The sequence below is a fragment of the Ovis canadensis genome, chromosome 7 (assembly GCF_042477335.2).
Source record: "Ovis canadensis isolate MfBH-ARS-UI-01 breed Bighorn chromosome 7, ARS-UI_OviCan_v2, whole genome shotgun sequence".
NCBI classification, from domain to species: Eukaryota; Metazoa; Chordata; class Mammalia; order Artiodactyla; family Bovidae; genus Ovis; species Ovis canadensis.
In genome coordinates this window covers 79338492-79482670 of record NC_091251.1, presented here as the reverse complement: position 1 = coordinate 79482670, position 144179 = coordinate 79338492, and the positions used below count along the sequence as shown (strand labels likewise).

Below are 144179 nucleotides of genomic sequence, written 5' to 3'. Positions count from 1 at the left end.
AAAGTGGACATCTGGTCTCTCTACCTAAGAAGAAAAGCAGAACTAATACTGTCACAGTATGATGACACACAAGCAGGAACCCGGAGACCCGGATCCTTGGTCTGAACTGTTCTTGGAATTCCCCTGTTCCCTCTGGTTATTCATCTCAATTTCTACCGGCCACTTTTCTCCAACCATGAAATAGTTATCAGTAGTCTGCTACCCGTGTCTGGGGGGGAATTTATCTGAGGGGAATTCAAGGAGTTCTGTCTATCAAGTACACTTTTTCTGTAGAGGAATGCTACACAGTCTGCTGCTGCTGCTGCTAAGTCACTTCAGTCGTGTCTGACTCTGTGCGACCCCATAGATGACAGCCCACCAGGCTCCCGTCCCTGGGATTCTCCAGGCAAGAACACTGGAGTGGGCTGCCATTTCCTTCTCCAATGCGTGAAAGTGAAAAGTCAAAGTGAAGTCGCTCAGTCGTGTCCGACCCTCAGCGACCCCATGGACTGCAGCCTACCAGGCTCCTCTATCCATGGGATTTTCCAGGCAAGAGTACTGGAGTGGGGTGCCATTGCCTTCTCCGCTACACAGTCTAGAAACCTCGGTTCCACACCCGTCTCTTTGGGGAAGGAGCTGTCTCACTGTGGTGCTTTTATTCTTTCCATCCTTCACACTTCTATCCATTTACTATGTACTCTCAAAAGGAATGTGCTTCCTCATTTTTGTAGAATGGGAATAACAGTACCTCCTCCACCTGCCTTGTCCATTTACTAGAGGTGTAAATCACAGCACCTGAAACTGAAGGATCCTGCAAGATATTTGATCCAGACTGGACTCTGGCGGCAGTGTGGAGGAGTTAAAATAGCATTCCTCGAATTTTACAAATGAGGTCAGAGGCCCAAGGTCACACAGCCTGTGGGAGAGAAAGGGCACACACCTCTGGCTGTCAGTGTTGAGCTCTGTCAGCTACTCCATGCAGCTTTCAGACTGGGGTGTAGTTAGAAGAATATGGTCACGAGTGAGGAAGATCTCTCAGATGCACTCCCAGAGCTGACAGTTGCCTTGCCTTTCTAAATTAAAAAAGACTGATACAGTTGTCAAACGTTGCATGTAAAAATCTCTAATAATCAGGGAAGATGTTTTTGTTTCCCTTTGTTTTGTCCACTGCTTGCCTCTTTTTTAAAACATGGAAATTCCATACGTTGCATCTTCTGGTGCCTCTATACCTAATAGCTACCTCAGTTCCAAAGGCACCTGGATTCCCACAAAGTAAATGCGAAAGCAGAAAGGCATTTTCACAGCATGAAAGGGCGACATGCAAATGAACATGCGCCAAAGAAGTGAGTCCGGGAGCATGTGAGTGTGTCCGTGGTCGGCCCTCCACGGTGAGGGCAAGCTGGCTGACCCAACCTTTCCCTGAGGTCCCATTTACCCAACAGGTTGATATTTTTCTCAGTTATTGGGAGGTGATAATGTGTTCCACATATGAAATTCATATCATTTGTGTTTGGCCTCCTTTGCCCTGCTAAGGGTTGCGAGGGGCACCATTTTAAAATTAATTTACTGGGTGTTCTGTCTATCTGTGAGGAACAGGAGGGAGCAAGCCTGGTCCGAGTATTTATCAGACACATGCCGCCCATCTGCCAGCTAGGTCGAGGAGGATTTGCCGTTAATCCTGCAGACCCATCTGTAGGGGGTTCAAAATGCTGACCAGGAAGCTAGACAAGATGAGGTTTATTTAATTAGAAAAATGGCTCTGGAGGTTACTGGAAATCACTCTGAAGACGGAAGGGCTTTCGATGGCGTCACTCGTGCAGCGGTGGGCTGGGGCTCAATGTGGGGAGAGTGCTGAGACGGTTTTGGGTTGGGCCTGGGGGGGTTGTTTTGATTTTAAACTTGTGTGGCCCGGACAGGCGAGAAGGCTTCCTCCCCGAGGATGGCTGAGCCAGGGTCAGCCTCAGTTTGGATGATGCCACAGGAAGTTCAGGTGTGGGACGCAGTACTGAGTCACAAAGACCAGCATTTGCTTTGCAAGTCTGGGTACAGACTGACAAAGACAAGGAGCTGGGTGAGGCCAGGGCAGGACGAGGTGGCAGCTGAATTCCTGGCACTTAGGCTGACCTGCTAGAGGCTGAAAGCAGCTTGGAGCAAAAACTGTTACCTACTCTTTAGTTCTCCAAATGTGCTGGAAGATTCTTGTAACTGGGGCTTATTGCCATTTGAGATCCATTTTTGGATGGAAGGGAAACAACAAAATTGCATTTAAATTTTCCCCAACGGACAAAATGACATCCGTTCAAAACAAAATAACCAGCAATCGCACGTTTCCTTTTTAGTATGAAAATATTATTAGCATAATTGGTTTCTGCAGGGCTGCCATTTGGGACAACTGGGCAGGGGAAATTGTGTGCCTTCCCCCAGCTTCTGATTGTTATTTCATGGCAATAGAAAGCATGACAATTTTCATTGAAGTAGGTCGAGATAAGCGGTCCCCTCTCTGCCTGGGGCATTTTGAAATGGTGCTCCTGTTGCTAGCCAGATTCCTGGACACCGGTCTCCCAGGGATCACATTTTTGAGGCTGAGTTTTTAAAGAGTTATCATTCAGAGACCAGGGACCAGAAGCTCACCTGGGAATAGGTGTCCAATTGAAGCAATTGTTTGCTAGAAAGAACAAACTGTTTATTTTAGGAACTGTCAACCATTCAGAGGAACATGAAGTTCTGGCCTGCTGTCTGCACACCCTCTACCTGGGGAATGCCTGGTTTGAAGCAGCAGGATCACCCCAGAGCATTAGTCTTTCCAATTTACCTTCTACCTTAGAATTTCCCGGAAATCCTTTCTTATTCCACTTTTGAAACTGGGTGATAAGGGATGTGGAGAATCCTGGGAAAGTTAGGAGGCAACCTTGCTCCAGGTATCCAAGTCAGTTCAGTTCAGTTGCTCAGTCACGTCTGACTCTTTGTGACCCCATGGACTGCATCACACCAGGTCTCCCTGTCCATCACCAACTTCCAGAGTTTACTCAAACTCATGTCCATTGAGTCTGTGATGCCATCCAACCATATCATCCTCTGTTTTCCCCTTCTCCTCCTGCCCTCAATCTTTCCCAGCATCAGGGTCTTTTCCAATGAGTCAGTTCTTTGCATGAGGTGGCCAAAGTATTGGAGTTTCAGCTTCAGCATCAGTCCTTCCAATGAATATTCAGGACTGATTTCCTTTTGGATGGACTGATTGGATCTCCCTGCTGTCCAGGGGACTCTCAAGAGTCTTCTCCAACACCACAGTTCAAAAGCATCAATTCTTCGGCACTCAGCTTTCTTCATAGCCCAACTCTCACATCCATATGTGACTGCTGCTACTGCTGCTAAGTCACGTCAGTCGTGTCCAACTCTGTGCGACCCCATAGACGGCAGCCCAGCAGATTCCTCCATCCATGGGAGTTTCCAGGTAAGAGTACTGGAGTGGGTTGCCAGTGCCTTCTCCGCCATATATGACTACTGATATCCAAAGTCAACCATATAACGATATCCAGAGCATGATTGAGAGGGAAGAGAGAGGGTTGGGTAGTTCTCACAGGGGAAGGAGTTCCAGAGAGCATTTCTCTTATAAACAGAGCTATCAGATTCATTCCGTACCATCAGCACTTCAGCATTTCGACAGGGTGGACTAACCAGTCGTATCAGTGGAAAAATAGCCAGTCAAGTGTTCGGGGTCATGTAAAACACATGGTCCCTTAATGACGTACACTTCCCATTTCCCACCATTCAACTGGATCCACTAGAATGTTTTCAAAAGGTGAGGTGGGCAGCAATACCCAAGGTCTTTTGGTTGTTGAAAATAAAATTTAATTCTACTGTAAAAGAGTAAAAGAGAAACTTTTCAGTTACAGCCTTTCCGCTTTCTCTATTGAAATATATACTTCTTATCTTATCAGCCCTAGAGGAAGGGATATTATCAATATATTGAATTTTAAAAACAAATGTCCTCATCCATAATTATTGATGGCTTATATATTTTAAGTAAGAGCCCAAAAAGTCTTTGAGCAGCTGCTTATAAGATATATGATATTCAGCATCAGGTGAATGCATGTTTGGAAACATTATGGCTTAAATTTAATTTTTTAGGTTAAGTATCTTCTTTCATATAAGTTAAACAAAGCAATACTTGAATACGTGAATTATTGTGGGTAGTTCCTTGCAGCAGAGACTGTAGAAGAAGGATTATATTTTTTTCAACCAGAATTTTTCACTAATATTCCTCTCCATAGATTTTTTAAAAATTGAGTATTGGGCAATTCTATGTGCTTCTATCTTCTGGAGTTGTTTTAAAATTTCCCAATGATTGTAATTGTTTCGGAGACTTCACCAGTAATTCAAGTGAACTCGGGCCCTTCCCTTAGTGCTGGCTTTAAAGATCATTACATGATGCTCTTCTTCAAATGCCAAATTAATTTGCCAGCCTTCAAAAATCACAAAAATCACCATCCTGCCACCAAAGAATGCTGTCCCTAAAGGAGCTTCTCCCTTTTGTTTCCAGATCTACAAGGCTTTACACTCAGTTCTCTTTACCTTATGAAAACCTGGGACTTTGAAGACAATGTGTTCTAATGTACCAGAAGAAAATGGAATTTTCAAGCCAGGACTCTAGGACGGGAGTCTTTCTCCTTTCCCCAGGGCTCTTGGGGGCCTTGTCTTCTCACTGCAGTGGAGTCTGGCTCTGAGCAACTTGTGCATTGGTAGGAGGGCTCCTCTTGGCTTTATTTCCATCTGACATTAACTGTTGACCTTGATGGGTACTACAAAGTTTCAGAGGATTGAATTTTGACCAAGAATGCACTTAACCTGGGCCCACAGTGGGCTTCAGAAGTCCTGAGATCCTCTAGAAATGTTAACACTTGTGCATGCATGTTCACGTATGTGTGTTTTTCTTAAAAGGAGCATGGTTTTCATCAGATTCTCACAACACTCTCCCAAAATTAAAACAATGACTATTAGAACAAGAGGAGTTGCTCTGCATCATCCCCTCATGCAAGGAACACTTGAGGAAGTTAGGTGTGGCCTTCCCAGCAGAAGCAGCAGACCTTGTTTTATCTGACTTCCAGGGCTTTATCACCTAGTGTCTGTACTTCCATATTTGCTTCCAAGTAAGTTCTTTGTCTTCATTATCTTGCCTCCTCCAGGACTTTTTTTAAAACCAGATAATAGCTTTGTATTTCCTGTCCTTGATTATTTCTGATTCCTGCTATTGATAACACTCAAATCTTTTATTAACTGATTGATCTTTCACTCATTTAGTCTTTCTTTCCTGAGCTCCCAGAAGGAGCTCTAGAATTAGACTGTTGGTAATGCCTACCCATTCCAGTATTCTCGCCTAGAGAATCCCATGGACAGAGGAGCCTGGCAGGCTGCAGTCCAAGGGGTTGCAACATGCACACTTTCAAACTTAGATCTGCCACTTGCTGCCTGTGTGGCCTTGGGTAAGTTAACTTTCCTATCTCATCTGAAAAGCAAAGATGGTAATAGTACCAAGTTTATTGTGAGGTTTTAGTGTAGTCGTGCATGAAAGTACTTAATTCAGCGCTGGAAATATTGTATGTTATCATAAAGGGGGGGAAAATCATTCCAAGACTATTCAAGGACCTGCTGGTGCCGGGCACTGTGCAGTTTGAAATCAATGTTGACCCAATGCAGATTGAGCACTCTTTTCTCCCTGGCTCATGATCTTCCCAGTAAAACCTATTATCCTCGGCCAGAAGCTAGCAAGTCCATCTGCAACATTTAATTAGCACTTCTTTGCCACTATCCTGTACCAACAATAGTAGCATAACAACAGTCGCAAAAATGGCAGCAAGTATGTGTGTAGTGTTACTTCACGCCGCATATGATCCTAAGTACTTTCCACAGGACTGGTTTAATCTTCACAATAAACTTTGAAGTAGGGTCTGTTTATTCTCTTTGTATTTTGTATGAGGAAATTGAGACACAGAGAGTGTAGGTAACTTGTCCAAAATCACACAGCTGGCAATGGCTAAGCCAGGTCTAAATCCTGCAGTGTGGCTCCAGAGATGATGCCCTGAACTGAATTGCACTTAATAATAATCCTAAATAAAAATATTAAACAAGAATGTGCCCCCTCTCTCCTTTCAGCCATACTTCCTTTAAAACCTGTCTCAAAACTTCCTTCCCCCATAAAGCCTTACTTAATGTTATTACTACAACAGTTTCGTAACTCCTCGCCCCTGAATTATTTCTCGTACAGCCCTAATTTGTCTGCCCAACGTGTCATTTCTAAGTGTTCAATTATTTTTCCCTAGCCAGTCTCAAGTTCCTCAAAAGCAAAAATTGCCTCATTTGCTTCTCTGGCAACCTTTATGGTGCCTAGGTGAAGACTAGGCACTTGGGGGACAATCCAACCCTCCTTGGTGACATATAGTTATTTGGGGGCTCTATAGTTTATTCAGTGAGTGGAGTGTTTATGAAGCAAATACCAGCATAGGATCTCTAGCACTGTGGGAACAGCAGTGGAAAAGGTAAGCGTGGTGCTTATGCCTGTGATCTGGTAGGAGTTGGGGTGGGGGGCTGGGGTAGAGAAACGTAAACAGCTCTGGACAAGGGCTAAGAGAAGGCCACTGTTTGAGGATGGTCTACATAGGAGGGGATTTGACTTAGTCGAGGCAGTCAGGGAAGGCTTCCTGGAGGAAGGGAGGCTTCAGCTGAGACCTGAAGGATGAGCAGCCCTTACCCAGGTGAAAAAGCAGTGGGGAGCACTGGCAGTAAAGGCTCTATGGGAGGAGGGAGAAGCTGATGAGGAATGGGGATGTCAGCGGGCGCCCAGGGGAACCATGTGAAATGAGGTAGCAGCGGCCAGCCCAATTGTGCAGGGTCTGTTGACCATGTCGGAATTTGAGTTCATCCGAAGAGCAGCAGAAACTATTGAAGGATTTTTAAGTCAGGGGCAGATGATAGTAGCTCTGACAAGATGGTGTTGTAGAAAGGAAAGAACTGGGTTTATCTGGTGCATGGATGCCAAGTCGCTTCAGTAGTGTCCAACTCTATGCGACCCCGTGGACTGCCTGGCTGCTAGGCTCCTCTGTCCACGGGATTCTCCAGGCAAGAACACTGGAGTGGGTTGCCATGCCTTCCTCCAGGGCATCTTCCCTACCCAGGGATTGAACCCAGGTCTCTTACATTTCCCTGCATTTGCAGGTGGGTTCTTTACTATACTGGTGGCTCAGCTGGTAAAGAATTCGCCTGCAATGTGGGAGACCTGGGTTTGATCCCTGGGCTGGGAAGATGCCCTGGAGAAGGGAAAGGCTATCCACTCTGGTATTCTGGCCTGGAGAATTCCATGGACTGTATAGCCCATGGGGTCTCAAAGTGTTGGACATGACTGAGTGACTTTCACTTCTTTACCACTAGCACCACCTGGGAAGCCCATTTAGTGGGTATTTAGAGGTAAAATGGAGAAGAATTTGGAGATTTTATAGGGAACTGGGAAGAGTCATTAAAATTTTTTAAATTATTTTTCTATTAGCTAATTTATTTTTGGCTGTGCTGGGTCTCGTTCCTGTGCACGGGCTTTCTCTAGTTGTGGCGGGTAGGGGACTGCTCTCTAGCTGCGGTGGGTAGGAGACTGCTCTCTAGCTGCGGTGGGTAGGGGACTGCTCTCTAGCTGCGGTGGGTAGGGGACTGCTCTCTAGCTGCGGTGGGTAGGGGACTGCTCTCTAGCTGCGGTGCCCAGGCTTCTCACTGAGCTGCCTTCTCTCACTGCGCAACAGGGGCTCTTGGTGTACAGGCTCAGGAGTTTTGGCCTGTGGGTTTAGTTGCCCTGAGGCATGGGGATCTTAGTTCCCAGACGAGGGATCAAATCCATGTCCCCAGCACTAGCAGGCAGATTCTTAACCACCGGACCATCAGGGAATCCCAGGGGAAGAACTGTTTTTTTCCGAACATTTTTATGTTCCTGGCACTATTCAAAGTACTTTACTAGGCATGATTCATTTAATGCACATAACAATCCTATGGCAATAAATGTATTGTCCCCAATTTATAGATAAGAAAACAAAGGCATAGCCAGTAAATGGCAGAGCTGGGAGTTGGGCCAGGCATTTGGGGTCCAAGCCCTTACATGTTGGTACCTTGATTGCTAGCCTGGAATGCCTTCCAGGTCTTGCTGGCTCACAGATGGGTTGTGAGTCCTTTCAGTGAGATGGAAACAGCAGTAGAGTGCCTGCTGCAGGAGGTGGAAAGGAAAACCAGGGGACAGATTTGAACATGTTGAATTTGAGTTCAAATAGATTATGAAAACCAAATTCACCTGACAGTCATGCTCAGCCTTTCTCATCTCCTTAGGTAGGTCTCTGTTCAGATGTTACCTTCTCAAGAAGGTTTACCCTGACGGTTCGGTTTATAACTATATTCTGCCCTTTCTGCTTACTCCTGTGCCCCCAACTGCTCTTATCCTTGTTTTCTCTCCCCACAAGACTTATCACCTCTAGTGTATTACATATTTTATTTATTTATCAAGTGTATTATCATTGTCTGTCTCTCCTTTGAGAGTGTAAGTGACTCCAGGGCAGAAATCTTTGTTTTGTTCACTGATGTACCACAAGGACCACATGCTGGGCACTAACAACTATTCATTGGATGAATAAAAATTATTTTCAGCAAGACTGTTTATAGACTTCCGAATTTGTCTAGAAGACTAGAATTCATACTTACATGTCAAGATCATGGTAATGATTAACTAGAATAACTCCATGAACAACTTTTACTGATTTATATGTAGTGGCCACTGTTAAATTAGTTGATTAGATCTATTTTGATGCTTTGCCTTTTAGTTTTATAACGGATGGCTACTGCTTCGTGATAGGTGGTATTTGTTGAGTTTGTTTAAGATGAAAAATTATACTTGTTTTTTCTCTTTTGCTTCCTATTTTTCTTTACTCGTATTACAGTATATTGATGTGCTAACATCCTTGATATATTCAGCTAAACACGTGAGGTATATCTGGGTCAGTGGTATGTTTCTTTAATGCCCTCATGCTGCTGCTGCTTCGTGCCTGACTCTTTGTGACCCCATGGACTGTAGCCCTCCAGGCTCCTCTGTCCATGGGATTTTCCGGTCAAGAATACTGGAGCGGGTTGCCATTTCCTAATCCAGGGGATCTTTCCAACCCAGGAATCAGATCCACGTGTCCTGCATCTCCTGCCTTGGCAGGCAGATTCTTTATCACTGAGCCACCTGGGAATCCCTCATACCTAATGGCTAAATCACTTAGCTCTCAGATCAACTACTACCCTCAAATGTCATCATCATTCACGCTTACTGCAGATTTCTGTCGTGAACTGAGAGTGATTCAATACCAGCCAGAGAATTTTAGCAGAATAGCAAAATGTTAATTATCCATTTTTCTAGATCCTCCAAAATCTCTCACTTTGTTAAGTAAAATCAGGAGAAAGCAAAATATTTAGCATTACATTATCTCAGCTGCTACTCCCTTCCCTCAAAGCCATAATTTAGCTTTCTTACCACAGTGGATAGAGGTGAGTGTAAGAGTCCTCTTTGAATATTTAAAGCCATAGTAGAAAGCATTTTCCTGTGATCCAAGAAACCACATCATAAATTTCTCCCGGAGAAAAAAATGTTTCTTTAGTCAAGTGTACATGTGCGTGTGTGTGTGTGTGCACACACACTAGTGTAGTTAGTGAGGAAGGGCACCACAGAACTTTCCTCCTTGCCTCATTTACCTGGAGGCAGAAAGCCAAAATCAATCTTCTGCAGCACTAATTAACTCCTCTTAGAGAGTTTTCGGATGTTTCCTCAGATGGTCTTTCCTCTGTTTCTACCTTTAATTGTCCTGTTTGATGTGATTTTTCACCTTGTAAGTCAGCTGAAATTCTTTTTGGAAGATGCAAGATACAATCTGACTTGCTGTCAGTTCCTTTGGTCTAGGCTCACATTTCTTGGGTGGGAATTTGAGAATCTCTGGAGGTAATAACAGTAAAGTTGGACTTTCATTTCCTGGCTCTGGAAAGTAAGGTGCTAAACTTTCAATTCTCCAAAATGTTCTTCACATAAACTTCTGCTCTCGGTGAAGTGGCAGATTCAGGATCCTGACTGCAGACTGTCAGATTCTGAAGCCTGTGGATCTGAAGATTGAACACCAGAGGAGAAAGACGCTCCATCCCTGTTTTCCCAGCTGTACTGACTCAAGAAGGGGAAAGTTTCAGGCTCTGGGCCTGGCTGGACCCTTCAGAGCGTCTTCCTCTAACCCCCAGCAGCTGTGCCTCACCACCCAGTGCCCAAGAGCAGACAAGATGGCACAAGCTCCAAGTCAAGGGCTTGACAGGACATCCTCCACTGGACTCCTACTCTCAACCTTCCCCACCATGTCCCTGCAAAAGGAAATGAAAAGCAGCCCTCCTTCTTCTGGTTAGAGGTAAAAAGTCCTCCCCAATGATGATGAGCCCAAAGGCTCAGGGGGTATCATGGGGATTCTCCCCGCTGTCTCACTTGCTTTGCTGGATCCTGGGGAAGATGACAGTCACAAGTGGCTCTTGGGAGGAAGGGCTGGGTTTCACTTTGAGATCTCTATCTCCCATCTCCAGATGCTCTCCTAGTCCTGTGTGAATTACAAAAAGCAGATTTCCAGTAGAACAGGCCCTGGTACTGGCTTCCACCCACCTCCTGCCCTGAACTTCCTCTCCCTCAATCATCCCATCTCCCAATGTGGTTTGAATTTTCCCTTTGCTGGTTTTTAAATCTAAGCTTCAGCACCCCCACCCCCACCCCAACCTCCCTTCATTTTTCTGTTCTTTCCATTCCCCTAAATAGCCTGGTATCATGTCAAGCCTTGCATCCCATACTTCAACTATTAAGTTGTTGGCTAATATTACACAGTGGATTTTGATTCGGATCAGTTAGAGCTAATAGCAATTTTCAGTAAAATATTAACCAAACACACACAAAAGTCGCTCGTGTGGCTCCATCCTCTCCTTCAATAGGATTAATCGAGTTAGCTATTTACTCTTTCCACCACTCCAGTGTTTTCCCACCTTCCACTCCAAACAAGAAAATGACACTAAATTCATTTAATACAAATTTATATTATTGTCTGAGGCATTTTAAGCAATGCTTAATTTAATTTCCTTGTTTGGAGTGTGGTATTGGAGAACAGGACCACAGAGTAATGTAAAAATGGGATTCGTGTATCCACCAAGCACCCAGCTATATTCTCCAGTGAGTCACAAGAGCTCTGTTTACATTCAATTGCAATTCAAATGTGCCAAATCACCTCTCTGTCCTGCGGTAGAAAGAGAAGTCAGCTTCTGAAAGCAGATCATTCCACCCCAGGCTGACAAACCCTGACGGTTTGACCTTCAGGATGTGGTCAGTTCCATTCTGTTCAGTCGCTTAGTTGTGTCCGACTCTTTGCGACCCCACGAATCGCAGCACGCCAGGCCTCCGTCTGTCATCAACTCCCGGAGTCCACTCAGACTCACGTCCATCGAGTCCGTGATGCCATCCAGCCATCTCATCCTCGGTCATCCCCTTCTCCTGCCCCCAATCCCTCCCAGCATCAGAGTCTTTTCCAATCAGTCAACTCTTCGCATGAGGTGGCCAAGGTACTGGAGTTTCAGCTTTAGCATCATTCCTTCCAAAGAAATCCCAGGGCTGATCTCCTTTACTGGTTGGATCTCCTTGCAGTCCAAGGGACTCTCAAGAGTCTTCTCCAACACCACAGTTCAAAAGCATCAATTCTTTGGCGCTCAGCTTTCTTCACAGTCCAACTCTCATATCCATACATGACTACTGGAAAAACCATAGCCTTGACAAGACAGACCTTTGTTGGCAAAGTAATGTCTCTGCTTTTGAATGTGCTATCTAGGTTGGTCATAACTTTTCTTCCAAGGAGTAAGTGTCTTTTAATTTCATGACTGCAGTTACCATCTGCAGTGATTTTGGAGCCCCCCCCAAAATAAAGTCTGACACTGTTTCCACTGTTTCCCCATCTATTTCCCATGAAGTGATGGGACCAGATGCAGGATGTGGTACAAGTCCTCTTATTTGATTAGAATTCTGACAGGTCAAACAGGTTGATTGTTCATATTCTCTTGGCCTAGTAATCAGCGTGCTAGAGTTCTAGACCTTTCTGCCTGGGTAAATGGAAATAACCTTTTTTGAGCATCTTTAATGTGCCAGGCATTAAAAAAAAAAAAAAAAGACTAACAGTGTTTCATTTTTAAGCTCCTTAAAAATCCTGTGTGTAAATAGGGGTAAAATCCCTATTATATGTTTAAAAACAATGAGAAGCAGAGAGGATGTGTAATTTGCCCAAGACCACATAGCCAGTAAGTGCGCATACAATCATGTGCCCTTCAGTGCTGGCATTTTGCATGGATCTGTTATGTCTAACTGCAAAGGATCACTCCAGTGTGGGCCAGAGTTTCTTAAGGAGTCAAGAATGGTGAGCTTCAGCCAGGCTACAGAGTCCCTGAACTGGTATGCAAAATTAGTATGTAGGTACACCTTTTGGAGGAGGGGGTTCATAGCTGTCTTCAGTTCTGAAAAGTCTTCCTGATTTTAAAAAATAAGCACTACTGCCCTGAGCTTTCCATGAGGACTAGTGAGTGAGGTCTTTGGGGCTCTCATCACACATGATCCTCATTCTGCACTTGGGCTTGGCCAGATACTTGAATAATAATAATAGGGTAACAACTATGATTTGTTGAGGACTTACTAGGTGCCAGCTCTGCTGAGTGCTGTCATCGATTGGCTGGGGCAAAGGTCAGGAAAGGTCTCTGGCGTTATTTTTAGAGCCCTTGGTCCTGCCTGGTAGTAATAAGAACAGAGAATGTAGCAAGTGTTCCTGGTCCTTTGACTGGAATAACGCTACCCAAATAGGGCAGGGAGAAAAGGAAAGACTGATGCGAGAGCCAGCAAGCTGGACTTGTGGCTTCTTTTCTGCCATCAACTCCCAATGGCTTTAAGCAGAATACTCTTGTTACTCTCAAATACCTATCTCTAAAATAAAAATACCTAGCTCCCATTCCCCCTGTTAGTAAACCAACAAAACAAAACACAAGACAAACTTTAAAAATACGTGGGTATTACTTAAGGTTATGAAATGAGCTCCCAGTCATCTAACTCAGCTCTTTCATTTCACTGACATCTTAGAGTACTTGTTTCCAAACATGCTGTGGGGATAAAATAATAAAGATATAACACCTGGCCTCCAGGAGGTTAAAATGTAGTATGTACAGACAAACAGGTATAGAAAACAGCTGTAGCACAGGCAGAATAGAGTAAATGTAGGAAGAAAGTTATCAGTTACTCGCTATGGGGGATCAAAGAGGGAGAAATATGTGGCTTGGGGAAGGAAATCAGAGAAGGCATTGGTAGGAGGTGGTATCTGAAGATGTGAAAGGATGTCAGTAGGGCAGAGTACATTTTTAAAGGCCTGAGCAGCAGAAGGTTGTATAAGGGCCTGAGTAATCTGGGGCATGGTTAGGTGATCAGGAGCCACAAGATTGCCTGGACAGTAAGGCCTACCTCAATGGAAGTCAGACTTATGTACATGTTACTCCTAGAAAGTCTGATTTTATTTTTGGCCATGCCACAGTTCTTACAGGATTTTAGTTTCCTGACCAGGGATTGAACCTCAGGCCCAGGGCAGTGAATGCTCTGAGTCCTAACCACTGGACCCCCAGATAATCTGATTTAAAGGCCTCGATTGAAGATTGCAGTTTGAAATTTTTAAAATCCTCTTGGATGATTCTAGTGTTGCAGCCAACATTGAGAACCACTGGGCTAGATGGTCTACAAGGTCTCCTCTAGCCTCTGAGAAAATTGTGCCCTTTTTGATAAAAAGGACTGGTTTGAAAATGTGGGTGAAAAGTCAAAGTGTTAGTCACTCAGCTGTGTCCGACTCTTTGTGACCCCAAGGATTGTAGGCCTCCTGGCTCCTCTGTCCATGGAATTCTCCAGGCAAGAATACTGGAGTGGGTTGCTATTACCTTCTCCAGGTGATTTTCTCTACCCAGGGATCAAACCCAGATCTCTTGCATTGCAGGCAGATTCTTTACCATCTGAGCCACCAGGGAAGCTGTGGGTGGCTAGTTGTAATTGCTAAAAAGTGGATTTAAAGTCCTTTGCCTTCCGGCAATAGGTTCCTGAAAAATTGCAGAGGGTTGTTCTAAGAGCACAGGTCCAAAGCCCAGCTACATCCATAATGTGAATGAGTTAAGTGGGCCTGGTAGGGACTGGCAGTGTAGTCATCCTGCCCCATCCAATGTGGGCAGCCTCTTCTTAGCTCCAACTGAGTGCTGCTAAATAGTATTGTTGGCCTGGGTTTGCCAAGTCTTATGACTTCAAGAAAAGCCGAGCAAAACATAAGAGTAAGCCAGATTCAGTCAGCAGGTCTTTGGTTTGATGCCTCCAACTTAGAGTTTTCATCATTGAAAAGAATTGGCTTTCTTGCTATTAAGTGATTGCTACATGACAAGCGATCTTGAGAGAGACAACGCCTGTGTTGACTTCAAGCGCTTTCCATCCATGCTTAGCTGCTCAGTTGTAGCCGACTCTTTGCTCCTCCATGCACTATAACCCACCAGGCTCCTCTATCCATGGGATTTCCCAGGCAAGAATGCTGGAGTGGGTTGCCATTTCCTCCTCCTCCAGGGGATCTTCCTGACCCAGGTATCGAACCCCCGTCTCCTGTGTCTCGTGTATTGGCAGGCAGATTCTTCACCACGGAGCCACCTAGGAAGCCCTTCAAGCACTTTACTTCTTTTAAAACTGTAACTTTCGGCCGAGGAAACATAAAAATCTCCCGTGTGCATTTATCAACTAATGGTCAGTATTATTTTAACTATACCCATTTCTTCTCATATTATTTTCAACTAACTCCCAGATATCATATTATCTTATTCATCAATATTTAAATATAATCATAATATAGTTATAACACCTAAAAACAAGCATTTCTTTAAAAATATCCAGTGTTCAATTTCCAATCTCAAAATGTCATAATTTTTAAAAAAATTTTGTTTGTTTGAATCAGAATACAAGTAAAGTCCACACATTACAATTGATTGACATGCTTATGTTCACTTTTGATACTGATTTTTGTACATTGATCCTGCTGAAGTGGCTATTATTAATGTGTTTGCATGTAACCTTCCACTAAAGGATTTGTAAAAATGTAATGAAGGTTTGCAAGGCCAAGTTCTATGATTATGTGAGAAGTAAGTTTGATATAGTAAGTCTTATAAACAGCTAAATTCTGTCAAAGAAAAATCCATTTTTAATGCATGATTGAATATTGATAATTAATGGGAACTATGAGGAAGTCATATGCAAAGATTAATTACCAACTGAGCTCTGAGAACATTTTTTCTTCCTTTGTAATCTTACCTCCTGAGAGAAATAGTCTATATTGGTCCTAGAGTGAATTGACAGATATGTCCAGAAAGAAAAGCCACAAAGCTTAATCTTTATTGGTCATGCTTAATTGGATGAACTATTATTTTTTATTTGCAGAGACAATGTTTTTCAGCTAATTCTTTCTGCAGTGCTGGAATGGAGAGGTGGGGTCGTGTGGCCTTTCTCACTATGCTGGATACAGGGCCTGTGAGTACCGCAGTTATGATTATTTCTCCTTATTATTAATAGAAGTGCTTGAAATCAACTGCTTCCAGTGGAAAATTTAATTGTCTGAATCAAGGCCATCCTCTACAGGCCATCTATCTTCATGGTTGTCGTTAAACTGACAAAAAGCGATGCCTTGGGCTTCTTGCTTCAGAAAGTAACTTGAGTGAAATTGACCCCTGAAATCCAACTTCATTAAAATAAGGAAAAATACTGTGAGTCCATCAGATAAAAAGACATGGACTTCCCTGGTGGTCCAGTGGTTAAGAATCCACCTGCCAATGCAGGGCACATGGGTTTGATCCCTGGTCCTGCAAGATCCCACATGCTCCAGAGCAACTAAGCCTGCAGGCCACAACTATTAAGCTGACCACCTAGAGCTTGTACTCGGCGACAAGAGAAGCCACCACAGTGAGAAGCCCATGCACTGCAATGAAGAGTAGCCCTTGCTCACCAAAACCAGAGAAAGCCCGAGTATAGCAATGGAGACCCACTACTAAGTCACTTCAGTCGTGTCCGACTCTGTGCGACCCCATAGATGGCAGCCCACCAGGCTCCCCGCCCCTGGGATTCTCCAGGCAAGAACACTGGAGTGGGTTGCCATTTCCTTCCCCGGTGCATGAAAGTGAAAAGTGAAAGTGAAAGTGAAGTTGTGTCTGACTCTTAGCAACCCCATGGACAGCAGCCCACCAGGCTCCTCTGTCCATGGCATTTTCCAGGCAAGAGTACTGAAGTGGGGTGCCACTGCCTTCTCTAATGAAGACCCAGCACAGCCCAAAATAACTAAATAAATAATCAATCAATTAAGAGAAAAAAAAAAGCCAGACAAGCTTGGCTGTTTGCCCCTCCTGGTACACACTGTATTTGCCCATCCACCTAGGCTTCTGCTGTGAGGCGTCTGCAGGCCAGTCTGTGACTGGCAGCAGCTCAGATTCAGTTTGCAAAGGTGCCTGGTGGCCGGTGGCTAATTACATGTTTGATGAACTTGTTGTTAAGACAATGCCGCATGTGTCCTCCCCTGGCTGCAAACTGCCAGGTTACTGGAGAGTTTCCTGTATGGATACTAATTATGCCTAATTTGGTCCTGAGATTTCCTCATTTGTCTTTCTGTCACAAAGTTTGTGATTACAAATCTCTCACGTTGATTGGGAGTGAGGCTAAATTTCTGATGGTTCACACATGTAATAAAGCCATTCAGGAAACCAGCAGTGTTCAGCAGTTTTTCTAAAACATAGAACATCCATGGTTATTTGCATCCCTGAGACAAGTTTGCTTTCTCTAAGTGTTTGTTTTCACAGCAAATTAATTACCTGCAAAACAGAATCAAAGCTTCCAGATGTGATGCCTTGTGGAAAGGATAGCCATGGGCTACCTGGAGAGGGACAGTCATTATGTTCCTGAGGGGAGTGCCTTTAACCCCACATTGGTGGAGGGGGAGGGGACTTGCTCCCCAAGGTGAGTGGAGACATATGCCAGCCCACTATTCTCTCCATATCACCCCTGCCTGGGAGGCCCTGGAGAAGAGAGAGGGCTTTGCTCGAATACTGAAAGTGGCAAGCAGCCCCTTGATAGCAACTTCATTAACCAGGGGGTTCTTGAGAGCTAGAGCCCCATTGCTGGCTAGGTTTCTGTCTGTGGGTGGTGGTCTGTCTATGGGCGGTGGGAGCACAGGCCAGAACTAAAACCTTTAGGATGGGGTTGGGGGACCTCTTGCTCCTCTTTGCATTTGCCTGTTTTTGCAAGGAGCCTGATTAAGACACTGACTCTCAAAAATATTTTCCTCCTAAGACAACTCAGATACTTTATCTCCCAAGAAAAAATCCTCGTGAGCATCCCTGGTTCAAAACCTGAGACTAAGGATGGTGTCCGATGAAGAAAGTGAGAGATGGAGGTGAGGAAGCATCGAGAGAGGGTAGAGGTGAAGATGGATGCGGATGCTGGCGGGGTGCTGGGGACAGGGCAGGACAGAGGCAGGAACTGAGATGAGCAGATCATTCCAGAATTGACCTGGCTGCAGGGAGTTTGAGTGGTAGTGGGCAAGTACTGAAAAGCATCATTTCCTTTTATTTTTTTCTGTGCCCAGAATTCTGCTGGACCCTAGTGAGAATCTTGCAAGTAGAGAGAAACACCTTCTGAACAATACAGAATGTACAAGAGAATGACAGAGGGTGAGGGATGTTTGAAGTGCTTAAATCTCATGCATAATTACTAAGACATTAGCATTTTTCCTGGGAAAATTAAAGAAATTTAGAATCAAATATAATTTTTTTCAGTGCAGAAATGTAAATTTTGCACTTTACCGTTTGATCAAAGGAAAGCCCACTGACAAAATGAGAGCTCTTGAAGATGTAGTGTCGGTTACTTTCATTAAGATTAAATTTGTTTATAATTTAGGGTATGATTTAGTAAAGTCTTCACTTTTAGGTGAAATTTTAACTGATCTAACTTTCCATTTATTCATTCATCAAATATTACCAAATGTCTAATCTGTGCCAAGTTTTCATTTAGAAAATATTATATGGTTCCTTTCTGAGAAACTTTGTTAACCATGTTGTTTTACATTATTAAAATCTTGCTAGAATATTGCAATTCTTACCGTGAGAATTCATTCTCTGACACTTAAAATATCTTCCTTCCTATGACTCTTTGATGCTAGAGAGAACCCATGTGCCAGAAGCTGGTTCTCATCACTAAGTTCAGAGTTAGAACTCTCGGCCTTTACTCTCTTAGATCCAAAGTGAGGGCATGTACAGAGAGCATGTTTTGTGTATACCTAGTATAGATGGCAACCCACTCCAGTATTCTTGCCTGGAAAATCCCATGGACAGAAGAGCATGGTAGGCTGCAGTCCCTGGGGTTGCTAAGAGTCGGGCATGACTGAGCAACTTCACTTTCACTTTTCACTTTCATGCATTGGAGAAGGGAATGCAACCCCCTCCAATGTTCTTGCCTGGAGAATCCCAGGGACAGAGGAGCCTGGTGGGCTGCCATCTATGGGGTCGCACAGAGTTGGACACAACTGAAGCGACTTAGCAGCAGCAGTAGCAGTATAGACCAGGTGCTTTACAAAAATAATCCCATTTAATTTTAATTCTCACAACCCACAGATAGGTAAGATTTCCATTTTATAGTTCTAAAACACTGAGGTTAGGAGGGATGATGAAATGTGTATGAAATCAAGTAGCTGGGAGGTATTGGCATTGGTAACCCTCTTTGCATTTCAGCATATCATCCATTTAATCAATGCAGAACTTTATCTTCTTATATTAATTCATTAGTCATTTTTTGGTTGCCCTGAGTCTTTGCTGCTGTGAGAGAACTTTCTTTAGTTGCTGCGAGCGGAGGCCACCCTCTTACTGTGGAACACAGGCTCTAGGGTGTGTTCGGCAGTTGCGGTGCCTGAGCTTAGTTGCCCCAAGGCATGTGGAATCCCCTGCATTTCGAAGTGGATTCTTAACCGCTGGACCCCTAGGGAAGTCCATTATACAGAACTTTATTGAGCACCTACTATGTGCTAGACATAGTTCCTGGCACTAAGGATACAGTGATGACAAAAACAAAGTCTCTTCCTCATCGAGTCTCTAACCTGGTGGTTGAGAAGACAGTAAAGAGACATGTGAAGAGATATGGGGCCATGGGGAGGAGATGAAGAAACATGAAGCCGTGGAAGGGGAGAGAGAACTGAAGGGCGAGGGCGGCTCTTGAGCATAGTCCCATTCAGCCTCAGGCCTGTCTCCAGCAGAGGGCACCGTGTTGCCCGTCTCTTTCCTGGATGGGAAGAGAATGTGCGGGGCTGCCTGTGGGTGCACAAATGGGCACCTGCCCTGCGTGGAGGGCTCAGAGTGAGGGCAGTGAAATAGAGGATGGAGGAGGAACAAGGAAACCAAGCAAGACTTTTGAAGAGAGAGTGTTCCTTGGGCATCAGCTCACTTGTCTCTTTATGTTCTCCTTCAACTCTTTAATGACTTCCCAGCACACCCAGTCAGTGACCTTTGCCACGTCTTCTACTTCCTGGGTGATTCTACCCTGAAGATGGTAGGTATCACCACTGTCCCTCCCAGCCCCTTAGATGTCACCATTTTCTTGTGACCTTGTCTTGTCTTCTTTATAATATGCCTCTTGCGGTTCAGTCCTCCAGGATCCATTAAGGGACCAGATGGCAAATTTTTTTCAGTACAAAGTCAGCTGATTATGCATTTGTATTATATTTTGATAGGCTACAAATTTGCCTAAGGTTGAAATGTCCCAGGACTTTTTCTTATCTTTATTTGCACCTCTTTGGTGATCTCATCCACCTTCAAGGGTTTTAAATGCATCTATAAACAGACAAATAGATGACTCAAATTTATATTCCATGTAGACTACCTTCTCTATCTGACTTTTCCACTGGGAAGTCTAATAAACATCTCAAGATCAAGACTGTAGGTCCAAATCCTAGTTTCCATTTGTAGCCTTCTCTAGCTGGTAGGTCAGATGTAAAGAATCCACCTGCAATGCGAGAGACCTGGGTTTGATCCCTGGGTTGGGAAGATCCCCTGGAGAAGGGCTTGGCAACCCAGGCTTGCCTGGAGAATCCCATGGACAGAGAGGCCTGGTAGGCTATAGTCCACAGGGTTGCAAAGAATCGGACACGACTGAGCGACTAAGCACAGCACTATGTATTAATGAATGGTAACTTCATTTTCCCAGCTGCTCAGGACAACAAGTTTGGGGTCATCCTTTCATCTTCCTTTATTCTAACACCGTGAAAGGGTTGGTTCACCTTCAACTAAATCTAGAATCTTTTCTCATCCTTTCCTCCGCTACCACTTTGGTCTAAGTCAACATCATGTCTCGCTTTGGTCATTCCAACAACCATCTACTTTTCCTTCTGTTGGTCTGCTCAACTCAGCAGCCTGCATGATCTTGTTAAGAAAGCAAATCAGATCAGCTGGCTCCTTGGATTACACCCTCCAGTGGTTTTCACCTCACCCTGAGGAGTCGAGCTGGAAACTGCTCTCTTCACTGCCGCTTTCTGGAAAAAAACAAAACCAGAAACAAGTCCTGCCTGCTCAAGGCCACTGCCCTTTTGTTCTCTCTCCCTCCCTGTGAGAGCACCAGGACTGCTGATGTTTTCAGGGCCACACCTGGGTTCCTGTTATCCTCACATGCTAATCAGCTGGTCAGTTTCAAGTTGGTCAAGGTTAGATTTGCTAGGAAATGTCTACCCCAGATCCGGGAATTCTTCCCTCCTAGCCCTGGAAGATAAGACCTTCTAGTGGCTTTATCTAAGGAGAGATTGTCCCCTTTATCCTCACCCAGATAGGAGTTACCACTCTGTGACCACGTGGGAGCCCACACCTATAGGAAATGCCTGTTTGTTTCAGGCAACTTCGAAGCCAGCAGCTTGCTTCTACTTGGGCCTTCAACCACTTTTTCTCTTTTTTCTTCCCTTTAAGGAAACTAAGTCTGTTTTAATGTTATGGGCTTGACAGAACTAGGACAATAGGACAATGTTTGCTTGGATCAAATTTTTTTGTGCGAATTTTTTTGGCAGAATCAGTGTTTGCAAGAAGCAGATAAAACTTGACTGTGGGAGAACCTCACTGTAGCAAGCAGCTGCCTGCCAGCAAAATCTCCAGTTAACAACAGAGCTGGAGTCATTGTTAGCCAGGTAGGAGAGATGGGGAGGGAAGAAAAAGCCCTGGAGCTTCCTTGTTAGGCTCTAAATGAATTGGTTGTTTAGCAATTACTGTAAGACAGCAGATCTGGGTACATGAGCTCTCTAAAGATAACATCTCAACTCAGTTTGCCCTCCTTACACAACACAGGTATGCGTGCATCGAGCAGGCCTCGTAGCCCTGAGATATTTTATTCACCTCACACTCAGAGGAGTTCACTGACTGGAATTCAATAGAAACTGTTCTCTGTGTGAAAGTAATTTCAGAAAGTAATCTAGTTTATGGAAATGAAAGGCATCAAAACACAAAAAAACACTGTGTCTCTACAAGTACTTTGCCTCAAATATTTGACATGGAAATTTGTATAATCCCTCTGGGGGCACATGGGTTTCACCAGTGTTAACATCTTTTGAAATGAATTTCACAAATGTTTATTTGCTGTGCCAGGCTGACAAATAATTTAAAATATCAAGGCATCTTACCTGAATCAGACTTGATGATAGGGATCTCAGATGACTGTGGAGGTTAAAGGGTGTGAATTTTAACTGGGTGTTGGGGGATGACGTCACTTTCCAATACCACCCTGGGGAGAAAAGGTGTCACTTAGCTGCTATGTTTCCCCAAACTTCCTTGCTCTGTAATGTATCGAAGAAATGACAATGGATGGTCATTGGCATATTCCGCTTTATTTCTCACACAGAAAACAATTCTTGTTGCACCATTCTGGAGGGAGAGGGAAAGGAGGGCGCTGAAACAATGGGCAGGGTCGGGTCTGATGTGGGCACCTCGTGGAACAGGGAGAGCTGCTTCTTGCCAGTCCTTGAGGAAAGAGCAGGCGCAAGATGAGCAGAAGACAGGCCTAAGGTTAGAACAGAATCAAGGGGGAGGGAGAGAGCAAAGCTTATATTATCCATCATCTGAACCTGAATATCCGTGAAAAACCCCTTTTCTTCTGTTGTGGGGTACTGGCTTGTCATTTTAGAGAGCCCATTGTGGCTTTGTGAGAACTCTTCCCCCACCTGCAGAAGGACCATCATAATGAAGGCCCTTCCCTGGAGCGGTGGTCCTTTAGAGTTGGCACAGTTTTCTCATGGCACATCCAGTGGTTCAAACACTGCTGTTTTACAGGAGGTCAACTGCTCGGCTGGGTCTACACGGTGGGGAAGGAGCAGAGCCTGTTGCAGACCATGGTTGCCACTCTTTAGCCTAGCATCCTCCCTACCTTCAATCACGTTTCTTAGCTTCAGTTCAGTTCAGTCACTCAGTCATGTCCAACTCTTTGTGACCCCATGGACTGTAGCATGCCAGGCTTCTCTGTCCATTGCCAACTCCTGGAGTTTGCTCAGACTCAGGTCCATCGAGTCCATGATGCCATCCAACCATATGTCGTTCCCTTCTCCTCCTGCCTTCAGTCTTTCCCAGCATCCAGGTCTTTTCCAATGAATCAGCTCTTCCCATCAGGTGGCCAAAGTATTGGAGTTTCAGCTTCAGCATCAGTCCTTCCAGTGAATATTTAGGACTGATCTCCTTTAGGATGGACTGGTTGGATCTCCTTGCAGTCCAGGGGACTCTCAAGAGTCTTCTCCAACACCACAGTTCAAAAGCATCAATTCTTCTGCACTCAGCTTACTTTATGAGCTGACTCTCACATCCATACATGACTACCGGAAAAACCATAGCTTTGACTAGATGGACCTTTGTTGGTAAAGTGATATCTCTGCTTTTTAATATGCTGTGTAGGTTGGTCATATCTTTTCTCCCAAGGAGCAAGTGTCTTTTAATTTCATGGCTGCAGTCACCATCTGCAGTGATTTTGGAGCCCATGAAAATAAAGTCTCTCACAGTTTCTATTGTTTCACCATCTATTTGCCACGAAGTGATGGGACCCATTGCCATTATCTTAGTTTTTTGAATGTTGAGTTTTAAGCCAGCTTTTTCACTCTCCTCTTTCACTTGCATCAAGAGGCTCTTTAGTTCCTCTTAGCTATCTGCCATAGAGTGGTGTCATCTGCATACCAATATCTGCATATTGATATTTCTCCTGGCAATCTTCATTCCAGCTTGTGGTTCATCCAGCCCAGCATTTTGCGTGATGTACTCTGCATATAATTTGAATACTCAGGGTGACAATATACAGCCTCGACATTCTCCTTTCCCAATTTGGAACCAGTCAGTTTTTCCATGTCCAGTTCTAACTGTTGCTTCCTGACCTGCATACAGATTTCTCAAGAGGCAGGTCAGGTTGTCTGGTTTTCCCATCTCTTGAAGAATTTTCCACAGTTTGTTTTGATCCACACAGTCAAAAGCTTTGGCATAGTCAATGAAGTAGAAGTAGATGTTTTTCTGGAATTCTCTCGCTTTTTCTATGATCCAATGGATATTGGCAATTTGATCTTTGGTTCCTCTTCCTTTTCTAAATCCAATTTGAACATCTGGAAGTTTACGGTTCATGTGCTGTTGAAGCCTTGCTTGGAGAATTTTTAGCATTACTTTGGTTTCCCCTGTGGCTCAGCTGGTAAAGAATCTGCCGGCGATGCAGGAGAGCTGGGTTCAACTCCTGGGTTGGGAAGATTCCCCTAGAGAACAGAAAGGCTACCCACTCCAGTATTCTGGCCTGAAGAATTCCATGGACTGTATAGCCCATGGGGTCACAAAGAGTCTGACCTGGCTAAGTGACTTTCACTTTTTGCTTGCTAGCCCACGGACAGAGGGGCCTGGTAGGCTGCAGTCCGTGGGGTCACTAAGAATCAGACACGACTGAGCGACTTCACTTTCACTTTTCACTTTCACGCATTGGAGAAGGAAATGGCAACTCACTCCAGTGTTCTTGCCTGGAAAATCCCAGGGACAGGGAAGCCTGGTGGGCTGCCGTCTATGGGGTCGCACAGAGTCGAACACGACTGAAGCGACCTAGCAGCAGAAACAGCAGCATGTGAGATAAGTGCAATTGTGTGGTAGTCTGAACATTCTTTGGTATTGACACTCTTTGGTATTGGAATGAAAACTAACCTTTTCTAGTCCTGTGGCCACTGCTAAGTTTTCCAGATTTGCTGGCTTTCCAGCTTAGATGATCTCTAAATGCTGATGGCTGTCCCCAGAGGGCAGTCTTCTCTGATAAAACAGGGAGTGATGCACCTTGTATAAGACCTAAGGCGGTGGATATGCAGCCCCTGAAGAGTGGTAGAAACTACACATTGGACAGAGGTGGCTCACTTTACATCACCACCACCCCATGGCCTCTTTTCCGAGTGTATGCTGACTTCCATCCTGCTACAGGTGAGATACCACCATCTGGAGGCTTCGTGAGCAACTCAAATTTTACAGCTTCCACCCAAGTCTGTTCCTTTTCCTGAATTTCCATCTCTGTAGCCTGCCAGTCTCCTCTGTCCATGGAATTCTCCAGGCAAGAGTACAGGGCTAGGCAGCCATTCCCTTCTCCAGGGGATCTTCCCAACCCAGGTATCAAACCTGGATCTCTGCATTGCAGGCAGACTCCTTACCATCTGAGCCACCAGGAAAATGCCTGTTTATGACACCTATAATCCTATCTAGAAACCTCAGCATGGTCACTGACTCCTGTCTCCCCCTTTGCTCCATCTTCATTCAATCCCTTGCTGAGTTCTATTGACTTTGTGTAGAGTCTTCTCTCTACTAGTATGATTCAACAGGGCATGGTGGGTAGAATAAGTCTTCATTTTGTGGGACTATCTTATGCATTGCAGATTATTTAACAGTATTGACCCCTGTCAACTAAATGCCCTTCTGTCATTGTGATAATCAGAAACAGCTCTAGACATTCTCAAGTAGCTACCAGGTTCAATGTCTTCCCAGCTGAGAAACACAGGAAATTTTCCACTGTCACTACCCTGGATTCTGGCAATTTACTTCCACCAGAGTTGTTGAGTTTTGAATGATCTAATTGGCCTTCTCACTTCTAATCTCTCCTTTCTCCAATCCATTTTTCACAAAGATGTTAAGTGATGTTTATAAAGGATACCTGTGATTAAATTACTCCCCATTTAAAATATCTAGTAGCTCTCTACTGCCTCTGTGATAAAATCTAACTTCTTAGCCTTGAATTCAAGACTGTCAATTGGCCTTAATTCCTGACTCTCTACTCCTTTCTTTCAAGACCTATGTGTTCTGGTGAGTGATTAAATGAATATTTGACTAGAGTAGTAGTATCTGCCTGCAAGCACACAAGCCAACAGTGGGTGATTTATAGGTTTTTCAATTGACTACTGCCATATAATAAACTACTCAAATCTTAGTAGCCTCAACCAATTTGATTTTTATTATAAATCCACGGGTCAGGAATTCGGGCAGGGTTCTGCTGGGTGAGTCTTTGGTTCCATGTGATATCAGTGGAGGTGCTTGGTGGTATCAGCTGGTGGCCAGTCTGGTCAGGAGGATCCAAGATGGCTTCCCTTGCATGTCCGAGCACCTCAATGTACACGAGTGGGAAGGAAGGGCAGGTTCAAATGTTTTCCTCTCCTTCATGTAGTCATCACTCTCCAGAGAGGGAGTAGAACTTTTCCCACAGTGTTTAAGGCTCTTGAGGAAGGCAGCAGAGACTTCCAATCCTCCTAGAAACTGGACCCAGAACTGGTGGAACAGTGACAGAGTCTGGTGTGTGTGTGCGTGTGTGTGTGTGTGTGTGTGTGTGTGTGGGTGTGACAGACACAGACCCAGCTCCTCGTGGGAGGCGTCTTAAGTATTTTCAGCAGACTCTAATCCTCCACAACAGGGTAGATTAATACCTAACAAACTATGGGTGATATAACACAGACGTCAATCTGTAGCTTTCCCCTCTACAATGCTACCAGTTTCTTTCAGACCCTGTTGTAAGCATAGCCCTGAAGTAGGGGTGGGGGGAGGGGTAGGGAAAAAACTTCATTTCTGCCCTTATTTTACCTTTGCCCTTTATCTGCTCTCCCTTAATTTGACCTCATCTCAAGTTTAACCTCATCTCATCTTCTGCTTTGGAGAAGCTTTAATCAATGAGACATCATGGTCAAACCCAGGATACCACTGGACAATGGAGTCCAGGGCAGCTCTGTCCGATAGAAATAGAATGCAAGACAAAAGAATTACTTTAAATTTCCTAATAGCTACGTTTAAAAGTAAAAAAGAAATAAGTGAAATTAATATGTTTGGGCCTTTTATACAAGTATACTAGGGTGGTTTGCCATTCCCTCTTCCAGTGGATCACGTTTTGTCAGAACTCTCTGCTATGACCTGTCCGTCTTGGGTGGCCCTGCATGGCATGGCTCATAGCTTCATGGAGTAACACAAGTCCCTTCACCATGACAAGGCAGTGATGCCTTTGAACTGCGGTGCTCAAGAAGACTCCCAAGAGTCCCTTGGACAGCAAGGAGATCAAACCAGTCAATCTTAAGGGAGATCAACCCTGAATATTCCCTGGAAGGACTGATGCTACAACTGAAGCTCTAGTATTTTGATTATCTGATGCAAACAAATGACTAATTGGAAAAGTCTCTGATGCTGGGAAAGACTGCGGGCAGCAGGAGAAAATGGCCTCAGAGGATGAGATGGCTTGATGGCATCACTGATGCAATGAATGTGAACTTGGCAAACTCCAGGAGATGGTAAGGGACAGGGAGGCCTGTGTGCTGCAGTGTATGGTGTTGCAAAGAGTCACACATGACTGGGTGACTGAACAACAACAACAACAACAATATATTTTACTTGAACCAATATACGAAGAAATTATTTCAACATCTGTAGGCACAACTTACTTTATTTTGCTTTGCAGATAGTTTTTTTTTTTAAATTTTTTAACAAATTGACATTCAGTGGTAACTTGACATTGAGAAAGATTGTTGATGCTATTTTTCCAACACCAGTGGCTCACTTTGTGTTTGGTAATTCTCACAATATTTCAAACTTTTTCATTAAATTTGTAATCTATGATCAGTGAATCAGTGATATCTGATGTTACTACTAAGACTCACTGAAGTCTCAGATAATGGTTAGCACTTTTTAGCAGTAATCTAGAGCCAGACATCTTGGAATGTGAAGTCAAGTGGGCCTTAGAAAGCATCACTATGAACAAAGCTAGTGGAGGTGATGGAATTCCAGTTGAGCTGTTTCAAATCCTGAAAGATGATGCTGTGAAAGTGCTGCACTCAATATGCCAGCAAATTTGGAAAACTCAGCAGTGGCCACAGGACTGGAAAAGGTCAGTTTTCATTCCAATTCCAAAGAAAGGCAATGCCAAAGAATGCTCAAACTACCGCACAATTGTACTCATCTCACATGCTGGTAAAGTAATGCTCAAAATTCTCCAAGCCAGGCTTCAGTAATACGTGAACTGTGAACTCCCTGATGTTCAAGCTGGTTTTAGAAAAGGCAGAGGAACCAGAGATCAAATTGCCAACATCTGCTGGATCATGGAAAAAGCAAGACAGTTCCAGAAAAACATCTATTTCTGCTTTATTGACTATGCCAAAGCCTTTGACTGTGTGGATCACAATCAACTGTGGAAAATTCTGAAAGAGATGGGAATACCAGACCACCTAACCTGCCTCTTGAGAAATCTGTATGCAGGTCAGGAAGCAACAATTAGAACTGGACATGGAACAACAGACTGGTTCCAAATAGGAAAAGGAGTACGTCAAGGCTGTATATTGTCACCTTGCTTATTTAACTTATATGCAGAGTACATCATGAGAAATGCTGGACTGGAAGAAACACAAGCTGGAATCAAGATTGCCGGGAGAAATATCAATAACCTCAGATATGCAGATGACACCACCCTTATGGCAGAAAGTGAAGAGGAACTAAAATGCCTCTTGATGAAAGTGAAAGAGGAAAGTGAAAAAGTTGGCTTAAAGCTCAACATTCAGAAAACGAAGATCATGGCATCTGGTCCCATCACTTCATGGGAAATAGATGGGGAAACAGTAGAAACAGTGTCACACTTTATTTTTGGGGGCTTCAAAATCACTGCAGATGGTGACTGCAGTCATGAAATTAAAAGAAGCTTACTCCTTGGAAGAATAGTTATGACCAATCTAGATAGTATATTCAAAAGCAGAGACATTACTTTGCCTACTAAGGTCTGTCTAGTCAAGGCTATGGTTTTTCCAGTGGTCATGTATGGATGTGAGAGTTGGACTGTGAAGAAGGCTGAGTGCCAAAGAATTGATGCTTTTGAACTGTGGTGTTGGAAAAGACTCTTGAGAATCCCTTGGACTGCAAGGAGATCCAACCAGTCCATTCTAAAGGAGATCAGTCCTGGGATTTCTTTGGAAGGAATGATGCTAAAGCTGAAGCTCCAGTACTTTGGTCACCTCATGTGAAGAGTTGACTCATTGGAAAAGACTCTGATGGTGGGAGGGATTGGGGGCAGGAGGAGAAGGGGACGACAGAGGATGAGATGGCTGGATGGCATCACAGACTCGATGGACGTGAGTCTGAGTGAACTCCGGGAGATGGTGATGGACAGGGAGGCCTGGCGTGCTGCAATTCATGGGGTCGCAAAGAGTCGGACACGACTGAGCGACTGAACTGAATTGAACCTATTTTTAATTAAGTTATGTACATTGTTTTTAAAGATATAATGCAGTTATACTTCATTATAGATTATACTATAGTGTAAATATAATTTTTCACTGGGAAACCAAAAAATTTGTGTGACTTGTTTTATAGCAATATTTGCTTTATTGCATGGTCTGTAACCAAGTGCACAGTATTTCCAAGGTTTGCCTATAATTAATCAATAAAATTATTGAGATATTTTACTTTCTTTTTTCATACAGAATCCTTAAAACCTAGTGTGTATTTTACACATACAGCCAATTTCAGTTCAACCCCATTCAGTCCAGTTCAAATCTCAAGTGCTAGTGGCAACCTTATTGGACAGCACATGTCTAAAGTCCTGTCACTGATATTTGGCCTACCCCACCCCTCGAAAGAAAAAATGCTCTTCAAGTGGACTTATGCTAGAAAAAAAACTCAGACATCCTTGAAGGAGGCAAACCACCCAAGAATGTACAGATGAAGGAAAAATCTCCCTTGTTGCTTACTTAGGTGGGAGTGGGATAGATTGAAGCCTCTTGATACGTTTTTCTACAAGCTGCAGACCCATCGCCTTCTTCCTCATAGGTTGTCTTTCCAAATCAGACCCTCAGTCTCTCTATCTTAACCATAGCACTCCATATAAAAATTCAGATTTGCTAAGGAGCTAAGTGACTATTCAATTTAAATAAGAGTCTGCTTTACCAAAGGATTTGCTTCAGAATTGCTTAAGCCTGAGCATTTCTCTCATGTATTTCAAATACATCCACTTATTTTTGAAAGATTTAATCACATTTCACCAACATCTATTGAATGAAATAAATTATCCCTACATGTGAAGCCTTCCTAAAAGTTGAATTGGGGGATGAGTATGAGCACAGAGAAGAAATACTTATAGGATATCAGGGCTGTAAGAAAAGCTGGAACTCACAGAATCTAGTCCAAGGATGGCAAATGCAGGCACCTGGGTCATCACTTTTCTTGGCAGACAAATGTGATGGCCTGCCCTCGTGACAGTCCAAATATGGCCCCAGGAATCTACGCCTCTCCCTAGGCAGTTGCTACTAATAGACCCCCAATAGTGTGGAAATAAAATCTGTTCTCTCTGTTCTGATAACCTGTGGGGAAGTTCTGGGATTATCCATTGGGCCCCCATCAGTATTCTGAAATTGTCCTCAGACTTCCATCCAAGGTTGATCTAGAGTGGGCATCTGATCTAAGGTGAATCAGAATGGCCCTGAAATTCCACATTTAGACCAAGAGCACATCCTGGTGGCTGAAACTGTGGGAAGGAAAATTCGAGAGCTGTCTGGGTTCTGCTTTATCATCAGGGTAGGACAGAGCCATTGCTCTGAAGAGAGAAAAGGTAAGAGAACAGAGCCCTGGAGGAGTTCCTTGGGCCTCTCAGTTGTTCAGCCCTTCCTTGATTCCACAGTACCACAGCAACCATCCACTGAATTATCTTTATCTTCCAAATGAGGATGACTTGGTTTCTCTCATTTGTAAGTCTAGACTCACAACTAGTATACAGGGCTGGTTTCATGAATGTGAGACCTGGGCATTTGTGCAGGTCCCCAGACTTCGGTAGGCACTGATCTTGGCTGTATGCTCTGCTGTCGCCGTCTTGAAATTCCTGAGTTTTTAATAAGGGGCCCTGCATTTTCACCTTGTATTGGGCCCCTAAATTGTGTAGCTGATCCTTCGAGTATACCTTAATTTCACAATTAAGGAATTAGTAAATGAAATTGAGATAAAGTCAGTAATTCATTTAAAGTTGCAGAGCTGGATACAGAATCCATTTTCAGTCCATTTGGAGTTCAGATTGGGACCAGAAAAGAATATAAATGGGTGAAAAGGGAGGGAAGGGTTTGTTTCTATTGCTTCCTTCACGACACAGACACACCCTAATCCCAAACCTTAATGGCCATTGTTTTCCTACAGATAAGGAGAAAGAGTAGGTGGAAAAAGGCTGGCTGGTGTCACAGAGCAATTGTTCTGAGAGAAGGAAACATTTGCCATGTTGCCAAAGCCAACCTCACTTCCCACTTTCCCAAAGACCCAATTTCCCCAGCTGCTTTGTTGACATAGCAACAGTGAATTCTGAAAGGGCTGTTATAATATTAATATGTATTTCATGGTGGGCTTGCCCTGTGTTCTTCCCTAACCTTGTGATCTAGGTCTGAAAAGGGGTGCTTTTGGCATCTGGCCACTGAAAACAAGAAAACCAAAGCCCAATTCTCCGAGTGGGATGAGAAGGCAGGGGCAGGTGCCCCTGCCAGCACATTTAGACAATGGATAGAAAGGTGGGGTAGCCCAGTCCCGCCTGCCTTGGAGTGAAGGGGCTGACTGTGGAGATATTCTAAGTAAAAGCTGCACCTTGGGATGCATTTCCATCCTCCTACTACTCAGGGTGGTAAATGCAGCACCTGTGAGCCATTGTGCAGAGAATCAATTACACCTTGGGCCCAGTGATAAGAATTCATCCCCCCTGAGCTCAGTTTTCAAAAGGCTTCAAAAGGCCTCCCACCTCTTTCCCTTTTTCCAATGCAAATGAGCAACACTTCGGAAATTTGCATGCCAAATTCCGACAAGGGTTTCAAGCGAGTAAATGGTCATATTTATTAGTAATAGCAGTATGTAGATGAGTAAGAGGTATTTAATAAATGTATGCTGAAAGCGTAGCATTTCTATAGCACTTAACAGTTTTCAACGCTTTTTTTAACTCCTCTGTACCTCATATATTTGATTCTTAAATAAGCAAACAAAGCTGAAAGTCCGGTGATGAGAATGGAGGGGAATTATTATCCTCATTTTACGGATGAAAATAAGGCTCAAGAAAGATTTTATCTTGCACAATGTCACATTCGTTGGATCATAGAAAAAACAAGGAAATTCCAGAAAAACATCCACTTCTGCTTTATTGACTATGCCACAGCCTTTAATTGTGTAGATCACAACAAACTGTGGAAAATTCTTCAAGAGATGGGAATACCAGACCATCTTACCTGTTTCCTGTGAAACCTGTATGCAGGTCAAGAAGCAACATTTAGAACAAGACATGGAACAACAGATTGGTTGCAAATTGGGAAAGGAGTATGTCAAAAGTGTATATTGTCACCCTGCTCATTTAACTTACATGCATAGTACATCAAGCAAAATGCCAGGCTGGATGAAGCACAAGTTGGAATCAAGATTGAAAGGAGAAATATCAATGACCTCAGATGTGCAGATGACACCACTCTTGTGGCAGAAAGCAGAGAGGAACTAAAGAGCCTCTTGATGAAAGTGAAAGAGGAGAATGAAAAAGCTGGCTTAAAATTCAACATTCAAAAAGTGAAGATCGTGACATCCAGTCCCATCACTTCATGGCAAATAAATGGGGAAACAATGGAAACAGTGACAGACTTCGTTTTCTTGGGCTCCAAAATCGCTGCAGATGTTGACTGCAGCCATGAAATTAAAAGATGCTTGCTCCATGATAGAAAAGCAATGACAAACCTAGACAGTGTATTAAAAAGCAGAGACATTACTTTGCTGAAGTGAAGGTGAAATTAAGAGAAAGTCACCCAGTTGTGTCCGATTCTTTGAGACTCCACGGACTATATAGTCCATGGAATTCTCCAGGCCAGAATACTGGAGTGGGTAGCCTTTCTCTTCTTCAGGGGATCTTCCCAGCCCAGGGATCGAACCCAGGTCTCCTGCATTGCAGGCAGATTCTTTACCAGCTGAGCCACAAGGGAAGCCCTTGCTAACAAAGGTCCCTCTAATTTAAGCTATGGTTTTTCCAGTAGTCATGTACGGATGTGAGAGCTGGACCATAAAAAAGGCTGAGTGCTAAAGAACTAATGCCTTTGAACTGTGGTCTTCGAGAAGACTCTTGAGAGTCTCTTGGACAGCAAGGAGATCAAACCAGTCAATCCTAAAGGAATGAACCCTGAATATTCATTGGTAAGACTGATGGTGAAACTCCAATACTTTGCCCACCTGATGTGAATAGCTGACTCATTGGAAAAGACCCTGATGCTGGGAAAGACTGAAAGCAGGAGAAGGGGATGACAGAGGATGAGATGGTTGGATGGCATCACCGACTCCATGGACAGGCGTTTGAGCAAACTCCTGGAGATGGTGAAGGACAGGGAAGCCTGGCATGCTGCTGTCCATGGGGTTGCAAAGAACCAGACATGACTGAGTGACTGAATAATGTCACACAGCTGAAGCATAAGTGTCAGAGTTCTGACTAGAACTTGAGTTTGACTCCCTGCCTTACTGCTGTGCCACATTGCCTCATAGTATTTCAGAAGGGACAGGGGTACAGAACAGCAGCTGTATTCAGTAATAGCAGGAAAGTGCTATCAATAATAGCTAAAATGTATCCCTAGGTTTCCCAGGTGTCTGTCATGGATATTCACTCGTTTAACTATTCATTTTTAAACATTTATTGATTTGGTTGTGCTGGGTCTTAGTTGCAGCACACAGGATCTAGTTAAAGCTTCCAAACGCTTAGTTGTGGCATGTGGGATCTAGTTCCCCAACCAGAGAGTGAACCCTGGCCCCCGGCATTGGGAGCGCAGAGTCTTTGCTGCGGGACCACCACGGAAGTCCTTCATTGAATTATTTTAAACTTTTTAGTTTGGGATAGTTGTAGATGCTGGAGAAGGCAATGGCACCCCACTCCAGTACTCTTGCCTGGAAAATCCCATGGATGGAGGAGCCTGGTAGGCTGTAGTCCATGGGGTCGCTAAGAGTCGGACACGACTGAGCAACTTCCCTTTCACTTTTCACTTTCATGCCTTGGGGAAGGAAATGGCAACCCACTCCAGTGTTCTTGCCTGGAGAATCCCAGGGACGGGGGAGCCTGGTGGGCTTCTGTCTATGGGGTCGCACAGAGTCGGACACAACTGAAGCGACTTAGCAGCAGCAGTTGTAGATGCATATGCAATTGTAGGAAATAAAAAGGCAGTTTCTTCCAATGGAAGAATGACAGAGATTGTCAGACAGGCAGTGTCAGAACCAGGATATTGATATGGATACGGTTGAGATACCCAGGGTTTCCATCACCCCAGGATCCCCAGGTTGTCCTTTTATTCACACCCACTTCACTCTCTTCGCCATACCTCCTTAACCCTTGACAACCACTAATCTGTTCTCCATTTCTATAAATATGTTATTTCAAGATGATTACATAAGCGGAATTATACAGCATGTAATCTTTCGTGTTTTTCTCCTCCACTCAGTATAGTTGTCTAGAGATTCATCCGGTTGTCTCATGCATCAGAAGTTCATTCCTTTTTATTATTAAGCTGTATTCCTTGGTATGACGTACCAAGTTTGTTTAGCCATTCACTTCTTGAAGGACAGTCTGGGTTGTCTCCAGCTTGGGGCTATTATGAAGAAAGTTATTATGAATATCTGTGTATAGGTTTGTGTGTCTTCATTTTTCTGGGGAAAATACCCAGGGTTGCAATTATTGGGCTGAATGATAGTTACACACTTGGTTTCTTAAGCCATTGCCCAGTTGTTTTATATTCCCACCAGCAATGCATGGACAATCCAGTTTTTCCACATCCTTACCAGCATTTGGTATTGTCACTATTTTTTATTTTAGTCTTTCTGATAGGTGGGTACTAATATTTCAGTGTAGTTTTATTTTGCATTTCCCCAATGATGTGGAATAGCTTTTCATGTGCTCATTTATTATTTGTATATCATCTATGTTGAAGTATCTTTTCATGTCTTTTGCCAATTTTCTATTGAATTGTTGTTTGTTTTCTATTCTTTTTTTTCCTGTTGAGGTTTGAGTTTTTGAATTTTGTATATTCCAGATACTAGTCCTTTATTGGATTTATGATCTGCAGTGTTTTCTTGTACTCTGTAGCTTTTTTTTTTTTTCATCTTAAGAGGGTCTTTTGCAGAGCAAATATATTTTGATGAAGTCCAACTTATTAATTTTTACTTTCCTGGATCATTGTTTTGGTGTCAAGTAGAAGAACTCCTTGCCTAGCCCAAGTGGGGAGCTTTACCCACTGGCTCTCATCTCCCTTGGTCAGGGCTTGCTCCAAGGAGTGTCGACCCCCTCACACCTCCAGGTCTGTGCATGGAGATGCTGGCATGGCCATGCTGGCTCCCACAGGCAGGGAGGGAGAGGAGCCCTGGGCAGAAAGTAGGAGTAAGGAAGCGCAGCTGAGGGAAGGGACCGTCAGGCTACAGTGGGTGCAGGGGTGCCACAGTAACAGCTGGAGCTAAAAGGTGGCCTGAGTCCACATGAGAAAGGGCACAGAAATTAGCTGGTGAAAAGAAGATGTTATCTGAGGGGAAATAAGGCACTACTGGGACTTCCCTGGTGGTCCAGTGGTTAAGAATCCACCTTGCAGTGGAGGAGACATGGGTTCCATTTCATAGGACATGACATAGGATCCCACGTGCCATGGAGCAACTAAGCCTGCGCGCTCTGGAGCCTGCACGACACAGCTAGAGAGTCTGTGTATCGCAACAAAAGATCCTCATGACGTGGCAAAGATCCTAGTGCTGCAGCTAAGACCTGATACAGCCAAGTAAATAAATAAATATTAATATAAAAAAGTCCCTGTTACATTAGGTTAGTGTCAGTCACTGGCTACATATATTCAGCTCTGATGAAGCACTGATCGTATGACCCTGGCTTGCTCATTCAGGGTCCTGAGAAAACAGTGTAGAGGGCATTAAGCTCTAAGTCAGTAGGAGGAGAACAGTTTGATGGTGGAGAGGGAAGACCCAGGAGTACAACTCAGATCACTGACTCTCTGAGAAGAGCGCAGGTGGGAGCCTGGGGTCTCCTAAGCCTGGAGTCTCCTCTGGAAAGGAAAAGTGCCCAAAGCAAATCTCTCTCAGAAACTTCAAGAAGAGGTAGGCTGACAAGTCTTGGAGGAGTCTGAGAAACTTGCATCCTTAGCATATTTTTTTGAACTAATACCACATTGCAAACCCAGGCCATTGCACATGCTTGAAACATAAGACGTGTTTCCCCAGAAGGCGAGGCCAGTTTCTACAAAGATTGGTCATAAAGAATAGCCTTCTCATTGCTTCACCAAACTTGGGTTTCATTGGAATTGAGTTACACCCTTGCTTCTTTGAACATACAATACGCTTCAGCTGGGAGCTAACACAGTAGCTCTGTGGCTGGAGCTCCGTGCTCTAATAGAATAACTGTCAGAACCACTAGGCATCAGTTATGACTTCTTTCCTTATTGGTGTTGGAAAATACCATAGTTGTGTTTAAAAATAAATGCCCAAGTGTTTTATCCCAGAAGACCAAATATAGCCTGGAATTCTTCAAGTAACCTGGGCCCCCATAATACCCCACAGTTTATCTTTTGCATGTGCAAACCTGCAGAGATCCATATGCATGGACCATAACTCCTAAACCAGGAAAGGATAAAAGAGAGGAAAAAATCCACAAGAAATCGTTTCAAATCTCCAAAATCATAGCTTTATTAACCAAAGCTGTCATTTCTTGCATCCTTACCCTGTGTCAGGCCCTGTACAGCACATATCTTCTTGTTTAATCCTCAGGACAACAGCATGAAGTAGGTGTCAATTTCCCCATTTAAAAAAAATTAAAGTGTAGTTAATTTACAATGCTGTGTAAGTTTCTGGTGTACAACAGTGATTCAGATATATATATATTATTTTCATTATAGTTTATTATCAGATACTGAATATAGTTCCCTGTGCTATACAGTAGGTCCTTGTTTATCTGTTTTACATATATAGTGGTTTGTATCTGCTAATTTCAAACTCCTAATTTATCCTTCCCCATTTCTCCCATGTTATAATCAAGAAAGCTTGATAAAGTAGCTTGCCCCAAATCATACAACTTTAAGAGGAAGAGCCAGGATTCACAACTAGGTCTGATTCTGAAACCCGGGCTTTGGGCATTGAATGGGAAAAAAATGATGTTAATAAACAAGAATAAAAATATACCCCATGAAAACACCTTCTCTCAGGCTGAGTTGAGATGTTTCTAATAATTTGTCATGATTGCTCCGGATTCTCAGCCTCATGAGCAGAGATAACTTTGTTATTGTTGTTTTCCAGTTGCTAAGTCATGTCTGACTCTGTGACCCCATGGACTGCAGCAACTCAGGCTCCTCTGTCCTGCAGTATCTTCCAGAGTTTGCTCAAATTCATGATTATTCTTCTACAAAACCAGGCCACCCAGCCATCCCCCACCCCTCCCCCAAACCACAACCAATTAGTCCTACACACTTCTGCTAATTATGCTGAGTTATTTAGGTCCTTTTAAAGGCAGAGGGAATGGTCGGGTCAGTCGGCCATAAAATATCTTCCTTCTGTGAATATCCCTCTCTGGGGCTGAAGAATATTCTCGGCTGCCTAGGGCTGGGAACATAGTCCATCCGGAGCTGGGTAGACATTTTCTTCCTTCTCACTTTAAACGATATTTGATTGCATCCTGTGGTGCTGAAAGGAGAAGGGACTGGGTAGATTAGTTGTCAATTTCGACTGTCTTCTGTGGTTAGGCCATGGCATGATTGATTTACTTCTATTACAGAGAGTTCCTCTTTCACACACGTGGATGCCTACCGAACTCTTCAGAGGCCACTTGTCAAGCAAAATGAGGCACTTGAAGACAACTGAATGAACAACCCCTCTTTTAAAAACTTTAATCGACCCTTTCGTTTTGCCCTTGCTCTTGGTGGGTGACTTAGCATTTTACAGGCACACCTTTTCTCCATTATGCCCTCTTACTTGCTTACGGTGCCTTCACCATCTTCTTGTGGAACAGAATCAATATTCTGTTATTCTCTGTCATTTGGATGTTACTTTGTGCAAACAGTAGTTTTTTTAAAAAAATAACATCAGGAGCTCTGCTGTCTACACAAATCAACAGCAACGAGAAACAAGAAGTGGATTACCACCGAAATCCTTTTTGTTCTAAATTGTAATCAACTATATTGGATGCGAGGTTTGTCCATTTTAAAAATTTAATAATGGGTTTTGGTCCTCTTGGTTCTATAAAAAGGGCATTTATAAATATTAATATGGAATACCAGGGAAAGAACAATACATAACAATAATGAGAATCACAAAATCCCATCACATTTGACACTGTCATATCACCAGCTTAAGGATTAGCAGGTTAACCTCAGAGTTAAAAATATTGCTTCATGATTAAAAAAAAATCTCAGAATAAAAAAAGCTTCTTGTTGCATTATATATTCCTTTTGGCTTCCTTATTTCTCTTCAGGTTATGGGATCACTGCTTCGATTAACATTTTGGGGGAGAGTAGGCTGAGGGGAAGGTGGTGGGTTGACTTATCTGCATTCTTTCCTGCCCAAGTCGTGCTGGGCTTGGCTTTTGTCTAATTCTAACCTCTGACACTGCTTGAGTCAAAGGCCTGGTGACTAATACCCCTATTTTAGCTGGTTGTTTTTTTTTTTTTATCCACCCGAAGCTCCATTTTAAATGATAAAGTTACCCAAGGTGTCAGTTTTCACCAGTATTTCTAAATACATCTAGTAAAAAATGCAGCAATTTCATAGAAAATCCAAGCTATTGAGATCTAATCACTGCGTAAGCTGTGGCTTTATTCAAATCTGGATCACCAGTATGGCTTAAGATGTAAATGAAGTGCAGAGAGAAATAAAGCAAGAAAATCTCCGATGGCCTTTCTCTCTGCTATTTGATGCCCGGGCCCTTATCAGTCAATTAATGCCGCTAAACTTCTGTGGCGGCATCAGTGTAACAGCCCCAGTAGCTGCTGAACTCCTCCAGCCTCAGCCAAACAAAATGCACTTTCAGTAGCCTTAATGTGAAACGGAAAAAAAGGTCAAAATAGACGGGCTTTGCCAAATAAATCCTGAAGATCCATTCTAATTTCCACCCATGGGTCTTTTAAGTCATCCTGGATGCTCTTTATGATACGTTGATCCACATTTAGTTTCATTAAAACTTCGTGACTTGGTATTTTTCAACCTGATAGCTTCACTGAACGGGTTCTCAGAGTGTCCCCTAAGCCGCTATGCATAAAACTACTTTGCTGTCATGGAGGCTTCTAATACCACCTAAAACGCAGGCAGTGGCTGTCCTGGAAATGAACCTGATCTACATGCATTCCATCTGAGCTGGGGAATTACTTTGCTTTCGCTTTTACTGGATGCCTTATGAGGAAGAGGTGCTGTCCTCTGCAGCCCCCACTGTAAGCCCTGCGGAAACCGAATGCTGAATTATCTACCACTCTGTATTTGTTCTGGAAGCAATCTACACAGAACACGACTTTTATCTGCTGAGGTTTCCAACCGGGATTAACAGATGCTAAAACATTTGGAGAGGAGGGAGAGAAGAGGGGCCCACAGAAGAGAAGAAAATTAAAATCAAGGATTCTTCCAACAATGACATGGCCAATACAGGGCAGATTCTGACTAAGCTGGAAAAGCAAGAGGTTTCTCAGAGGGGCGCACCAAGAACCTGGCTCTGCTGCCATGATTTTCAAATAGTAAAAGAAAAGGAAAAACTAAAAAAATAAAAACCCACCCCTCTGGGTTCTTGACTCGCCTGAAAATTACTCCCGAGCTGGCTGGGTCTCCCTCACAATCAGTGACCCCTCAGCTTCTCTCCACCCTGAGATCTAACAGAAGCCTTCATTTCTTTATCAATTGCTGTGGTCAGTATATATTACTGCAGTCAACAGAACTATTGGCAAAGGACTTCAAAAGAAGTGGAGATCATTTTTCTAGGGGAGAAGGGGGTTAAACATAAAATAAATAAACCAACAAGGTGGAATAACCAATTCCTGGCCTCACCTAAGTCTGCAGTTGTTATGTTTTCAAGTAACAATTTTGTCTCCCAAATGTGTTGTCCTCCCAATAAGACAGGTGTTCATGGCTCACATCCACTTGGGATGCACAGCGGGAAGCCAGCCCTCAGTTTAGCTGACCTTGCCTTTCTTTGTGAGCTTTGTTTCAAGGTGGGGGAGGTAGAGGCTGCGATCTGACACCAGGCCTGCATTTACACTCATGAACTACCCGGCTTTGCAACCACATCAACCTGGACTGGAAACTTGACTCTTTTGTCAACCAGCTGTGTGACCTTGGGAACCTTCTCAGAGTCTCAAGTTCTTCATCCAGAAATGAAGATGAAAGTAACTCCCTCTACTTGAGTTGATGAAATGAGATAATTTATGTGAAGCAGCTAGCCTAGTGCCTGGCACATGCTTGATGTTTAATGTGCTGTGCTGAGCTGTTGAGTCGTTTCCGACTCTTTGCGACCCCGTGGACTATAGCCCGCCAGGCTCCTCCATCCATGGGAATTCCCCAGGCAAGAATACTGGAGTGAGTTGCCATGCCCTCCTCCAGGGTACCTTCCCAACTCAGGGATCTAACCCGAGTCTCCCACATTGCAGGCGGGTTCTTTACTGTCTGAGCCATCAGGGAATCCTGTGAATAACTGGAATGTGTAGCCTATCCCTTCTCCAGGGGATCTTCCCAACCTAGGAATCAAACAGGGGTCTCCTGCATTGCAGGTGGATTCTTTACCAGCTGAACTACCAGGGAAGCCCCTTGTTGCTTAATACAGGACAGTTAATGTAATGAAACTTATTATTGTTGTATTATGACTCTGCAGGTACTGAGAACTGAATGCAACTGTTCACTTGGTCTGTTAAACAAAACAAATACATGCTGAAGCATAAACCTCCACTTTTCTAGTGTTGTTGAAAACCTCTCTCTATTACAAACTGCGCCTGGATACCCCCACGACCTGGGAATCAAGAATATGTAATTCTTCACTCATTCACCACCCCTTCACCAGATTGTATATTGTATATGACAACCTTGGGCAGGCCTGAGTCCCCAGAAATGTTGGGAAAGGTGAAGAACCCCTAAGGAGAACTCTTTAGAAAAGCAGAGTGGGTTTTACTGGAGACCTTAAGGTGTCTCAGACGGTAAAGCATCTGTCTACAATGCGGGAGACCTGGGTTCCATCCCTGGGTCAGGAAGATCCACTGGAGAAGGAAATGGCAATCCACTCCAGTACTATTGCCTGGAAAATTCCATGGACAGAGGAGCCTGGTAGGCCCCAGTGTATGGGGTCACAAACAGTCGGACACGACTGAGCGACTTTCCTTTCTTAACTCCCCTGCCTTACTCTCTTTTCTTTCCCCATAGCATCTTTCAGCATGGCTGCAGGTGCTCTGCTTATGGGCCCCAGCTGGCTCAGTTCTGCTTTCCTAGCTGAGACGCCATAACCTTGGGACTCTGGTTCAGAAAACTGAAGCCTTGTGATGAGAAAGTGATAGATATAAAGGCCAGAAGGTAGAAATAAAATCAGCCGCATGATGTATTTCCTGTAACCCCAAAGAATCTATTTTAAGGTGTGGTTTTGGGCTTCCAGAGAAGTGTGTTGGTAACCTTTACTGATTCATGAAAAATAAGTCACCTCCTTGTTAATAGCACTGAAAAGTTGCTGACAGCTTGGGGTGCTGGAAGAGTCTCCTTCAAAGAGGAGTGAGTGCATGTTGTGAGGCAGCTAAGACTGTGGGCCACATCTACTGAAGCCCAGGCACCCTAGAGCCTGTGCTCTGCAACAAGAGAAGCCACTACAATGAGAGGTCCACACACCGCAACTGGAGCGTCCCCACTTGCAGTAATTGGAGAGAGCCTGTGCAGAATGGTGACCCAGTGCAGCCAAAAGTGAAAAACACAAAAAGCCTACCCTTTCTTCACTGAGCTGCCTTTGCATCTTTGTTGAAAATTAATTGCCTATTAAATGTTTGGGTCTATCTCTGAGCCCTTTTTTTCTGTTAAACTAAAAAGGAGTGGGAAGAAAGAGCACTGGATGGCGCCCCATCTTTGCTCTGCCGTGTTATCATTGACTTCATCTCTCTGAACCCTCACGTCCACATCTGAAAACAAGGTGGTCAACACCTGTTACAGAGATTCTCTCTGAAGTATGAGATTGCCAGGAGGGCTCTCCCTCCCCACTATGAACACCACTACTTGTTTAAGAAAATTCTTCTTAACAACACACTTGTATTAGTTCTATAACATAAACTTTCACTGAACATGAAACTAAAGGGCTAGGACAAGATCCTCTCTAAGATCCAGGGGAGATGGTGTGTATTATTATAGACGTGACCAGGTAAAGACAGTTTGGGCAGTCGGGGAAGCCTGCAAGCTTTGTAATGACCGTGACAGAATAGGACCTGAAATGTGATCATAAGATAATCAGATGAAATGGGGCCCAAAACACCTAGATTCTTTTAAGACCTGATTCTCGCTCATTGGATAACCATATGACCAACTCAACTCCCTCCTCTAAGCTGCTGGTGGCACCATGAAATGGGATTCTTGGGGGAAGGGAAGCAACCAGCATTCTGTCTTGATTTGGAGAATGACTCCTGTTGTTCAGGCTAGATTTGTAGGTTCACTGTCCTACAAACCTAGCCTGAACAATAGGAGTCTTGCACTTTGGGTTTGCTTGCACTTGGAAAATGGTGACCTGCCTCCCACCAGCTTTAGTCTATACTCAGAGACTATGGTCAAGGTACCCTGTGCCCCACTGGTCCAAGGTAATCTCCCTGGTACCTCTGCTTTGCTTCCCAACTCATGCCCATGCCCTTTCACCAAAAGGTCACTAACTGGTTTCACTCAGTAGTTCTGCATTTCAGACCTGGCTGCATATCAGGAGCACCTGGGTAGTGAGTTAATAACACAGATTTCTCACTCCTATCCCAGGCAGTTCTTCAGTAGATCTGAGAGGGACCCAGACGTCAGCACCGATTATGAAGCACTCCAGGTATTTTGGATGCCACCAGGCCAGTGCTGTGATAACCACTGTGACACACTGCCAGATGATTTTTTTAGGGTTTCCCAGGTGCAGTGATCCAGGCCTGAAAACACAGCCACGCATGGGCAAACCATCCAGACAGGTGACCCTAAGCAATAATCTCAACCTGCCAACACACCATCCACAGGTGGGTATTAGTGATGGCAACTCCATATGGGTCACGGGTATTTTGGCAATACTGAGGGTGCCTCTCCCCTGCCCTGGACACAGTGTACACCTCCCCTCAGGCCTCCCCCTTCCACCCAGTGGCAAGTTAACACAGATGGAACAAACTTCGAAAAACAGAGCAGCTCTGTAGGAAGCATTCTTGGCTATGGGAGAATTCTGTCCAATTTGCCACCAATATCAAGGCTGGCTTTTGATTATGTTGATAATAAAGACTGTAAACAAAACAGCCTTTCTTTACTAATTAATTCCCTTCGAAGAACTCTAAAGATCTTTAATTACATAGTTTGAAAAGCAGCGGTTACCCGATTGGGCTGATCAGCCTGTGCACTCCTCTCTCTGCCCACCCGAACGAAATATTTTTTTGTTTTCCCTGCTTCACACACCTAGGATGGGCTTGCAGTAAATCCTGTCAACTAAACGCCTGACAAAAGTGCTCTGATGTCAGGTATAAAGAATGCCACCTACAGCTTAATGTCTGAAAAAAAATTTCTGAGGGCTGCAAACAATGAAGGTTTTTGTCTTCTTAATGCCCAGTATGCAATCGAGTGGAAATGCTACTTCCATCTGTAATCTACAAATGAAATTAAAGTTGTTGAAAGACACAGGGTAAACCAGAAGCCTTTGTTTCTTTGCGGAACAGGAAAAATTTAAACCACTAAATGTTTTAGCAGATTTACTAAATTTCCAATTAAATCATGAAATCTATGATTGCAAAGCTTGGTGAGAGCTGTCTGCTCTACCCCTCCCCCCCAGCATACATATAATATCACAAATTAAACTATCCCCTCATATTTAGCTTCTTTCTGTCCTGCCTGTGGGGAAATTGGGGGGGGGGGCAGAGTGGGGCACACAAGCTTGAAGGGGAATGTGGCCAGCTCAGCAGTGTTTAGGGGCATGGCCCAGGTTGGTCTTTGGGAAAAAAACAGCAATTTGCCCCACGTGAGGGTTCCAGGGCCTCCAGCTGGTGGAGGCAGCCTGGCTGGAGCAGACAGTTCATTGGTGGGGAGGGAGTCAGATCTGCTATACAAGAGCACCCTCTGCCAGTTGGCACAGAGGGCTGGCTGGAAAGACCTGTGGTCCAGAGTTGGGGGTGGGGCTGGGGGAGGGCACTGGACTCTGCTTACAAAGCTGGCTGGGCTGGGGGACCAGGCAGGAAAGAGATTCTATCTTCAAAACTAGACAGAGCACTCACCTCTGGAACAATAGCTGTTGCAGGCAAGGGTGATGCTGATTTTTCCAAGGGCTCTCCACATTAATCCGCCCCACCAAATCCAGCCACTAGGAGCCTGAATGGTCCTCCAGACACCCATTCAGAAGAAAATGACGGGTGATTTTTGCCCTTGTCTCGGGAGATCTCCCGTGAGCACCACTGCTCTGGCTGACATGTGTTTGTAAAGATAAAACACCAGGCTACTTTGGGGGCCCTCCCAGGCTATTACAAAGAGCAAGTGGTGCCAACTTGGCCTCTGCATGGCTTTTTAGAATTGAGTTGTTAATTTTTTTTTTTTAATATGCACCTCTTTCTGAAAAAGGATTTGAAGCAACATATAATAAAGGCAAACACAATAAGGTCATTCAACTAAAATTAGAAAAGCAAAGTGGTGGAAAGAAAGAAGAAGCAAGCATTGATTGTGAAATGTAATTGAGTTACTGTGATTTAGCATCAGATTAGGCTTTGAGCTTCCTGGCAGCCATGGCAAAAAGGGACATTCAATTAGTCCATACAACCTACTAGAAGAACAATTCTGCAAGAGAAGTAGGCTTTTTTCTTGGCATTAAGTTTCTTGTAGAAGAATTGGTAAAGGAACTATGAATACATACAATATGTTTGACAGTCTAGACGTGGAGGGGGTAGAGCAATAAACAAGCAGGCAAAGTCCTACTCTAGGGGTATGATCTAACAGGACACTAGAAAAGAGCTTGACATCTTCAGAGGAGTTGGGGGATAGCTTAGTTGCTGAATAAGGTCAGAGGTAACAGGATGTTTTCAGATGTAAGTCTCAGAAATCCCACCTCACACTGGCCTAAGTAATAAAGAAATGTGATTTCATTGGTTCAGCTGCTCAGTCATGCTTTCCCTGAGCTACACGGCCACCACTATTGGCTCCATCCTCAGGCTGATAGCAACATGGATGCTGCAGTTCCGGGAGTCACACATTCAGGACGACCTTCAGAGCAAGGCAGGAGCTCATTTCTTCCTGTGACTTTCACTTAGGAAGGAGGGAATTTTTTATTGCTGCTGTCCCCACCCCATTCAACAGACTTCCTTTTTCATCTTACTGGCCAGAATTGGCCCACATGCCCGTTCTTGATTCAGTCCTGGCAAGGGGGATAGGGCCACCCATAGACCAAGTAGGCCACTCCTAAAGTTCTTGGCCAGGAGGGGGAAGAGGATTCTTGATCAAAATTGGGGTTGTATTAGGTAAGAAAAAGGGCAGGGGATTAATGGATGCTGGAGTAGACAGCTAACACTGCCATTTTGGTCTTTAAATGCCCCTCCCTTGATGTCAAGATTGCTGTAGGTGAATAGTTATCAAGGCTGCTGGAAGGTCTGTCTGCTTGGCTTTCTCAGAAAAAGAGCATCCTTACTATGTTCCATATTTTTGAGTCACATTGAACATTTCCCATACCTTCTGCCTTTACTTACTTCTCTTACTTCTCTCAGGTCTTTGCTCCCACTTGTATACATTAAAAAACAAAAACAAAACCAACTGGTCTTTTTCCATCCAGTTTTACTCGGATAATAATCCATCTTCCATACTGGTAGAACAATCTTCTTAAAAAATAAATGTGCTTTAAGGCTCCCTGGTGGCTCAGTGATAAAGAATCTGTCTGCAAATGCAGAAGACACGGGTTCTATTCCTGGTCCTGGAAGATCCCACATGCTGTGGAGCAACTAAGCCCGTGTGTCACAACTATTGAGCCTGTGCTCTAAGTCTGGGAGCTGCAACCCCTGAGCCCATACAACTACGAAGCCCATGTGCCCTAGAGCCCGTGCTCCACCACAAGAGAATCACTGAAAAGAGAAACCTGTGCGCAATAACTGGAGAGCACTCCCACTTGCTGCAACTAAAGAAAAGCCTGAGCAACCGCAAAGACCCGGCACAGCTAAAAATAAATAAATTAGTAAAAGTATTAACAAAAAAAATAGATGTACTATATTACTCCTTTGTGTAACAACTTCTTCAACTTCCTATTGTCTACCACAGAACATTAACAATCTTTGCATTAGCACATAAAAATGAAATATTTAGGTATACATTTGACAAATGCGTATAAGACCTGTATGGGAAAAGCAAAAAACTCTGATGAAAGAAATCGCAGAAGCTCTAACTCAGTAAATTGAGAAATATTTAATGCTCATGGCTAGGAAGGCTCAATATTGTCAAGATGTCAACTCTTCCCAACTTGATCTATAGAGATTTAATGCAATTCCTATCAAAACCACAACAAGTGAATGTTAACAAATTGATTAGAAACGTTGTATAGAAAGGAAAAAGACTTGGAAGAGTCAATGTAATATTCCAGAAGAGTGAAGTTTGAAGACTGATACTCCCTATGTGTCAGACCCATCAAAGTCCCTATCTTAGAGAAGCCCATAGTCTATCGGAGAAACAGCAATTATAAATATAATTATGAATATAAACACCATTATAAATATTTCACTAAAGAATTCAGCTCCTTTGTCTTGCTGATTGTAGTCCACAGGGTCAGAACTCTCCTTGGGATGACCCTTGGGATGGCTTCTGAAAGCTTCCCCGTTTTCTTCAGATGGTATTGTTGCCACTACCTAATAGAGAGATGAAATGGCTATTGCAATATTAACTGCCATGTGTATTTCCAATGTATTTTTCCATGTAAGTAGTGTGCCCATTCTACAGGGTAGCAAAAGAGACTCAGGGAAGTTCAGGAATTTGGGTAAGGTTGTTCTACCAGAAGACAGCAGAGCTGGTATTTGGGGCTTCAGAAGGGAGAACAGAATTCCTACCACCTGCTGGTGGCTTCAACCCACACAGAGACCCCCTTAGCTGGTACGTGAGAAGGGAGGATGGCATCATGAATTGCCTGGGCTCAGAGCTCATGCTCTTGATCACATGCCACCTGCCAGCTCTTCACCCAGGGCTAGTGCTCCTGGAAGAGGTGCCTGGAGACGCAGACCAGAAGCTGGAGTGGGCAGTCCCGACTCCATCCTCATAATCAGGGAAATGCATGGTGATCCCAAGAAAGCAAACAGATTATGGTGGTAAGATGTAAAGGTGCTTTGGGTAACGGCCTTAGTGAGGAATGTTTGAAGGCTCAGTGTGGTTCACTGACCTCTGGAAATGCCTCAGGTTACAGTAAAATTACACCTGTCATTCTGAATGTGTAGGTAGAGAGCTATGTGGGAAGCTTTCTGCCAATCTCTGAAGCCAAAGAAAGGGGATGGAGCCAGAAAGCATTTCTGGGTGGGGTGTCCGTTTGTAGAGACCGTGGAACTGTGAATGTTGGGGATGTCCTGCCTTTGTCTCCAGCAGTGAGAGGGAGGAAGGCAGTGTCTACCTTATCAAGTACAGGGCCTGAGCCTGAATGGCCTGGGGGCCGTGGGACAACACTGAATGACCTGTGCACCTCTACATGGAACTCTGAGAGGAAGGGTGACAGCATACGAATGATTTAACAAAGGAAGCAGTGTTGTGATGCTGAGGTCTTTTTATATTTCCTGCTATTTATCAAATTCCAGAACATGCAGAGCAGTGTTAAGAGGTGACCCTGTGATGGGGACTTTCAATTACTACCAGCCTCTGAGGACTCCAAACTTTCCAAAGGGATCTGTATGCTAAGCAACTGAGGCTCCAATGTGTGCTGTCTGAAAACACTAGGAAAGATGGAGAGAGATGAAATACTTCTTCCTTTCTGTAAAGTAGGGATAAATTGAAGGTCAAGTTGAAGATCAAGCCTATGTTAACAGGTCCTAAAAGGACAGTCCATGATTGCTACAGGCAGGAGTGAAGAGGACAGTGCAAGGGTTGATGCAGCCCCACGCAGCATGGGGACCCCTCCTACCATCCTGGGAGGTGCCGAGGACAGAGGATCCGGGGATTGTCTGGCAGTGGGGAAACTGCTAAGTCATCTCAAATATCCCCTTTCAGGTCTGGGCTGAGACATGCTAACAGGAGAAGCAGGCTGTGGGACGGCCTGGGGCTCTTGTTGTATCTTCAATACTTGACTGCCCTTTGGAGGGCAAATACCACCATGCACAACCTGGAGAAGAAACATAAAGGAGAGGCCCTTCCACCCCAGACGTTTCTCTAACCTCATCTCATCCTCATTCCCCAATAAAGTTCAAATTCCTGCCAACTTCAGGAAATGGCTGCAACGAACCACTCCAGGCTATCTCCTTGCTACTTCAGTTCTCATTCCTGCATGGGTATCACACAGACCTTATCCCCTAAACACAGTGCATTCCTTCAAGCCTCTGTGCCTTTAACCCATGCTGTCCTCTCAGCCTGGACCACCTCACCGTTTTTTAGGGTTCAGTTCAGTCGCTCAGTCATGTCCGACTCTTTGCGACCCCATGAATCACAGCACGCCAGGCCTTTCTGTCCATCACCAACTCCCAGTGTTCACTCAAACTCATGTCCATCGAGTCGGTGATGCCACCCAGCCATCTCATCCTCTGTCATCCCCTTCTCCTCCTGCCCCCAATCCCTCTCAGCATCAGGGTCTTTTCCAAGGAGTCAACTCTTTGCATGAGATGGCCAAAGTACTGTAGTTTCAGCTTTAGCATCATTCCTTCCAAAGAACACCCAGGGCTGATCTCCTTTACAATGGACTGGTTGGATCTCCTTGTAGTCCAAGGGACTCTCAAGAGTCTTCTCCAACACCACAGTTCAAAAGCATCAATTCTTCAGCACTCAGCTTTCTTCACAGTCCAACTCTCACATCCATACATGACCACAGGAAAAACCATAGCCTTGACTAGATGGCCCTTTGTTGGCAAAGTAATGTCTCTGCTTTTGAATATGCTATCTAGGTTGGTCATAACTTTCCTTCCAAGGAGTAAGCGTCGTTTAATTTCATGGCTGCAGTCACCATCTGCAGTGATTTTGGAGCCCCCCAAAATAAAGTCTGCCACTGTTTCCACTGTTTCCCCATCTATTTCCCATGAAGTGATGGGACCAGATGCCATGATCTTCATTTTCTGAATGTTGAGCTTTAAGCCATCTTTTTCACTACTCTTTCATTTTCATCAAGAGGCTTTTTAGTTCCTCTTCACTTTCTGCCATAAGGGTGGTGCCATCTGCATAGGTAGCCCCAGATCAGCCAGCTCTGCCTCTGGAAAGCCTTCCATTTCCTCTAACCTGGGGTGGTGCCCTCCTGTGAACTCTCCATGCCCACCCCCAGGGCAGCATTTATTGCATTGCGATTACCCATCGCCCCATCTGTTTGTGTACTCCACTGGAGACTCAGCAGGGGCAGCATCCTCCCAGGTTTCCAATAGGCACGCAACTCCTGGTAGGAGGCCAATCACATATTAGTTGGTTGACAAACGGAGGCTGAAAAGAGCAAACATTTGCTTAGTAAATGTGTAAACAAGATGTATTCATAATTCCAGTCACTATATTTAAGTCCCTGTGTAATTAAGTTTTTGTTGTTGTTGTTGTTTGATTGGGCTACACCAGGTCTTAGTTGCAGCATGCATGATCTTTTTTAAAATAAAATTTTAAATTTAATTAATTTATTTTTGACTCTGCTGTGTCTCTGTTGCTGCGTAGACTTTTCTCTTGTTGTGGCCCACGGGTTTCCTTATTGCAGTGGCTTCTCTTGGTTACAGAGCATGGGCTTTCGGGCACATGGGCTATAGGCCCCATATTGACTCCAGCAATCATCCTGTCTCTTCTCAGTCTGATTTCTTGGAGACTTGTCCAAATCATCTGCTGAACTCCTGTCTGCATATCCTCCCTCTGACTCATTCTTCCACACTGAAATTGGACTGTCGCCTCTACCATCTCAAGGCTACCATTCTTTGTCCGCTTCCTCTCATTCATGTTTGACTGTGGATCACTCCTGTGGAATGCTCTGTACCCTTGGTGGTTTGACACCATACCAGCTGTTGCCTCCTAGTCTCCTTTGAGGATACCACTTTCTTTGTCCTTCTCTTGAAGGTTCATGGGACTTGGTCCTAACCCCCTTTCTCACTCACTTTATGCCCTGCTCATGGGAGATCACATCCATTCCAGGAGCTCTGTATATCTGTTATCTATCTATCTACCTACCTATCTGTCAGTGGCTTCCAATCCTCATCAGCCCAGAACTCACTCCTTAGTGCCAGACCCATAATCTGAAGTCTTAATGGAATCTCATTCCTTTGTCCAACAAACATTTTACTGAGCACCTCTTATCTGCCAGACGGTTGCAGGTGCTGGATATATACAGTGAACAGAACAGACAGAAAGTCCTGCCCTCGTGAAACAAATATCTTACTAGAGAAGTCAGAGAGTAAATTAACCAGGAAAATAAATAGTATGTGGAAACCACAGGCTTCCCTGGTGTCTCAGTAGTTAGGAATCTGCCTGCCAATGCAAGTGATATGGTTTTGATCCCTGATTCAGGAAGATCCCCTGAAGAAGGGAATGGCAATCCACTCCAGCATTCTTGCCTGGGAAATCCTATGGAACCTGGTGGGATACAGTCCATGGGGTTGCAACGAGTTGGACACGACTGAGCAGCTAACACATACACACACGTGAGGGCCACCGGAAAGTGGCAAGCAGAGAAGGGATGTCAGCTGCTCAAGTATCAAAAGGCTCAACCTGGCTGCTGTGTTACAAACAGACTGGGGGAGGTGGAGAGGCAGAAACAGGGGTGCCAGTTAGCTGGCCTCTACTTTTGAATGACGCACAGGCTCCTCAGACTCAGAAATCCAAAAGCTAACATTCCCCAGACTTGCTCTTCCTCCCGTGCTCTGCAGTTCAGTGAATCCACCAAGGACCAGGGTGGGAACCAGGAATCCCTGACCACTCCAGCCCCTTCCCCTCATACCTAACTAGTTACAAATCCTCTTTTTTCTAGCTTATGAGCACTTCATTCATTCCTTCGTTCATTATTTCACTCGGTTACCATGTATTTACTGAAACTTATGCTTCAGGCCAGTAAGGGGAGGTAAAGTGAAAGTGAAAATGAAGTCGCTCAGTCGTGTCTGTAGCCCATCAGGTTCCTCCGTCCATGGGATTCTCCAGGCAAGAATACTGGAGTGGGTTGCCATTTCCTTCTCCAGGGGAATCTTCCCGACCCAGGGATTGAACCCAGGTCTCCTGTATTGCGGGAGACGCTTTAACCTCTGAGCCACCAGGGAAGGTAAGCAATCAGATATGTTCCCTGCCCTCTTGGAGCTTTGAGTTTACTATGGGAAATAAATAATACAAACAAAAGTAAGCCAATACTCACATGACTTCCTCTCATGATAAGGACTATAAAAAAATAAACTTGTTTCAACAAAGAAGAAGGTGGCCAGTGAAGAGCCCCACAGGGAAGGCTCTGGGCTGAGAAGGGATGGGTCATGTGAGAATGGGGCTGTAGCAAAAGGCACAGACTAGGAGGCTGAAAACAACAGAATTTTATTCTCTCCAAGTTCTGGAGGCTAGAGGTCAGAACCCAAGGCATCAGCAGGGCCGTGCTCCCTCCAAAGGCTCTAGGGAAGAGTTTTCCTTGCCTCTTCCTGTTGCTTTTGTCCACAGTTCTTGGCTTATTGACACACCACTCCAACTTCTGCCTCCATCTTCACAGGGTCCCATTCCCTCCATATCTGTATCTTTATATGCCTCTTCTTATAAGAAACCAGTCACTGGATTTAGGGCGCACTTTTACCCAGTATGACTTAATCTCAATTAATTACATCTACAAAGACCCTATTTCCAAACAAGGTTACATCTTGAAATTCTGGGTGGACATGAATTTTACAGCCCAAAATTTGGGGCCATGATTCAACCCAATACAAATGGTGAGATTTTTTCCAGGCAGGTGGAGTAGCTTTCACACAGGCCCTGCATGGAGAAAGATGCTTGGAGTGTTTGGGGCCAGTGTGGCTGAAGCAGGCATAAGGAGCAGAATAGACCCAGAGAAGCTTGGAGTGAAAGGCAAAGCCAGATCACAGATGAAAGGGGGGCGGGGAAAGGGAGAGAAAGAGGGAAAGCCTGAGGCACCAATAATATGGAAGAGAAGTCCAAAGGATCAGCATCCTGGACAAGGTGGCCAGCACAGGATGCCACAGTTGGGACAGGGTTGGTTTGTGATAGCAGGAAGGTTCAAAAGTGGAGAAGGGGAAGATGGGCAGAGGCAGGTGAGTGAGATGGTGAGGAAAAGAGAAATCCTTTCTAATGGCTCCTTTTTGCTCAGCTAAACAGGAGATAGCTAGAAGGTGGAGGAAAGGGAGCTGGAGTTTGGAGGAGAGAAGAAACTTGTGATGGTTATCTTGGGGAGAGGGAGATCAAGCTTACCAGGATGGGTAGGCAGAGTTAAGGGCCTTTTCCAGGTTCAAGGTTCTCTAGTATATGCCCATTTCCCTGCCTTTCCACAGTCACTCCCCCAGCTTATGCCACATTAGATGGGTGACTGTGACCACACCCAGCTGACAGGTTTCTATTTCCTGCCTTGCCCTTACTCCAGTGTGTTCCCAACATCGCTGTCACTCTGATCATGCCACACTCACATGGCATCATGCCCCAGGGTGGACTTCTTTCAATAGTTTCCCATCGCCCTAACATACAACCTGAACTCCTCCATCTGAGTCTTCAGCTCCTTCATGGACTGGTCCACTCTTGCTTTACATTCATCTTGCCACTTTCATTTCAAATTCTGCATTTCAAATACCCAGAATTACTATAAATTCCTTGAATGTGCTACACACTCCGAGACTTTGCGCTCACCATCCCTTCTCCCTGAAATTCTCTTTCCCCTCTGCTCTCCCCTCCTCTCCTGTTTGCCTGGTTAACTCTTCTCCCCTTTCAGTGGTGCCCTCCTCATGCAGCAATCTGTCATTCACCCACTCTGAGTTTGGGTAGGTTCCTGCATAACCCTCTATGCTTCCCTTTTCTTCTTTTTCAAAAGCAGGTACCATATAACAACGTAATTGCTTCCTTATTTCTATTTGGCTCTCATAAAACAATCTCCCTAAAGTACCATGCCTATTTTTCATGTTGCTTTCTACATAGTATTAAAAAAAAACTATTAAAAAGGTAAATAAATGAAAAGATTAAGATGAATTAACGTTTGTGCTGAAGGTTGTGAGTAACTCAAAGCTTTCGAGCAGATGACTGCTTCCCCTCAAGGCACGGCAACGCAACTGAACTGTATTCTGGTGACATCAGGGAACCGCACTCTGCACGGCCATTGCAGCTCAGCTTCCTGTCTCACGCTCTGGTTCTCAGTTGGACTCCTGACTTTCCATCACAAATTGCACGCGGCTTTGTAAGGGTTCCCCACAGGATAATCTCTGCTGTGTCTTTTTGCTCTTTCCACCTCCTCCTGCAATCTGAGGTGTCTGTTATTTGGTTATAGGTTATGCTTTTCTTTATAAGTGGTCTTCCGGCTTCTTAAAGCCTTGGGACAGTGTGTGTATTGTAGTCTCTTGGGTCATTGGATTTTGAGTTCTCAGAAATTCTTTTTTTAAGCTGCTTTTTTCTTGTAGCAAAAACAGCTTTGTCCTCGTTCTAACTCTTGAGTAGTACTTCCTGCTCTGCCTCCCAGCAGTGGCCCAAGGATATACTCCCACTCATGCCCAAGTTGTCCTCAGATGGCTTCTCAAATGACAATGGAAAAGAAATACAACGTGTGTTTCTCTGTGATCGGCAGGCTTTCTGATCTTGTTGGAGGCATGTTGATTCCACTCCTGCGTGCAGACGGACCATGACCAGTTTACATCTTTAACCCACTCCACTGATGGTGCAATAGTTTCCTTTCTCAGCTGTAGACTTCACAACAGGGGAGTCTATACCAGTCCCTGTGCCATTACTCGGTGAAATAGGCTACTATTTGCCCTTATGCCCCATCTTCTAACAATGTACTGCTTACCATGTTCCAGATATCACATAAACAGATACAGTGTACTGACCTTTGTGGATTCCTCTATTGGTAGGATAGAGGAAATAAAAGAATTCTCATCCCCTCTTTCTTTGTGTGTTGACCTTAATACCTGTACATTCTTGTTGGGACAATCCTGCTTTATGAATTTGTCCATTTCAGAATGCACATTTAATTTGGCTCAGAAGAAACCATTTTCTCTTGTGTAGAGTTTGTAAATAAGCCTTTTCCAAAAAAGCACTGTAGTCTGTTTGAAATGTAGCAGACATAGCGTATTGATGTTTGACATTTACTCCATTGCCTTCTGGAATGCCCTCCATACTGCAGAGGCTGGGAAATGAGACCTATGTTTCCAGACACCAACCTTGCAGCTGGGGTTCTGGGACTGAGCTCTGTCCAGCCATTCAGATGCATGAGGTTTGGAAGGCAGGAGTGAGACACAGCCCTCACTTCTGCCCTTTTCACTCACATTCAGTTTCACTGTGTCTGACCGCTGCTCTGTGTGTTGAAAGCTATGGTGGGTCAGCTGTTTCTGGTATGGATTCTAGTGGACACTTGGGTGGTTCTGGTTGCAGCAGATGCACGGGCTTCCTAACCATGATGGCTCCCCGAAGGCAGCAGTGGTGTTATGATTCTGGGGCTGGGGCAAGATGTAGCTCGCTGCTTTGCCAGAGAGCTTCCTGGTGGTAGAGGCTGCAGCTCTGCTGGTGGCTGAGCTCTGCAGAGCAGTGTTGAAGTCATCCTAGAAACGATCAACCTAGAGACCCAGGTTCGATTCCTGTGTCGGGAAGATCCCCTGGAGAAGGAAATGGCAATCCACTGCAGCACTCTTGCCTGGAAAATCCCATGGATGGAAGAGCCTGATGGGCTACAGTCCATGGGGTCGCAAAGAGTCAAACACGACTGAGCAACTTCACTTTCACTTTCAGAGGTTGTCTCTACTAATTCGTGAGCCATTTAATGTCATGTACTAAGTCCCTTTCTGCTGAAGCTAGTTGGAATGGATTCTGGATTTTGCAAGGGGACTCTGACTGATATACAAATGGGAGTAGTTATTTGCAATATTAAACATAGCTTCTGCTTAGAAAGACTTTCGGGCAAGAGAAGCAGCTAAGGAGAGAGTCAAGAATCAGGCTTTTTGTTGGCAGCTACAGCTATGTAGGAACCAAATCGAGGCTCTTGCTGTTTGGGGTTTGTATATATCTCTCTGTGCCAATAGGATTTTGAATGATGGATGGGTGGGGTGCCGAGCTCTGGAGACCCTAACTTTCACATTAAGTTGAATTTATCCTGAAACTCACCCCCAAATGTATAAGCTTTCAGGTCGAATTCTCCTGCCACAACCTTTCTAATGTTGAGCAGCCCCTCCCCATTCTCTCCCAGTCATCTCTCTCTTTCCTCCTCTCCCATCTTGCAGGCATTCTTCAGCGCCTCCACCTAGTCACACACACACAAGGGAGGAGTCCATTTGTAAAGAAACAGATGATATAAACGACAACGTTTCCGAAGACAAATGATACAAGATCTGCAGTAGAGTTTGCTCCTGGGAGAAAGGATCATTCTTCCTAAGTGAAAAGCACGAGGACGGGGAGGAAGTAAATGATGTGGCAAAGAGAGAGTTAACAAGAGCAGGTTTAGGAGCAGGCAAGCTCATCTATCTTAGGTTCAGGTTCCGTTTCTCTGCAATTTTAAGATTAGGCAATACCTGCTCAGGGTACAAAATTCAAAGCAAAAAATAAAAAAAGGGCACATAACAAGTCTCCTGCCAGCCTGGAGCCCAGACTCCTGGTTCCCCACTCAGAGGCCAGCTCTGTGGTTTCTTCTCAATGGGCACCTCAGATCTGGGGGTGGCACGGAAACCTCCAAAATGGTGCGGGAAAGCTCTGGGGTCGGGGAGGTGAGGAGGAAGCTCTGGGTTGGAGGCAAGGAGGGGTGATGACAACCAGGATTCCACACCCAGCCGACTGGTGCCTGGCCTAGATCTGATCCCACAGTGTGGACGGGACACCTGCGGTTGCCGCCTCCCAGCCGCCCGATCCTCAGGAAATAGCCAATTCGCTGGTAGGAGGCTGGCCTGGGACTTTTCCTTTTTAGCGTTCTTGTCTGTTAGGCTTATGTTGTGGTTTATTCCCACAGCTTTCCCTTCAGCTGAAAATTAGAGTGCTTCTGGATGAATGTTTGTTTACATATGTCATGTTGCTGTCCTTTCAGGGCCAGGTACGTGCATCTGAGGCAGGAGACCATGTTTGTTTTTTAAACTAAGTGGAACTGCCAAGCACCCTCCCCTAGATTATGGAAAGTTACCCTGCTAGGAGTTTGCAGAAGAATCTCTGCCAGTTACAGCAGGTATTGAGAAAGAAGGAGGGAGGGAATGAGACAGAGACAGAAAACCTGAATAATCCTTGGCAATTCTGAGTGTGACACAGGATTCTCTTCTTTCTTAGCAATTCTGCGCCTCGTTCCTGATAATTTTAGGGTCTGCTATGTCTCTTGCTATGAGAATTAGCATCAGCAGCTTTCAAAATGACTTACCAGTTAACCCCTCCAGAAATCTTAAGACATTATTCTTTTCTTCTCCAAATTTCCCATCCCTAAGCCTTCTAATTCTCCTTCAAATTTCCATCTGTAAAGTTAATACAATCCAATAAGAAAATAATGTGCTCTTGAGACGTTGACATGCTCAGAGCCATTTTATCCTGCCCTAAAGCCTGGAAAGTTTGAATTTTCCTTAGGATAAAAAAGTAAGAAATAATAGAATAATTCACTGTACTGTAACAATTAAATCCAGCAATTTAACATTATGCATCGGTAAATATAATGCTCGCAACGACCCGAAGTCTCCCATGTATTGACAGACAAAAACAAAGTTATAAATCTAAACCTCCTATTCCGAACCACATTCCTAAATGTAAATAAGCATCCAAGCATGCTGCTACATATCTTTACAGAAGCAATTACAAACAAGCCTTATCAGTCGCTAAGTCACCAACGCACACAACGCTTATCTGCTATGCCCTCTACTGGATAGAGTACACAAAGCAAGTCACATTATTTCCAATTAATTTTTGGCATCCTCTCTCCGCATCTGCTTTAGGAATGCAAGGCGTGAAATTTATAGTAGCAGGTTTAATATTCCGGCCAGCCAAAATTATTTTGCTACAAGGACTTACCTTCGGTAGAATATTTTGGGTTGGCACATTTTTTAAAAATGCATAGATTGCTTCTCCTCTTCTTGCAACCCAATGTCCCAACTCTCAAGCTGTCACCAAACTCAGTACGTGGCAGGAATAATTTCATGCTGAGTAAAATGTGTTTAATTTCACATCCTGTAAGAATAATTACTTAGCATAATGCCACTTAAAATGTATTTCTATCTGCAAATGCTAATGAAGCTACAAAAACCTGAATCATTTTTGGAAAGAATTAGGGAATTAAGGGTGCTTCGCCTTCAGTCCCTCTTCTCCCGGAGAAGGACTGCCTGAAGAGAGAAACCCGGACCACAGCAGTAATCCGAGGCGAGACCCTGCTGTCTTCAAACTGGGTTTGAGTCCAGTGGCTTTTCGGGGAAATTAATCTCACAGACCTCTCCTGAGCTCCCCCAAGGTGAGGAACCAGAGCTGCAGGCTCCCTGTTGATGCCCAGTCCTCACCCAGGTCCCAGTGGATGGCCTCTAGAAGGGGGCTCAGGCTCAGGGCCAGTGAGGACCACCTGCCCAAATGGCAGGTCTGTGGTCTTTGCCCTTAAAAATCTTGTCCCTTTGATCATCGGTGCACCCAAGTAGTAAAGAACATGGTGTTAGCTATTGCATGTCTTGAGGTTTAAAGCTTTCAATAAGGAACGAAATGACAAGGACTAAAATAAGAAAGGACCACGTTGCATTAAAAATGTTCTTTAAACTGTTTTATTGAGAAATCATCTTAGAATTATAGAAAAGTTGCAAAAATAGCTCAGAGAGTTCCTGTGTACCCTTCCCTCAACTTCACCTAATTTAATATCTAACATGATTTCAGGGGCTTCCCTGGTGGCTCAGTGGTAAAGAATCTGCTTGCAATGCCGGAGCCACAAAACATGCTGGTTTGATCGCTGGATCAGGAAGATCCCCTGGGGGAGGGTATGGCAACCCACTCCCGTATTCTTGCCTGGAGAATTCCATGGACAAAAGAGCCTGGTGGGCTACAGTCCATAGGGTCCCAAAGAATCGGACACAGCTGAAGCAACTTAGCGCACGTGACTGGCGTACAACAAAACCAAAAAACTGACATTAGTGCAATATTATTAACTACACGGCAGACTTGGATTCCGATTCACTAGTGTTTCCACTAACACTTCTGTTCTAGAATCCAACCCAGGATCCCGTATTCCATTTAGTTGTCACAACTCCTTAGTCCTTTCAATCTGTATCATGCTCTTGCTGTGACACTTCTGAAGTGTCCTGGTCAGGTATTTTGCAGAGTGTCCTTCCATTTGGGCTTGGGTGCTGTTTTCTTGTGACTACGCTGAGGTTATACATTTTTGGCAAAACTGCCATGGAAGTGCTGGTTCCTTCCCATGGCTTTGTGGATGAGGGGCCTGTTCTCTTCCAGCAATGGAGTGAAGCAATAGCATGTGCTGAGGGCCTAAGGGAGCCACTGAACCTCTTAGAACCTGGGTGGTAGGTCCCAGGGAGTCAGGCATTGAGTCTAAAAGCACTCAGCATACTTCTGTTACCTGACTTCTCCCTTCTTGGTTACCAAGCTAGCAATGCAGAAGTGAGGTTTCTTCTGTGTAGGCAGACAGCACTAGTGTTTTTTTTTTAAATCCGGTACTGTTGAGACCGGCAGAAAAACAAGGTGTGGCCAAGGAAGGCAGAGCATTCTGGACTCAAGGGGGAAAAGAGGTGTGGAGAAGGAGGACCAAGGGGAAGTGTAGGGAGAGGAACTGCTCTGCAGTCCAGTGCAGCCATGTCTGGGTTCATCAGGGCTCTCTATGTCCTAAGAATGAGACTTGGACATCAAATGGGTGGGAAGCTTGTTTAACTATGTTGAAGCAGTGGCAGTAAACATTTTTCAACCAGCATTTGTTAACAATGAGAGATTTTCTCCGTGGGGTTAAATGTAGTGGTGGTGCAAAAGGAGCCTCTGTAGATTTTCAGTGCTGGCATTTGGTTTTCTCCCTGTAGATTGGAAGCTCCCTAGGGGACAGGCTCCTGTCTCTCTGGTTCCTTCCTCTCCCTACCCCTCACCCCGCCCCTGGCCCCTCTGAAAACCTATTATCCAGGCCTGGAACACAGTAGGAACTCAAAAAGTGACTATTGATGAAATGAATTTTTAAAAATGAGTTGTAAAGCAGTGAGTGGATGAGGTCCTCATTTAGGAATCACCCTGATGGGCACTCCACTTCTTCCTTATTCGAAGTCTGTGGCCCTGCCCCCAAGATTCATTTCTTCATCCATCCAGCACTTCTTGATTACACTCGTAAAATTGCCAGGTTTCCTTATAATTTAAATGACATATTTATAATTATTATAAAATGACACATTGTAATTTAAATGGAATTGCTTTTCAGATGCATGTTTAGTGAGAACTTTTTAATTATTCTGGAGAGAAGCAAAGCAACGGGAGGCTTTGAAGACTTGTCCTTGGTGTGTAGAGTGGATGAGCTCTGCTATTCCCGTGCATTAATGAGGACAGGCAGCACCGTGAGCAGTTGCTGTGCGCCGGGTCCTCTTCAGAGCATGCCGTCTACATCAGCTCATTTCGTCCTCACAGACGCACCATGCGGTAAGTGTGCTATAACCTTCTACAGATGAGGACGATAAGGCATGCAGACACTTGCACCAAGTTATCCAGCTACAGAGTGTAGAGCTGGGAGTCCAGCACTATCCACTGGGTGTTCTAGTGCTGTCTAAAACAGGCCTGTGCTTTCTGGAACAGCCTGTCTCCTGGACATGTGAATGCAAGAGTTGGGAAAGATTAGGTTTCTGCTCTTTCAGGCGCAAGTGTGCCCATGTGTGTGTATGCCCGTGTGTATGTGTGCGCGCGCTGCTTCATGCAGGCAAGGAGATCTTGAGTTGTCCCTTCCTCTATGGGAGGTCCTAGTGAGTTCCTGCAGAGATTGCACACCACCGGGAGAGCTTTCAGATGAGAGGAAGGTGTTAGTTAAGGTATTTCTTTAATCTAGCAGCACTATAATAAAAAAGAACACAAAGTATCTATCTTACAAAATTTCAAGCAGGTCACATTTTTCACAAGATAGTTATTATTAGTAAGCACAATTATTATGAAATCTTATGAAATTGCTTTAAAATAAAGTTCTAGTTTTGATTCTTATATCGGCTCCCATATTTACCTTTGGACTTCCCTGGTAGCACAGCTGGTAAAGAATCTGCCTGCAATGCAGGAGACCCCGGTTGGATTCCTGGGTCGGGAAGATCTTGTGGAGAAGGGACAGGCTACCCATTCCAGTATTCTGGCCTGGAGAATTCTATGGACTGTATAGTCCATGGGGTCTCAAAGAGTCAGACACGACTGAGCGACTTTCACTTTCACATTTATCTTGTACAAATTAGCTCATAGTTTTTGACAAGTTTAGGCTCTGTAGATGAACTATTTCATTGCTCACAAGGGGATATGTGAAAGGAGAAAAGTATTGTCACATAAATTCGTGCAGCGTGGCTTGTGTGGTCACATCAGGAGTCTTCGTCTTATGAGCACCACTAAATGTCTTTGCCTCCCAAAGGTGAAAAGCCAGACTACTTCCAATACTGACAGTAAATGCAGAAATGAAGCCATTCAGTGGATATTCAATGGACTTACTTGTTATGACAATAATTATTGTTATCATTTTTACAAATCACATACATGACTTCAGAGCCAAATTTGAAATAAATCATTATCATCTAGACACTGAATTGGTAAGGCTCATATTTAGGAAACCAGATATTTAGTTCTTCAAAGAGGCCTCTGACCTCATGGACACTGGTTTTTAATAGCGTGGCTGAACCAAATAGAATAATCATGAACACTGGCTCTAGCTGGTTTTAGTTTCTGGGAGGAAAAGTATAATTCCCAATGAACACTCCAGCGGAGCTAGGACATAGTTCCTCCTGCAAAACATAGAAATACTATTATGTTTTGAACCCTGCATATGAGTGGGAAGGAATATATAAACTACTGGGGCATTTTTCAAATGGAACTTTTGTAGCTGATTCAGCTGGAATGTAATTTATGCTAATAAGTTCCTGGGTTTCAAAGTGACTTTTTCTTATCACACTAAAACCTTTTAATTTGGATATATATTCCTAAGTCCAGAATGGTAGAAAAATTCTCTATCAAAAGCCAGGGATACAACTGGCCCTGTGTAAAAAGGAAGGAAAAAAAAATGAAATTATATTCCAGAATTTTGGAGGAGGGCAAGAAAGAAGTTCGGTGTATGGCTTTTAAACAATTTCTTATGACATAGTTCTTGATTTCACACACCATTTACTGCAGGAAAAGTTTGTCATAATTTTAATATGACTGCATAATTTGGGGATTTCAGTGTGACACAGAGTTGAGAGTAGCATGTAACTAGTTTCATTTAACTGTGATGAAAGAAGGGAAAGTATACCAGATTGAGCCAAGAAGCTTGTGCTCTGGTTCCTAGCTAGGTTAGTTGCACTAGTTACATTAGATGATCCCTTCACCAATCTTTTTGGCATTAACAGTCAATGAATTTGGATAAATTCTCTGAGTCCAGTGGTTTTCAGATTTATTCTTTACTGTGATCCACAATAAGAAGTGCATTTTATATTATGACCTAGTTTACCTACCTTTATAGATTTGTATGTAAATGTTATATCTACATCTCTGTATATTAATATCACTCATTTTAAGATATGCTGGACATAAACCACACATGCATATATGGGAAATGAAACAAAGTTTTATAAAACAATAGTTACCCTCCTTACCTCTGGTGCATTATGATATCTTTCACTAAGAAAAAGCTTGTCAGTTTTCACTAAACTGACTCTATGACCTAGTTTGACAGTCACCTTAACACACACAATTGGTGACAGTCATAATCTCCTTAACTAGGCAGTCTTGCACTCTGAAGAACTGCCTCCAGTTGAATGCAGGTAACTCTGATTACTGCAAGAGAAATTTTAAAATTGTGTAAATACCAGTCTACATATTGAAGGAATATGCTCTAATTTTAGTGAAAAATTATGACACACTAAATAAAAACAATGCCTAACTACAAGTACTCTCTATTAAGCTCTGCATAACTGAACCTTGGTTTTTCATTTTTCTATAAGTGAAATTATTTTTGAAACTTCTTTTCACCTGTTAGATTGGCTTTTAACTCCTCAAGCAAAGGAATCTAGTGTTTTGATAAATGAATCATACTTTTTAAAATTAATTTTTATTGGAGTAGAGTTGCTTTACAATATGGTGTTTATCATCTTGTTTATAAACAACCCTTTTAAAAGTTCCTGTGGCTTTTGCCAGAGTATTTTAAAAGAGCCTTTGATTTTTTTCAAAAATATTAACTTTTAAAGGCACTGTTAATAATAAAACAATTGTAGGGAATTCCCTGGTGGTCCCATGGTTAAGACTCTGTGCTTCTACTGCAGGGGCCTGGGTTTGATTCTTGGTCTGAGAGCTAAAATTCTGCAAGCTATGTGGTGCAGCCAAAAATACAATGCTTTCCTTCTACTTTCAAAACCCATTTGGGGGAAGATACCATAACAAGATTTTAGTCCTTGCATCTTTTACCCTGTCCTCTAATCCTCTGTTGCAGTTTTTGAGTTCAAGTGTTAGAATGCCAGGGATTTTTGTGTTTCAGACAGTACACAAGGATGTAGGGTAATAAGTGATTTATTTAGGTTCCCTCACACTACAGTCTAAGGGAGGGAAAATTGAGTCTAACTTCTCAATCATTGTTCCCTCTGTGGCTTTGGTCACACATTAGTTATTTAGTTGCTAAGTTGTGTGCGACTCTTCGAAACCCCATGGACTGTAGCCCTTCAGGCTCCTCTGTCCATGGGATTTCCCAGGCAAGAATACTGGAGTAGCTTGCCATTTCCTTCTCCAGGGGATCTTCCTGACCCAGGGTTTGAAACTGTGTCTCCTGCATTGGCAGGCAGATTCCTTACCACGGAGCCACGAGGGAAGCCCCTTTAGTCACACATACTTATGCATGTAAGTGACAACCACAGGTATTAAGGGTATTTCCAATGGTTCAACCATTAGGGAATATTTTATTTATATGTGAAAAGCTCCAAAAAGATTTTCTTTAAAAGGTTACATTATTTTAAAACACTCCTTAAACATTTATTTATTTGGCCGTGTTGGGTCAGTTGCGACACTCAAGATCTTTCATTGTGTCATGTCAGCTTCTCTAGGTGTGGCACCTGGGCTGAGTTGTCCTGCAGCATGTGGGAATCTTAGTTCTTCCACCAGGGATTGAACTTGCGTCCCCTGCATTGGAAAGTGGATTCTTAACCACTAGACTACCAGGGAAGTCCCCAAATAACTCCATTTCAGATAACATTTCTAAAATAGAAGATGGTGATGGTTTGCATATTTTAAAAAAGGACAATCTCCATTTATTAGTTTATCATATATAATATATAAAGAACTTGCCAATATAAAAATTATACTTCCGTCTATTCTTACCATCTCATACTACTTATAAGAAATTCTAAACAACATTCTGAATGGGTTAAAACTTAGACATGGCTTATTTCTATTTATCTTTTATTAGACCTTTGTTTAACATAAACCTCATCTAATGGCACCAAAAAGACCTGTGACTACTTGGGTGCTCTGTGAAATTGGAGCACGTGGATGGCAGCATGGTCCATTTATTTGCCTTCATGTTCGATCTATATTTTGAAACTTTCTTAATCTTATCAACTTAAAAAAAATCATCACATTATCTGTGCTATTAAAAATTGACCCTCACCAATAACACTTGGGATTGGCGGAAGAGATCCAGATAATTCCATTTACAGGGCAACAATTTCAGGCTCTCTGTTTACAGTTATGGAACCTCTACCTGTCTTTCCCCACCATCTTTTTTTGTTGTTGTTGCAATATGACATAAGCTAATCTTTCCAGTATATGCAAATATATATTACATTGTTGAACAGCAATCAGAATTTTTTCTTCAGAAAAATCCCTTTCTCAAGATATATTCCTATTAGTTTACTTTCCAATATCCAGGTAAGCACATCGTACTATTCCTGAGGCTTTTTTTATATCGTCCACGTTGATCCAAATCAAACAGACCTTTAGAGAGCACTGACAATGACGTCTTCATTGAATATGATCGCTGCTAGGCTTCAGCTCCCTGTTTGCTCTGTAAGGCTGTGCCAAGATCTTGGCCTTTAGATGTTCCCAGAATCCCTGGAAACATTAGTTATTTGTTTGTAAGTGTAAGTCTTAGGATGGGCTTGCATCCACAACAAGATATGAGGATGAACAAAGCAGTGTGAATCTCCTACTGGGTTAGAATTTCTTTACTGTTTTACCATAGGGCTCGGAGCCAGTTCGAAGAACAGAATTTTAAGTATTACTCCTCATTGGTGCTTTCACAAAATATACCAGAATTAAAACAGAATAAAAGGATTTGCTTTAATAGGATCCATTTTTTTCAATCTTTGATATTAACTTTTTTCTTAAATATTAAAAGTATTAATATTTCTAAATTCTGAAAGATATTGATGGGAACTCTGAAAAATGACTCACATTGTTTAACTTTCAAAATATGAATTTAAAAAACTACTCTTCATATCCTAGTCTGATGTCTTAAAGAAATCAGCAGGGTATCATACAATAATCCTAACACTCAAAAAGAGCTTTATTTAAGTATCATAATGGGTATAAACATCCTGGTTCTATCATTAGAAAGTACTAAGAATGCAGGCAGAAATAACATTTCGCTTCCCTTAGAAGACTTCAAAATAGGACACAAGTCATTGATTCCCTTCTATTTTGGCTACATTTTGAATCATAGAACAAAGGCATTAAAAAAAAAAAAAAAAAAGGATCCTTTGGAAAAACAAAGAGGAAAGTCAACAGCAAGAAGCAAGTATATCTCCGATCAGCGGGAAAAGGGCTGGGGAGGTTTGTTAGGGAGCATGGAAGCCACTACCCCCTTCTCCACTGGCCCTCTGGTGTGTGCCAGCCTTAGTGCTGGGCATGAGGGCACTGCAGCCTGTGGAGAGGCAGACAGTGCTTCTGGCTCCAACTTGCTCCTTAGGCCAAAGTCCAGGCAGAAGTTGGCCTTGTGGGGTTCCTGTCATACTGCCAACCCACGGCACTCTAGGGACACTGCTAGGGGAATGCTGGCCAAATCCTGCATGAGAAGTCACCTCCTTCACATTCTCTTCCATGTCAGGGGTTAGACTGAAGGAAACCCCTTCTGTCAGATTTTATGGTGTTTGTGCACTAGCCCAGGAGAAGGAAGGGAAAGAAAAGAAAGCAAATGGTTTAACTTCACAAAATAGAAAGGAAAGAATTCTTCAAAGTAGTTGATCTTGGAATGAAGCCCAACATCCCCAAATCTCAGCTCAGTTTGCTCTTTTTCCATTCACTGCTGGTTTTTAGAAATTCAAATAATTATGACCCCATAATTATGGGCCATCGTATCACTGCTTTCTCAAAGAGAGTGGTCCAAAGTCACTGTTGCACAAATACAGAATAATCTATGCACCATCTGACAACAGTCAATATGCAAAGCATATTCAGATGTATATGAGGCATCATAGCATAGACAGACATTTAAAATGCAGATATTTTTTAAAAAGAGGCCTTCATTTGCCATACTTATGGCCATAAGTCGGAAATTACTCTAAAACAAGATGTGTAGGTAGATGCTGAAATGAATATTTACATATCACTCCCTATACAGAATATAGATTTCAAAACCCAACATGATCATCTCACACACACACACATAGTGTCTCTTCTGAAAAAATAAAGACAGTGCATTTCCAGGGAATGAGTATATGAATTTTATTGCAGTGTTTAAAAAGAAAAGTAGAAATCATAATCTTACATAATTCTTTCAAATGGATCAATTGAGACAATTTCTCAATGCTTCCTTAAATTTTTACACCACACTGAACTCCAACAGGTTTTTTGTTTTAAGGTAAACCAGGTTTTTGGTTCTTCCCTGTGGAGAAGTTACTTTCAAGTCAGTGAAAGTTCTTGGCCCATGATTAAAAGTCTTTGCCAATTAGTACTCAACAACTTCAATTCATTTTTTTCTGGTTCAAGATGAGTAGGAGCCTAATAAGGCTGTGATAAAAGGGCAAAAGGCACTGAGAGCCAAAAGCGGATTAATGAGCTCCTCCATTTATTTGTCTTCCTAACAGCTGAACTGTTACAACTATTGACACTCTTCAAAAGGTTCCGCTCTGAACCCTGTCCAGGCACTGCAGGCTCCGATGGACATCTTCAAATCCAGAGAATGGAGGGGCAAGGGCTTCCCCTGTGTGGTGCCAAAACCAACAAAGCCCCATGGATCAGGTAATGAAACTTCAGCTTTTCCCCCTTTGAGATTTATTTACTGGCAGCTGACAAGGGGCAAATTCAGCTCGAATTGTGCAGTCAAGGCCCTGTCAAGCTTTTAGAGGCACCCTTGTCTTGAAGCACCTTCATGACTGGCATTTCACTCAAAAGCCCTCGGCACTGGTCCTTAACAGCTTATGACATCACAAAGGACACTCCAGACAGATGCCTACATGGCATCCTGCAGCATTTTAAAAGAGAATTAGTGGTTTTAATTATGGTCGTAGTATGAAAGGGAACCATGCAAGCTCCACAGGAGACCTTTGATCAGACCCTTTCGCTAGTACAATGCCACGGAACTGTGACTATTCCTGGTAAGGGGCCTTTTCTTGCTGAATGACTCACCAGTGATCTTTGAATGCAGACAAGCTTCTAGCCCTCCCTCTTCATTAGTGAGCATTTCTATACAGGGGCCTATATAGTGCTTGGAGTTTAGGAGCTATACAATTGGGGGGAAAAGAATCCCTACAGATTCAGGCCTCTACTTAGGAAGTGCTGAAGGACTCTGAGTGACTTTATTCATTAAAACAGGTTGCTATTAATTAACTGTCATAATAAAATAAAGAACTATTATTTGCATTTCTTACTATGTTCTCTTTAGTAATATGTATAAAAGATGCTTGTAACAGAAATGAATTTATTGAGCCACTTCCCCACACCCCTGAACCCCCCCTACCCCCCTTTTTGGCAGCAGGAAGCCTCCTAATTATTGGGTCCAGATTTATGAGCCCAAATAGAAGTAGAACATGAATATAAAATTAATTAAGGAAAGACAAAATCCTTTTTACTTGCCAGTTTAAGCAACTGGAAAAAAAAAGCAAACAACAATTAGCTTACTTTTTTAGTGATTTCAGAGAATGATCGAACACAATAAAACCTTAACTTTTTTCCAAAATATCACCTGGTTGGTATTTAGTTTGAAGTGTGAGATTATGTAACAACTACAGCTACTCAAAAACAAAAAAAAAAAGAAAGAAAACCAATGCCCCCCCCATCCCCCACACCCCAAACTCTAGCTTGAAGTGTAACAAGATTCATTAAAACAAATAATAATAATTTCATTTCTGGGAGCCAGAGAATGTCTTTGGTCTGGTATTAACATTTTAAGAATTTAATTTTAATACCAATCCCAATAAGCAGGTCCCTTAAGATTCATGGTCGATATTTTAAGTATATGAAAATAGTTCATTCTCTTGTAGAATTTAATCAAGCAAGTCATTTGATGAAAGTTTGTGGAATTAGGAAGATTTTTCAAAATATTCTCACTGAAATGCTAATTCAGTAACACAGGCTAAATAGAATTTGTGGAAATAGCACACCTCAGTTTCTAACTCTGCCGTAAAACAGTACCATGACACCATGTTACTTATATCTGGGAGATGACCTAGTCTTCCATTTTTTAATGGCATTTCTTTTCTTAGAGGAAAGCTTCTGGACTTGGGAATTTTGGAAGCTGAAAGCCGAGCCAGTTTTTCAGTTTGCTGTCTCAGCCATTTTTCATATTTCTCAGACTTTGTAGTTCCTTTCTTAGGTGCTTTAGAGCAACTGAAATATCGGCCAGCTGGGGATCATTCTGGGCCTTGCGAGTGTAGAGACGGAAGTGTCTGATGGTTTCAGATAGCAAGACTTCAGGGTCTGCACTTCTTTCCCGAAGGCGCAGCATCCGTTCACAGGAGATGGCGTAGTTCTTGTGCCAATTCACCGGGTGTTCCTTTCGTAAATAGACAATCTCTTTATAAAGCTGGAAGACAGCAAAAACATTGGCATTCCATTGTTATCCCTTGACTTTTTTAAAAAGACTAGAAAACACAGAGGAATTAATAACACAAGGGAAAAAATAATGCAAGCAGCCTGTAGTAAAAATCTAATCGTTGCTAGGCCATGCAGAAAATGCAAGGATGACACTGTAATTATTACAGTAGCAGGAGGCAAATGCACTTCATATGAAACTGTTTCTGGGGTTTTTTGGATGTTGCGGAGGAAACTTAAGACACACTATGTCAGGAAAGAATGCTCTTCCTCCAGAAAGATGTTCTGGGAAAGGGATTTGGTTCTAATTCATGGAAAGCTATTTATGCAATAGGCAGAGAGGTTGAAACTCTAAATTTAGCTATTAAAGAAAAAAAAAGTAACTTTCTTTAGAAAACTGCATGGAAAAAGAACTTGAAGAAATTTAAATTTTGTCCCTCATTTTTACATAAAATTCTCTCTACATTATAAACAACAGTATTAACAATAGCAGCAAGAGAAAACCTCTAACAAATCCAGCATCCAACAGGCTGGGCATAATATAATTTAAGAGACATCCTTAAAGTGAGATGTTGAAAATCTCCACGGTGTCCTAAAATAACAATTTTCATAGTTAAAACTCTGCCCCCAGGAATTCAGAATTTTGTTTTTCAATATCAGAGTTAGTGTTGATTGGATAGAATTAGAATCTTTAATATTGCGTTTTCTAGAGGAAAAAGATAAAAATTTAACAAATAAACCAAAAAAGTAGATGCAAATCTACAAAACAATATTCTGCTTGCTTATTGGGGACTTTCACAGCCTTCTTGGGGATTATCAAATTGAAGTCAAATCCACAGGCACTTGAGTTAACCGGTAGCTCCCGCCATGAGAGCACAGGACAAGTAATGATGCTTTCTCCAGGGACAAGGGCTTTTTGAATTAGAACTATGCTTATTACATCATTCAGTTGAAAGGGACCCAATTATATTATCTATTTCCCCAACTCCTACCCAATCTTTTTCAAAACAACATCCCCATGAAAAGTTCCCCAATCTGTATTTTTTTATGTCATTTTGATATTTAATAACCCTTAGTCCTGAAGCTGCCTTTTAAAGTTCTTTTCCCCTTGCCTTCACTCCATAAAATAGGAAAGAGTCACCTCGTACTTTTCATAGACTTCAAAGCTATCAAGTCAGCATTTTATTTTCTAGGTAAAATGTTCAAAGCTTCTCTACTTTTTCTCATAGTCTTTTTTATTTTCCCTATCTGCTGCTCCTCTTCTTGAGCCTCCTTCCAATGAGGGACATGTGGAAAATGCATGGCGGGCTGCCCTGCACAAAGTCAGTGCTCAAGAACTGCTCAGGTTCTTTTCTTAGCCGTTTTCAAAATCTTGATTAGATTTTGGAGTGCAAGATGGATGCCAGTAGCTCAGTAAGCACTTTCCAATGGCTCAAGAGAATAAAAGGCTCCTTCATGACGTAGCTCCCTGCTACGTCTTTGGACATCAGAACAGCCACACTACCCTTTTCTAAAACATTCTGATCCTGATGTCTTATCAGCTCATTCTGGATGGCCCATTAGTCACCTGTGCTGTATCTTAAGAAGCTGCATCTTATCATTTTTCATCATGTGAGAATTGTATTTCCTCCTCTAAGCGTGAATTTTTGTGACATTAAGTTTAGTGGAGCTTAGTCTAGTTTGGGGGGACATCTTCAGTGTATCAACTGTATTCCTAAAGATAACAGATCATTCTTGCTTTCCCAGTACACCTGAACTTAATGTTCTGGATAACTATTGAGCAGGACAATGTAAATAATAACAAAAATATCTTCTATACCTAATAAGAATGTTCTCGAAAAACCTGTACAAGGAGGTGATTTGTGTTGACCCATCAAGTATTTGAGCTGCTTTGTCTTGCAAATGATATCACACACCTGGAGACATACGTGAAGGAGATACCTATAGACTATGCTATAGACTTGTGTTCACTCAACAGAGTAATGCCTGCAGGCCCAAAGGGACAATAAATCCATGAATTGGCTTTAGTGGTGGCCTAAAGACTGACCATGGAACGGATCACTGATGAGAACATAAAATATTACTAAGTCTTGGACTCCTCCCAACTAAATACAACTTGTTTTTCACAGAATCACAGGGTATTAGAGATGAAATGGATCTGACGTGGCCAGGATGTGAGAGATAATCTATAAAGTTTATAATCCACTTTTTTTTTTTTGGGAAAGAAAAAATAGAAAGGTTAATTGGCCCACAGTTAACAATGAATGGTGGAGCAGGCCTTGAACCGGGACTCCCTGACTGCCAGTCAGAACTCTAGAACACTGCTTCCTGTATCTAGTCCCTGGCTGTCCTTGATGGGCACCTCAGAGGTGTGTACCTTTATCCCTGTGGTCTCCTGCACCACATGTGTCCGGCTGGCTTCCTCTGATCTTTCAAGATGACACTGCAGTGACACCTCCTCTGGCAGCTTTCCCTCCTTCCATGCCACCTCTCCCCGGGAGGCTGTGCTCATATGCCTCTCTCTGTCCTGGCACCTCTGCACACCTCCTGTATCTCTCACTACTAGCTGAGGACTTTATCTTCTATCTCCCTCTCTGGCGTGTGCCCATTTGACAACAGGGCCAATGCCTGATCATCTCCATCACAGTATTTGGTACAGACTGGGTGCTCCATAAATGCTGTGTGAGTAAATGCATACATGAGTAAACCATGGGCCAATAAGCACACAATTGAGGAGTGAAATCTGTCACACTAATTGGACACCATGCTATTCTGACTCAGTCCCAAACAAACGCCCTGGCTGAGCAGATCCACAGCAGCCCAGAGGCAGCAGCATAAACAACCACTTGCTTAGACATACAGCTCCTGGGCTCTGTTCTCATTGGCTTTTCCCAGGAATTCTGTTTCCTATACTGCAGGCTCCAAGACTATCTCAGAAGGTGGGGAAGAGTCCAGTGCTATAAATCACAGAAAAGCAGGGCCTTGTTAACACAGTGCTACAGCAAAGCAAGCCTCTGGTCTGTACCCTTGTTCCCATCACAGAGGACCAGCTAAGCAAGAGCCTTAGCATGGCTGGATGTGAAGGCTGTCTGGCTTCCTGGGGTTATTCTCCACGACCCTTTATCTCTCTCATGAAACCTCAACCAGCCATGGTCCAATCGTTTCAAGTGTTGCCAGGGTCATGACTTTTGTATAGAGGGCGACCCATCAGAACTGCTTTTTAAGAAAATAAAGCCATCGTTATTAGTTTCCTATTACTGTTGTAACAAATCACCACAAATGTAGCGGTTAAAACATAGCAGTTAAAACAATACAAATGTATTATCATATATTTCTAGAGGATCTAGAATCTGTTTTTTTGTGTTTTTTTTTTTTTTTTTTTTGCCTTTTCTAGCTTTCAGAGGCTGCCTGCACTTCCTAACTTGAGGCCCCTTCCTCCATCTTTCAGGCCAGCTACCTGGCAATCTTCAAATCTCTTTCTGACCTCTGCTTGCAATGCCACGTCTCCTCTGACTCTGACCTTCCTACCTCCTTTTCTAGGGACCCTTGTGATTACATTAGGCCCACCTGGATAATCTAGAATAATCTCCCCACCTCAGGATCCTTAATCACATCTGCAACGTGCCCTTTGCCATGTAAGGCCACATATTCACAAGTTCTGGAGATGAGGACATGGACTTCTTACATTATTTTGTCAACCATGGTCATTTACTTTAAATATTATTTGAGAGACACATGACTTTTTCCATTTGTATCGTTTTATAATGCCAAATAAATCTGGAAACAAAAAAGTAAAAACTCTGTGATACACTCTCTTTACATCTCAAACAGTCACAACTACCCTCCCACCAAATGTATTTATATATGTAAAAGTGCAACATACGTTATAGGCGTGAGTGTAGAGTTGAGCTTTCACATTTGAAGGCAAACTTGCACTTTCTGCCAGGTTGAAGATGAAGAACGGTGTTTTCATCCTGGGAGTGGGAGGGTGTTCGCGTCAATTTCACATTCAAAACTAAATCAGCCAGACTTTTCCATTGATGAGGATCATACAGAATCCTTTATTATACTCTTTTCACTTCTTTCATATTCACAGAAGTTTACTCTGAACCAACAGTAACCCTCCCCCCAATCCCAAGACACTGCATTCTGTTCATCATCACTATTGTGCATCACCTTCCCTCCAGATCTTCACTGTGCAAGAGCAGCTGGGAACGGGGCCGCGGAGGGGGGTGGGGGGGTGGGGGGGGATGGTGGTGGGGAGACTTGCTGAGTCTGTCAGCACATCCCTGAAGATACCCATCACAACGGCTCATGCCGTGTGTGACCAGTTCTTCAGAGGTGGCTGGACTCTTTGACCACATGAACTCATCCAAATTGTATTCAGCACTCCAATTAAATCAATACCTGCCCGAATAATGACCTGCTTTCTTCCTTTATGTGATTTCTCTCCCAGCTTTCCCACACTGTCACACTGAAGAATCGTGCAAACATTTGGTATATCTTTGATTAGTCCCTCAAAGCAAGTATTTGTTCTTATAACAAATTTTCTGACATTTCCAATGTCAGAAATGCAATTTTCTGACATTTCCAAAACACTACTACAAAGACTATCTTTTTTGTAATTGTTATTTTGTCAAGAACCATATTTCCTGACAATTAAAACAAAAACCCTCTTTAAATGTATTACACCCTAACTCAATTCCTGGTGCACTCAGCCCCTGGCCCAGAGTGGGCATCAATCCATTTTTCCTGGAGGAAGTACTTCATACTTGGTACCCCTGTCTGCATCACTTAGGCCTTTTACATTTTAGGCCAAAGTCTGTTAGTGTTAGATATTTTGAATATTTTAAAATAATGGCAGGAACACAGAGAGCCAAGAGCATCACTGTGAAGTGTTCATTTCACATAGGAACAGGGAAGTCCAGCATCTAGCACATGAACAGTCAAACCTCTTGGAATATGTCTGTCTACTGCACTGACAACAGGAACTGTGTCATAGTCCTACGTGTAGCCAACAAGCCTGGCACGGTGCCTGGTCTCTACGAAGTTTTCAATAAGTGCTTAAATAACTAGCTAGCACATTACACATGGGTCAGGGTGGTAACTATCAATTTCTCCTCAATCAATTACACTGACTTTGGTTCAGTGGAGGCAGGAGAGCACAGGAGTGAATGTTCCAGTCAGAGAGATGGGAATTTTGGACTCTATTGGTAGAGCTATGTGGCCTTGGACAAGTAACCTCTCTGCTTTCATTTTGTTCTTTGTGTAAAATGGGGTAAGATTGACTTCTTCACAGGTTGTTGTATGGATGAAATGAGATTATGCCTTAGTAACAATTAGTACAATGCCCCAAACAAAATAATTGCTCACAAATATTACTTTTATTGTCACCATGCCCTCCTGCTCCCCAAATGAAAAGTGCCACAAGCTACTTCTACTACATTAAAAATAAACTGCAAACCGAAAGTATAAATTAGTCACCTTGCTTGCCACATCTCTTCATTGGCCACAGATTCCCAGGAAGAAGGATCAAACCTGTAGTTATAAGAAAACGGTAACATTTTCCTGCCAGTTACCTTTATTGTTATGGACATGTCATTTTTCTTTTATAATCTTACAAGGCAAATAAAATATGTTGCATTTTGAAGTACGGATAGAGACCAAAATAACAAACTTATTCCCCTAGAAATATTTGATGGTTAGGAATTTGAGGTTTTGGTAAATGTATTCTTAATCTGCATAATGAGCCCCACTGCCTCACAGGAGCACACAAAAGCTCAGTGGGAAGAGGCTGGAGGCTTCTCGAGATCTGTCAGGTGGGCAGTGGGGTGGGGGTGAGGCCTGGGTTCCTCTTTGGGCACAGCTGAAAGCCACAGAGCTGTGAGGAGAGGGGACTCCTGGCTTTGATAAATCGTTGTTGGAGCTAGGATGCTGCTCAAAGAGCACTGGCTAAACCATTCACTGATTTTTTTCCCACTTAATTAAAATTTCTCTTAGCATGTGTCTATTTTGATAAAACGGAGGCAGTGAGTGATGCTGTGTACTGTATCAGCTGTTGGGAGAACAGGGGATTTTCCAGCTTTTCCTCACAATGGTCAGAGTACTGTGATACACAACTACTTATCCAGCTCTGGCTGGAGCACAGCAGCGGGGTCTGTTTGCTCACATTGACTCAGAAAACTTTGGCAGTATTTGTTCATTTGATTTTGAGGGTTGCTCTTGAATTATAGGCTTCCCTGATAGCTCAGTTGGTAAAGAATCTGCCTGCAATGCAGGGGACCCCAGTTTGATTGCTGAGTCAGGAAGATCCTCTGGAGAAGGGAAAGGCTACCCACTCCAGTAGTCTTGGGCTTCCCTTGTGGCTCAGCTGGCAAAGAATCTGCCTGCAATGCAGGAGACCTGGGTTTGATCCTCGAGTTGGGAAGATTCTCTGGAGAAGGGAACGGTTACCCATTTGAATTATAAGCAGTAATGATCTAATCTTTGCATAATTCATAATTTAATTATAAAAAATAGGCAATAGAGAGCCTATCTTCAGATGGTGACTCATTTTCCATATGGGAGAGAGTCAACTATAGGTAGAGATGCTTCCAGGAAGACTAATCAAAACAACAGAACGAGGCTAACGCCAAACAGTTGTGAAGAAAAAGTTACTTAAATCCCAGTCTTCCTACAGAGAAGTGACCACCATTCTTTTTTTTTTTTTTTCTTGTTTTGGCCACACCATGTGGCGTGTGGGATCTTAGTTCTCTGACCAGGGATGGAACCTGAGCCCTTTGCTATGGAAGTGGGGAGTTTTAACCACTGGACCACCAGGGAGGTCCCTGATCAGCCATTCTTAAAGAAGAAGAAAAAAAAAAAGTGACAAGTTTATGTGGGTGGGGACTATTAGGGACAACAGAGTGAGTTTTAAAGCTCTGCTTCAGTTCATGAATCTCTCCCACTTTTAGGGTCTAAGATACAGGATGACGGACCATGTAGCATTACAAGAGCTGGACGTGGATGGTGGCACATATCTAACTACATGGTGCCCGCTGAACCATCACTGCCTTTCCTCCACCTCTCCATTGTTCTTCAAGCCTGAGCACAAGAAATATATGTTCTCCTTCTCTATCACGATACTCTGTGGGCAGCAAATAGCAATATTAACTACTAATAAAAAACAAAAAAAATCAAAAAATTTAAAAGGCACTTCAAAATTTAGTAAGTGTTTTAGGCAAAAAAAAACAGCTACACACTGATGGGGAACAACTGCCCTCCATACCTTCCATAGTCTTCAGTCCAGTTATAAATATTTCTCGTAAGTTTAATCCACTCCTCAGGGTTGAATACAATCTCTGAAGAAACTAATTTGTCACAAGAACCCCATGGCCAAAGTGAATAATTCTTTTTCCAGGTTGGGTCGCCTTCATGAATTCCTATGCAAACAAATGTTTCTTTTCTATTGAAGACAGAAAAATATGTATTATCAGCTTAAAGTTCTAAAGGCCAAATACATATAACTCAGGAAGGGTCATTTTTGACTCTAAACCTCAGTTACCAATAAACCATTTGTGAACACTTTGGTTTCTTTAAATCTCTGCCAACAGGTTGCTTTAAATTTATATTAGTGGGGAAAAAAGCTGTCTGGGGATTGAAGGGAAGCACACAGACATAAATAATAAAACCTACCTGTTTGTGACATGGTAAGAAATCAGTTGGGGACAAACACAAGGAAAGAGTCTGTGGTTCTGTCTCATGTGTAAATATACATATTTGCTACCTTCTAAATTTTATAGGTGGAAACATGTCTTCATATTAGTAGTACTACTAACACTAGTAGTCTTTTTGTCTTCCAATTTCCATTGCATTTTACTTTTAATCTCTTTTAGCATTATTTTATTGAACCTACTGTTTTCATTTACAAATCCTTCTGAGTAGCCCAGAAGTATCCTGAGGATAGGCACTTTATCTCTAAATTAATTCTGAAATCTAAACATGGAAAAACTATCTGAAGATTCTGAACAGAAAATGGTAGAAAGAAGACTGAGGGAAGAAAGCAGAACTCTGCTGCTGATGCTGCTGCTAGGTCGCTTCAGTCTTGTCCGACTCTGTGCGACCCCAGAGATGGCAGCCCACCAGGCTCCCTGTCCCTGGGATTCTCCAGGCAAGAACACTGGAGTGGGGTGCCACTGCCTTCTCCAATGCATGAAAGTGAAAAGTGAAAGTGAAGTCGCTCAGTCGTGTCCAACTCTTCCCGACCCCATGGACTGCAGCCTACCAGGCTCCTCCGCCCATGGGATTTTCCAGGCAAGAGGACTGGAGTGGGTTGCTATTGCCTTCTCCGAAAGCAGAATTCTGAGTTCCACCAACTCTGTGGTGAGTTTATTCCTTTTCATCTTCCAGGATTACCTGGCCTGAACTCAAAGGAAGCCTGAAAGCCAAAATACATACCAAGTGAGAACAAAAAGATCTCAAGAGAAGCCTTCCCCTCACTTTTTTCCTGAGTCCAAGGAGCAGGAACAGGAAATTGTAAGGATTGGAAGAGCAGAGGAAATCCCCAGAACTTTTTCCCTGGTCTCCTTCCCTGGGCACCAGGCAACACTGTGTCAGCAGCAGAAGCAGCAGCACAGGGGCAGCTGGGCAGGTTCCTGTAACTCTGTGGAAGTGGACACTTCTCGCTAACCAGAGGAGCTGTGGTTCCAAGAACTGGGAGCAAATTCCCATTACTCCTCCACTGGATGGGCTTCATATAATTTTAGAAAGACAAAATGTGTGTCAATGAGCTTGAAGCTAGATCAGGAGAAACTGTATAATTTAAACAAAGAGGAAAAAATATTGAAAGTATAGAGTCTTAGGTACCTGTGGAACAATATCAAAAGGTCTAACACTGGAGTCATCAGAATCCCAGGAGAAGAGAAAAAAGGTGGAGCAGGAAAAGTACTTAAAGAAATAACATCAGAAAACTTCCAACTTTTGTGAAAGACATAATCTTTCAGATTCACGAAACTTAGTAAATCCCAAGCAGGTTAAACGCAAAGAAATTCATGCCCAGATATATCATAATCAAATTGCTTAAAATTAAAGACAAAAAATCTTGAAAGCAGTCAGAAAAAAATAACACATTTCACACAAGAGAAACAATGATTTGAATAACTGCAGATTTCTCAACAGAAGCCATGCATGGCAAAAGGATATAAAATAACACTGTTAAAGTGGTGAGAGAAAAAAAAGAACTATCCAACCCAGAATTCCATATCCAGAAATATCCTTAAAAAATGAAGGTGAAATAAAGACATTTTTGGGTAAAGAAAGACTAAGAGAATTCACTGCTAACAGTTTTGCTCTCAAAGAAATGCTAAAGGACTAACTTCAGAAGGGAGAAAAATGATACAAGATGGAAAGCTGGAACACCAGGATTGAAGGAAGAGCAACAGATCTGGGAAATATCTCAACAAATATCTAAGACTACTTTTTCTCTTAAATTAAAAAACATATGTTGAAAACAAAAATTATCATATGTCTAATATAACATGTTTGACAACATAATCAAAAGTGGAGTAAAGGAACTAACATGCCACTAAGATTTCTACAGTTCACTTGAAGTAGTAAATTGGTTTAGTCACTAAGTGATATCCGACTCTTGTGACCCATGGACTATTGCCCGCCAGGCTTCTCTGTCTGTGGGATTTTCCAGGCAAGAGTACTGGAGTGGTTTGTCATTTCCTTTTCCAAAAGTAGTAAATAGATTGTGAAAGTTAAATATGTCTGTATACTGTAATTCTAAGAGCAACCACTGAAAAAATTTACCAAGAGACACCGTAACATGGAATGCTAAAAAAAATCAAATTTCCAAAAGAAAGTAGGAAGGGCAAAAGTAGAATGAGAAACAGAAGAACAAACAGAAAACAAATAATAAAATGATAGCTGTACATCTAAAACATGTCAATATTTACATTAAATGCAAATAGTCTGGATATAAATGAAATGATAGACAAATTGTCAGAATGGATAATAAAACAAGAGTCAAATATGTGCTATCTACAAGAAACCCACTTTAAACATGACATAGATGGCTAAAAGCAAAAGGAAAAAAAAAAAGATATGCCATGAAAACACTAATCAAATTAAAACCAGTAAAAAACCCCAGAAGTATTTTTTTTTGGTAAATACAGAAAAAGGTACAAATGCAATTAAATGAAGAAAGAGTAAATGTTTTCAACATGATATTAGGACAAAATAACATTCATAGGCAAAAATATCTTTATTCTAAGCAACCCCCTTGCAAAAATTAACTCAAAATTGATTTTTGATCTGAAATATAAAACATAAAACTGTAAAACTCTTAGAAAAAAACACGAGATAATCTTTGTGACCTGGCATTAGGCAAGAGTTGTTTGACCAGAGATCAAAAAGTATGATCCATAAAAGAGAATATGATAATTGGATTTCATCAAAATTAAAAAAAAATTACCTGCAAAAGACACTCTGAAAAGAACAAAAAGACTGGGAGAAAATATCACATATTTAATAAAAGATTTGAATCTAGAATATACACAGAACTCTCAAAACTCAATAGTAAGAAAACAAATAATCCAATAAATCCAATAATCCCATTCCTAGGTATGAAAACATATTCATACACAAACCTGTACATGAATGTTTATAGCAGCTCTATTCACAAATAACTGGAAACAGCCCAAATGTCCTTGAATAGATGAATGGATAAACTGCAGTACATCCATACAAAGGAATACTACTCAGTAACAAAAAGGAATAAACTATTGATACACAACAATAACTTGGAAGGATCTCAGAAGCATTTTGCTAAAGTAAGGTATGCTAGTATCAAAAAGTCACATACTTTATGAGTCCATTTATATGACATTCTGGAAAAGGTAAAACTATAGTAACAGAGGATAGATCCATGGTTGTGAGGGTTAGGGGTCTGGGGACAGTACAACAAAGGAGCAGAAAAAGGGAGTTTCTGGGGTCGTGGATTTGTTCTGTATCCTAACTGTTCTATCTACTTGGCAAATTCTTTCTTAGTCTTTAAGTCTCCAAATTTCATCCATACCAGTATTATCATGCTTACCAGCTGATACTATAACTTATCTGTTTCACATTTAAGGCATCACTTGACATCTGTCTCAAAGATGGTAACAGCAGGGATCACACCTGTCCATCTGCAGCTAGTACAGGTGTTGGGACATTTTGAATACCCAGTATTTATTAAATAAATGCTGAATGAATGCCCCTCAGCAGAACTAATTGCTTCCTCATCCACTGTCCCAGAACATTTGGCTTATACTGTCAGTTAAGTCATCCATTTAGTAAGCACACATTGAACATTTACTGTGTCTCACACTTGACAAGGCTTTGTTAGTACAGAGCTTACATCATTATGGCCAACTGTATTCATATCTATGTATATATACAACTAGATTGTAGTCTACTTAAATCTGGAACTGAGTCTCACTTTATTGCCTAATACAAATTGGGACATAGTAGGTTCAATTAATGTTTAAGAGGTTCAATTAAATAAACTGCACCAAAAATGCCTATTTAGAGATGTTGTTAATATTTTATTCCAAAATACAACAATTATTACTCTGACAGCACATTTATATCTATTACCTTCATATTACTTCATGAGCCACAGTAAACTTCAGGCTCTGAATACCAAAGTACCACTTAATTATGTTCTTAGTAAGGGACAGTTTAACTTTGGAATTTACAAAAATTTCTGAAATCCCCTTTATAAGAGAATAGAAATTATGAAATAAGTTTTCTTCTTCAGGCTCTGGACAATCCCAAGTGTTTCACGGACAGGAAAAATATTCAACAGTATACCACTGAAGGAGTTATTTATTCTTGACCTTAACTATGAATAATTTTATGTTCTGAAGTATAGAATTCACAATTCTCATATGTTATCTCAGTCAGCATAACTGTAGGTGTTTTTCTTATTTATAAAAATGCCTTATCCTTTAGAAAAAAATCCTTAAGCTATTTTTGTATAGTGATTATTTCCAGAAAACATTTGCATTAAACTTAAAAGGGGGCCATGGTGTTGATCAGGGGGAAACTATAATTGCTTGCGATCTACCTGCAATGATTTCAAGTAGGCAGGCACATCTCCAATTTCTCTGAATTGTACTAAGATCTTATTTGCTATTCTTGCTAATCTGTCTTTATTTTTCTTTTACCCAGAACAATAACATTTATTTTTGCCTGGTATCATTTATGCACAGATATTCTATTTAATTACAAAGATAATCTCACCGGTGACAGGGAAATAGGTGTAGAAAATTGGTCTTTTGGATGAAGCACAGCTGCTACATAAACAATTTTAGAAAAGCTTAAGATTTTAGAAAAGCTATTATATGAAAAGAATGCTTACTGTTTATTTACTTCAAGAAAACGATAAAGATTAAATGTGACCATTCCACTAGGTAATATTCCTTCCACAGGATTCCACCGGTTCCCAGGAAATTTGACGCCTGGTAAATGCTTTGCCATCTTGGGTAGATACCACTCATAAGTCATCATCTGCCAGAAAGATAACATGTGATATCATGCTTTTAATATGTTTCTTTAAAAAGAACTAAGTTTATCAAGGATGATGAAAAAGTTACCAAATGTGGAGTTACTCATTAAATATAAACATAATTGAAAAATACATACAAATGCAACCAAGGTATGTGCCACTATTCTTCTAAAGATCTTAGATTTTATGTCTTAAGTTATAATTATCAGCTATCAATAAAATCAGCACCTAGTTTATGACCAGAAGGACCTCCTGTTCTTATACCTAGGGAGTGTACTGAACACTTAGGCATCACTTCCTCTAGGTTGCCCTCCCCAGTTTTCACAGCAGAACAAGATGCTCCTGTAGCACTATGTACCTACCTTGATTATGGCTTCTAGCCTATTGCTCACTAGACTGAGAGCTCCTATAGGAAAGGGACTGTATCTTTTCACCTCATTGCCTCTGCACCTAGCACAATGCCTGGCACAGAATAGTTCCCAAACTATGTTTGCTGAAGCTGAAATGCCTTTTTGATGGCCAGACTAGGCAACCTAGGCAAAATAAAGAGATGTGTCATTACTCTGTTCTTTCATTCATTTATTCAGAAAACAAAAACAAGTAGTGCTTAACCTATAGTGAAGAAGATATAATCCCTGCCCTTGAGAAGTTCAATCATATAACCTAGGTGTCAAAGTTAAAAACCCCTTGGCTAAATAATTTGAATTTATTAATAGCTCCAAATTAATTACATGTCCTTACATATTCTTTTGGTTAAAATAAATCATTAGTATTAAATTTTTTCTTAATTCTATACTTAATATATACTTCATTCTACAATTTTATATGTACAGATTTCATTTTTAAAGAAGACTTCATTAAAGTTTGGATATTATCACTTGAGCAATTATGTCTTGTTTTACCTGTCTCTACAAGTCATTTAACTAGAAGTAACAAATTAATTTTAATCTACGTATGTAGAGGGTGCTTCCCTGGTGGCTCAGTGGTAAAAAATCTACCTGCAGTGCAGATGTGGGTTTGATCCCTACATTGGGAAGATCCCCGGGAGAAGGGCATGGCAACCCACTTCAGTATTCTTGCCTGGAGAATTCTATGGACCGAGGAGCCTGGCAGGAAGCAATCCACAGTGCTGAAAAGAATTGGACATGACTTAGCTACTGAACAGCAACAACATATTGGAAATACTCAAAAAATACTTATTGAATTAGAGTTTATTTCCCAATAGTTTCAGTATTTGAGAATCAAAAGTCAAAGTTGCTCAGTCATGTCCGACCCTTTGTGACCCCATGGACTATACAGTCCACGGAATTCTCCAGGTCAGAATACTGGAGTGGATTCCCTTCTCCGGGGGATCTTTTCAACCCAGGAATTGAACTGGGGTCTCCTGCATTGTAGGCAGCTTTTTTACCAACTGAGCTATGAGGGAAGCCCCTATTTGGGAATAGTAACATTCATTTAAATAACCACTTTGTACTAGGACCTTAATGTTTCTCACTCAATTCTCATAATAACCTCATGTGAGAATAATTATTTCTGATACTGTTGATTGCCCACTCAACAGCCAATCCTTCTTTCAACTAACACAATCCTGGTTTTAATCAGGGAGTTACAGTCATTCTCCTTTGCTAGTGAGTAGCTTTTGGAGGAGTCATGTGACCCAATACTGGTTAGTGGGGCCTGAATCGGGTCTGGTGGGGGCATCTGGGGCGCATGTTATTCCCAATACAGGAAGAGAGAGAGAGAGAGAACTCAGAAGAAGCACTTTGCATGCAATGTTTGGAACCAGGCATCCTTCAATTCAAGAGACCGGCAGAAAAGCTGCCCTAGAACACGGCCATCATGGAACTGCTTCTGTTATCAATCCTAAAAGCTCCTTTCTCCAGACTACTTGTTTTGTGAGATTAAAAATTCCATAGTTTAAGCTACTCTTAGTCAGGGATTTTGTTTCTTACATTCAAAAGCATCCTAACTTACTTATCTAATGATTATTTCCATTTTATAGACAGGGAAACAGAAGTTCTGAAAGGAAAACTCTTTAGCCCTAAGTCACACATCCAGGAAGTGAGAGGATAAGGATGTGAATTCAGGTTGAATTAACTTTGAAATCCAAGCTTCTCAAACATAGTACCTGTATTTAAAATCATGGTATACCATATTATTAACAAATGATCTAGCTTTTGTCAGATTCTAGATCATTACAATCAAGACCAAATGAATCATCAGTGTACATGACATAAATGCAAACTGCTTATAAAAATATGTATGATTTTCAAATTTCCCTATATTTGCAAATCTGTTTAAAGTGTTCTCAAAATTTTTCATTATTTATTAATTGAATGACATTTATTAAATAAGTATTGTTTTTGCAAAAAATTTTAAAAATCAGTATTGTGCCTATAATTTGCTCAATCAAACTAACAGTACTTTTTTGAGGTTAAGAATTTCTCTTTTCCTGATGATGGTTCTAAAAAGACCAGAGATAGATTTGTTCCCTTTAACTATTTATGGCTTAAACGATAAATCCTATAGTTTAAATATATTTTTTTTAGTTCCAGAAGATTGTTTTAAAAGACCTTGAAATTTTCACAAGTCCTTTCCCAACACACTTTTGTTATAAGATCTAAAATTTTACAAATTCTATAACAGAATTGTGGTTAATAATTTCTATTTTGAGTGAAATGTTTACTTACTTGCAGTATGACTTATTTTATAGTCAGTCTAATTTATTTTAATCCCTGGACCAGTGAGCAGGGTTAATTTGAATGGCTGAGCTGACTGGATGTAAAAGAACAATTTAAAAATAAATTCACAACACAGTATTGTCATGGTCTACCATGTGAACTAGAGACCTAGGATGTTGTTTGAATCTGAGACATATTAATTCTTAAAACACTCAGTTTAAAAAAGAAAGAAGAAACACATGACTTATCCTATTAGTTACAGTAAAGGAAAGAATGTGCTTTATATTTTACCTCAGAGTGATCATGAAAACTATACCCATGCACTGTTACAAAAAAGAAATAGTTCTTTAAAATACACATGTTTTAAAACAACTGCTACTACTATATTTTAAGTTTATTTCTCACATACTTACTTCCTGATCCACTAATGAAATATCTGGCCTCAGTCCCTCACAATAATGCATGTAACGGAGAGAATTCCCTGGTAGATCTCCTCTGAGTAAGATAATTGCATCACGAGGCATGGAGGATAGAAGGTTCTTTGCAAATTTATCAATCACATAGTTGGTCCTTTGGTCACAAATGCTAAATAAAAGGATTTAAAAATATTAGAATAGCAACACATTGTTTTGGTTTTAATAAGACTAGGCTTATTCCCCACTCCATTCCTTTCCCATTATACAATTTATACTTAGTGTTTTAAATATTCTAACATATCTTCTAAGAGGACGCATATATTTCAAAGGGAACACTACCAACTGGGGAAAAAAATGTAGAACTAATTGTGCGAGTGAAAAAAAGCAGCATACTGCTTTACTTCTGGAATTTATAATCATTTCCATAAAAAGGGAACCAGTTAGTACTCAATAATGAGTACATGTTACCCCTAAAAACATATCCAATTTCACTAAAAAGAAGTAAGGTTTCTGATTCCACTTGGAGTATAAGGTAATTTCATGTTAATTCCATTTGGTTCAAAGGGATTTTCAGAAACACAAAAGGAAATTTGCCAGTTTCTGGCACAAATTTGCACATTTGTCTGACTCTCTTGCATGTAAAAGTTGATTCTTTCTACCACTTCCCTGGATCACTGGCTCTGTGTTCCTCTCTCCCTTTTATACTGAAGCTGATTATCACTAGGGGATGAACCCAATGAGAAAGAAGGGAAGGAATAATTTGTTGAGATATTTACTTCTCTTCAGGCATTATTTACTGTTGCCAGCAACAGCAGTATAGCTCTTTTCGATGATGAAGTGGACTTTATAACTTCAAAGGAAAAACTGGCATGAATTCTCAGAGCCTTTCACAAAAAATGAAAACGAATACAAGAGAGAAAAAGCATCAAAAAACTGAACAAGCAATGTCCTTCCTCTTATTATCAGGTCCATTACATGTAATGGTGATAAGAAACACAGCCTAAAGCTGAATGACTGAGTTAGCATCACAAAGCAAATTCATACTTCCAGGAACAAAATACTATCCCTGCCTTTGTAATTGATGATGCAAATGTTTCCTACCGTGATTCCCTACTTTGCAGGGTGATGCCTCACCTTTTGCCACCCAGCAAAGTTCCATTCACCTGGGGGCAAAAATAATCCAAACCAAACCAAGCCACCCAGTCTGTGCAGGCATCCCTGGTGTGGAAACTGAGTTGCCCTAAAGACCTGAGCCAGGAGAAGAATGGGATAAAAGAGGGGTGGGAAACACACTGTGGGCCTGGCAAACCCTTCTTGAGCCAGCTATGGAGTTGTATCAGGAATCTGCCTCCCCTTCCCACAAGGCCCCTAACATGGCTGCTCCTCGGCATTATGAAGTACATTGGCTTTTAAAGTACCAATCAAATCTCACTATAACAAAACTCCAGCAGACTCTTCCACTTCTATAAAGTTTATTCAATATTACTGCAAATAAATGAACTATCATCCAAGCCTTTACATCTTTTACGTTTGACTGACATTTACATCATAATGGTCATTAAGCAGATTTTGAAAAATACAAACACCACTAATAATGCATAAGGGTTAAGAAACTTGCAGAACTTTGAGTATTCAAAATATTTAATATACACTACTACACAGTATACTAGATAAGGGCCAAGGATTACTCAAAAGATAAATTCTTTGAAGCACAAAGTGAATTATTTTAGGGCATACAAAAAAAGCCCAAATTGGGACTTCCCTGCCAGTCAATGAGATGGCTGGATGGCATCAATGACTCCATGGACATGAGTTTGAGCAAGCTCCGGGAGTTGGTGATGGACAGGGATGCCTTGCCTGCTGCAGTCCATGGGGTCACAAAGAGTCAGACATGACTAAGTGACTGAACTTAACTGCCAGTGCATTGGTTAAGACTCTGTGCTTCTACACAGGGAGTGCAGGTTCGATCCCTGGTTGGGGAACTAAGATCCCACGAGCCTAGTGGTATGGCAAAAACAAACAAAAGCAAAACTTCAAATGTCTTTACTCTCCATCTAAGTGGTATTTTAGATCATGGAATTTTACATATACTCCACAGAGCTTGCTCAAACTCATGTTCATGGAGTCATTGATGCCATCCAAGATTCTACAAAGTAGCTCTAGGATCCAGATAGTTTACAAGCACCACTTGAACCCCTGTTTGCAATGCCCTGAAACTACACATCACTCATGCTGAGATTCTTGTTCAAAGGTTTAACATCCACTGCATTCAGATCAAGCTATCTCACTTTGAAAGCTAGTGAAAGGTAAAGATAAAACAAAGCCCTAGAATCTAAATATCCCAAAAGTCTCTGGCCAGAAAGCTACTTTTCATAAAAATAACCATGTATTACCTATAGTTAGAATATATTTGGCAAGTTACAAAAAGAATTGCTGAAAGCCATTCCAGATACTGAAGCCCATTGGTGTTGAGCACTCGGTTACTCTCAGATACAAGGGCAGCCAAACCGATGCCAGCAAGGACAGCCACCACTGCATTGCTCTGCATCCAGAATCGTTCCACCTGTGAACGAGGCATGGGAACAGTGCATCCAACTGACTGTTTTATGTAATCAATCAGTTATTTATATATTTTAAAAATATACTGCATGCATCTAGTTGCTTATGCCTGTGTCATTTATGTCTTAACTGACTTTCCCAACTCAACTCCATGTCACTTGATTTTTCCATTTTCAAGCATTCTTCCTTCCCTGTTTGACATGTGGATCTCCCTTTTTGGATCCACAAAGTCTTTTCTATACTGCATACTTAACCTTGAATTCTTTATCCTAATGTGCAAAGTTGAAGAGGTAGAGAAATGCTTTTGCTTAACTCCTGATGTTTCCTTCCATGAGAGTGAAGTCGCTCAGTCGTGTCTGACTCTTTGTGACCCGTGGACTGTAGACCACCAAGGTCCTCCGTCCATAGGATTCTCCAGGCAAGAATACTGGAGTGGGTTGCCATTTCCTTCTCCAGGGGATCTTCCCAACCCAGGGATCAAACCCAGGTCTCCCGCATTGCAGGCAGACGCTTCAACCTCTGCGCCACCAGGGAAGTCCACCAGTACAACACTCTTTCCCTTCACTTATTTCTCCTGGAAGGATTGTAGGGACTGAGCTTACTGGAGAGTCTGGGAGTTGGGCCTGAAGAGCTCTCCTCTTTCCTCTCTCTTTCTCTTGGAAGTGAGTTGCCCACAGGAAGTACTTGTCCAGGGGCAGACTCTGGGGTGAGGTGAACTGGGGAGGGAAGAGGCCTGTCCTGAGCAGCACTGCTTGTGACTAGATTGTTTAGGGATACAGGATGAGGAGGCTCCATTGCCCACAGATATTAACCGCAGTCTCCAACCCCATCATTATTGGTAACAAAGGTGATTCTCCCACCCAATGTACTGGTTTATCTTGTTCTCAACTGATTCAGAACTCAGGTACTCAAATAAGGTATTATTCATCAGGTCTCTTGGAAATACACACACACAGTTGGTTTCAGCTGCTATCTACATTTACATAGTTTCTGTTATAAGGAGAAGAAATACTCTAATTTCAGATATCGTAGTCAGGGAAAATTGAAATATACTTCTTGTTTTGTACAAGTGTGGACTGGTGAGGTAAGAAAATAAGGGAATATGTTGGTAGAGACCCTAAGTACAACCCATATTTCTCTGCTATTTAAAAAAGTTCCAGAAGAAATGTGAAAAAGAAAGTGAAAGTGTTAGTCACTCAGTGGTGTCTGACTCTTTGTGATCCCATGGACTGTAGCCCACCAGACTCCTCTGTCCACGGGATTCTCTAAGCAAGAATACTGGATTGTGTGCCATGCCCTCCTCCAGGGGATCTTCCCAACCCAGGGACTGAACCCATGTCTACTGCATTGCAGGCAGATTCTTTACCAGCTGAGCCACCAGGGAGGCGCAATCCCCTAAAACATTACATTTAAATACAATCCCAACTTCTCATCCTTCAATGTGAAAAAACCATTGAAAACATTATAATTAAACCAGAAAGGAATATTCCTAAGACAGTCTTACAGGATACTGCTCAGTAGCCATAGCCATTGTATAACCAAATACTACCAACATCCCCCACTAAAAAAATTAAAAACACCATTAATCCTAAAAAAGAACCACCAAAATTTAATACAATACCACAACCAACACCGCCACTTACAATTAACATGAGCCCCCCATAAATAGGTGAAGGTTTTGAAGAAAACCCCACAAAACCAATCACAAAAATAGTACTTAAATATGAGGGATGTTATCATTATTCTTACATGGAATTTACCACAAGTAACCAATCCATTCTGAAGGAGATCAGTCATGGGTGTTCTTTGGAAGGAATGATACTAAAGCTTAAACTCCAGTACTTTGGCCACCTCATGTGAAGAGTTGACTCATTGGAAAACTCTGATGCTGGGAGGGATTGGGGGCAGGAGGAGAAGGGGATGACAGGGGATGAGATTGCTGGATGGCATCACTGACTCGATGAACGTGAGTCTGAGTGAACTCCGGGAGTTGGTGATGGACAGGGAGGCCTGGTGTGCTGCGATTCATGGGATCGCGAAGAGTCGGACACGACTGAGCGACTGAACTGAACTGAACTGAATGATACGAAAAGCCATCATTGTTATTCAACTATAAGAACACTAATGACCAACATTTGGAATCACACCCACTAATAAAAATCATCAACAATGCATTCACTGATCTCCCCACACCATTAAACATTTTCATCAAGCTATTTAAAAAAATTCCAGAAGAAATGTAGTGGTTCCTATTAACATATCTGCAAGCACACATATAAAATGACTAACTTAAATCTACCTTACATTTATTTTTCTATTTAACTATTGTGCTAATGAAACAATGCTTTTTTCCACCCCCAAAAGAGGCCTTAGCCTTACCTATTCAATAATTTAATTTTGATTTGTGATCATGTATACACAATATCAGGGCTTCACTGATAGCTCAGTTGGTAAAGAATCCGCCTGCAATCCAGGAGACCCTGGTTCAATTCTTGGGTCATGAACATCCCCTGGAAAAGTGATAGGTTACCCACTCCAGTATTCTTGGGCTTTCCTTGTGGCTCACCTGGTAAAGAATCCACCTATAATGCTGGAGATCTGGGTTTGATCCCTGGGTTGGGAAGATCCCCTGGAGAAGAGAAAGACTACCCACTCCAACATTCCAAAGAGTTGGACATGACTGAGTGACTTTCACTTCACTTCACTTCATGTACAATTTTAACTATTTCTGAGACAGCTTGCCCTTCTACAAGATTCATGAAAGACAGATTTGTACATTCTTCACGAACTTTCTGGTCAAAGGATATATCTAGGCAAAACTTACCACACCCATGAAAAGCGGTTTTGAAATATCTAAATTTGCCCTCCAGGCAAAGAACAATGAATAAATGCAAAACATTCCAGTGAAAAGCCATATTAATGATGGGCTTTGTCTGTCCCTATAAAAAAATTAAAATATGTCCAAAATTACTTATGTGACATGAATATTAATAATATTAACAGTTACAAGCTATAGGAAAAATATTTGAAACTAAAAACCTTTCCATTTTTAAATAGAAACAAAGAAAGACCTTAGGCTTAAAAATGTGAGTTGGAATAGATAACCAGAACATAGTAATAAGCCACACTGCACTACATATTATAAGCATAACTTGGAACTATGCAGCAAAAAATATGAGATTAAAACTGCAGAAGAAATATAAATTACTAATCCTATTAAATTTAAGCTTAATTAAACATATGTAAAACAAAAGAATAATTTCATGCATCAAAATAATAAAAAATTTAAAAATGACAAATCTCAATGCTGGTGAGAATGAAGTTATATGAGAATGTATGTTAGTACAATGTTCAAGAAAAATTAATTTGATAATATATCAATACATCAAGAGCCTTAAAAAATATTCACATTCATTGACCCATTAATTTGATATGTGGGCATAAATCTTTAAGTAAGAACCAGAAATACTGGATAAGAATTAATCTATAACAATGCCTTGGTATTTATTTACAGTAGTGGAAAAAGTAGAAGCAATCTAAGACTCTTAAACTGGAAAACATTTAAATTAATTGTCCCAGGTTTTAGAATGGACTATTATACAGAAATTTAAATGATCCTAAGTATTTGTTATGGTATGGAAATATGCTCACTATAATGTTAAGGGTTAAGGAAATAAAATAATAAGTATATATTCAAATATACATTTATATAAGAATATACTCAATAGACTAGAAAGTCAGTAAACAAGAAATTAACAGAGGTTCAATTCAGTTCAGTCGCTCAGTCGTGTCCGACTCTGCGACCCCATGAATAGTGGCAGGCCAGGCCTCCTTGTCCATCACCAACTCCCGGAGTTTACCCAAACCCATGTCCATTGAGTCAGTGATGCCATCCAACCATCTCATCCTCTGTCGTCCCCTTCTCCTCCTGCCCTCAATCTTTCCCAGCATCAGGATCTTTTCAAATGAGTCAGCTCTTCACATCAGGTGACCAAAGTATTGGAGTTTCAGCTTCAACATCAGTCCTTCCAGTGAACACCCAAGACTGATCTCTTTAGGATAGACTGGTTGGATCTCCTTGCAGTCCAAGGGACTCTCAAGAGTCTTTTCCAACACCACACTTCAAAAGCATCAATTCTTCAGCGCTCAGCTTTCTTTATGGTCCAACTCTCACATCCATACATGACCACTGGAAAAACCACAGCCTTGACTAGACGGACCTTTGTTGACAAAGTAATGTCTCTGCTTTTTAATATGCTGTCTAGGTTGGTCATAACTTTCCTTCCAAGGAGTAAGTGTCTTTTAATTTCATGGCTGCAATCACCATCTGCAGTGATTTTGGAGCCCAAAAAGATAAAGTCAGCCACTGTTTCCCCATCTATTTGCCAAAATGATATAGTGACTATATTAATTCAATTAATGAACATGCAAAAAATAACAGAAAAAGGAACTACTTTACTCACTTTCTTGTTAAACATATATTTGCCCAAACTGCAAGGGCTTGAATGTTGAATGAGAGTTGGGTCCTCATATTTGTCACTTGAGAACTGTAAGAGACAATTTAATTTATTATTGGCAGAAAACAAATTTGCTAGTTCCAAACAAAGCATTCTTTACATACTACACCTAATTATGCAGTAAATAATTTTAAGACTGGGAGTCAGATTTTAAATTATTTTGTGTTCTTTTAAATTTGGGAGAAAAAGTACCACAAGAAAGAGCTAAACAGTTGTAAGATGTTTTTCAGTTGTAACACTGAATTACCAACTTATACTATTTGACCTAAGAACACATAATTATTTGGTGTTTTTGATATTGGTCTACTATAATGATTTATAAACCAATTTGTATCTCAGATTAGTTTGATAAGAAGCCATGTGAAACTGAAAACAAAACTAACTCAAATAATTTTCTGGAGATCCAATCATGGAGAAAAAAGGAAAGAGAATTGATCTCCAAGCATGCTTTTCGAGGTTATCTCCTTTCTTAGAAGTCTTCCTTGTTTTCTGTATTATTTGGTACAAAAAGTGTTTAAGCAATCTCCAAGAAATATATTTCCCCTTTACAATTAAATTCTTTCATTAACTAATAAACATTTTCCAAGTATTATCTGAGTTTTCAGATAGCTCTGGCAATCTCCAACTTTTAATGAAAAAATGACTCTAAACACTATCTCAAAGAACTTTCTTCACCCTACTGGCAATTTTATTGGAGAAAATGTAATGCCATAATTATGGAAACCACACAATGTGTATTTTACTAATGGAGACTCATCTACTATGAGAAGATAGCCTTACTCATTTTCAACTACACTTGAAAAATTGATTCCAGCATGAGGCCCATTTCAAACTATCCTTCAAAAGGAACGAAGTCAGTCTCAAAATCAATTTGTAGAGATCTGTTGCTTAAATGTAAGCTTTTAAACATGGTCACTGCCTAGGGTTAGACTAAATAATTTCCGTTATGTAATCCAACAGGATGGCAATTTAAAGATACGCATGGAGAAAGAACACAATTTGCTTGACTGGAAGAGGGTAGATGATTAGGTTAAATCATGTTCAAGAATTTTTTAGTAGGTTAATTATGAGTTGCCTTTCTTAACACTCCTGTCCACTGAAACAATTAAAGACTAGGAATTCTCTCACTCAGAGAGTGCTAGGATTATATCCCCATTCCACATATGACTTCATTGGAACAAACAGTGTGGGTGTGCGTGGGCAACACTTTGGTCAAGCCTTTTTTTCTGAGTATGTGACCTAACTGCTATTACTTCAATGTAAAGGAGACCTTTGAGTTCTCCCATAGGTGACTTTTACATGCAACTAATGAAAGTTAGATGTATGGTCTAGGATTACTCTTGAGGCATCTCTGGAGTTCATGTGAGGTTTGTTAAGACAAAATATATCAATGATCCTGAATGTGAAGACAGTTTTGGAAGGTAGGTAGAAAACAGCAGGCTGGGAGTCTTGGCATGGAGAAAATCCCCAAATGAGAAGCCGACAGACACTGATACAGTTGTCTTTATCTTTAAAAGGGGAACTGAGCTTCTTGCTACCTTCTCCCCAACAGAAAAGAAAAAGAAGCCACAAGTCTTCATCAGACATAAACAGAAATATTTAAAGTCAATGTAAGAATCTTAAAAGGTTATACAAGAATAAATGGTGGCAAGGAGGTATTTTCAAGATATAGTATTAAATGAAAAACAGCAGGCTAACAAAACAGAGTGTATATTATGATTCCATTTTTAAAAACAAGCAAAAATATTAAAAATATTGGAAGGATATAGACAAGAATGTTAATGGATTAAGAACAGTAGTTATCTCTGCATGCTGGAATTATAGGCAATTTTAATTTTCTTGGTTTTCTTACCTGTATTTTCTAAATTTTCTATAATAATTATGTATCATTTATTTAGAGTAGAAAGAAAGTAATTTAGAACTTCCCTGGTGGCACAGAGGATAAGAATCTGCCAGCCAACGCAGGCGATACGGGTTTGATCCCTGGTCTAGGAAGATTTCCTATGTCTTGGAGCAACTAAGCCCATGCACCGCAACTATTGAGCCCAAGCTCTAGAGCCCACAAGCCACAACTACTGAGCCCATGAGCCGCGACCACTGAAGCCTGTGCTAGAGCCTGTTTTCTGCAACAAGAGAAGCCAATGCAATGAAAAGCCCGTGCACCACAATGAAGAGTAGCCCTCACTCACTGAAACCAGAGAACGCTCACACAAAGCACCGAAAACCTAGCACAGTCAAAAAATTTAATGAAAGTAATTTAAAAAGAAAAGATCAGAGTATGGAAGGAAGCAAGAAAATCAGCAAATGAACAATATAGAAACTGCGAGAACATGTTAGCTACCTTACATATAGATTTAAAATATTTTCCCCATATTTTTAAAAGTTTGCAAGTTGTCCTGTGAATCCCATATTAATACTGAGATCACTTTAGTGTCAGGTAAACCTATTCATACTTAATTTTATATTGAAATACTGTAATATTACAAAATTGCTATAGATAATTTTGTTATCTTAAACTCCATAGGTTTTAAAGCAAATATTAACCCATTTTTCAAAGAACACTGAGAGATAATATAGATGAAAATATATTAAGCTGGTTCTAATAAGGCTGGATTTTTAAAAATGTGTAAGTCAAAAACAGAGCTTAAGGACAGCTTACAGGAAGTCTTAAAACATTAAATAAATTAATATTTGAAGCATTAAATGAATATTGTTGTTCAGTTGTTCAGTTGTGTCTGACTCTTTGTGGCCCCATGACTGTAGCACACCAGGCTTCCGTGTCCTTTACCAACTCCTGGAGTTTGCTCAAACTCATGTTCATTGAGTTGGTGATGCCATCCAACCATCTTATCCTCTTTCATCTCCCTCTCCTTCTGTCTTCAACTTTTCCCAGCATCAGGGTCTTTTTCAATGAGTAGGGTCTTTGCATCAGGTGGCCACAGTACTGGAATTTCAGCTTCAGCATCAATCCTTCCAATGAATATTCAGGACTGATTTCCTTTAGGATTGACCGGTTTGATCTCCTTGCAGTCTAAGGGACTGTCAAGAGTCTTTTCCAGCACAATTCAAAAGCATCAGTTCTTCAGTGCTCAGCCTTCTTTATGGTCCAACTCTCACATCCATACATGACCACTGGAAAACCCATCAGTTCAGTTCAGCTCAGTTGCTCATTCATACCTGACTCTATGATCCCATGGATTGCAGCATGCCAGGCTTCCGTGTTCATCAGCAACTCCTGCAGCTTGCTCAAACTCATGTCCATCGAGTCGGTGATGCCATACAACCATCTCATCCTCTGTCATCCCCTTCTCTCCCTGCCTTGAATCTTTCCCAGCATCAGGGTCTTTTCCAATGAGTCAGTTCTTCACATCAGGTGACCAAAGTATTGGAGTTTCAGCTTCAACATCAGTCCTTCCAGTGAACATCCAGTACTAGTCTCCTTTAGGATGGACTGGGTGGATCTCCTTCAGTCCAAGGGACTCTCAAGAGTCTTCTCCAACACCACAGTTTAAAAGCATCAATTCTTTGGCACTCAGCTTTCTTTATGGTCCAACTCTCACATCCATACATGACTACTGGAAAAACCATAGCTTTGACCGACAGACCTTTGTCAGCAAAGTAATGTTTCTGCTTTTTAGTATTCTGTCTAGGTTGGTCATAGCTTTTCTTCCAAGGAGTAAGCGTCAGCTAATTTCATGGCTGCAGTCACCAAATGCAGTGATTTTGGAGCCCCCCAAAATAAAGTCTCTCACTATTTCCATTGTTTCCCCATCTATTTGCCATGAAGTGATGTGACCAGATGCCACGATCTTAATTTTTTTAGTTAGTTTTTTGAATGTTGAGTTTTAAGTCAGCGTTTTCACTGCCTTCTTTCACTTTCATCAAGAGGTTCTTTAGTTCTTTGCTTTCTGCCATAAGGGTGGTGTCATCTGCATATCTGAGGTTATTGATATTTCTCCCAGCAACCTTGATTTTAGCTTGTGCTTCATCCAGTCCGGCATTTCACATGATGTACTCTGCATATAAGTTAAATAAGCAGGGTGACAATATACAGCCTTGATGTACTCCTTTCGCAATCTGGAATCAGGCTGTTTTTCCATGTCCAGTTCTAATTGTTGCTCCTTGACCTGCATACAGATTTCTCAGGAGGCAGGTCAGGTGCTTGGTAATTCCATCTCTTGAAGAATTTTCCACAGTTTGTTGTGATCCACACAGTCAAAGGCTTTGGCATAGTCAATAAAGCAGAAGTAGATGTTTTTCTGGAACTCTCTTTCTTTTTCTATGATCCAATGGTGTTGGCAACCTGATCTCTGGTTCCTCTGCCTTTTCTAAATCCAGCTTGAACATCTGGAAATTCATGGTTCATGTACTGTTGAAGCCTGGCTTGAAGAATTTTGAGCATTACTTTGCTAGAATGTGAGATGAGTGCAATTGTGTGGTAGTTTGAACATTCTTTGGCATTGCCTTTTTTGGGATTGGAAAGAAAACTGACCTTTTCCAGTCCTGTGGCCACTGCTGAGTTTTCTAAATTTGCTGGCATACTGAGTGCAGCATTTTAACAGCATCATCTTTTAGGATTTGAAATAGCTCCACTATAATTTCATCACCTCCACTAACTTTGTTTGTAGTGATGCTTCCTAAGGCCCAGTTGACCTCACATTCCAGGATGTCTGGCTCTAGGTGAGTGATCACACCATCATGGTTATCTGGGTCACGAAGAACTCTTTTGTATAGTTCTTCTGTGTATTCTTGCCACCTCTTCTTAATATCTTCTGCTTCTGTTAGGTCAGTACCTCTTCTGTCCTTTATTGTGTCCATTATTGCATGAAATAAAAACCACAGCTTTGGCTAGATGGACTTTTCTAGGCAAAGGCAAAGTAGTGTCTCTGCTTTTTAATATGCTGTCTAGGTTTGTCATTGCTTTTCTTCCAAGGAGCAAGCATCTTTTAATTTCATGGCTGCAGTCACTGTCCACAGTGATTTTGGATCCCAAGTAAATATAGTCTTTCACTGTTCCCACTGTTTCCCCATCTATTTGCCATGAAGTGATGAGACTGGATGCCATGATCTTTGTTTTCTGAATGTTGAGTTTTAAGCCAGCTCTTTCACCTTCATCAAGAGGCTCTTTAATTCCTCTTTGCTGTCTGTCATAAGGGTGCTGTCATCTGCATATCTGATGTTATTGATATTTCTCCCCACATTATAGTTCAAAGCAAAATAACAAGAAAATGATTGTTTAAATTGTGCTAAATGCAATGTTCTAAAATGTCTCCAAAAGCAAGAAGATATAAACAAAGAAAAAGTTATTTATAAAGCCACAATATATTGGGTAATTTTGTATTCAACTGAAAGTTGAAACATTTTCATTTTATAGATTCTATTTAATCTCCTAATAGTCTTATTCACTGTTGTATTTAGCGCTCATTTCAAGCTTTATGTTATTGATGGGATGCTAGAATATTTGACATTATACACAAAAACTGTTAACCACAGAGGTGAGAACTACTTCTCAGATGTACTGCTTCACAAAGTGATAAATTCAGAAATCCCTAAAATCATTTAAAGGAATTAATAAAGAATTCATTTAAAAATAGTTTAAAATATTTCATACTCACAGCAATATTTCGGACATACTGGATCCTATTTCAGATTTGGCCTGAACATAAAAGAGAAAAGTTTATTTGCACAAGTGTTAAACTGAAACTTTGGAAGGCTATTGTATTTTAACTACCCTGATTTAAAAGATACATGTTTTAAATATATGATGCAACTCCTCTTCATTCAAAGTGTTTATTTCAGAGTCTCTTTGGATTTTTTAAGAGAAGTCAATGAAAACTAAACACCGACATCCCTTAGGAATCATTTCAGAAATAATAATTGGCTAAAAATCAGTTAAACTCTTCCAGCAGGAATGATTAACACATTAATGAATTAACAGACTTTACACTTTCATTACAAAGTCTCTTTAAGCTCTTTTTTGGGCACTTTGATTAGAGCTCATTATCACCTGCCTATAATTTCACAATTATGTGTGAATTATACACGTTTTCAAATCTGCAATGGCCCTCAAGCAATATTTCAATGGAATAACCAATGTAAGTAAACCAGAGTATAAATTTAAAGCACCAAACCTTCTCAGTCAAAGAATAATAATTATCCGTTTATTAAATGATTTTTAGGAAATATCTCTTATATATAAAAACATATATAATCTATATTTAGGGGATAGTTTTAAAAAAAACCTATAGACTCACCATTCATTGAAGAAACAGAACTGCACAAATACCATATTTCACAGAGCCCTTGAAAGGGGCTTTCTTATCCCCTAGTGGTAACTATTACCTTGAATTCTGTGTTAGTTATTACCCTACATTCTAAAACTATATAGGTTTACTACCTTTTATGTATTATTGAGTAATAGATCATTAGTTTTGGCATGGCTTAAAATTTTGTTATGAATGGTATGCTTTAATATTGTAGTCATCTGAGATTTGCCTAATTCAAGTAAGACACAAAAAGTACAAATCATGAAAGAAAAATAGGATATAACTGTCTATTTAAAAATAAAAACCCATCTGTATATCCTTCCACTTTTCAGATAACCATTACTCACAAGCGCATTTAGTGTTTTACCCTAAACTATGTCTTAGGGAAAGCAAAGTCTTTTGAAATTCTCTGGAACATATTGTTCCCATTGAGTGAGATCATATTTTATGAAGCATTAACATATTTAGGTCTCCTACTAAATACTAACATGAACACTGTTCATCAAATATTTGGAAAAAAAAAAAGAAATGTTTTGGTCAAGGTATATTAAAATTTTTGAAGCGTTTTTCCTCTAATTGTTTCCAGATATTTTTAATAATAGACCAAGGGCCCAAATGATACCCGATGATAAAAAGACTGAAAAGCTTTCAGCTCCTGGGAGCAGAGGCTTTTGACTGCTTGTTATCTTGAAAAATATATTCAGGATACACAAAAGGATGTCAGATTAAGTGAGTCAGTTTTTTCAAACTCATGTGAAAGGCTACATTCCAAGGGGCAAGTCTGCTAGATAAATAATGAAAGAAAATTCCACATGCTGTCATGTGTCATTTTTTTTTTCTTCCACTCATGGTCCAGGCAGAACACTAAAGTTTTGCCACTTATTTCCTTAAAAGTGTTTGAAATATAAATTTACCAGACTGAATGTTCCATATTCTTCCCTGAGAAAATGTGTCAAAAATCCTAGCAATGTTGTCTGGTCTCCCCAGGTCCAACGAGCTTGATTGAGGTAGGATGAGACAGGCAGGTAGATATAGGGCAGCAGACCAGCAAAGAAGCACAGACTCAACTTCAACAGGGAGCCTGGGGAGAGTTCCTGCATTAGAGCACAGGGAGTCACATGTATCACAGTGTTTATTTTAGTCAGATTCATCCTGGAACTTCAAGAATACATTGAGGAAAACATCAAATATGTTTACTCAGAGCTGATCTCTCAATTTATATCAAGTCACCACGGAAGATGATGTTAAACCTTCTGATTACTGTGGATTACTAGGAAATTGCATCAGCCTGAACTCCTTTGCATGGCAAGTGAAATCTGAGTGAAGCAAATAATATTAGCAAAGACATGATTCTCATGTTTATTGCATCCTCTACACTTAAAACCATGTCATGACATGCAGCACTGCACAGCTGAGACTACCCACTTGGAAGTGATTAGTGTTGATTATGGTGTTTGACTGTTTTCAAAACTGCCCAAGATATTGTTCTAATACTGATTCACTTCATTATCATCATCAGGAGTAGGCTTTAACTATATATTATATTATGACTGCACATTAATAACATACTGTTTCTACAAGGGTTTTGGACATTTCATGGAAATCAGCACAAATGAAGCTAGTTTTTAAGTAACACTCAAGTTCATCCAAATGCTATTTTTTTTTCTCAATTTACAAAGGAAGAAGGAAATTTGTTGAATGCAACAATCTTGCCTCAAACAGAATATATTTCTCATCTGCAAGTTTCTTCTTTGCTTTTTTCTTTCTTGGCCATGTCATGTGGCATGCAATTTTAGTTCCCCTACCAAGGAGCAAGCCTTGAAGTAACTGAAGCACAGAGTCTTAACCACTGTACTGCCAGGGAAGTCCCACTTTTGCACGTTTCTAAAACCAAGGGAAACTGCCAAATTTTCACAAAGATTGAGTCCAAAAGAATTCTATGGTTGCTTTAGTAATTGGAAATGTCATCTCCTACAAATATCATGATTGGAAATTGCCAATTTTTTCTTTACAAAAAAGGGAAATTGATAGGTGACAATGAATATGAGAACCAAGATTTCCATTCATCAGAAGTAGAAAAGTAGTTGACTTACACTAGCATTTTCAAGTAAGCATTCTTCATTGAAAATGGAGTGTTTTTACTACAGTAGATTTTGTTTGACATTTCTAAAGTGGTAATGAGATTCATACAAAATGATGGGATAAAAAAATGGAAGAAATAACTAATCGAAGAATATGCCTTTGCTATTCTTAAAAGTAGCTTTAAAGAAAGTAAATGTTTAGATTTTAGCAGTTTCCGCACACTATAAAGTTCAGTTTAGAATGGCAAGACATAGTTGCTGCAGAATTTTCCTTTTGTGTGGGAAATAGAGAAATCAACACATGAGAACTATTTCGGAGAGTGCAGGAGAGTGGCTCTGAGTCCTAGCTGCATGTACACTGGAATCACCTGGGGAACTTTTAAAACTATCAGTCCTAGGGCCTCACACCCAATCAAATAAATCAGAATTATTTTAGGGTAGTGAGAGCACACAAAGACATACACACACACAAACACCTATTTACTTTCTTAAATCTTTCTAGATAATTTAAGCAGTTGGGGTTGCAACCAACTAATTTCGCCTTAGGTCACCTGAGCAGTCAGATCCAATTCCCTATCACTTCACTGGTAGATCTTATTTTCTAGACTCTGCTCTTTAAATAATAAAAATAAAAGGTGCTCTGAAGAGCCACACTTTCCCAAATTTCATCATTTATCAGAAGCTGATCTAAGTACAGGGTAAACAGGCTCTCAGATCAGGTTCCTAACTTGTCAGCTCTGGGTCTTGTATGTTTTACATGAGAATATGGCTCTCCCTCCAAAGACTTAAAACAAAAGATTTGCTTTTTAAGTTCATGCCAGAGAATGTGTATCTAGCTGCACCTTCTCTGATATCAGAAGCCTGGCTAAGAGTGACACCATCAAGATGGCAACATAAGTAATCCCAACTTCAGTCTTTCCCGCTAAACACCATCAGCAACTACCTGAAGACAAGATACTGTTGTGAAAATCCCAGACAATGGGGTTGAGGCTGAAGTCCTGGACCACAGGGACCGAGAAGGACTGCACTTGAAGTTTTGAGGGGCACTCTGACCATTTCACTCCTCCCCTAGGCCAGCACAGTGGTCCATTAGAGGACTCCCCTTGGGGTACACTTTTTCCAGTGGGAAAAGAGCCCCCAGGGTGGAAATCCAGCTCCCCAGGCATTGCAGGATGCTCCCCTGGAGACTCACTCAGTTCTCACTCACGGGGACCACAGCGGCGGGGGAGGGGGTGGGTGGGCGTAGATATTTGGGGCTCAACCACTGGGGATCAGACAGAGATGGAGAAGGGAAGCAGGGCTTACAGCGACCGGTCTCCACTCTTGGGAGAACACACTCCTCTTTGCAGCGGTGCCAGAGCAGAGGCTGATCAGCCAGCAGTTCTGCGCATCTACAGAGCCGAGCCAGTGGCTGATCCTACTCGAAAATAATTTTGATTTAATTGATGTGGGGCACATATTAACATGATGAAAGTCACATATGACAAGGCCACAGCTAACACAGTACTCAATGGTGACAGACTGAAAGCTTCTCCTCTAAGATCAGGAATAAGACAAGCATGCCCACTCTCACCTCTCACATTCAACATAGTACTGGAAGTCCTACTCAGGGTAATTAGGCAAAAAAAGAAATAAAAGGAATCCAAACTAGAAAGGAAGTGAAATTGTCTCTGTTTGCAAATTACATGATCTTAAATAGGAAATCCTAAAGATTCTATCAAAAAGCTGTAAAACTTAACAAATTTAGGAAAGTTACAGGATACAAAATTAGTTGTGCTTCTATATACTAACAATGAACTATCTTAAAAAGAAAACTACTTCATTTACAATAGCATAGCATCAAATATAATAAATTGCTTAGGAATATATTTAACTGAGGAGGTATTAATGAAATATCTGTATACTGAAAACTATAAGACATTGATGAAAGAAACTGAAGAAGACACATATGAAAAGATGTCTCACATTCATGGATTAAAATAATTAATATTGTTAAAATGTTCATACTACCCAAAACCATCTATAGATTTTACAATATCCCTATTAAACCTATATGAAACTAATAAATAAACCTCATGTTTTCTGGTGCCATAAATGTCATATTGGGCTTTTTTTCTCAAAAACCTACCTTCTCTTTTAAAAGTCGAAAGAGAATCCATGGTATTATGCACAAAACATAGAGTACTATTGTGTGCTGATTACATAAGCTAAGGCCACAGCATAAAGCACCAATTTTAGCTATCTGAAAAATAATAAAAGAAAATAATCCAAGTTAAAAATTCACTGAAAACTAAGAAAGCACAATAGTAAAAAGCTATTCTTTTTATTACAACTAAGCATTTATACAGTAAGCCAGGTTAACATCAAACTTTTAATGCAAACAATCAGCTTTAATACTCACTAATATCTATCACCATTATTTTATTAATATTAAAGTTCAGCAATTCTTTTAGATTTTCTTCTATTAAATTAATTAAATATAACACTTTTATTTAGAAACCTGGTTCCCTATGGTGGTCTTTTTGCTATTTTTGAACATGTTATTTTCATAATCATAAAAGGGTTTATGTTAAACAAAAAATAAACTCTAATATCATCACAGGTTTGTATATGGAAACCACAGATAAACCTTGATGTTCTTTTGTTTCTAAATTCTTTAATAACACAAGCTGCCCAAATATTACGATAATCTGGCATTCTTCAATGTGTAGATGGTAAGCCCTTAGAAGACAGGGTTCCCTGACACTGCAAATTATTTTGATGATTAGTCATTATAATCTCTTCAGAACTACTTCATTTTACATCTGATTACTTTCCTTTTGGTGAAAAAAAAGTACAAATTATTTGATCTTTTGTGAAATTAGAGAATAAGCTAATGCACCATAATGGTAAATAATTTAAAGTGGTCACCCTAGAGCTTGGCATCTTAAGATCACACACACACACACACACACACACATATATGACAGTGGATTAGCTAACAAGCCTTTCTTTCCCAGTAAGACTCAAAGGGGATTTTGTAACACCCTCATTCTCCAAAAAACTTTTGAACTCTGAGATAGAAAAAAAATTTTCATGTTTTATAAAGGCTCTCAGAGTTTACAGTAAAAAAACTGAGTGTTTGGAGAGTGCTTTTTCTCTCAACATGCCTAGATTACTTTGACAGTAATCAGAATAGATGAACAGTATCTAAACCAAAGTTAAAAAGAAATAGAGCATCTGTCTAAAAATTAAAACAAAAAGTGATTTCACTTTGATCAAAATAGGTTACCTTTGATCTTTCTTGTGCAGTTGCTGCCTCCTCAAAATGTACAGTAAGAGCCATAAGCAGGCCCACAAACAGATTGTTTAAGCTAAAAACCTCTGCTGCAATGGACCACTGCCATGTTAGACGAGAAAATGAAAACACCCCCGCAGCAAGGATTCCTCCAGCATATGAGCCAGAAAGCCTGCAAATACAGATAACATGAAATCTTCTTTCTCAACAAAAAGAACTGACTTTATTTTCCTTTTTATAAACTGTAGCAGCAGAAATTATGACAGCTGCCCAGCACTATCCCAACACATTAGATGGTTAATACATTACTTCGTGTAATAATTCCTTTCAACAGATTTTAATTACAAAGTCCATATATTAACCTATTAAGAAACAAATGAACAAACCTGCTTGGTATCTTATGAACTGAATGAGGTTTAGTTCTCCAATGTACTCGTTAGGATTCAAGCCATTTCAGAAAGCCTGAAGAGACCGAGACTAGAGAGATAACAAACCTGGGCCACTTTTCTTGCTATATCTAAGAAGAAAAACGATCATGACTGATTAAGACTGAAAAATTAATAAAATGGCAGAGTATCTGCTTGGTAGAAACAGCCTTACAGACTTAGAGAATGAACTTATGGTTGCCAGTGAGGAAGGATGCAGTAAAGGGATAGTTACGGAGTTTGGGACGGACATGTACACACTGCTATAATTAAAATGGATAACCAATAAGGACCTACTGTATAGCACAGGGTACTCTGCTCAATGTTATGTGTCAGCCTGGATGGGAGGGGAGTCGCGGGGAGAAGATACATGAATGTGTATGGCTGAGTCCCTTTGCTGTTCACCTGAAACTATCAAAATATCACAACATTGTTAATCACCTATATCGTAATACAAAATAAAAAGCTTTTAAAAATGAATAAAAGAAAAAAAAGGAATATCTGTTCAGGAACACTCACTCCCACTCCTTGCGGAATGTCTGGGTCTAGGTACTTTTTACATTTATCTCTCAACATATGGCAAAGTATGTCTTGGTCACAATATTTGGTGATTTTAAGATCTTGTAAGCTAAATTCTTAGTTTCTAATGATTTCTTCTTCACACAAAGTCAAAGTTAAAAATGATATTTTTTTTTTTTAAAGAGAAGGGTGAGAGTGTGAACTTTAGTAACACAGAAGAATCAAATGCTATGCTTGGAAACAAATTCCTCACTCCCAATACCAACAGAAGCCCATATTTCAAATTAATTGAGGAATCTGGATCTCAATTTAGAGATATGATTTGAGAGGTCAAATCATAGGTCATTACTTTTTAGCTGTATTGTTTTGCATAAAAATTATGGAGTAACTGTATAGCTTTTAATCAACCTTAGTAGGAAAAAAGCTAACAAATTTCAATATCACCAAACCTGTTTTTCTCTGAATTTCTGTTTACAATTTTCCTGTTCTCTTTCCCTTATAAAAATCATCAGTTTCCTATTTCCTACAGAATACTCCATTCTCCCAGTTTTCCTGATTCAAGAACCTAGTTATTTCTTCCTTCCAAATTCCTTTTCAGATTCCTTTCCATTTGTATTCCTTTTGCCTTAGATTCAAAGTAATAGTTTCCTAACTTGCCTTACATTTTCTAATTCTTCTGCAATATAACATTAGATTAAACTTTCTAAAGCATACTCTTTGTGAATACTCTTTGTTCCTACAGGATGAATTAGAATCAGCCTGGAATCCAGGCTCCCAATAAACTGGGCCCCCTAAACACTAATTACCAACATGACCTCCTACCAAGTAGTCAAGCTCCTCAAAATTCCCTAATAAGACTCGCCTATTCCTAGCTCCATACATTTGCTCCCTGAATTGAAGGTCCTCCCTGCTCCTTTATTAAAACTCTACTCTTCTCTCAATTTTCTCTTCAATTCCCAGGTTTTTAGCCCATCTCTGCATATCAATGATTCTTACATTGTTTTTGGAAATGTGAACTGGAGCTAAACTTCACTTAATTGGAAGCATCTGGCCCCAAGCACAGAAAGGAAACTTAACAAATAAAAGAATGAATTAATCTTAAAGTATTAGTAACAATTTAAAGAAACTTCTAAGTTCCAGCTGTCAATATGACTTTGGAAAGTCAGCAAAAGATACAAGATTCCTTCTTCTACTTAAAACATAAATTAGCACCCTTGGAGAAATGGCTGATTCCAGGGCTGGGAAAGCTCAAGTAGCAAAATAATTAGAAACATTTTGGGACACAAAGTAAGGAAATGTTCAAATGGAGACATTAACAAAGAGCATATTAGCCAGCTTACAGGACTCTTATTGGCCAAATTGGGGAAAACTTGAGCATAAAAATAATTAGAGTAACAGACTGTAACCCAATGAATAAACAAGAATCTATGAATGTAAAAAAAGAAAAGCTATGGATCTGTAGTGATATAAAAAACTGGGTGAGAAGGAAAAGTCCATGGAAAGTCAACTAATAACTATAGAAGAAATTAGAAGAATTAGAAATCCCCACTTGACAACCATCATAATAATAATCAATGGATACCAAAGTAGAGGGTAAAGTTTGGAGTAACAGAAATATGTCCACTGTCTAAAGGTATTTCCCTGTAAATAATTACAAAAGAAGAAACTGTAATTACAGTGGCAAACTGGACCAACAGTCTTAATCACATCATCAAAGTTAACGCCCAGTAATGGGACAGAAAACCATCATATGCTTCTTTATCTATTGCAAAAAAAAAAAAATACAGCATCATTTCTGTGGTATTCCTACCAAAAATGCATTACCTGAATTTAAGCAAGAGGACAGACAAACTCAGACTGAAGGACATTCTACAGAATAACTGACCTGTATGTATCAAGAAACGTCAAAGTCTTGAGAATAAACAAAATCACCATGAGAACTGTCCCAGATTAGAGACCAAAAGGATGACAATAGAATAAAAGGCATGATCTAGGCCTTCTACTATAGTGCAGTTCAGTCGCTCAGTCGTGTCCGACTCTTTGCGACCCCATGAATCACAGCACACCAGGCCTCCCTGTCCATCATCAACTCCTGGAGTTTACTCAAACTCATGTCCATCGAGTCGGTGATACCACCCAGCCATCCCATTCTCTGTCGTCCCCTTTTCCTCCTGCCCCTAATCCCTCCCAGTGTCAGGGCCTTTTCCAATGAGTCAGCTCTTCAAATGAGGTGGCCAAAGTTTTGGAGTTTCAGCTTTAGCATCAGTCCTTTCAATGAACACCCAGGACTGATCTCCTTTAGGATGGACTGGGTGGATCTCCTTGCAGTCCAAGGGACTCTCAAGAGTCTTCTCCAACACCACACTTCAAAAGCATCAATTCTTCGGTGCTCAGCTTTCTTCACAGTCCAACTCTCACATCCATACATGACCACAGGAAAAGCCATAGCCTTGACTAGACGGACCTTTGTTGCCAAAGTAATGTCTCTGCTTTTTAATATGCTATCTAGGTTGGTCATAACTTTTCTTCTAAGGAGTGTCTTTTAATTTCATGGCTGCAATCACCATCTGCAGTGATTTTGGAGCCCCAATAAATAAAGTCTGACACTGTTTCTACTGTTTTCCCATCTATTTCTCATGAAGTGATAGGACCAGATGCCATGATCTTTGTTTTCTGAATGTTGAGCTTTAAGCCAACTTTTTAACTTTCACTTTCATCAAGAGGCTTTTTAGTTCCTCTTCACTTTCTGCCATAAGGGTGGTATCATCTACTATAAGCATGTGGAAAAAATTGGATCAAGTCTGAAGATTAGGTAACAGTGTTGTATCATTGATAATTTGTTTTGAGACCTACACTGTGTATATGTAAGACAATGTTGGTTTAAAGAAACATATCTTGAAGCATTTAAGGGTAAAAGGACATCATGACTGCAGCTTATTCTTAATTGGTTAAAAAGCAAAATAATACATACATATCCACTGAGTCAAGGATAAAGCAAATGAGGTAAAATATTAATATTTGGGAACCTGAGTAAAGGGCAAACAGTGAACCATTTGTGCCACTTTTTTATAAATCTGAAATTACATCAAGATAAAAAGTTTAAAGAAATCAGCAAATTTCCAAGATAAGTTGCTGACATTTGTTGAGTTTCTTGTTAGCCATGTTTCAGGTATTGTTCTATGGCCTTCTTTATATTCATTTAATTTTCACAATAACCCTAGGAGTAGATGGTGGTTTGTCTCCTTTTCTCAAATGAAGAAAATGAGGCTCAGGAAGGCCAAATAATTTTTCCAAAGTCCTATAGTAGGTAATTAAGCGGCAGAACCAGGATTAAAATCGTTAGTCTGGCTATTTAAAATAATTACATTATGGGTAAGAGATGGCTATTTTAATGTCGAATCGTTTATCCCAGACTAATGATAAACTTCCCTGGTGGCTCAGATGGTAAAACGTCTGCCTACAATGCAGGAGACCAGTATATGATCCATGGGTTGGTAAGATCCTCTGGAGAAGGAAATGGCAACCCACTCTAGTACTCTTGCCTGGAAAATCCCATGGACGGAGGAGTGTGGTAGGCTAGTCCATGGGGTTGCAAAAAGTCAGAAACAACTGAGCGATTTCACTTTCAATGATATATTGTACATTTATTTAGTTAAATATGCACCTCTTTGAGTGAAGAACAGAAGTTTTGTCAATTATTAGAATTGTATTTATGTCTATGTGTTATCTAAACAACACACTACCAACTTGAATTGTACATACCTCTCAAGACTGATATTAACTTTTTTTTTTTTTTGAAAGGGCAGTTAAAGTTTAAAACCAGCAAACAGTTAATTAAAGAGAACTGATATGTACAAATCCTCAGGAAGAAAACTCAAGACTCACTAATCTACAATGATTTTTAGCACATTATTATGCTCAGGAAGACATCCTAAAGTGTTTGAATTATTGACATTATTGGAATTATGAACTATGTTAACTGCCTTTTCAAATATTTCATAAGGTTTTAGAAATTGAAGACAGTATAAGTAAAATTATCAGTGGTAAAATTTATCCAGTCACCTTAGACTATTATAGATACTTATGTATATTAGCATTTTATTGAAGACTAATCCTACATCAGCAAGGTCTAAAATCTGAATTTTTCCCGCCTCACTTCTGTCCCATATCACCCCCCCCCTGCCAAGGACAAGACTGTTTTACAATGAATAATCCATATACTCTTTCACCTGATTTTTCTGGGTATAAGGTTATAGAAAAGAAGGTAACTGATTATAAAGCCAGTAAAGAAAATCAAACCTATAATCTTGATCTTTTCAGCATCTCAAAACAGCTTGCTTAAAAATCAACTCAGCCTATAGACTGAAGAGTATTGGACCTTCTCTTTTCTTTTGCTACTCAACGTCTAAAATCCTTTCATATGCCTGAGGGATACAAGCTTATGAGGCAAAGCCCTTCTTATTACACACACTGAAATACAGAATATTTTTCTAGTCTCCAAGCAGTTAGAGCATGGGTATATGACCTAGGCTCTGCCTGTCAGAATCACCTGCTCCATTCTTTGAACTGGAAATTCATGAGGTCAAAAAGCAGGTATGGAGACAGAATCAGACATGGTGGGTGGGATTTGTGCATCATTTTCACAGACAATAATGGCAGCACTTTCAGGGTTAGTGCTCAGAATCCAGGTCAGTGTTGATGATGTGAGCTGGGGTGCCTGGGGCCCACAGATGGCAGCCACAATGGTTTCACCAACACATACGTGCCTGGGACTCTGAATATTTTGGGATCAGAGCCTGCTAATCCAGCCTTCCCAGAAATTCTGCAAGCTTTCCAACTTCCTTCTCTCTCTTTTTTAAATTCTAGATTTGAATATTTCCTCTTTTAAAAAGCTTTCCATTCAGCTCAGTTCAGTCGCTCAGTTGTGTCCGACTCTTTGCGACCCCATGGCTTGCAGGCGTGGCAGGCCTCCCTGTCCCTCACCAACCCCTGGAGATTACTCAAACTCACGTCCATTGAGTTGGTGATGCCATCCAATCATCTCATCCTCTGTTGTCCCCTTCTCCCCCTGCTTTCAATCTTTCCTAGCATCAGGGTCTTTTCAAAAGAATTATTTCTTCAAATCAGGTGGCCAAAGTATTGGAGTTTCAGCTTCAGCATCAGTTCTTCTAATGAATATTCAGGATTGATTTCCTTTAGGATGGACTGGTTGGATCTCCTTGCAGTCCAAGGGACTCTCAAGAGTCTTCTGCAACACCACAGTTCAAAAGCATCAATTCTTCGGGCTCAGCTTTCCTTATAGTCCAAATCTCACATCCATACATGACTACTGGAAAAAACATAGCTTTGACTATATGGACCTTTGTTGGCCAAGTAATGTCTCTGCTTTTTAATATGCTGTCTAGGTTGGTCCAGAAATAAAGTCTGTCACTGTTTCCATTGCTTCCCCATCTATTTGCCATGAAGTGATGGGACCAGAGGCCATCATCTTAGTTTTCTGAATGTTGAGTTTTATGCCAACGTTTTTGCTCTCCTCTTTCACCTTCATCAAGAGGCTCTTTAGTTTTTCTTCACTTTCTGACATAAGGATGGTATCATCTGCAGACCTGAGGTTATTGATATTTCTTCTGGCATTCTTTTTTTAAAAAATATAAATTTGTTTATTTTAATTGGAGGTTAATTACTTTACAATATTGTATTGGTTTTGCTATACATCAACATGAATCCACCACAGGTATACACGTGTTCCCCATCCTGAACCCCCCTCCCTCCTCCCTCTCCATACCATCCCTCTGGGTCATCTCAGTGCACCAGCCCCAAGCATTCAGTATCATGCATCAAACCTGGACTGGTGATTCATTTCATATATGATATTACACGTTTCAATGCCATTCTCCCAAATCATCCCACCCTCTCCCTCTCCCACAGAGTCCAAAAGACTGTTCTATACATCTGTGTCTCTTTTGCTGTCTCACATACAGGGTTATCATTACCATCTTTCTAAATTCCATATATATGTGTTAGTATACTGTATTGGTGTTTTTCTTTCTGGCTTATTTCACTCTGTATAATAGGCTCCAGTTTCATCCACCTCATTAGAACTGATTCAAATGTATTCTTTTAATGGCTGAGTAATACTCCATTGTGTATATGTACCACAGCTTTCTTATCCATTTATCTGCTGATGGACATCTAGGTTGCTTCCATGTCCTGGCTATTATAAAGTGCTGCGATAACATTGGGGTACACGTGTCTCTTTCAATTCTGATTTCCTCGGTGTGTATGCCCAGCAGTGGGACTGCTGGGTCATAAGGCAGTTCTATTTGCAGTTTTTAAAGGAATCTCCACACTGTTCTCCATAGTGGCTGTACTAGTTTGCATTCCCACCAAGAGTGCAAGAGGGTTCCCTTTTCTCCACACCCTCTCCAGCATTTATTGCTTGTAGACTTTTTTGTTTGTTTGTTTGTTTTTGCTTGTAGACTTTTGGATCACAGCCATTCTGACTGGCGTAAAATGGTACCTCATTGTGGCTTTGATTTGCATTTCTCTGATAATGAGTGATGTTGAGCATCTTTTCATGTGTTTGTTAGCCATCTGTATGTCTCCTTTGGAGAAATGTCTAGTTAGTTCTTTGGCCCATTTTTTGATTGGGTCATTTATTTTTCTGGAATTGAGCTGCAGGAGTTGCTTGTATATTTTTGAGATTAATTCTTTGTCAGTTGCTTCATTTGCTATTATTTTCTCCCATTCTGAAGGCTGTCTCTTCACCTTGTTTATAGTTTCCTTTGTTGCGCAGAAGCTTTTAAGTTTAATTAGGTCCCATTTGTTTATTTTTGCTTTTATTTCCATTACTCTGGGAGGCGGGTCATAGAGGATCCTGCTCTGATTTATGTCGGAGAGTGTTTTGCCTATGTTCTCCTCGAGGAATTTTATAGTTTCTGGTCTTACGTTTAGATCTTTAATCCATTTTGAGTTTATTTTTGTGTATGGTGTTAGAAAGTGTTCTAGTTTCATTCTTTTACAAGTGGTTGACCAGTTTTGCCAGCACCACTTGTTAAAGAGATTGTCTTTAATCCATTGTATATTCTTGCCTCCTTTGTGAAAGATAAGGTGTCCATAGGTGTATGGATTTATCTCTCAGCTTTCTATTTTGTTCCACTGATCTATATTTCTGTCTTTGTGCCAGTACCATACTGTCTTGATGACTGTGGCTTTGTAGTAGAGACTGTCTCCTGGCATTCTTGATTCCAGTTTGTGCTTCATCCAGTCCAGCGTTTCTCATGATGTACTCTGCATATAAGTTAAATAAGCACGGTGACAATATACAGCCTTGACATACTCCTTTCCCTATTTGAAACCAGTCTGTTGTTCCATGTCCAGTTCTAATTGTTGCTTCCTGACCTGCATACAGATTTCTCAAAAGGCAGGTCAGGTATCTGGTATTCCCATCTCTTTAAGAATTCTCCACAGTTTGTTGTGATCCACACAGTCAAAGGCTTTGGCATAGTCAATAAAGCAGATGTTTTTCTGGAACTCTCTTGTTTTTTGTATGATCCAATGGATGCTGGCAATTTGATCTCTGGTTTCTCTGCCTTTCCTAAATGCAGCTTGAACATCTGGAATTTCATAGTTCACATACTGTTGAAGCCTGGCTTGGATAATTTTGAGCATTACTTTGCTAGCGTTTGAGATGAGTGCAATTGTGTGGTTGTTTGAGTATTCTTTGGCATTGGCTTTCTTTGGGATTGGAATGAAAACTGACCTTTTCTAGTCCTGTGACCTAGTCCTGCTGTTTTCTAAATTTGCTGGCATGTTGAGTGCAGCACTTTCACAGCATCATCTTTTAGGATTTGAAATAGCTTAACTGGAATTCCATCATTTCCATTAGCTTTGTTCATAATGATGTTTCCTAAGGCCGTTGACTTTGGATTCCAGGATGTCTGGCTCTAGGTGAGTGACCATATCATCGTGATTATCTTGGTCATGAAGATCTTTTTTGTACAGTTCTTCTGTGTATTCTTGCCACCTCTTCTTAATATCTTCTGCTTCTCTTAGGTCCATACCATTTCTGTCCTTTACTGAGCCCATCTTTGCATGAAATGTTCCCTCAGTATCTCTAATTTTCTTGACAAGCTCTCTAGTCCTTCCCATTCTATTGTTTTCCTCGATTTCTTTGCACTGAGGAAGGCTTTCTTATCTCTCCTGGCTATTCTTTGGAACTCTGCATTCAAATGGGTATATCTTTCCTTTTCTCTTTGCCTTTCACTTCTCTTCTTTTCTCAGTTATTTGTAAGGCCTCCTCAGACAACCATTTTGTCTTTTTGCATTTCTTTTTCTTGGGCGATGGTCTTGATCCCTGCCTCCTGTACAATGTCATGAACCTCCGTCCACAGTTCTTTAGGCACTCTATCAGATCTAATCTCTTGAATCTATTTCTCACTTCTACTGTATAATCATAAGGGATTTGATTATAGGTCATACTTGAATGGTCTAGTGGTTTTCCCTACTTTCTTGAATTTAAAAGTAAAAAGCTTTATTGAGATATAATTCATATACTATATAATTCATTTATTTAAAATGTACAATTAAAGATTTTCAGTATATTTAGAAATATGCAACTATCATTATAGTCAATCTTATAACATTTTCATCACCTCAAAAAGAAACTCTATCTCCTTTAACTATCTCTCCAATCTCACTGCCAGACTTAAGTAACCACCAATCTACCTTCTGTCTGTGAATTTCCCTCTTCTGGGTTTTCATATAAGTAGAATCACATAATACACGGACTTTTGTGTCTGACTTATTTCACTTAACATGATGTGTTCAAGGTTCATCCAACTTGTAGTATGTATCAGTATTTCACTTCTTTGTACAGCTGAATTAATATTCCACTACATAGCTATTCCACATTTTGCTTATTCATTCTTCCATTGATGGACATCTAGACTGTTTCCATCTTTTGCCTACTACGAATAGTGCTTCTGTAAATATCTGTGTACAAGATTTTGTGTGGACATGTTTTCATTTCTCTAGGGTATATACCTAGCAGTGGAATTGCTGGATCCTAAAACAACCAATTTAATCATTTGAAACTGCTAAACTGTTTTCCAAAGTGGCTGCATAATTTTACGTTCCCACAAGCAATGGATGAGGGTTCTGATTTTTCCACAACCCAGTGAACACTTGTTATCTTTTTGATTCTAGTCATCCCATTGGGTGTGAAAGGGTATCTCACTGAGATTTTGATTTGCATTTCCTTAATGGCTAACAATGCTGAGCACCTTTGCAATTGCTCATGGGTCATTTCTACATCTTCCTTGGAGAAATGTCTTTTCAAATATTTTGCCCATTAAAAAAATTGCTGTATCTTTCTTATTACTGAGTTGTAGCATTCTTCCCAACTTCCTTTCAATATTCTTCTTTTCTGCTAAATATAGCCAATCGCTTGCCACTGAGAATCCTGACTAAAACTATCTGCCTTCCTTCTTTATTATTTATATTGTCTTCAAGAAACACTGTGTGAGGAAATTCTGAAAATAAATGCTGCAGTTGTCAAAGCTTTGTGGAACATAGAAAAGAAGGCAATATGCCTAAGGGCAAAAAGTTATGCATGCATCCATATAGAGAATATAAAACATTTTGGAGGCCTCATTTTATTAATACTATCTCTGATTTCCATAAAATGATGTATATAGGCTATACTTTTGAGAGTCTCTTTGTTTCCAACAGCCTTTTATATATCAAACTGTTCATGTTCCTTCAAATGCACAGGTTTGAACACGCTGCCTTTAAAAGCTTGTTTCGTGCTAAGACTCAGAATCAGTCAACATTTACTGACCATGTAACATGTACAGTCTAGTGGATTAAGAAAAGTGGAGATAATTTGAATCGTCTGCTCTGAGAAAACTCTGCAAGCTAAGGAGGGCTACAGAACAAGGACTTGTAGATAGCAAATAATGTGTAATAATAAGCACTCAGCTGAGGCTGGAGACTGTAGAAGCTGTGGATGTAGGGTGGCAGCCTTGGTCCACATGGCTGTGGCAAGGTCTGTGGCAGCCTGACCTGGGCTGGGGAAGGAGCCAGGTTGAGTTTTACTAGGTAGGTAGGGCAGAAGGACAAGAGGAAAAGGTGTTAAAGCGATGAACTACAGGGTCTACACTGAATGGGGAAGGAAGCAGAGCCAGCAGGGGGCTGATGGAGGAGATCAAAAGGATGAGCAAAGGGATCTAGGTCTCAGTTCAATGGAAGACAAGTGTAGGGGCACCAAGAAACTGAGCAAACTGAAAGCTCAAATCAGGCAGGGAGTGGGAAGGGAGATGAAGGAGTTTAATAAAGCTGTTCTCAAAATCATAAGATATCCACTAAAATTAAGCATTTGTCTCAAAAGACAAGCAGTACATGGTATATTAGTAAGTCTGCAGGGTGAGTGCAATGTAGGAAGAGAAGTGTGTGGTCTAGTGCCACAATGTCACAAGCAGGCAAACAAGCAGATGTGACATCCCACATCAGCCTACAGCAAGCTGCGTCTGTGACTGGCTGACAGGTCAAAGGATAATGCCAGCAATGGTGAGGATGAAGAGCTTCTGAAGACTTCAGAGATGGTCTCCAGTTCATTCACTGGCTGTGCAGGTTGGCAGTCTTGTTACACTGTTCACGGTATATGATGATATCTGTGCATGCTTTGTTTCTCCTTACTGAGATGGAAATAAAAATGACTAGTGGGCAAGCTGATGTCGAGAACACTTTCCTGAGGGCAATTTTCAGGGTCACAGTGACGTTCAGGATTGGCCTCACATTGTCCACATTTGCAGCATCCATCCTCTGTTCTCACCCTAGTCCTCTACTGGAATTGTTCTCACTGGGGTCTCCAGTGACTGTCTAACCACCAAACAGAGCAGGCTCGAGGAACATCTCTGCTGTGTTGATCGCTGCCCCAGCCACACTCTACCAAGTTGACCATGTGGACTTCACATCCTCTGGTTTTCCTTTTATGGCTCTGTGTCTTCCTTCTGTGTTTTCTCCAAATGGCTCCTCTTCTTGCATTTAAACACCTTTCAAGCCAGTGTTTCTCAAAGATTTCATTCTCAGGAAATTGTTCTCACTCTACTTTGCCTGGGTGACTTTATTCACTATCTTGACTTCACGTGCCAGCGACAAACTAAAGAAAACAAATCTGTCTCCAGCACCGCCTCTCCCTTAGTTTTGAACTTAATCTTATCCCCAACTTACTGTTGTAGCCTCACCACAAAGCCACCCCAACTCTGGATGTCCCACAGAACCTCAGGGTCAGTACATGCAAAATTAATTTCTCATCCTCTTCCCTGAAATAATTTCTTGTGTTCCCTTAGTGAATTTCATTATCTTCCTTGTTTAGTTATCTAAATTAAGAGCCCTAGGAGTCATCATCAGAGCTCCTCTCCCTTTCCAACATCCTGCCAACTGGACTTCATCAACAATTTATAAAATCATACTCTTCTCTCTACCCACACGCACTTCCCAGGCCAGCCCATCTGACTCACCACCTCAGGCTCACACAATGTTGTAGGTTTATGTGCTGCCTGCTTCCAGCCCTGGGCCCACCACTGCCACCAGAGAGAGGGATCTAAGGCATACCTGACGTGCTTTTGTTTCCAACCCTTCAAGGGTTCCTCTTTGATTATAAAACATACTCTAAGTGTCCCAAGACAACAGACACGAATTTTCATGATCTGGTCTCAGCCCACCTGTAGCTTTATTTTCGATACAACCTATTTTGAACTGTGTTCCAGCAACACTGAATGACTTGTCCCTGTGCTTACAGGCTGTTTCTCTTTCACCTCAGAGTTTCTTAGCACAAGAGATTCTCTGTATCTGGAACACGGCTTTGCCTTCACTTGGCCACTCCCACTGATTGATTGTTTACAACTCAGCACAGGCTTCACCTTTTCAAGAAGTTTTCCCAGAAGTACTTTCACAAAGACTAGGGTAACCGCCCCTTCTCCAGACTCTCATTAAATTAAATGTATTAATAATCTTTTATTATTATTAATGATTAACTATTAGTTAAATGTATTAATAAATCTGAATAGGGAGATTTTTCTATATTTCTTAGTAAAAACAATCTTGAGGAATAAAATATTTTAACTTAATCAAATAATGTAACTTAATCAAAACACAGTTAAGAAACCAAATGTGAGGAACTTAAAACTCTCTAAATAAAGTATTAACAAAGCCAATATAATTTTTTGGACTACTGATACCACTAGATAGCTGTGTCAGTATATTAGCACATTTAAAAAAGAATATCTCATTTTAGAAATATCTGCATGATCTCCTGGAGGTGAAAATGGCAACCCACTCCAGTATTCTTGCCTGGAGAATCCCATGGACAGAGGAGTCTGGAGGGCTACAGTCCATGGGATTGCAAAGAGTCAGACATGACTGAGTGACTGAACACACATACACAGAACAAAGCTATGCAACTTTTGGAAACTAAATGTTTATATAATATATATATATAATTTCAGACATACTTTACCTTCACTCTTTATTGTTGCTTTTCTTTATTCATATTGCCTTTCACACTGATGTGTAAAGGGGGTTCCTTGTATTTTCTCAAATTTTTGTAAATCTCAAACAAAATACCTCAAAGTTTCCACTTTTTATGTCTTTTTGAGCCAAATGAATCTTTCATATGGATAAGCCACTGTGAATTCTGGATAAAGACATTAAATGTGCAAAAGACTTATCTAAGTGATGCTGCAAAAATCACATTGACAAATATGTCTGAAGGTGAATCTGGTCTTAGACTTGTTAAATAAGATGACTTAGCAAGCACTTTTATTGTCTGTTTATCAGTTGTTTTTTTAAAGGCATGAATTCTATGAATCTGCTGACTTCTGAAAACCTCCAATTAATCCATTATCTGTTTTGATTGCTAGGGTCTTTGTTATTTTATGAGTTTGACCAATAATATTCCTAATGTGGGTGACTGAACAATTTGTTATAATTTGCTCTTTTGGGCAATAATTCTATCCAGAACACACACTCTACAATTTTTTTCCCCTGAAAAGGCTACAACATACCTTTGCAATTTTTTGGCAGAATTAGATTATATAAGCATAGTGAAACACTATGCATGAATGCTGGTAAATGAACTATAGTCCAAATTTCTGGCTAAGCAATATTTCTTTAAAAAATATAGGGAATGAATATTTAATCTGACCTTGTTATTTAAACATGAGTTTTAAGTGAAAATGTTGTTCTGAACCCACAAAACAAGCTGTTTGGTATCATCCATAAAGTCAAATGAATAGATGGAGAGTAAATATAAATAACTCTCAACTGTCTTCTGCTGCTGCTGCTACTGCTAAGTCACCTCAGTCGTGTCCGACTCTGTGCGACCCCAGAGATGGCAGCCCACCATGCTCCCCCGTCCCTGGGATTCTCCAGGCAAGAACACTGGAGTGGGTTACCATTTCCTTCTCCAGTGCATGAAAGTGAAAAGTAAAAGTGAAGTCGTTCAGTCGTGTCCGACTCCTAGCGACCCCATGGACTGCAGCCTACCAGGCTCCTCCATCCATGGGATTTTCCAGGCAAGAGTACTGGAGTCCTATAGACTAAGCCTGACTTTTTTTCAAAGAAAAATGACATAATCAAAAAACACCAAGGTGTTTTCACTTGGCAATCAAGGAGGCCTGCTTTTCATTTTCATTTCATTCTTTTAAATAAATATGCTTGTACACCCATGGCAGATTCATGTCAATGTATGGCAAAACCAATACAATATTGTAAAGTAATTACCCTCCAATTAAAATAAATAAATTTATATTAAAAAATAAATATGCTTAAGTAGTTGTTATTTTCTATAAAGCAACTGAAGAACTGATATATTCATTTACATTTAATGTGCTAAAAGTGGTATCTTAAAATTAGCTCATTTAAATTTAAAAGACAAAGCTTTCTACTGAAATTGATGAACCTGCTACTAATAGGAACCTGGAGGAAAAAAAGAAATTCAAATGAAGTTGTGAATAAAATGAGAACTGTTTTCAGCACAACCCACTAATAAATTGCAAAATAATCTAAAATATTTTCTACTTTAATTAAAGTGACTTATGATAAATTATATATAATATGAGAAAAATGTTTTCTATTCTCAATCTAGAGGCTCACAAAGCCTCACAGAAGGATATCAAGGGAGCTATTTCTTCAAGTAAAATATGTATTTTACAATCTAACATGACTTATAGAAAGATAACATCTTATGAGGCCATATAAAGAACACACACTTTAAACTTACTATGAAATTTCAGTAAGACAGCCATTGTTATTTTAAAAGACAGTCACATGTCAACAATCAAAATCAAGTTTTTACACTATTAGAGAGGCATGCTTAATTTTCAAGGTCTCAAACTAACCGAATAATGTAATAATACAGATGATTCAAAATAACAAATAATCTAAAAGTTACTGAAGTTTGTTTTGTATAAATAAATATACATTACATATATGTGACACATAAAATGTATTTTGCAGTATATTTGCAATAAATAAATTTTCCTCATTGCCTTTTACTTGGGCTAAGGCTAAAACCATGGAGTTCACATTCCAGGGGATCACAGTGGTCAGTCACTGAGGAAAGATATACCAGGAGTATGACAGATAGGATAAGAAGGGTTGCCAAGTATTTAAAATTTCACCCAGAGAATGGAAAAATTCTCTTCTAGGGTGAGAAATATGTGATGCTTCTCAGAGAATCCTAACAAATGTGAGGCTCAGAATTCTATGAGACCTAGATGAGATTCCTAAGAAAGGTACTGATTGTGCCATAGTCTTCTCACTGATGGAATGCTATTCATCTGTTGACACAATGGATAAATTGGTGGTGGTGGGGGGGGTGGTTACAATTTACACCACGGACACAGGTTTGCTATTGATGATAAGGTGTATTTTTCTTTCTGCTACACAGTATTTGATTTTCTTGTGTAGTCACATGTTTGTCTAACCCGCAATCAAAAGACAAATAACAGAAAACTGAAATTCTTTTAGAACATATATTTGGCGTGCTTCATAAAATTAAATGAATGTATCTGTCTTCACTGTGCAAAGAACCCAACATGGAGGGTACACTATGCTCCTTGAACATATAAAACTCCTACTTGAAGTAAGTACAATAGGATCAAGTAGGACGGCCACAATGCATCTGAGCATTCTTGTTAAAAAAAATTACTTTTAGTGTCAACTCATATTGATGACTTAAAATGCAGCAGATTACAGGGAAGAGATACAGTAAAGCAGCGTACAATCAGTGGCAAATCTACTGCCCCCATCCTCCCAAGCTCTTATCTTTCTGAGTCCTGTTCATGGAGAATACACAAATGTTACCTCTGGCTCTCATTCGCAAAATCATCACCCATAGATTTCTCTCTTCAATGTACCTGGAGATGTCAAACTGGGAAATAAAGCTATTGACAGGAAAGATGTTCCGTTTCAGCTGAACTTCTCTCATTCAGTGGCAGTTCACTCAACACTCTTTCAACAAATATGTACTGAGTATCTAATATGTGCCAGGTGCTCTATGGGCAAATTATGCACACATGTGCTAAGTCGCTTCAGTCATGTCTGACTCTTTTCCACCCTATGGACTGTAGCCTGCCAGGTTCCCCTGGCTTTGGGATTCTCCAGGTAAGAATACTTGAGTGGGTTGCCATGCCCTCCTCCAGGGGATCTTCCCAATCCAGGAATAGAACCCACATCTTTTATATCTGCTGGCAGGCGGGTTCTTTACCATTAGTGCCATCTGGGAAGCCAGGGCAAATTATAGTCAGTGGGTATTTGGAGAGCAGTAGAATCTAAATGTTTTTCTTGTCATTTTCAAGTTTAGATCTAAAGAATATCAATCAATAATTTAGGGTCTGGTATATTAAAGTTCTATCTCTAAAGCCACCACCACCATAAGTAAAAAAATGTAAAACATTTGCCTCTTTAATAAATTTGTAAATAAGTCCATTTTCTCATATTTTATAAAAATCTACTTTCACTCCAGGTGAAATCCTACCAAGGTTTATTCTATTCCATGAGACTCTACCAATAGGAAAAAGACTGTTCTACCCAGAATTTTCAGCTACATAAATATCAACTACCAGTACGCTGAAAGGAAAATTACAAAGTATTAGTCTTGATTTTAAAACCACTAAATAAAGTTGGGAAAAAAATGGGAAAGCTTTCATAAAGGAAAAGGGCACAAGTGAAACAGAGGGAACAAGATTATGAATAGTTCTTGTAAATAAAATACAATCATGCAATTTCCATTAGAATTAAAATTTGTAAACTAACTAATAAATGATGAAGCTATTCGAGGCTTAGAACAACTCATCTCATCAATTTATACCCAAATACCTAAAAGAAAAACACTGAACTGAGCCTTATAGGAATCACCATCATTTACTTTACATTTGACCAAGTGTCCATAGTATGCGAAATAACTTGCACTATGCAAGGCAATATCCTCTTAAGGTACAACGTAGCTTAAAATAACTCCCAAACTACAGATTTTCATCAATTTTGCTCGAAATGTTTAAAACCATGCAAGGCCTCAAGATGAGCTTATTACTCAATCTTGATAGTATATTTGTATTCGGTAGCAAAACTGAAATTGGTTAAGGGTATAGTTCAGAATTATTATCCTCAAAGTCCTTTTAAACCGAAAGCTTAGAAGTTTTAAAATGTTAAGATTCTAAAGGTAAATGAAATAAACATAAAAGATCCAAATAACTAAGATCAACAGAGTGGGGATATTCAACTATTTTCACTAGAAACACTAACCAACTTACTAAACAATAGAGACTTAATACAAAGTTGTCTTATTATGCAAAGTTATAAAGTATATAGTAATATTACAATTTGTTGAGTGTTTTCTACTTTTTATGGCTTTGAAAAGCAGGAAATCTATGAGTTATGATTTATCATTTTACTTGCAGCTTTAAGAAATGTATACATTTATTATTATAGCCATAATGACAGATGACTGGTTCCAGTGGCAACAATCTCGGCAGGAAACAGATTTAGCAATCTAAATGTTTTATAAGTTTTTGTAATTGGGGAAACTTTTCATAATCTGACATTTGTTAAAACCACTTATTAGAAATTATGCAGCACAGTAGCTGTGGAAATATGAGCTAGCTTCACAATTATAAAGTCAGCCTATGTAGCCCTTTCCTATTGTATATAGTGGCATAAACCCCACGGCGGCCTATCAGCTAACTGGCAGGCAGGGGGCTGCTCTATTCAAAGTGAGAGATACAAGCTGCAGGGCAAAAACCTGGCAGCTCCCATCTGACCCCACAATCCCCTACTGGTGACAGCTCCAAGCTCCATGGCAAATTAGGCCTTCTCATATTACAATTGGAGAAGACAGATTCCATTAGCAGTATCTGAAATTGAGTGGAGAGCTGCACTGTTATCAGACTTGACTCATAAGCACTGCTATTAATCAGAGCTATGATAGCATTTATATATTTCAAGCTATCTGCTGCCGCTGTGATATTCTGCTACAAAGGGTTGATGGGACTTAGGAAAGTGAACAATAGAGCTTTCTGGGAAAAGCAGAGTAAATCAAGAAAGTCTATGACTTCCGCACATTCTGAAGGGATTGTGGTTTACATAAATTTTCTCCCAATTGGAGATTGAGCTCTTCCTCATCTTACACATGGGATTTAGTTGTCACTCAATGGTAACAGCTGTGAAAAGGTGAAGCGGCCCACCGCTCAGAATATTGCCTTTGCTTTTAAAGCAATTAACCCATGAACAGGAGGATACCTGGTGATATCAAAGGGATTAGGCCAGGCAGTGCATTATTAACATTTCCTTGAACTAATTCTAACTCTTGACTAGCTGTCAGAAAAGACTCTACAGTCTTAAAAAAGAGTTTTTGCCCTGCTTTTTTCCCTTCAAAATGAAGTGCTGCTATTTGAGCCTAATATGCCCTCTACTTATAAGAAAATGCAAATGAACCAAGCTCTTAATATGCTTAGCCAGTCTGAGTCAATGCAATTTTAATACAAGTATGAGAGAAATATATGATCAATTAACCAGGGATCAAGACAGATATTCTCCTGAATGGAAATTAATGCTCCAGTACTTTCCATTCTTCTTCAACTACAAAAACTTGGTGACTATTTGTTACTTATGCATAGTTACCTCTGAAATTAGGAAGAGCTTCACATTATTCTCTATGGCAATAATCTAAAATACTCTTTGAGCTGGAAAATCCAAATGTCTCTTAAGCAGGAGATTCTACATACTCTAAGGTATGGCATTTTAATTTTCAGTTCTTTATTGAATGGAATCTTAGCTGAAACCCTAAGAATAGCAGACACAGTGCTCAGAATCAAGTGTACCGATTCCAAAAGTTTAATCAAATTAATTTTTAGTAGCGGCAGAATGTTTAGAAATGTTTACATAACTTATAAAAAAATAAAATATTGCATAAACAAAATACTGGCACAAAACAATCTACCAGGAGATATTTAAATATCACTGAAATTGGCTGTAAGTACTTTGTAGCAAGCAGGCAGTTTCAAGATACCTTTAATTATAATTAATATTCACATATTCTAGGGAACCTGCTTGATATTAGGAGATCTGATTTCTTACTGTAAAACCTTAATGGAGTTATAAAGTTTTTTAATGCACGCTTCCTAAAGCAATGCCTTTTAGAAAAAAAATTTTTAAAAAAATATTTTATCTAAGAGTAACTTTGCCTTTCTCTAAAATAAGCACTGAATTTGATGATAAAAACTAAAAAAATTTTACTTTCAATTCAAATGAGTGCACAACAAATGCTGCTGAATGAGTTCTGCTACAGTTCCATTTGGCCCATACTAGTTTGAAAAGGATATGCTGACTCTCAAGCCTGTTGAGAACATATTCCCTGCCCTGGAACTTATCAAAAAAATAGGACACTAGAGATGCTTTCATCTGAGATCATAAGCAATTTAAATCTTCCCTCAAGTAAAGGATTGTTATATGATACTATCAACAGAGTCCATTCTCTGCCAGTGATACCAGAACATATACAATGGAAGCATGTTATTAATGACAGTGAGTTCAGTACTCCTTCCTTACCAAGTACATGTTGATAGGATTTAGTTTGAGGTTTTTAGAAAATAAGTTTGAAATTCATGTACTAAACAAAGCTAAACAATGTTCATATTAGTGATTTATAGGACCTATAACTTTTACATTTTTGTATTAATAGATTTGCAAATTTCAAATATAACACTTTTAAATACCATTCTGTCAAACTAAAAAATCATTTACTTCATTGGCCTTCAAAGAAAAACAAAATCCCAGTTCCTCTAAATCACTTAACTGTAGTACAGAGTCTTAAATGCACAGATGTACACATTAATAAAATGAATACTATTTCCTATAAATGAAATGTATTAGATTAAACTCCTTTAACATAATCATGCTTTAAAATATCCCCAAAGGGGACAATACTTAAATAAATACATGCAGAAATAACTGCCCCAATCTTACTATTTTTAATTCAATAAAGTACAGTGACACATACAGCTTTCAATGTACTGTTTTACTCATATCCTTTCTACCTCAGCAAATATAAAAGAATTCTTGACAACCATTAGGAAAGATTGACAAAAAATGCAGTGTTAATGACATCTTATAGGCTTTTAAAAGCAAAAGAAAGATGAAAGAAAAGCAAAAATTACATAGTAATTGGAAACAACGAAGTAACCGGTCTTTCAATCCAAGTCATGTTTACTGGAAAAAATGGAGCTTTTTACATCAACATATTTAAACAGAAATTTGCTTTTGAAATACAATCTTTGTTTAAAAGGTATAGAAGGTCTTTATGTCCACCCCAAGAGCTAAATATAGTGAATGCTCTGTGAACAATTACCTGAAAAAAACCTAAACCTGTTAAAAGAATTAATTTCCTGCACACCAGTCAGCACTAATCCTACATGTACAGTAATGTTCTCTTAAGTGATGGGGTTAAGAAAGAATACAACTGTCTCCAGGATCAAACCCCCTCAATATTCAACAAGAAAATGGAATGATGACTTGGTCGGTAGATAAATAAAGCAGTGAAATGTCTTCTGGATGAGTTCTGATGAAGGAGTCAACCTGTGAAGGAATATATTTACTGTACACTAGGACTGGAAAAAAGCCGCCACTGTGCTGCACAAAAACCGCGTCCTGCTGTTGGGTTTATATTCACAGAAGGAAGGTTTTAAAGGTTAAGTTCAGGTCATTTGACAAATGAAATTGTAACAAGCCAGCTGACATTGTATAACGTCTTCTTCCACTCGATCAATAGGCTACTGTTAGTCCTATTACCATAGAGATGGCTTGCTCTTTCCCGAAGGGTGGCCATTGTTTGACAAAACAGATTTGCCACTTGAACTAGGTTGTTCCCAAAGGACGTGTACCTTGTCAATTATTTGTATTCAAAATAATGAAGTATTTTCATATTAAAATTACATGAGAGAGAATATTGTTAGGACACATTTCAGAAGAAAGTAACTTTTCCAAAGTACTAGATTACTAAAACTAAGCAAATATCCAGTCTATAAAGAGTTTTTGTTTTAAAACATGTCAGTAAGTATACGAATTTATCATTAAGACCGTATATTAAAATAAAATGGTCACAGGTCTGTGTGCTGATCTAAAACTCATTATAATCAAGCATAATAATTAAAGCTATTTTAAAATGCAGACAACTCAAAGGAAAATTACTGTCCCAAATTATTCGGATTCTGGAAAGACAAAGAATTTATATATGACTTTTGCAGTGGTTTTTATGTGGCAGGGCATCAACAATTAATATAACAAAAAACCATGGAAAAGTTTTAGAAAACAAATAGCTTTACTTGCTTTAAGAGATAGCTACAGCATTTAAATATGTGTATATGTTGTAGAAATAATCTAAAATACAAATGAACTAGCAAAACAAATATTAGTTTTTTAAAAAAAATGGCTGTCTTAAATGTCTTATGAAAATTAGTAATTCATACATTTAATACAGAACTGGTAAGTTCTAAATTTCATCCTAGATATTTAAAATACTTTTTCTCTCAATGAAAATAATGATATAGCCTTAATTATAAAAGACCAGAAGGAACAATTCTAATAATAATTACTCTAATCATTTAGAAAAAGTATTCATAATACTAATTAATCTACGCAAAAATGTTAAACATTTAATACTTAAAGATATGGCTATCACTGAAAACCTGTAAGACTGAAATAAAAACAAATTAAATAATACAGATAAATGTTTAGTCAATGATCAACAATCACAATTTTGAATCTGGAACTTTCCACAAATAGATTTAATAGTAAGTTTTAGCCATAGTTAGCAACTTTTACCTTCTTACAAACAAGCAAAGGAGAATTTAGAAAGAATTTAGTCAAAGGGCAGTAATATGACAAATGTAAATAAAACAGTCTCCAAAAATGACATTTGAAATTTTCTATTCAAATTATACTATATTTACATACAAAATTATTTGTTTTTATAATAAAATCTGCAATACTTTTTGAAAGAAGTGTTTTAACTTGGTTTTCTCTTTGCAGAAAGTATAATTTGTAGTTTTGACTATAATCCTTTCAGGCATAGGTTAGACTGAGTTAGTAGTGAAAGCGAGAAACAGCAAAGACAAACATAGATTACCAATATCCTAAACTAATGACCTGTTTTTTTAAAAGCAGGGTAGCCTTCCAAACTAGGAAAGCCTTTCATTATGAAGTGGTGTCTCATTTGCTTGTTTTCCCTACAGCTATACTGTAACAAAGTGAAACCTGAGTAAAACCACATTCCCAAATTGATTTCCTTAGTTAATAGCCTCATTTCAAAACATATGCATGTGCATATTTAAAATACAATATAATTAGGTATTAGCTCTGGACCTGACAGGCAGCTGCCTATCAGCAATACTGTGAGTAATTAAATAATATTTACCATTTACCAAAAGAAGAACTTCATACTGTTAAATTAAACTGGCCCGTCTGCATCTTCCTAAAATGACAAACATTACTAATTCTGCCTAAACAGAGAATTGTGATAATGAACTGGTGACATCTTCTCTCCATTGATGAAGCAGAACCAACTGTGTAATCATTTGAGGGTCAAACGCATATGAAATTACTGTAAATTGAGAAAGTGAAATCACATGAGTGATTAGGAAAACCGTTCAAGCAACAAAAGGGTTTTTTTTTTTTTGTCATGTATGTACATGGGCCATAAGAAAGCTCCATCTCCAATTAGTCAAAATTATTTTTAACTAATCAACTACTTTACCTGAAAACGGTGAAAAAAAGTAAAGCTGCAGCTGCTGCTCCAAATAAGCCACACAGCAGATTGACTCGGTAGGCAACCGAACCAAAAGGAAATAGTAGAATTGCCAGTTTAGCCACCAGAGTAAACAAAGGGTAGCCAGGAGGGTGGGCAACCTAAGGGAAAATTAGCAACAGTTAGAAGGTTTCCATCTAGTTTTAAAGGAAGAGTCACACTGGCTTTCATTGAAAAGTAGCCCTTTTCCCAGGCAAGTATAAAGATTAAGAGACAATGACTAAATGTTTGAATAGTGGTTTTCTATTGTAATCCTCTTGTGCCAATACAAATAAATATTTTCTTTAGTGGATTTGGCAGCATCTATCACATGGTGTGTCACCTAGAGAAAGGGTGACATATTTCATTGTCAGTTCTTAAGCAGTTTGTTCTCTAGGTTCACAGTACATTAGGGTCATTTAAAAGGCTATTGAAAAAAAGCGGGTTCTGAAATATCACATTGGTTAGAAAGTTGAAAGACCACACTGCTATCGGATTACCACCATGCTGACAGTCCTAAGGTCTTGCCTAAAGGGATCATACACCATAATAAAGTTTATTAAATAATAAACTTATTAAAACTGTTAACCCGATTTATTTTATTCTCCATAGCTTATACAAAATTTGGGGTGATAATAAGCCAGCTACTGTATATATAGTAAAGGCTTTGCTTTATAATTTAGTTTAATTGGATTTAAAACTTAAAGTAAATTGTCACATACTGTACTTATAAGTTACTAAAAACTGGGGTTTGAAAATAAATTAATCTACTTTACTCCATGCTTAATTAAACTTTCTTAATTCCTAAAACTGTTAATGAGAGCATTGATTAAACAATAAAACTAATACTTACTCCAAGCTCATGTGCGGCTGTGATCAGTTCCCCTGTGAAAAAATAATGTAAAACCAATAATTACTATTAGAAAATGACACTCCTCCAAAGTTTTCAAAATCCAAATGCTTGCATTGGGGTTTTGCATTAATTTGACTGGATAAAACTGTAAATCTGTAGAGATTTAACAGCATGAAATAGTCTCAGAGTATTTTCTCCCTTAGGTCTCATTGAACAAACTATCTTTGATAGTTTTTAGTAACTGGTCAGTGGAAATATAGGTGAATTCTAGTTTCTAAAAGTGCTTATTTTAAACAAGCTCCTACTATAGGAGGGAATAATATTCAATATCTTGCAATAACCTATAATGAAGAATATGTAATATGTATAACCGAATTACTTTTCTGTACACCAGAAACACATTGTAAATCAAGTATATTTCAATTTTTAAGAAAAGCTTACTTTCCGTCCTGAAGGTTGTTTACACTTGCAAATATATAAAAACTCTTAACAGAGCATTAGTGTAAAATGCTGTTATCCCTCAAGAATTTAGTGCAAAACTGCCTGTAAAAATGCAACCTTATATGTAATATGTGCAGAAGCTGGATTTGAACAGTCTATAAAATGTGCCTTTCCGTCCTAAGCTGGCATTTAGATACCTTCTCTACATTAATTACATTGGATATTTTTAAACAATTGCCAAATGCTTATTAACTGCAGGTTATTTTGGCAAGCTTTGATTACCATAGCACATTTTTTTTCAAACCATTAAATCACCATGTCATTTACATAGTTCTTTGTAACTCCTCAGCATTAGCAATTACTTCTAAAATTATGATGTAGTAATTCAGTGCCTATTTGATAGTCCTTTTAGTATCCAGGGACTATTTCTGACTCATTCCTATATACATAATACTGTACAGTTTAAGAAATCAATCAATATCAACTGATTTATGAAAGTTAAAAATTATCTATTGGAAAAAGTATTAATGTCTATTTTCTATCCTTCAGTGGCTATCAATTTCCTTCATTTCTAGAACCCTGATCCTATTTTAGACCTTTTCTCTCGTCCTGGGCTATGGCAGTAGCTTTTGACCAATATTCTATTTCAATTCATCTTCCTACTGAAATCACTAATTATTGCCACCCCCCAACCCCCCAGAGGTCAGATTGTTTTCTTAGTCTAAAATTTCTCAATGGCTGGTCTCTGCCCACTGAATGAAGTTGATTTCTCATCGTGACACCTAAGCCCTCTACGGCTTCTGGTTCCTTTCCCAAGGCTTATGTCCATGAAACTTAGGCTCACCTCTGTCAGATCAGACTCCCCACTGTTACTCTGAAATGGTCCTCTTTTGCACCTCTTATCACTCACTTTCTCACCCAGCATTCACTCCTAAATCCTTCAAGACCTGGTTCAATTGTTACCTTCTCAGTGACACCTTTCCTTACACATACCCCTCCCCAGCTTCACCTATTGGAATTAATCACTTCTGCCTCCTTCATAGAACCTGCCTGAAGCCTATTAAGCACTTCTTTAGATTGCTTTCTATTCTGGCTAGTTGTTTTCATTTGTCTTTTCCACTAAGTTATCCATTTCAGGGTTCTGTCAAGAAGACATCGGCACCTCTCCCTTCTTGTGCCACCGAGAAGTCTCGCACATAGAAGACAACAAAAAGATCTATCATGTTGTCCTCCTTGTTACTTAGACATCCCCATCAGGTGGGATAATCGCTCACTGCAGAGAAGCCCCACAAGGGCATGACAGACAGATACTGCTTACTTAAATCACTTATTTAAGGACATCTTTGAAGCCTTCCAGAAAAATTCAAGAACATCTTAGAAGACAAAAGCCCTTTTTGTATCTTACACAAATTGTTCATGGCTTTAAAATGCTTAAAATAACTTTCCCTTTGTAGAAACTGTTACCAAAACTGTATTTATCATTTTATACTCCAGAATGGGTTTGCTCTTATGTTTTCAGTCCCAAAAGGTTTTAATTAATTTCTGATTCTTACATTTCTGTAGGTGCAATGAAGCACAGTTCAGATTTTCAAGGTCGCTATTCATTCTCCTCAAATAAAAATGTATTTAGAATTACATTTAACATTAAGAAAAATGCCCTACTTTCTCTTCTTTTTACCATTGAAAAGTCAATATACTGTTATTCTTTGTGGGAGTTGGTAGAAAGATGAATCTTGAATGTTACAAACCTCCATCACCAACTCTTTTCGTATGTAAATTAAAATCTAAATAGAAAAGATGCTAGTATTCAAAGTCTATTATGTACCTTTGATAAAAAGCTAAAGAGAAGCACTACTCTTAAAATTGAACATGATAAAAAGAGAAATAGTTAAAAAAAAAAAAAAAAGCCTTCTGGCACCTTGCTTTCTCTCAGTCAACCCTTTACACCAGGGTTGGATGGCTCAGTGGTAAAGTGTCCACCTACAATGCAGGAGATGTGGGTTTGATCCCCTGGAGAAGAAAATGGCAACTCACTTCAGTATTCTTGCCTGGGAAATCCCATGGACAGAGGAGCCTGGCAGGCTATAGTCCATGGGGTCCAAAAGAGTTGGACAGTACTTAGCAACTAAACAACAAACAATTTGTCAAATATAAGTCCTTCTATAACCTGAATCAGAATTACCTGGATGCCTTTTAAAAATGAAGATTCCTTGACCATAACCCAAATCTACTTACACGACACCCTCTGGAATCAGGGCCCATGTTTTCCAACCAGTCCTCAAGTATTCAATATAGTCAAGCTTGAGAACCACAGCTTTGTCTGGGACACAAATGGGTGGCAAACTCAGAGTAGTTAATAGATGCTTCACCTTTACATAACCCAGTTCCCTCTATATGTTAAAAATATATAAATACACATATAAGCTAATTTATTTTTCCCAAGAATAACAAACACAAGTGAAGGCTAGATTCCCAACCTTTCCTCTAAATGACCAGGAATGCATTTGCCCATAAATCAACAATGTGTATCAAGTGGTACAAAAAGTAGTTTTGGCTAGGCCGCACAATGTGATGGATTCATGAAGTATAATGTAAGACTTATCAGGAAGAAGAGTATATACTTTATGTTGGTCTTGAGATGCATTCTGTTTATTGGTTAAAAAAAAATTCATTAACATGAAATTCAAAGAGAACAGTACATTAAACATATAAGCAAAATTATCAAAGATGTGATTATACAAATTTTACTGGAAACACTGGAAAAGTTTATTTAGCATTCTCAAAAAATGAACATAAAAATATTAGAAGCAACTACTATCCAGCGTCAAATTAAACAAATCAGAATACCTAAAAAATCTGATAACTCTAAGTGAATAGATAACTTTATTCTTTTTCGGGGAAAAAAAAAAACACATTATTAACGAAAACAAAGCAACAATTGTAATGGTGTGGAGCAGGCACCAGATATAGTAGACCCACTCAGCTACTGGTCAGCACCACAATGGACCCTCCCCCTCTTCTGTATAAAAGGAACCCAAATTCAGGTTGTTTTGTGTGTGTGTGTGTGTGTATAAACTTTTTATTTTGTATTGGGGTGGTGGTGGTATAGCCCTCATAATCAACTAAAGAGTACGAAATTGTACTTATACAGTACTTGGGTGTAATCTCAAAAATGACAGAATGATTTCAGTTCATTTCCAAGGCAAGCCATTCAACATCACAGTAATCCAAGTCTATGCCTCGACCACGGATGCCAAAGAAGCTTATCAGTTCTATGAAGACATAGAAAGTCTCCTAAAACTAACACCGAAAAAAGGTGTTCTGTTCATCACTGGAGATTGGAATGCAAAAGTAGAAAGTCAAGATATATCCGGAGTAACAGTCAAGTTTGGCCTTAGAAAACAAAATGAAGCAGGGCAAAGGCTAACTGAATTCTGCCAAGAGAACGTACTAGTCATAGCATACACCCTTTTTCAACAAATCAAGACTACTTTACACATGGATATCACCAAATGGTCAATACTGAAATCAAATTGATTACATTCTTTGTAGTCAAAGATGGAGAAGCTGTAGACAGTTAGCAAAAATAAGACCTGGAGCTGACTGTGGCTCAGATCATCAGCTTCTCATAGAAAATTCGCTGGTGGCTCAGATGGTAAAGAATGCCCCTGCAATGTGGGAGACCTGGGTTCAATTCCTGGATTGGGAAGATGCCCTGGAGGAGGGCATGGCAACCCACTCCAGTATTCTTGCCTGGAGAATCCCCATGGACAGAGTCCACAGGGTTGCCAAGAGTCAGACACAACTGAGCGACTAAGCACAGCACAAAGAAAACCGGGAAAAACATTAGGCCAGTCAGGTATGACTTAAATCAAATCCCGTATGAATTCGCAGTAGAGACGAATAGATTCAACTAGATCTAGCTAACAGAGTGCCTGAAGAACTAAGGACAGAAGTCCACATATCGTATAGGAGGTGGCAAACAAAACCATTCCAAAGAAAAAGAAAAGCAAGAAGGCAAAGTGGTATCTGAGGAGACTTTACAAATAGTGGAAGAAGGAAGAGAAGCGGAAAGCAAGGGAGAGAGGGAAAAGTATATCCAATTAAATGCAGCGTTCCAAAGAATAGCTACAAGAGACAAGAAGACCTTCAATGAACAGTGCTTAATAATAGAAGAAAACAGCAAAAGGGGAAAGACTAGATATCTCTTTAGGAAAATTGGAAACATCAAGGGAGTATTATACCCAAAGAAGGGCACAATAAAGGATAAAAATGGTAGAGACCTAATAGACCCTGAAGAGGCCAAGAAGAGATGGGAAGAATACATGGAAGAACTGTATAAAAAAGATCTTAACAAACCGGATTACTATAATGGTGTGGTTAGTCACCCAGAGCCAGACATTCTGCAGTGCAAAGTCAAGAGGGCCTTAAGAAGCACTGCTGCTAATAAAGCTAGTGGATGTGATGAAACTCCAACAAACTATTCAAATCCATAAGGGATGATGCCATCAGGTTTTGCATTCATTATGTCAGCAATTTGTCACCGTGCTTACTTAACTTATATCAGAGTACATCGTGCAAAATGCTGGGCTAGATGAAGCACAAGCTGGAATCAAGATTGCCAGGAGAAATATCAATAACCTCAGATATGCAGATGACACCACCCTTATGGCAGAAAGTGAAGAACTTAAAAGCCTCTTGATGAAGGTGAAAGAGTGAAAAAGCTGGCTTAAAACTCAACATTCAAAAAAGTGAAGATCATGGCGTCCGGTCCCATCATTTCATGGCAAACAGATGGGGAAGCAATGGAAACAGTGAGACTTTATTTTCTTGGGCTCCAAAACCACTGCAGTTGTTGACTGCAGCCATGAAACTAAAGGATACTTGCTCCTTGGAAGAAAAGCTATGACAAGCCTAGATAGCATATTAAAAAGCAGAGACATCACTTTGGCAACAAAGGTCCATCTAGTCAAAGCTATGGTTTTTCCAGTAGTCACGTACAGATGTGAGGGTTGGACCATAAAGAAAGCTAAGCACCGAAGAATTGATGCTTTTGATTTATGGTGTTGGAGAAGACTCTTGACAGTCCCTTAGACTGGGAGGAGATCAAACCAGTCAATCCTAAAGGAAATCAGTCCTGAATATTCATTGGAAGGACTGATGCTGAAGCTGCAACTCCAATACTTTGGCCACCTGATGCGAAGGGCTGACTCATTAGAAAAGACCCCTTTGCTGGGAAAGACTGAAGGCAGGAGAAGGGGATGACAGAGGACAAGATGGTTGGATGGCATCACCGACTCAATGGACATGAGTTTGAGCAAGTCCCAGAAGATGGGGAAGGACAGGAAAACCTAGCATGCAGCAGTCCATGGGGTCCCAAAGAGTCAGACATGACTGAGCAACTAAACGTCAGCAAATCTGGAAGATCCAGCAGTAGCCACAGGACTAGAAAAGGTCAATTCTCATCCCAATTCCCAAGAAGGGTGGTACAAAAAATGTGCTAACCATCGGACAACTGTGCTGATCTCTCATACTAATAAGGCTATGCTTAAAATCCTGCATGCTAGGCTTCAGCATTATGTGAACCAAGAACTTCCAGATGTCCAAACTGGGTTTAGAAAAGGAAGAGGAACTGAAGATCAAATTGCTAACCTTAACTGGATTATGGAGAAAGTAAGGGAATTTCAGAAAAACATCTGTTCCATCAACTACACCAAAGCCTTTGACTGTATGGATCATGACAAACTGTGGAAAGCTCTTAGATGGGAATACCAGACCATCTCCCCTGTCTCCTGAGAAACCTGAATGTGGGTCAAAAAACAACAGCTGGAATCCTATATGGAACAACTGACTGGTTCAAGATCAAGAAAGGAGTACAACAGGGCTGTCTCCTGTCACCCTGTTTGTTTAACCTACATGCTGAGCACATCATGAGAAATGCCAGGCTGGATGAGTTATAAGCTGCAATCAAGATAGGTGGGAGAAACATCAACAGTCTCAGGTATGCAGATGATACCACTCTAATGGCAGAAAGTGAAGAGGAACTAAAGATCCTCTTGATGAGGGTAAAGGAGGACAGTGAAAGAGCCAGCTTAAGACTAAATATTAAAAAACCTAAGATCATGGCATCTGCCCATCACTGCATGGCAAACAGAAGGGGAAATGGTGGAAATAGTGACAGATCTTCTCTTTTTGGGCTCCAAAATCACTGCAGATGGTGACTGCAGCCATGAAATCAGAGGACAATTGCTTCTTGACAGTTAAGAGATGACAAACTTAGTGTGTTGAAAAGCAGAGACATTACTCTGCTGACAAAGGTCCGTATAGTCAAGGCTATGGTCTTCCCAGTGGTCAGGTACAGTTGTTGAGAGCTGGACTGTAAAGAGGGCAGAATGCCAAAGAATTGATGCCTTCAAACTGTGGTGCTAGGGAAGACTCCTGAAAGTCCCTTGGATGGGAGATCAAACCAATCTTAAGCAAGATCAACCCTGAATATTCTCTGGAAGGACTGATGCTGAAGCTCCAGTATTTTGGTCATCTGATGTGAACAGATGACTCACTGGAAAAGTCCCTGATGCTGGGAAAGATTGAGGGCAGAAGAGGAAGTCAGAGGATGAGATGGCTGGACAGCATCACTGATGCAATGAACAGGAACTTGGGCAAACTCAGGGAAATGGTGAGGGACAGGGAGGCCTGGCATGCTGCAGTCCATGGGCGTAAAGTCAGACATGACTAGGTGACTGAACAACAACCTTTTTATTTTGTATTGGGATGGTGGTGGTTTAGTTGCTAAGACGTGTCCTACTCTTTTGTGACACCATGGACTGTGTAGCCTGCCAGGTTCCTCTGTTCATAGATTTCCCAGGCAGTACTAGAGTGGGTTGCCATTTGCTTCTCCAGGGGATCTTCCCAATTCAGGGGTCAAACCCTTATCTCCTGCATCTGCAGGTGGATTCTTTACAGCTGAGCTGCCAGGGAAACCTGGTATAGTGGATTAACAAGGTTGTGATAGTTTCAGGTGAACAGCAAAGGGACTCCACCATATGTATACATGTATTCATTCTCCCCCAAACTCCCCTCCCATTCAGGCTGCCACATAACATTGAGCAGAGTTCCATGTACTATACAGTAGGGTTTTGTTGGTTATCCATTTTAAATACAGCAGTGTGTACTTGTCCATCCCAGACTCCTTATCTATCCATTCCCCCTGGCAAACCGATGAGTTCCTTCTCTAAGCTTGTGAGTCTGTTTTTGTTTTCTAAGTAAGTTCATTTGTATCATTTCTTTTTAGAGTCCACATATAAGGGATGTCATGTAATATTTCTCCTCTGTCTAACTTACTTCATTCAGTATGACAATCTCTAGGTCCACCCATGTTGTTGCAAATGGCATTACTTCATTTTTTAATGAGTAATATTCCATTGTATATGTACCAAGGTTTGTTTTTTTTTTTTTTTTGAGATGCTAGTCTGTCATCTTTTCAGTCTGCTAGCTTTACAGTTAAAGTAGTTACTCCTTGCTCCAACAACTGTTTTCCTGGTTTACTGGCCTGCTGTGCAGAGAGCAAAATGAACTTGAGCTTGGTAACACAATCTTAAATTTTAAATAGACTTCATCACTAAATACATGATGATAGATTTAAAAGAATTTAGAGCATAGGCTAGTTAAGATAGCATGCTCTAAATTCAATCTACTTGGGTTTTTTCCTCTTGACTGCCTCTATCTTCTATTTGTGTGATTCTGGACAGAGCTTAATCCTAGTTTTGTCATCTATAAAATAAATGAGTACCTACCTTACAGGGTAGCAGCTGGGAGAATTAAAATGGCAATCTATGTAAAGCACTTTGACAGTGCCTGGCACATAGTAACTGCTCAACAAGTGTTATTATTATTCATTCTAATCTCATCCTTCAGGCTCAAACAACCATAGTCAAGAAATATCAATGCTTTTTTTCAAAGGTACAGAACTATTCAACCTGTAAGTAATACTCTCCAATATCAAAGCTCTCACAACTATAAAGTTATTTCTATTATTTCGTAGAAAACTTGAAAATAACTCCATTCCCCACTACACTAACGAAACACTGCTCCTATTCAATAGGATTTGAAAGAAAAAATAAAGGTAATGAGGTGTAAAAGGAACATCAGGGATCTTTAATGTGGTAGGCAGCCTTGAAGATGACCTCTAAAACTCCAAAATTCCAGTATTCTCACTGGATAACCCTCTGCCACTGAGTATGGGCTGAACATACTGACTCACTTCCAAGAATAAAACAGGGCAGTGGTCTGCCACTGCCAAGACTTGGTTACAAAATGACAGAGCTGTAGGCAGTGGTGCCATCTCTCTCTCTGTGAAACCCCCACATCAAAGAGCTGGATGAGGTTTAGAATTTAATCCTTGTTAGGCTGAACCTTTGAGTTGACTGCACCCCAGCCCACACCAGGACAACAAACTTGTTCTGGATAAGAGCATCCACTTAAACTCCACCCAAATTCCTGATCAATAGAACGCGTGAGAGAATAACTGTTTGTTGTTTTAAGCCACTCAATTTCGGGGTATTCTGTTTTGCAGCAACTAAGGTGTTCAGTTTTGTTCAGTCTATGGATTCACTACCCCAAATTTCAGCACCATTCTGACAAAATTACTGATCACTATTAGGCAGTATTAGATGATCAGTTTGACAACAAAACAAAACCTGCATCTGCCTCTCATCCCAAATACGCAACGATTATTCATGTTAAATAGCCCCCGAGTCACGCTTTTCCATAGAAGCAGCTTCAAGCCGTAACTGGTTTCCACTATTTTAAGTGTTCTCCCGCAAATAGTCTGCAAGGCTGGTTGCTTTTCAACGTTCAGATTTCAACTAAAATATCACCTTCTTAGAGGCCTTTCCGGACTAGCCATCCGGATAGAGCCACTGCTTACCCCACTATCAATCACATTTTCCTCTTACTGTCTCCAATAACTTCTCCTCCCAATACGTTGTGTTTATTCAATAGTTTGTGTATTGTCTCTGCCCGCACTGCAACACTCTCCATGAAACTTGTTCGCGGCTCCTGTCCTCCCTTTTGTCTGGCACACGACAAAGACTCTGTAAGTAACACTGGTATCTGTGGACGAAAAAGGAATGTAAAGCTAGGAAGATGATCTGGAGAAGTGGAGCGGCCAGTTAAGTCCCATCAGGCGAAACCAACCAGCCCTGTCTCGAAAGGCTGAAAACTACAAGAGACCAGAACTACAGGAAAATTACAGAAATGAAAACACACAAAGTGGTTTTGAAACGCAAAACCCTGCGGGGGGCCCGGGCGGGAGGATGGAGTGGGCGAACTGACCAGACCTCGTGGGAACGGTGAGGATCAGGGAGGGGGCAGGAGGGACGACCTTGAGAGTACATTACCCGAGTCGCCCCCCGGCAGTGAGGGGGGCAGCGTGAGGGTGAACACGGCGGCCACAGCGGCGAACACGGCGACGCCGCCGCAGAGGCCCCCAGCGCGCCGCGCCCCCGCTCGGGCTGCCTGCCCCCCCAGCCGGGCCCCCGCCGTCGCCATGGAGACCCATGGGCCAGAGGGGACCAAGGAAGGAGGACGCGGCGGGCCCCAGGAGTCGGGGCGCCAGGAGCCCACAGGGTGAGAGGCGAGCTCTGCACGACGCGGCCGCGGCAGCTTCCGGGTCGGGCCGGACCGCACCTTTCTGCGCCGGCGCGGGGGTAGAAAATGCGGGGTCTCGCGGGAGCCAGGCCCGGGCAGCCGTCAGAGTGCCCGGGGTTTACAGAATTACAGTGTGCTTTCCACTAGCGCATCACAGGGGACAGCCTTCTTTTAACAGAGGAAGCCTGGGCCGCCGTCGCTATGGCCTCCCCCACTTCCTGGCCACTTGGTCGGGTCTGACAGAGACGGGAGCCAGGTCGCCGAGCGGGCCGAAGGAAGGGTAGTGACTTCCCCCTGAGGTGTGGGGTGGAACTGCACGAGGGGCCCCAGCCCGCCAGCCCCCTGTGTGCGCCTAGTTAGGTCAACATACAGCTAAATCACATGTATACTGCGAGTAATTATATGCCCGTGTGCTAATTGTTAAATCGCCGAGTTATTTTCAGAGATGAAAGAAAGCTAATTGGTCTTTTTTTTTTTTTCTTTCTTATAGGATGAGGAAAACTTGGGAGATGAGTTGAAAAACTTGAGTTTCTGAGGTAGTACAAATAATTTATATCATGATAAAATTGTCTCCTACATTGATGAGGAGGAGTGTTTCTGTGAAGCTTTGACCACGCAGTGGAAAATGAAATGAAGTCACTGCATTTTCCAGTTGGCTGCAATACCAAAAAAATGGGGACTCTTGCACCGGCACAGAGAATGGTTCTTGGTAAGGTCTTTAAGCTTACTTTATATAGTATTGTAGCAACTATTCTGGAGTGGGAGGGGAGGTGGGATATCTCCCTGGAACGCATCTCAAAAGACACTGAAGATCAGTGATGGTCTAAAACGTGTTATAAGCAAGCTGACAGGAACATAGAGTCTCCAACGTAGAGTGACTTAACACACCTGTGTAGACCAGCAGCCATGGCGCCAGCATTACCTTGGTCTTTCTCAGATATTCCATAAGGCTTTCTCTGCAGGGTTGCGAGTCCCTGGAGAACCAGTAGGAGGCCTCTAAAATGCTCCCCATGATCTGACTCCCTGTATTCACTCCCTAATGTAAATCCTCTCCCCTTGAGTGTGGGCAGAACCTAGTGACTCACTTCTAGCAATAGAATAAGACAAAAGTAATGGAGGTCCCTTTGGAGAGGAGGTTATAAAAGACTGACTTTTCATCTTTCTTGCACTCCCCATCATGGGCACTACCTTGCTGCCCTCCCACTTGTTCACTCTGATGAAGCCACTTAACCAGGTTATGAGCTGTCTTATGGAGCCATCCACATGGCAGGGAACTGAGCGTCACCCCCAGCCAGACAGCCCACACAGAGCTGAGGCCCTCAGTCCAACAACCTGTGAGGAATTGAATCCTGCTAATCCCTCCTGAGGGAGCTAGGAAGCCCATCCTGCCCCATGGGATCCTTGAAGTAATGACTTGCCTCTGCCAAGGCCTTGATTGCAGCCTGCAAGAGACCCCGCTAAGTCTCACAGATTGCTGTCCTGCAAAAACTGTGAGATAATAAATGCTGTTGTCCACTAAATTTGGGGATACTTTGTTGTTCAGTAATAGATTACTAAGACAGCCTTCCTTCCATTTCTTTTTTTTTTTTTTTCCCTTTCTTTATTTTTCTGCACTGCATCTTGGTTGCTGCACAGGCTTTTTTTAGTGGCCAGGAGCAGGGGCTACTGTTTTGTTTTGGAGCTCGGGCTTCTCCTTGCAGTGGCTTCTCTTGTGGAGCATAAGCTCTGGGGCTCCCTGGCTTCTGTAGTTGCAGCTCAAGTGCTCAGTAGTTGCAGTTCACGGGCCCTAGAACCCGGGCTCAGAAGTTGTGGTGCATGAGGTTTAGTTGCTCCAAGGCATGTGGAATCTTCACAGACCAGGGATGTCCCCTGCACTGCAAGGCAGATTCTTTATACCAGGGAAGTACTGTTCCATTTCTTTTCTGAAAGAACACGCTAGTGAGTAATACTGACTGAGCCAAGCATATGCTTCTTTCCCTTTTTATCCATTTCATCTTTTGCTCAGGAGCTTTATAAAATGATAACTTTTTATCACGGCAAATTCCACAAGAGCATAAGTATTTGCCCATATTTGAGAGGCAGAGCTCAGTGTTGGAATTTGAATTTGGGAATTGTCACATAAGAATGAGATGAATGAATAAGTTCACAGAGTAATAATGTAGGGAGAACAGGTTGAGGTCAAATATTCACCATCTTCATTTAGGGCATGGCAGGAGAAGAAAAGAGAACAGTGGAAGAGAGGAATGCACCACAGGGAACTAAGGAAGAAATGACATCAGTGATGTTTACCTGGGCAAATTGTTAGAGAGAGGAGAAGGATGGTGAGGAGAACCACATCTAGGTTTATGGGGCTTAAGTTTATCAAGTTGGAGAATCCTGTAAGCAAAAGGATACAAAACTGCAGATACAGAATTAACTATGGGCATTGGAAGGAGCTTATGCTAGTGACAGGCTGTGAAGTTTTTTTAAATTAAAGTATGGTTTATTTTCAATGTTGTGTTAGTTTTAGGCATACAGCAGTTTTTCAGATAAATATATTAGTGTGTATTCTTTTTCAGATTCTTTTCTGTTATATATTGTTACAAGATATTGAGTAGAGTTCCCTGTGCTATACAGTAGATCCTTGTTGTTTATTTATTTGATATATAGTAGTGTGTTATGTTAATCCCAAACTCCTAATTTATTCCTCCCTTCCCCTTCCCTTTCGGTAACCAGAAGATTCGGGCTGTGAAATATAAGCTTTGTTAGCTTCACGCTAATCTCTTTTGAGGATGGAGAACAACCAGTTCTCTGTGTATCTGTGTCTGACTGCCTTTCAGTAAGCATGCTGACTCCTTTCCACCCTGAAACTGTTTCTCCTTCAGGTATCAGTGAGAGCACAATTCTTTGACTTTCCTGGATCACTTCTATCAAGGCTCCACCTAATGAGAGTGCACCAGGCCTTGGTTGTAGACTTTTCTTTCTCTTTCTGCCTTCTTTCCCTGGATCACTTCTATCAAGCCTCCACCTAATGAGAGTGCACCAGGCCTTGGTTGTAGACTTTTCTTTCTCTTTCTGCCTTCTTTCCCAAGATAATCTTATTGAGACTTTAAATAGTAACTTTAGGCTGATAAACGGCTTCCCAAATGGCTCAGCAGTTAAAGAATCCACCTGCAATGCAGGAGATGTGAGTTGATCCCTGGGTGGAGAAGATCCCCTGGAGAAAGAAATGTCAACTAACTCCAGTATTCTTGTCTGGGAAATCCCATGGACGGAGGATCCTGGCGGGCTGTAGTCCATGGGGTCACAAAAGAGTCAGACATGACTTAGCGATTGAATATCAGTAATCAGGTCCTAACTGTGGTCCTAACTGGTTGACCTGCTTCTTGAGAAACCTATATGCAGATCAGGAAGCAACAGTTAGAACTGGACATGGAACAACAGACTGGTTCCAAATAGGAAAAGGAATACGTCAAGGCTGTATATTGTAACCCTGATTATTTAACGTATATGCAGAGTACATCATGAGAAACGGTGAGCTGGAAGAAGCACAAGCTGGAATCATGATTGCCAGGAGAAATATCAATAACCTCAGATATGCAGATGACACCACCCTTATGGCAGAAAGTGAAGAGGAACTAAAAAGCCTCTTGATGAAAATGAAAGAGCAGAGTGAAAAAGTTGGCTTAAAGCTCAACATTCAGAAAATGAAGATCATGGCATCTGATCCCATCACTTCACGGGAAATAGGTGGGGAAACAGTGAAAACAGTGATAGACTTTATTTTTCTGGGCTCCACAATCACTGTAGATGGTGACTGCAGCCATGAAATTAAAAGACACTTACTCCTTGGAAGGAAAGTTATGACCAACCTAGATAGCATATTCAAAAGCAGAGACATTACTTTGCCAACAAAGGTCCATCTAGTCAAGGCTATGGTTTTTTCCAGTAGTCATGTACGGATGTGAGAGTTGGACTGTGAAGAAAGCTGAGCCCGGAAGAATTGATGCTTTTGAACTGTGGTGTTGGAGAAGACTCTTGAAAGTCCCTTGGACTGCAAGGAAATCCAACCAGTCCATTCTAAAGGAGATCGGTCCTGGAAGGATCACTGGAAGGATTGATGCTAAAGCTGAAACTCCAGTACTTTGGCCACCTCATGTGAAGAGTTGACTCATTGGAAAAGACCCTGATGCTGGGAGGGATTGGGGGCAGAAGAAGGGGATGACAGAGGATGAGATGGCTTGATGGTATCACCGACTCGATGGACATGAGTTTGAGTAAACTCTGGGAGTTTGTGATGGACAGGGAGGCCTGGCGTGCTGTGATTCATGGGGTCGCAAAGAGTCAGACATGACTGTGACTGAACTGAACTGATGTTTTGGGCAAATCATGGTCCCAGAGCTTGAATAGGTGGTTGTGTGGGTGGTGGGGGTATGTTGGAAGGACTGGATTCATTCTATCAGTGACTTCAGCTGTCGGGGGCAGGGAGTGGTGGTGGTAGGAATCCAAGCAGTGGGAAGAATGATGGGCTCTCAGTGGAGGAGGGACTGGAGGACAGAGGAGGAGCAGAGATGTATATCTGTGAGCACAGATTCATAGGAGCACATCATGAAACCCCTCAGCAAGGAGTGGGAAAGTGATGGAAGAGACCAGGGTGAATTTGAAGGAGATTCCTTTAATCAGGGTGAGAAAACAGGCTTGTTAAAGAAAGACCAAGAGTGGTCAGTTTTCTGAGGTAGTCTTTCTTAAACCTGGCTGATCATCAGAAACATTTGGCAGTGCTTTAAAAAAAATGTAAATTTCTGGGCCCACTCCTGGAGATTTTAATTAGTAATTCCAGGTAGGTCTTGGGTATCTGTACATTTTCAAACCTTCCCAGGTGAACCTGTGGATTAGCTTGGTCTGGGGCCCACTGATCTAAAGTTACAAACCCTCCGTTTACAGATAAGGAAGCAGACTCTAGGGAGGTTAAGCGTCTCACCTGAGCCACACAGCTGGTTGATGGTAGAAGTAGTGGAACTGGGCTTTAATACAATGTTCTTTCCACAATACTCTACCCTCCTGTCACTATATTGAATGGGTAAAATCCTTCCAGGGGGAAAACTCTGAAATATAAGGTGTTTTGGTATGCAGTTATCAAATAGTATTCATCGTTTTAAACTGCAGGTAACCATAGTTATGCACGATAAAGTCAATGAACAATCTGTCTTCACAACTTCATAGTGTTAGTTCTAACTCCAAGTGGAATGTGAGCGGCTCAGAAGTTGGAACCATATATTTAAAAATTTTTATGTCATCAGTGTCTCCCATGTTAAGTAATTGCAACTAGTTTTAAAAAACCAACATATATTCAGTGGTGAAAGCTCTATAAATGTAGGAAAACATTTATTTTTGCGCAGATTTCAGAGGTTTTTTTTTTTTCGAATCTGTCAAAACTTTGTTGCTTTTGAAATTACAGCTTATTTGGTAAATAATACAAACGCAAGAAGGAGTAATACTCTTCTTCCTTTTTAAAGGCAGTTTTGACAAATGGGATTGAGGAAACCATTCTGTAGACTGAAGAATTCTGAGTTAACAGCGCCGATTTTTCCTTTTGGTAGCGTTATGCTACACTCAACCTGCTTCTCATATCACCTCTCTTTTACAAAGAAGGAAATTGAGGCCCAGAAAGTTTGAGTAAACCTTGATCACACAACTGATGAACTAAGGAGTTTGAGGCCCGTGCTTTCTCCATACACAACATCACACTGTGAAATTTGTGTTCATTTTTCCTGCCCAAGGAGTGCAAGTCACAGGAATACAAGGCTAAGGAACCCAGAGAGCAAGAGAACAAGCAAGACCTGCCGGGGGCCTTTGCTCTCACACAGATCATTCTCATGTGTGTTCTCAGAAGCCAGTGAGGTATTTGAGGGGCTCCTGGCCCTCCCTGATAGAATCTCGGGGTCAGGAGTAGGACAGGTAATGCCCCTTGAGGTTTAGAGACCATCGGGGCTGGCTGCCCCAGGTTTCTGGAAGAGGAGTCTGAAGGACCGACTATTCAGAGTTGCATTGGAAGATGGCTCATTGGTGTCTACATTGATGGGGCTTTATTTAGAAGCTGGAGAGGCTGCTCATCATATAACTCGGCTTAAAGCTGTACTGATATAGCAAGTGCACCACCTTTATTTAGATTCTAAATTTATTTAGGGTGGTTCTTTTTAAAAAGATATATTTTTATTTATTTGGCTGTGCTGGATCTTAGTTGTGGCATGTGGGATCTTCGAATTTCATTGTGGCATGTGTGATCTAGTTCCCTGACCAGAGATCCAACCCAGGGCCCCTGCATTGGGAGCACAGAGTCTTGGCCACTGGATCACCCTGGAAGTCCCTATTTGGGGTGGCTCTGAAAGGGCCTTCTCAAAGAAGTGCCATCTTACTGGCTTCTGTGAGGTTCTTGTAGCGAGCCCTTGCTTGGTAACATTTATTGCAGGGGAAAGGGGGCCTGAAACCTTCCAAGCTACTTCTCTGTGACTTCATTGTGCTGCTGCTGCTGCTAAGTCACTTCAGTTGTGTCCGACTCTGTGCGACCCCATAGAGGGCAGCCCACCAGGCTCCCCCGTCCCTGGGATTCTCCAGGCAACAACACTGGAGTGGGTTGCCATTTCCTTCTCCAGTGCATGAAAGTGAAAAGTGAAAGTGAAGTCGTTCAGTCGTGTCCGACTCTTAGCGACCCCAGAGAACTAAAAGAGCATTCACCACCACCTCCCAGCTGAAAAGGGGGCTGGAATACTGTCTATTTCAAATCTGAAGTTCATAGGAAGAAGCATAGGGGTGGTTAAACACCTATGTGGATCTCTCCAGGGGCAAAGGAAGCCTGGTGCACTGGGAGATCTCAGATGGTTCTCTGGGCTGCGATCTCTTTATGGTCAGTCTGCTTTAGGCCTCCGGAGCAGGACCTGAGATGAATCTCCAACTGTCCAGGCCGACCCAGCCACATAATGCTGTGAAAGTGGTCCTGGGCTGTCCTCTGGTCAGAAGGGGAGTGTGAGCCCCAGAGTTTGTGGTCACAGAACTCTGGGCTACAAGGACCTTGTTGCAGACTTTGCAGAAGCAACTATACTGATGCCCAAAGAAGGAAGTTGTGTTGGGTCTCAGGTTGTTCAAAGACCCTGAACAAGAGGGGTCAATGATGATACAAGGGGGACTAAGGGACCACTTCCTCTGGGGGAGAAGTAAAGATGAAAGCACCCTGTTCCAATGGGGGAGTTGTAGGGGGAGGAGGTGCTGCTGAAACATGCTAGAATCACCCTCCAGCATGACTGGCCCCCAGTGGAGACTGAGACTGCTCCCGTCACCAACGGAGCATCCAGGACTAGGAGAGGGGTCTTCTGCCAGAGACTCAAAGTGTGAATTCTTCCTAAGTCCCTGCCACTATGCATCCATGCCCTGGGGCCGTAGTGATAGTTAT

The 144179-nt window shown here is 40.9% G+C and overlaps 1 protein-coding gene across 1 annotated transcript; it reads right to left on the bottom strand.

Moving 5' to 3' along the window:
- Nucleotides 1-65864: 65864 nt before the first annotated feature.
- On the bottom strand, nucleotides 65865-136776 carry TMEM260 (transmembrane protein 260). The gene is given in 17 exon segments (XM_069596695.1): nucleotides 65865-68188; nucleotides 72080-72170; nucleotides 73681-73734; nucleotides 75464-75640; nucleotides 80582-80730; nucleotides 83823-83994; nucleotides 86219-86388; nucleotides 89209-89323; nucleotides 90848-90931; nucleotides 96517-96557; nucleotides 98082-98261; nucleotides 101377-101490; nucleotides 102520-102697; nucleotides 125782-125933; nucleotides 126665-126696; nucleotides 136504-136630; nucleotides 136632-136776. Coding segments are annotated over 17 exon segments (2124 nt in total). The 5' UTR covers nucleotides 136665-136776; the 3' UTR covers nucleotides 65865-67933.
- Nucleotides 136777-144179: the final 7403 nt, after the last annotated feature.